The sequence below is a fragment of the Mirounga angustirostris genome, unplaced genomic scaffold, assembly GCF_029215605.1.
Source record: "Mirounga angustirostris isolate CCGP_5_RB_7025 unplaced genomic scaffold, mMirAng1.0.hap1 SCAF_1, whole genome shotgun sequence".
Taxonomy (NCBI): Eukaryota; Metazoa; Chordata; class Mammalia; order Carnivora; family Phocidae; genus Mirounga; species Mirounga angustirostris.
Window position 1 is genome coordinate 134,342,512 of NW_026991709.1, and position 144,179 is coordinate 134,486,690.

Consider the following 144,179-nt stretch of genomic DNA (forward strand, 5'->3'; position numbering starts at 1 on the left):
TCTAAACCATGGCTATTCTATAGGACCACATTTCCTGAGTAGATAAATCCCAAGAAAAGAAAGAGTGAGAGAGAGAGAGAGAGGACCTAGAGAGAGAATCTAAGAGAAAAAAGAGACTTAAAAATATCGAAAAGTTGCATTGTGTGGACATCATTTAAATCCTCGTTCAAACACACGATATGTGTGAACATAAAATAAGTTTTTGACATTTATGGTGCAACTGAAAATTTGAATTGTCTGCATATTTGATGAACTAAAAAACTATTGTTACATTTTTAGATATTATAATAATGCGGCTATGTTAGAAAAAAAGCGTCATAATTTACAAACAACAATTTTTCAGATAAAATTACAAAATGTTTGATATTTGATTTAAAAAATAGGGGATGTGGAACGTGGGTCGGAAGCAGAATAAAACAAGTTTGACCATGAATTGAGAACAGCTCATTGGTGGTACAGGAAAGTCCATTTTATCATTCTGACTGTTTTGTATGTGCTTGAAGTGTTCCATAATTAAGTTAACATAATAATAAGTGTATATGCTGATCTTGGGGACAGCAGAGTGCACAAGTGACATACATGGAAATAGCCTGTCTCCTCTTTCTCCCTTGGCCTTCACTGGGGATATTTTTATTCCTCATTCTCCAGGAAACTACTTTCCTTCTTTTATGCCATATTTGCTCCAGGGTCCTCAGCCTCTTTCCATGAGGCATCAGTGTTAGCATCTCATTTATTGCCTGTTATTTTTACCTGTCATTCATGGAGCTTGTCAGGCTTTCATTGTGTTTATTATAACAGAACAAACTCTGTCCCTGGGACCATCTGGAGTTTTGTTCCTTAATAACATTTCTCTCAATACCTACCAGCCCTGAGGTGGTTGTGAGCATGCTCCTGGGCTAAAACAGACATCTATTTCATGGGCAAGTTCTGTCACATTTATTTATTTGAACATTGTGAGATCAATTTGTTATGGGCTTTTGGTTGGGTCGGTGTATTTTTAATTGGCACTAGCCATGCACTGGGTTTTAAATATACTCTTGACATCCCTAATTGCAATACCACTTATTACCCTGTTCTAGTAAACACCTGCTTTAGAGCAGTCATCCCATCCAAACTTCAGATACGTCTGCCAGTGTTTCTAATAGACAACACTAGTCACTAGGCTATCAATGATGGTCATTTTATGACCTCTGTAATCTGAGAAATTAAAAAGAAAAGTTAACTTATTTGGCAATAAACTGAAATCACAAAGTAGTCTTTATTGAATATGAACTCGGTTCCACTAGGACAAGTAGATGGGTGAGCAAGAAAATAATTAAATTCTAGATAATGGAGAGGCTAGTGCCATAATTTATTAAGTTTATAAACAAAGGTATGTTTTTCCTTAGGTATCAGAAGCACTTTAGTTCTTTAACAGCAAGATTTTTATTCAGTTTTACACTCTTAAAATATTTTTTGCCAAAATGACTCAATTTCAGGATCCAAAAAAACCCCAGAAAATTTGATTTCCACTTATAAAACATGAACTTAATCATTGTCTTCTAACTTGAGAGGCACACTTCCTTGCATTTGATCCCTTTAATAATTTTATCACATGTTCCTCCTTGGCAATTTTGATCATAGCCAATGTCATCAAAATTTTTACATGGACTTGCTAAGTCCAGGAGGCCACATTACATTGTGTTCCCTGGAGTACATAAAATCAAATGAGAATGGTGCTCCTTAGATTGTGCGAAGTGGTGGCACTGATATTTAGAATATATAGAAGCAAATAGCTCCTGCAATAAATTGGATCTTTGTGTCCTTCTCAAATTCATACATTGAAGCCCTAACCCTTTTGTGATAGTAGAGCCTTCATGAATGGGGTCAGTACTCAAGAGTTCTCCCTTTCACTGTGGGAGGACACAGTGAGAATATGGCCATCTGTGAACCAGGAGCAGGTCCTCCTCAGACACCAAATCTGCCAGCAACTTGATCTTGGACTTCCTAAACTGTGCAACATAAATATCTGTTGTTTGTAAGCCACCCAGTCTATGGTATTACATTAGAGAAGCTGAACGGACTAAAGGCAACTCCCCTAAAATGGAGCAAGTTATTGTTCCAAGTTCCACAATATCCGTAGGAAACATTCTAAAACAAACACCTTTTCCAACAGTGAATCATAACTTCACAGCACATTTTCTCTTTGATTGAAAACATGGATTTTTGAAAGAAGCTTAATTAAAGGTAAAATGTTTTCATAACCAAATAAGAGCCTGTGATATTTAAACTATAAAGATTCCTGTTTAAAAGTAATTGTTGATTTGTTTCCAAGGCTACGAGGGGAATAAAGGAGAAATTTAAAAGGCAGGCTTGAGGAGAGAGGTCAGATGTTGCCACAGGCAAATGGAACATGAAGTTTAAAAGCTTCCGTGCTACACTGAACTCCAAAGCTGTTATTTTTAAGAGGGTTCTAAAGTTGGCAATCAAAATTCTCCCATTCTTAAATGAAAAACAGTAAATTTAATGTAATGCTCTTAAAAATAAATATACTCAAGTGGATGTTTTGGCTACTTTAGAGCTGGATAATCTGATCACAAACACCAGGAAGAAAAAGGAAAATGCATCTGGGAAATGTTTTTCAAAGTGAGGACTTGGCTGTCCTCACACATATTTCCTTTAGCTTCATCACAAAAAGCTACAGCTATTCCAGATATCTTGAAAAATTTCCCCTATTGGCCAATGAATTTTCCCATTTCTCATACATGTTCATATGTTTGTATATCTTCTATTGGTTGAATCTCAACTTCATGGTTTTCTGCAGTTGGCTAAACCTCTCTAAAACAAAACTATCTTCAAAACATAATGTCTAATATGATGAATTTGACAGGTGTCCCACATAAGCCTCTGAAAAGAGGGAGAAAACACATTTCGTGTGTGTGTTTTCATTATCTTAATGATACGAGAGCTTCTGCTTCCTGGTCAAGTTCAGGAGACAATTGCTATCTATCTAGTACTCTACTAAGTTGTGCCTGTGTGTTGAAGATAAAAATCACCCTTAACATCCATCATTCTATAAATAGCTGCTCACCCACCTTTTCTATGAACTTGGGTTCTAAGTGTAAAAGCAAATTTAAAGCTCTAGATTGCTGTGAAAGAGCAAAAAAATGCTAATGATTGTTCTCAGGATTAGTGAAACTCACCTTTTCCTCCTGTATAATTCACAATCAATGCCTCTGACCTTAACATTCTTTTAAAAAAAGAAAATGCAACTTTCTTGCCTCTCTTCTTGCTTTCAGGTTCAAATACAATATAATGTTTTTCACATGGAATAAGAAGATCTTTTATTATTTGGTTCTATTATTCTTTTTGTCCAGATTTCTGAAATTATGAGAGAATAGATTTCAGCCTAATAAGCAAATGAACTTCAACAGCATTATCTAAAGATAGAATTGGTTCCTATCACAGATTGTGGTTTCACTCTCCATGGACAACCAGTTGGCTGTACTGTTCCAGATGTGATGGGTATATAAGTGGAAAAATAACATAGTAGTTAATGAATGCTCAGATTTCCAAGGTTCAAATCACAGTTTCACTCACTAGTTTCATGCACTTCGGCATAATTACTTTTTTTTAAGATTTATTTATTTATCGTAGAGAGAGAGAGAGAACACGAGTAGGGGAAGGGCAGAGGGTGAGAATCTCAAGCAGATGCCCACTGAGTGCGGAGCCCCATGCAGGGCTTGATCTCATGATCCATGAGATCATGATCTGAGCTGAAGTCACGAGTCAGACGCTTAACTGACTGAGCCACTCAGGTGCCTCAGGCATATTACTTTTGTGTATTTATCATCATCATACTTACTTCATAAAGTTGTGTAAAGATCAAATAAGATAGTAATCATAAATGGGTAATCTTATAATTTATCTTCCAAGTTGAGTTACTTTTGAGATGAAAGAGGGGATTATTAATAATTATGTCAAGATAACAGGTGTTCTATCTTAGGAATTTTACAGAGAAAACATTTAAGAAATTACCTGGCACAAATGATGAAGAAGTTTTAGCTCTTATTATTGTTGTGATATTACTATTATTGTTTGAGTTGTTGTCATGGAAGAGATGATCCATAAGGTTTCTTCCCAACTCTGAGATTCTAAGATGTGCTAATGAATAGCTGTCATTTGCTTGCTATGGTGAATCCATTACCAAACAGTCCATTTCAGGAAGGAGCTGAGAGAGGGAGAGGTGGATGGTAAGTGTGAAGAAATATGTTTATTTCCAGAATCAATGTGCTTTGTCTTCAGGGCACCAGCTAAGCATAAAATGGAGAATACCTCTGTCATATCTGTGGAGGAGACCACTTTATCACATTGGCAACTTTCTTTCTTCCTATCAACTTTGGATTGTAACAGACAAGTAAATTGAGTTGATGTTCTCTGTTATGACTTGCACTGACATGATTGATATGAAGCAACCTTCATGTTGCGTAGGAGAAAAGAAAATAATAGCAGCTTGCAGCCAGTGGAGGGTGTCAGGCGCAGAGAGTCTCTCTGTGTCTCTGCAGGAGCCCAGAAACATTGTGTTCTCATTTCTCCTCAAGCTAAGAAGAAGAAGGAAAAAAAAGATGCAGTCAGTTTAAAGATGGATACATTTTTACAAGATAGGATGTAGTAGAAGGAGTATGCTAATGCTTTCTACTATACTGTTGTTAAAGGATCACTTTCAAAAAGGTAATATAATGACTCTCAGGTATAATTGAACACGTGTTAAAGATTTTATTTAATTCATTAATAAAATAAGGGGACCAGCATGTGTCAAACCAGTTCAAAGGAGAATCAAAAGAACAGGCATATGTATAAATGAGGCTTATTGAAATGAATGTAACAATGGAAGGAAAACTGACTTCTTCCATAGTGGGTGAAGTCAACTGAACCTCTGAGAAACAAAATTTGCATGTCAGTAGACATGAATTGTTTGGCATTGCTGTCAGTTACCTGTAAGTAACTGTGCTAGTTTTAAGATAGCTCCCACAGTCAGAATCCTGTAACTCAAAAGTAAGCTCTAGACTAAGAGTTGGCAAACTATAGCTGAGGACCAGCCACTTGTTTTTGTAAATAAAGTTTTTTTTTTTTTTTTTAAAGATTTTTTATTTATTTATCTGAGAGAGAGAATGGGAGACAGAGAGCATGAGAGGGGGAGGATCAGAGGGAGAAGCAGACTCCCTGCCGAGCAGGGAGCCTGATGCGGGACTCGATCCCGGGACTCCAGGATCATGACCTGAGCCAAAGGCAGTTGCTTAACCAACTGAGCCACCCAGGCGCCCCTGTAAATAAAGTTTTATTGGAATACAACCATGTCTGTTTGTTTATGGATTGCTTCTCATGCTAAATGGCACAGTTGAATAGATGCAACATAATGGTCCAAAACCTAACTAAAATGTCTACTGTTAGGTCCCTTAAGGAAAAGTATGCCAGCCCTTGCTAGAGATAGTACATAATTTTCCATTGAAAAACAAATTTTCCTCTGTACTGTGTAATGGTATTAAAAGAATTTGGGAACTCGATAAATCTGGATTCAAATCTTAACTCTATTATTTAATGAATGTATTATTTTAAGCAAGTTACATAAATTTCTGGAAATTCAGTTATTGAGTAAGTATGAAAACATTATTCTTTGTTAAATAATTATGATTATACCTCTCTTGTATGGTTGTCATGAAGGTGAACTAAAATAGTAGATATAAAGAGCTGAGTAGAATTTTTCAATAGAAAACAGTAAGGAGTTGAAAAAATGTTAATCTTTATTCATCATTTTCTATTAGAATTCATCCTTAGGGCCAAAACTACCTATATGCCAATAGCCTTAAATTACCGGGCTTCTCATCAAAAGAGAGCTGGCCATTCATGATGCTTGCAGTAGTATCTGGCCTCCATGCTATTCTTTGGGACAATAAAGAGCAGCCTAGTGTATCAATGAGCCCAATGAATTGGGTGGGGATCAGGAGGTTAGAGACCCAGCCTGGTGAGTTTGGAAAACTCTTAAATCTTTCTAGTTGTCAATTACCTTATCTCTAAAGTGAAGATGTGTAGATAAAGGCGGAGACTTGCTGGGGTCCTCCAAGGCTCTGAAATTCTGTGAAATCTCCTTGTATCATTTCACAGCTGAGAGAGTGAAGTTTGGGTTAAAGAGGAAACATGACAGGAAACTATGCCCACAAAGAGAGCAGTTATTTTTTTCAGCATAATACTATTATTTTCTTTTTTTTTTAAATTTTTTTTTTAAAGATTTTATTTATTTATTTGAGAGAGAGAGAATGAGAGACAGAGAGCATGAGAGGGAGGAGGGTCAGAGGGAGAAGCAGACTCCCTGCCGAGCAGGGAGCCCGATGCGGGACTCGATCCTGGGACTCCAGGATCATGACCTGAGCTGAAGGCAGTCGCTTAACCAACTGAGCCACCCAGGCGCCCTTCTTCTTCTATTTTCTAACAGGTATTTCTTTAGGCAGAAAATGATATCTGATATATTTTATGTTTACACACCCACTCTGCTTCTTAAAGAGTTAATAGAGTTCTGCATACAGTGGAACTTAATTAATAGCCAATGAAGATGGAAATAATTCTTTAATGATTATTATCATTAACTGTTCCTCATAACATCCCTGGGAAGCAATGTCAATATAATTGCCTTAGTTTTACAGGTGAGAATTCTGAAACCCAGAGAAGGCAGAGCCACATGGCTAAAGTCACAGTTAGTAATTAGCAGAGCTGGGAATAGAATTCAGAATCCCAAGTCCTGGGATTTTGTTCAAACAAAATTATAACCACAGCCTGCCAATGGATTAGGAGCCTTGGGGAAAGACATTCCCCTGAAAAGACCAGTGGCTTTATATTGCTAGCCAAAAGCACTAAGCAGGGTAGGCTCCTGAGAAGTCATTTATTTCTTACACATTTAATATATTTTCTCAATCCTTATGATGATCTTTATATTAAAAATGTTATTATGATTCTAGACACCTTGTTAACATGGCTTTCTAATTCTTGGGTAAAATGTCTAAGCTTAAAGGCATGCCATAGCAATGAGGTTAGTGAGTTTAAGGCTGCTAATTAAGAAAGTAGGTGGCACATTAAAGCATGATCTATTTCATTCACTTATCCAACAAATGTTTATTGAGTGGCAACTACCTGCCAGGCACTGATCTAGACATTAGGAATATAGCCACAAACCAAAATTCCTCTCTTAATGGACATCACACTCTGGTGAGGTACAGAAAATAAGTAAGTAAATGTATAATATAAAATTACTATTAATAAATGTAATGGAGATCATAAAATCACCTTAGGAAATGAGACTAGGCAATGTTTAGGGAGTTTGCTATTTTTATTTTTATTTTATTTATTTTGGGGGGCCTGTGAGGGGAGTTTGCTATTTTTATATATGAATGTCAGGGAAGACCTTTCTGGGGAGGTAACATTTGAGAAGAAACCTAAATAAAGTTAAGAGATCATGCTGGAAAAAAGTAGCTGGAAGATTTAGAGTGTCCCAAAGTCTTGAGGTACCACATGCTTGGTGGGTTTATGGAATAGCAAGTAGGCTAGTGGGGATGGAGCAGGCTAAATAAAGGGTTATGTCAGAAGATCATGTTGCAGAGGAAGCTGTGTAGGCTCAGAGGCAATGCCCTCTGAGCTCCCTTCCAAAGAAGGGAGAGCAAATTGGGTGGGGAAATGGAGGAGGATTGCTAGCCAGCCCTGAGGGCCTACTTGAGGTTTGTGGTCATAAATTTAAAGTGAGACCAGCCAGCACATTTATGTGTACTACAATATTAGGGTTTTCGGTTGAAATAAAATTTTTTTATTGAATTCCCACTTCATTTTTTCTTGTTTACTGCCACCCAAACATAATATCTTGAGGCAATGAGGAAAGGATTTTATTTACATGAAAATTGGATGATAAAATTAGGCAACCCACATCCACTCTTTCTGGAAGCAAATAGACTGTACTTAAACTAATTTCTTTGCTTCAGTTGAAGAGTTTTTCAGATACATTGCTTCTTCTAGAGATACGCATGTTAACAGACTTTCATGTTATGTTTTGAGAAGAAATAACTTTTTATATTGTATAAGTCACAATATTCATTATGTAAAATGTATGAGTCAGTTAAAAACACAAGGAAATAAAAATCAGTCTTCCTGTCAACCAGTGATAATCACTAGTAATGTTTTAGTATATTTCTTTTTTGGACTGTCTAGATAAATAGATTTATTTCTCTCCCAGTGGGACCACACTTTAAAAAGTTTTATTATCTACTTTTTAAAATGGAATAATATATATTCTAAATGCCTTTCAATGTCATTCTTCTAGCATATCATTTTTAAAGAATTCTTTTATGTGCACAGTTTCTTAATAGAACTGACAAATTGATTCTGAAGTTCAATGGAAGAGGAAAAGTATAAGAATACCTAAGAATATTTTGAAAAGAGAGGAAAACAGCAACAAAAAGTTCATGTCTTATAGCCTGGCAATACTGTTTCTAAGATATATATTTTATAAAAATATGAGCACTTTTGTAAAATGACATTTGTGTAGAGGATCTCACTGAAGCATTGTTTCTAATAATTCACATTTAGAAATCACTCAGATGTTTTTCAATAGGTGAACGGATAAATGATGATACATTTAATTTAAAAATAGGGTTTCCAATACATATTATGCAGTGGGAAAAATCATCAAATAATAGGTACAATACATTTTTTTATGAAAATGAAATAAAAAACAACAAAACTTTCTATATTTAAATGCATATAAGTAAAGGTCCATAGCTATACACCAAACCAATATCTTATCTCTAGGATAAGAAATGAGATTTGGGGAAGGACCAATAGAGCAATTATGTGAAAAATTTTTGCACTTTTTACTCTGTATATTTGTGATTAGTTTACATTTTAATATTGAAAATGTGGCTATGCATTATTTATTTGTTATTATTTATGTATATATTTTTATAAATAATATATAATACATTTTATAAAGCACCAAAGTAAGAGTATTAAAAGCAGAACTTATTAGCAAATTTTTGGAGCCTGTTATAGCTAACTTTATCTGAAATATGTGTGTTTATGGATGGGAGCATTTGAGGTTTCATTAAATAAATGAATTTTAAATTGGGGTGCAATGGATTAACATGTTAGACAAAAATATCAGAGATGCAGAAAACAGCATATATGAAAGCTCACAGGTAAGAAGAAGCATAGCATATTTGAGGAACAGAACAAACGTATGGCTAAAGCATAGAGATCATGAAAAGAATAATATAGGGTAAGGATGGGAGAGATTATCAAGTTAAGATCCTGAAGGGCCTTGTAATCCATGCTGGGATTTGGAGATTATATTAGAAGGCAATAATTAAAGAGTTCTTAAATTCAAGAGTGACATGATCAGATTTACATTTTGAAAATCTCAGATGTGCTTGAAAATGGATACTGGATTGAAGGAGAGTATATTTGGATAAGAAAGATCTATTGATACATAGTGGTCCAAGTGATGCAAGGCAGTAAATTGGGCAAGTATTCTAGCAGTGAGTATGGAGACAATAGGACTGACTTGAGGAATATTTATGAAGGGGAATTTACAGGAATTGCTAGTAGGTTAGGCATTAAGGTAGGAAGAAAAGTCAAGCTTCATGCTTTAAAAAAGGGACATATAAAACAAACACATGGAAAGGTTGAAAGTAAAATAATGAAAAAGTATAGATCATGCAAATGCCAAGCACCTAGATATTTAAGAACCTCTATAAATTAATAAGAAAAAAAACCCATTTTATTCATATATTTATTTTTTCAGCTTTCTTGAGATACTATTGATATGTATGATAGGAGATACTATTGATATGATACATATGATATGTAACTTTAAGGTGTAAAATATGATAATTAGACACATGTACATACTGCAGAACAATTACCACAATAAAGTTAGTTAACACTTCCATCCATTCACATAATTACAATTGCTTTTGTGGTAATAGCATGTAAGATCTTTCTTAACAACATTCCAGTATATAATTACTTATTGTTAATTATAGTCACTATGCTGTACATTAGATCTCCAGGACTTATTCATCTTATACCAGGAAGTTTCTACCCTCTGACCAACATCTCCCTATTTCCCCATCCTCTGTCCTTTGACAACCACTATTCTCTCTTTTTCTATGAGTTCAGCTTTTTTAGATTTCACATATATGTGGGAATTACATGTGTGTGTGTGTGTGTGTGTGTGTGTTTGTCTCTCTCTGAACTATTTCACTTAGCATAATGCCCTTAAGGTCCATTCATATAGTTACAAAAGGCAGGATTTCCTTCTTTTTTTAAATAGCTGAATAATATTCCTCTGTGTGTTTCATGCCATGTTTTCTTTGTCCATTCATCCTTGAATGGACGTGTAAGTGGTTTCCATGTCTTCACTATTGTGAATAATGTGGCAATGAACATGGGAGTTCAGATATCTTTTCAAGATAGTGATTTCATTTACTTTGGATATATTCCATGTACGTAGTGACCATTTAGATGTCTTCAGGAAAATGTCTATTCAAGTCTTCTGACCTTTTTTTAATCAGATTTTTTTTTTTTTTTTGCTGTTGAGTTGTGTGAGTTACTTATATATGTTGGATATCAACTATTTATCAGATATATGTTATGCCAGTATTTCCTATATTCCATGGGTTGCCTTTTCATTTTGCTGATTATTTATTATGCTTTGCTGAAGCTTTTTAATTTGATGTAGTCCTACTTGTTTATTTTTACTTTTGTTGCTTATGCTTTTGGTCATATCCAAATAATAATTGCCAATACTGGGGTGCCTGGGTGGCTCAGTTGGTTAAGTGTCTGCCTTCGGATTGGGTCATGGTCCTGGGGTCCTGGGACCGAGCCCCACATTGTGCTCCCTGCCCCCTGCTTATGCTGGCTCTTTCCATCTCAAATAAATAAATAAACTCTTTTTAAAAAATAATTGCTGGGCGCCTGGGTGGCTCAGTTGGTTAAGCGACTGCCTTCGGCTCAGGTCATGATCCTGGAGTCCCTGGATCGAGTCCCGCATCGGGCTCCCTGCTCAGCAGGGAGTCTGCTTCTTCCTCTGACCCTCCCCCCTCTCATGTGCTCTCTCTCATTCTCTCTGTCTCAAATAAATAAATAAAATCTTTAAAAAAAAAAAAAAATAATTGCTGATACCAATATCAAGGAGCTTTTTTTACCTAGGTTTTCATCTAATACTGTTATAGTTTGGGTTCTTACATTTAAGTTTAATTTTGAGTTGTCTGAATGGTATAAGATAGAGGTTTCATTTCATTTTTTTTTTGCATGTAAATATCCAGTTTTCTCACCACCATTTATTTGAAGAGACTATCCTCTCCCCATTGAATATTCTTGGCACCCTTGTCAAATATTTGCTATTCCTATATCTGTGGGTTTACTTCTGGACTCTGAATTTCATTCCATTGATCTATGGCAGTTTTTATGCCAGTGCCATACTGTTTTGATCACTATAACTTTGCAGTAAGTTTGAAATAAGGAATTGTGATGCCTTTAACTTTGTTCTTCTTTCTTATGATTATTTTGGTTATTCAGGTTTTTTGTGGTTCCATACAAATTTTAGGTTTTTTTTTCTCTTTCTGTGAAAAATGCCATTGGAATTTTAATAGGGATTGCACTGAATCTGTAGATCACTTTGGATGGTATGAACATTTTAATAATATGCAATTATTCTGATCTAGAAACATGAGATATCTTTCCAATTATTTGTGTCTTCTTCAATTTCTTTCATCAATGTCTTGTTCTTTTCAGTATATGTATCTTTTACCTCTTTGGTTAATTTATTCCTAAGTATATTATTATTTGTGATGTTATCATAAGTGAGATGGTCTTTTTTCTTTATTTTTCTTAGATCATTTGTTAGTGTCTAGAACTGATTTTTATATATTGATTTTAAATCCTGTAATTTTGTTGAATTCATTTATTACTACTATCATTTCTTTTTTTTCTGGTGGAGGATTTTCTATATAAAAGAAAATATCATCTGAAAACAGAACATTTTACTTTTTCCTTTCCAATTTGGATGACTTTTATTTCTTTATCTTGCCTATTCCAGCCAGAACTTACAGTACTACGTTGAGTAAGAGTAGCAAAAGTGACATCCTTCTCTTGTTGCTGGTATTACAGGAAAAACTTTCAAACTTTCACCATTGAGTATGATGTTAGCTATAAATTTGTTATGCATGGACTTTATATGTTTAAATGTGTTTCTTCTACATCCAAATTGTTAAGAGTTTTTATAATAAAACTATGTTGAATTTTGTCAAATGCCTTTTTCTGCATCTGTTGAAAGATCATATGATTTTTCTCTTTCAATCTATTAATGTGGTGTTAAATTTAATCACATTTAATGATTTGCATATGTGGAACCATCCTTGCATCGCAGGGATAAATCACACTTGATCATGGTTTGTGATTCTTTTAATGTGCTATTGAATTTGGTTTGCTAGTATTTTGTTGAGAATTTTTTGCATCTATAATCATCACAGATACTGGTCTTCAGTTTTCTGGTAGTGTCCTAGTCTGGTTTTGGCATCAGGATAATGTTGGTCTCATAAAATGAGTTTGGGAGTATTCCTTCTTCAATTTTTTCAATTTCCCTTCTTCAAACTTTAGTTTCAGAAGGATTGCTATTAGTGCTTCTTTAAATATTTGGCAAAATTCACCAGTGAATTCTGGGATTTTTTTTATGGGAAGTTTTTGATTACTGATTCAATCCCCTTATTAGTAACTAGTCTGATCAAATTTTTTGTTTTTTCATAATTCAGTCTTAGTAGGTGGTATGTTTTTAGGAATTTATCCATTTCTTTATGTTATCCAGTTTCTTGGTTCATAATTGTTAATAGCTGTCTCTTATGAACCTGTTTTTGTGTGATGTCAATTGTAGTGTCTCCTCTTTCATTTCTGATTTTGAGCCTTCTCTCTTTTTCTTAGTCTAGCTAAAGATTTATCATTTATCTTTTCATAAAACCAGCTCTTAGTTTCACTGAATTTTTCTATTGCTTTTCTGGTCTCTGTTTCATTTATTTTTGTTCTTTGTTATTTCCTTCCTTCTGCTAACTTTGGTATTAGTTGGTTACTCCAGGTGTAAAGTTCAGTTGTTTATTGGCATTTTCATTTTTTTCTTAATGTGGGAGTTTATCACTATAAAATTCCCTCTTTGACCTGCTTTTGCTGCATCCTGTAAGTTTTGGTATGTTTTGTTTTCATTTTTATTTGTCCCAAGATTTTTTTTTTTAATTTCATTTCTTTTTTAACCCATTGGTTATTCAGTAACATATTGTTTAATCTCCACATATTTGTGAATTTTCTGTTTTTTTCTCCTGTTATTAATTCCACTGTGGTCATACCACTGTGGTCCACAGTTCATACCACTGTGGTCAGAAAAAATAGTTGGTATGATTTCAGTCTCTTTACATTTGCTAAGGTTAATTTTATTACCTAATATATGATCTATCCTGGAAGATGTTTCATGTTCACTTGAGAAAAATTGTTTTCAGATGCTTTGGGGATGAAATGTTCTATATTTGTCTATTGGGTCCACTTCTCATAAAGTATACTTCAAGTTCAGTGTTTGTTTATTAATTTTTTTGGCTGGATAATCTCTGCATTTCTAAGATTGATATATTCAAAGCTCTCCTACTCGTGTTGTTATCTATCTTTCCCTTCAGATCTTTGAGTATTTGTTTATATTTTTTAGGTGTTCCAATAATCAGTGCATGTTTATTTACAAATGTTATATCTTCTTGATGAATTAAACCAATTATCATTATATAATGACCTCATTTTTCTCTTGTTACACTTTTTGTCTTCTGTCTGAGCATAACTACCCCTGCTTTCTTTTAGTTTCCATTTGTGCAGAATATTTTTTGTCATCCCTTCACTTTCAGTTTGTGTGTGTCCTTACAGTTGAAGTGAGTCTTTTGTAGACAGCATATGATTGGGTCTTGTTGTTTAATCCATTCACTCACTCTATGCCTTTTGATAGGAGAATTTATTCCATTTACATCTAAGATAATTATTGATAGCATAATCATGCTAAGTGAAATAAGTCAAGCAGAGAAAGTCAATTATCATATGGTTTCACTTATTTGTGGAACATAAGGAATAGCATGGAGGACATTAGGAGAAGGAAGGGAAAAATGGAGGGGGGGAATTGGAGGGAAAGATGAACCATGAGAGACTATGGACTCTGAGAAACAAACAGGGTTTTAGAGGGGAGGGGGGAGGGGGATTGGTTAGCCCGGTGATGGGTATTAAGGAGGGCACGTACTGCATGGAGCACTGGGTGTTATACAAAAACAATGGATCGTGGATCACCACATCAAAAACCAATGATGTATTGTATAGTGACTAACATAACACAATAAAATTAAAAAAAATAAAAAGTAAAAAATAAAATAAAATAAAAAATAATTATTGATAGGTAAGGACTTACTAATGCCATCTTATTAATTATTTTCTGGTTGTTTTGTAGTGCCATCGCTCCTTTCTTCCTCTTTTGCTGTCTTTCTTTGTGCATTGATCATTTTCTATGGTGGTATTGTTTGATTCCCTTCTCTTTATTTATTTATTTATTTATTTATTTATTTATTTTTAAGATTTATTTATTTATTTATTTGAGAGCGAGAATGAGAGAGGGGAGGGTCAGAGGGAGAAGCAGACTCCCCGCTGAGCAGGGAGCCCGATGCGGGACTCGATCCCGGGACTCCAGGATCATGACCTGAGCCGAAGGCAGCAGCTTAACCAACTGAGCCACCCAGGCGCCCCCCTTCTCTTTATTTTTTCTGTATCTATTTTAGGTTTTTGTTTGTTGTAACCGTGACTCTTACATAAAACATCCTATAGATATAACAGCCTATTTTAAACTGATAACAACCTGCTGGAGTAAGTCAAAAGCCTACATCCATGATAGTGGGCCTGGCTGGGAGCCTGGGTTCACAGGGGCTGATTTTGAGTTTGCTGCCCCAGGAACCACCCAAGGATGGTGCCAAGGTAGGCCGAGGGCCTGAATTCATGGTGACCCACTTAAGAACCTCGTGTCACAGAAGTCATCTGCAGCCATGGAAGCCATCTGGGACCAATGGAGCCAGCAGTTGGCTGGGTAAGTCAGAGGCCTAAGTCCACTGGGAGCTACCTAGAACCACAGGAGTGTGCCTGATGCTGGAGCATTCTTGGGGGATGGGGTCCATAATGAAGTTAGGTACTCACTTCACTCTTTCTCCCATAGGGAGAGTGTCTCTACATGTAGGGCTGCTCAGGCTTTGTGGAAGTGTGATAAGGGTAATGTAAATCCATTTTCCCTACCCTCCTCTGTATGTCTTTTCTCTCATCTGGAATTCTTAGCCTTTGTAATGGTATTTTGATGCACAGATAATTGTTCAAATTGATGAGTTTGAGAGGGAATGGCCACTAAAAGTCTTATACCACCATTTGCAGACATCACTGTCCCCAAAAAGCCCAATTTAAAAATGGGCAGAAGGCTTGAATACACTTTGCAGAATGTGGGCAATGGACAGAATGTTCTGAATAGGATCCAAGAGCTCATCTGGTTTTGTGGCAATCAGCTGCCTAAGAGAGTGTAACCCCCTTCTTCCAGCTGGAAAGACTGGACATACACATCTCCCTGGAGGTTCAATAGCTTCCTAAACCTGAAAGTGGGTTTTTCTCTTTCCAAAATCAGCACCCCCAGAGGTGAGGAGCAACTACCTAATATTCTCATTGATGCAGACTTGGCTCAGGTATGGACAGTAGTGAAAGCAAAAAGTATCTCATTATCACTCTCCTTTATAAAACAGTAATTGTATCAAGAGATAAAACCTTGATTTGACATGAAGCAACCTTTCCAACACCCCAGTGGTTAATTAGTGTTAAATTAATGGTGATGCAGCCAAGATTCTGACATTAGGTTATGTGGTAGTTTTATTTTTCAGTGTACCAAGAGTTTTTATTTCTACTTATGCTTCATCAGAATAAAATTAGAGCTTAGAAGCTTCATGGCCCATTAGCAAGATTTTATTTTTCACTTTCATTCTAACATGAAGTATAGAAAATAAAGATCTCTTAGAGCAGGCAAGATGCATTTCTCTTAATTTCTGGGGATGACAAAAAGAGAGTAACTTGGCTTAAGCACATTAGGGATGATTTTTGACTAACCATTATAAAGACTGTCTTACTGGCCTTACACATAACATTGAAACAGGCTACTGAAAAAGATTGACATAGCCCCATCTTCAAAATCTTTGAGACGTGAAAGGGAGATAACATGATATCATACCACTTTAAAGGCGAAGAAAAAAATTCCATGAAACACCAACCCAAGAAAAAGAGGAGAGAAAACACTTTTCCTTAGGCCTTTGAGTTAAATTGACCTGTTTTAGGTCTTTCTAGAAAAGGGTTATCTCTTAGGTGGAAACAATTCCAAGCCTGTTTTCCCGTTCAAATGACTGGAGGAAATAGTGGATAAAGAGGGTACTCCATATCGGCTCTGAACTATAATTCCTTCCATCATCAGTATGAAAGCTCCAAATGTTAGCAACATAGTTTAATGTAAATTGCTTCTTTGACATGACTAACCCATCAATAATCTTCTTGGGTCTAGAGTGAATAAGGAAGAGAAATAAAGTTTCCATCCTGCTCTACTTCACAAATTTTTAGAAGTGGCTCCTGTTTTGTCCTTCATAAAATGGCTTAAAACAGCATTGTGAGTCTTTTTGTTTTTCTTTTCTTTTTTTTTTTTTTTAACTTAAAGCTCTATAGAATTGACTCAGGAGTCTCATTGAAGAAGGAGAAGACAGGGGTGGGGCTCCATGCTTCTACTCCTGCTTGTTTTTTAAATAGCTTTATTGAGATATAGTTCATATACAAGTAACCCGTTTATTTAAAGCATACCATTCGATGGTTTTTAGCATATTCACAGATATGTGCAACTATTTCTACAGTCAATTTTAGAATATTTTCATCATCTAAAAAGAAACCCTGTGTCCTGTACCTATTACTCTAACATCCCACTTGTCACCCCAGTTTTAGGCAAACACAAATCTACTTTGTGACTCTATAGATTTTTCTTTTATGGAAATTTCATATGAATGGAATCATATAATATTTGGTCTTTTGTGACTGGCTTCTTTCACTTAGCCTAATGTTTTCACATGTTGTAACATGTATCCATACTTCATTCCCGTTTGAATGTCTGAAAATTATTTCATTGTAAGTTTTTTTTCCAATATGTGGTTACAGTCAAATTTTTATTTGAAATAAACACATTTCCATGCTATACTAAATTTAAATAAATATATTTGTTCTGTACTAAAAATAATACTTTCAATACTAATGACATGAAGATCTCTAAGTCTGCTCCATATCAGATATTCTTTGAACCTATAATTTATCTTTTCTATAACCAGTGATCCAACTGAAAATTCTTGTGAACCCAACTCCCTTTATTTATAATAAAACTAAAGAAAAATTGAGTTAGTGTGTGATAACCTTTACTAGTATATTCAGGTTAACAATGACTGCCCAATCAAGTCTCCCTCTTTAACAAAATACAATATTCAGAATCTTCACTGGTGTGCCACATCTCTTGAAAACCTCCAGATGAGATCATGGATTTGAATCCTGATATCATCAGTTTCTACCTTTGGGACCTTTACTTGCCTATTCTAAGCTTTAGGTTTTTAATCTGTGCAATAAGATAATAATTATATTTGCATCTCAGGGATTTTTTTGTAGACAACTTAATGAGAAAATGTATGTGAATTTCAGGCACAGTTCCTGGCATACTGAATGCTATTAAGCATTTAATAAATGTGAGTTGCCATTATTCATATTATTATTATCACTTGAATCCCAAAATGTAGCACAGTGCTTATTAATAAGATGAGAAATATAATTAATACAATTAATTGTCCTCCTCAAATATTTGTCCAATAAGGAATAGATGAATTAAGGAGCCTCTCAAGACTAGAGGACCCTACATTATATTTCTCATTTTATTAACCTTGGACTTCACAATAGAGTTGTCTGTTCTGTGTGAGTCATTTGGGAAAGCCACTGAGGGAAGTTCTTCTCATGACAAAAGTTATTACTAATGGGGAGGTGTGTCAATATCTGTCTTGAACCTCTCATGGTCATCTCAAGGAGAAGAGCAGATATTAGGATGTTTCATTTCTGTCAGTAAACAGTGATGATATTACATCCCCTGCATCTTAAAATGACATCAGAATCCTTGGAAGCATTTCTTCTAGAACCACCTTGCATTGATTTTTTTTTTTTTTTAGCTGCCTTTCCTGAGGACTCAGCAAATTTACAAAGTGAAGGAAGCAATAATTCTCTAGCCAAGAAAACTGCTGAAGTAAAGCCACATGTTCTTTCTATACCCACTGGTATAACACACAGCCAGCCTGACAAAAATGCTGACTCCCCTCCTGCTTGAAACTGTTAATTTCTGAGGAGTAGGGAGCCTGGAGTTCAAGCTCTGTGTTTTTGTTGCTCTGAGGTTCCTGTGGGTATATGTGCTCCATTTGATTTTCAAAGTTGTAGACTGCCTTGATTTCAGATAGGGTAAGTCCAGAATTGTCTTTTAGGAATACATTACAATTTATTTAAGGCTTGCTCTTTCTCTGCACATTTTTTGGATACATAAAACAAAAACAAAACATAAAATGGGACCTTTTCAAAACACGGTAGGGGAAGGTTGACACAGTTCTGCCCTGTCCTCTGAGCTCCTGAATCTAAGCAATTTGGGAGATTAGGTGGATATTTCTTGAGTATGTGTATGAGTGAAACTTTGGAATTTTGTAAGAAGAATAAATGAAGGAGAGAGAATGAAATTGTAGAAGGGAAGTTCTCAGCTACTCATTGCTGTCTCTCATTCTGTCTTTTCAGTGTCTATCTTCCTGTAGGCCACCAGCTTTCCTTCTGGGACTGATCCTGTCTCCACTCTGCTTGATTGGGTTCATTACTTCCTTCTGGGTAGAATGGGGACAAATCCCTACTATGTTTGGCTAAAATAAGCTTGTTGTTTTTTAAAAGGAATGCTGTAGGGAAAAGAAAAAAAATGAGAAATAAAACTAAAGTAAATTAATCCCTCGCCTGAAAGAATAGAGAACATTTAAAAACATGGAGCAAAGGGAGACTATGGTGCTCAATGCCGCCGTACATTGGCTTCATGGGCGTGCCTCAGCAAGAACACAACCCTTACTTTATTTCCATTTACTTTAAACATCTGTACTTATCTCAAACCTGTGTGTTTGCTTTGGGCGGTGTATGAGCTGTTTGCATAGTCCATTTTTTTTTATTTTTTATTTTTAAGATGTGGCTTAAATAGTAAGTGTTACCCTCCTTGGAGCCTCTTTGCTATATGTGGTCCTTCTTAGTTGGCCTTGCTTAAATCCTGGATTCACTATATTCTAATTGTGTGATCTTTCTAGATCACAATTCCATCAAATATAATAGGCTGAAATTCTAAAACCTGAGTTGGAGGGCTGTTTTTAAGTGTTGTTGATATCGTCTTCATGGTTCTTAATAGAGGCTGGCACAATGTAGGAGCTCAGGAAAATGGCAGATACTTTTGTTATTACCACAGCTGATTGGAAACATCTACCTCTTATTATGGCTAAGCTTTGACACCTATGTTTTAAGTTTTTAGCTCCAGTTTTCAAAGCATGGATGACTGACAAATTATTATTAATCACTTCTATATCATTTCTGGTTTCTCTATATAATTTCTAATGAGAGTACTTCCTATTGCTTTAGGCACCCCATGAAAACATCTATAAAGATTCTTCCATAGACGTGAGGTGCACAGTAGGCATTTAAATTCTTTCGTTCTCTGATAGCAGTGCTCAGCGTTTCTCACCTCAGAGATGGTAGACCAGCTGACCAGCTTTTACTTTTATGAGTATTTGGCTGCTTATCAGAACTGGAAAGGAAAACAAACAAACGTGTAAAGAGTCAAAGTATATATAAATTTTGCTCCTCTATTCCCACCTTAATTGTCTGATAGCAAGTTCTCCAATCCACATTCAAATTTCACTTTTCTTTGTTCCACTGGCATTGACTTAATGTGTCACACCATATTACTTTTTTTAAAAAAGATTTTATTTTTTATGAGAGAGAGAGCATGCAGTGGGAGGAGCAGAGGGAAAGGGACAAGCAGACTCTGTGCTGAGTGCCAAGCCCCACGATGCCTCAATCCTAGGACCCCAAGATCATGACCTGAGCTGAAACCAAGAGTCTGGTGCTTAACCAACTGAGCTACTCAGGCGCCCCAACACTGTATTACTCTTAGTTGGGCATCAACTAGGCTAGGCTTGAGCAGTAGTGAACAGGGCCAGAGAACAAAACCCAGAAGATTTCAAGAATGAAGCAGGAGTTTAAGTCAAACAATAAGTCTAGCACCATGTAACTGGTTAAAGCCCCTAATTTGAGCAGAGCAGTGAGTCAGTGGGACTGGGGTCAAGAGAGCATCAGCAGTTACTGGGGAAAGAAGTCATTAATAGAGAAACAGAGTATTTAATATAGAAGGAAGGTTGCTGAAAAGACCGTGAATCTAGTGCTCAGATCAGCATTTCGTCTTTCTACTTCCTGGGTATATAATTATAAGCAAACCCATTCACTCCAGTAAATTGCATTTTCCTCACATGTAACATGGGAATGATATTTATCTTACCTTCCAAGACTCTAGTAATATAGACAATAATAAAGCACTTGATAAACGATTGAGCACTATGTTCATTATAAGGTAAAGGTAGCCTGTGGGTTAGATGCCACATGCAGATTGTTTGGCCAAAATGTGGCATCCAACCCATGGGTTACAGACAATATGGATTTCCTTGAAACACTGAAAGATCTGGAGCCTCTGGGCCAGTGTTACTGTTAACAACAATAGGCTGGGAATTTGGGTTTGTAACCTGTAATGAGAGATTCATGTCTCCCCTCTGCTCAGGATCTAGACCTGACAGCCCAGGATATGATTAATCAGGGCTCAGGGCTCAGGAAGCAGCTCTCCACACCTGGCAGAGCCTGACAAAATCTTTGCAATCAGATTACAAAGCAGTGATATGATGTCCTGTCAGTGGGGGCATGGACATGGAACATCATTATGCAGAACAATTTGTTATCATAGCCGACCTTGTCCTGGGCTTTTGACTGCATATTGATGTGGCCCAGCTCACTGAAGATGCATGGATAAATGTGGGTAAGGCATTGTGAGAGAAATTGGTAACAGCTAGAAAGCTAGCTCTTTCTACCTCATGCTCAGCTTGAAAAGAAATGCAGTTCTGGGGACACCATTCATTTTGCTATTTCTGAGGTCTTTCACCTTCACTTCAGCAAGATACAGGGGCTGCTTTTCTTTATTCCTAAATAAGTTTTTCTGTTTCTCCTTTAGTTCTTTTTCGACTCTGGTGCTTAGGATGTCACTGGGGTGGGATAGTGGTAGAACTTTTTATTTATTTATTTTTAAGATATCAATTCTTTTCTTTTTTTGGAATAGTCCAGGATATACCTGTTTCCTTCAGAATCTTTTTTTCAAAGCCAGTTGTCCTCGCTCAATAGGTGTATGAGGTCACTCACATTGTACCATGAGGGGTCACTTTCTTGCATCTATATCAAGCTATTGCCCCCAAACACAAGGGTCTTCACATGACTGTCTACTGAAATACCCACCAAGAATTATAGACAGAGCTTTAGTCATGTTCCACCTCTGCTAATTTAATAAAAGGGGAGGCCCTTGTATTATTTGATTAATTCTTTTAAGCTTTAGTTTCTTCTTTCTTAAAATGGCCATTATAGGGAGAGGGGACAATAAGCTCTCTTTCATCTGGCTACTTTTACAGCATTAAAGTACAATGGATTTGGGGTTGCACTCTGAGCCTGTGACCAGCCTGGTAATCCCGACTTCAGTGCACTTCACAGACCTGGTGACCTTAGACCTGGGAGGGAGAAGGACACGAGAGGTCCCACTGACACCTTCTGGAGCAAGCCACATTCTGCAAACTACATTTATCAGAGGGTGCTTGCCTACTTACCTATTTGTTCACCATCCTTGAGTGCATAGTTCCTTTATAGAAACCAATTGCAATGGTGGGAGAGTAAAATCTAGTTTCATTCACACAACAAAAATGTACTTTGACCAATGCGATGTTTATAAAACATACTCCTTTGGAAAAAGATGGTGTCACAGGTCAGGTTCCCCAGGCAGTGCACTTTGAATAGAGGTTTGTGTATGGCAAATTTATTAGGATATGCTCTTGAGAACAGTACTGCTGGAACAGAAGGGAAGGAAGAAGGATGGGGCAAAATGAAAATTTAGGCTATGGTGCAATCTCAACTTAATTTTTAACCAATCCCATGGATAAAAATGACTGGGATAGCTATTCACTTTTCCTACACCCTGGGGAGTGAGGGTCAGGCCTTTATATCCTACATTGACCAATCACTGGTTGTGGGAAGGCTCTAAGAAGGGGTTTTAACCTTCACAGAGGCAATACTGTCTAGGCCAGAGCAGCTTGGGGTGGGGTCTGGAGCAGAGAAGCTGGATAAATGATAGGTTTTATGCTTCTTCTTAGTGCAGACATTTCCCCTTTCCAAAACCACTCAGATCTCTGCATGTGACACCTCCTTATTTTTGCATAATGCTGTATATTTTACAGAGATTATCACATATGTCCCTCCTCTGTGACATTTTTTGAAGCTAGTGAAGCAGCTATCATTCCCATTTTAAAGAAAAAGAAATAAATTTTGAGACTCTTTCCAATCATTCCTTCCTTGTGTCGCCCTCAACAAATTATAATTTCTGTGGGACTTCCTTTTCAACAAAAAGGAGGAGAAAATAACTTATGTGCCTAATGTTTCATTGCTGATTTAGGATCTATAGTTGTGTACCTTGCACAGATGTATGTGTTCACTAAGCCCTACACTGCCCCAGTGGGACAGGTTAGTGATGGAACTATGCTCTGAGACAGTAGAGAGGATAGCATGCAAAAGAACTAAAATGCAATCTGAAAAGATGTCCCCAGTGTACAGGTGTCCTTAAAATGTTTGGAATTACATGAGTAACAATGAATAATATTTCCATGTTATGTGTGTCCTGAGATTTTTTTCCCCTTCCAGATAAAATGATTTGTGCTCCTAAAGTGGAATCACAGGAAGCAGACTTGGCAGGATTCTATGCAACACTCATGCCTATTTTTGTCTTTTCTTCAAAGCCATTTGTTGACACAAGCCTTTTTATGCGGTATACGTGCTATTCTCTAAATTTAGCTTGTTCTGTTAGTGAAATACAAAAGCCGTGACATCTAACTTGACTCTTTGTCATTCTCACATTACATTCCTAACCTCTGGATATTCCAGGTACACTCTTTCCAACTGAGAGGGTTTGCAGAACTACTCTACACCCGTGGGTAGCATCTTTTCCCCCATCTATGGGGGTGATGTTTAGCCTACAAATTTTCTTGCAATTTCAACCAGCATTTAGTGCGCAAGCAAATTACCTGAAAATGAGGGGCTGGAACTGACCCAAGTTAGACCTCATCAGCATTTAGTAATACAGGTAGGAGGTGAGTGAAAGAAGAGGCAAGACACATGGAAAAGGGTTCGATCAAAGAAGAGCAGTGAAGCAGAAAATAAGGACATTGCCAGGTTGCTTGGCCCTGATTTCATGTACCTGACAAGCTGTTTATTACAACAATGTGAGGTTCCTGTTCTACCTAAGAGTGCCTTTTCTAACACTATGGTTCTTATATTTGGGGAAACCTGGCTGTGTTGTATGTAAGCTTTGGTTTTAGGGAAAGAAAATGAAATTATGCATCAGTTTGAAGGAGAGAATGCTCTCAGCTCCCTGATGTGAAAGAAATGGAGTAAGGCAAGAAGCAAGAAGTTCTTTTGCTTTGCAGTATGCCTTTGTCCTTGGGTACTGCTTTCAAAAGCTCGGACCATGAACTGCCCTTCTAGATTTGTTTGAACTTTTTCTGATGTACTTTGGCGCATTTTCATTTCTCCTCCCAGGTACTTCTTCTCCTAAAATCTTTACTTTTGACTCTAAATCTCTTTGAGGAAATTTCTTAAAACATTATATTGATTTAAATTGCATTCTTTAACACATTAATTCATTTCATATATTTGCCATCACAAATATTACCAAATGATGTATTCCCCATCATTGGAAGGAGCCAAAATGTTCTAGTCACAATCAGGTTCACAGTGAATATTGAGTTTCACTCTTGTCCCTTCTTAATGTGTTATACAGTAAGATGAGCTGAAGTGAAATCATTAGAGAAAGAGGTGAAGTGCCCCCCCTTAAGTCCTGTCACTTTTTGGTGGGGAGCCACAGGAGCTTATCAGTCAATATATAGCATTTAGATATGGGATGAAAGGTTTGAAGTGATTTCTATGTATAGCCTACTATAGACTGATAGACTACTACTATCACAGTCCTAGCGGACATGAGCTGGTAATATTAACTCCAGCTATAAGGCCAATGTCCATTTTATAGAATAGGAAAGACACACTAGAGCTTCCCTAGAATATCCTGACATGCATTACACCAAATAGCTTAGCCGTTTTGTCTAAAATCATCAATAATGTCAGTTATAAACTAAGAAGTCACATCTCAAAACATTCATCATCCTCTCTCTGTCTTCAGGATTATTCTGATCATTTATACATCAGGTCTATCCCATCTTATTTTTGTTTTTTGTTTGTTTGTTTTTAAGATTTTATTTTTAAATAGTCTCTACAACCATTACAGACAGATAAACAAAACCAGTGAAAGGAACCAGTGATTGATTCAAACAGCAAAACCCTTTAACCTCAGTTTTCCCTTTAGCTATGTAAGCATAGCTACTCATTGTCTCTTTGTTTAAAGTGAAATAGCTGAAAACAGTGTTCTCCAATGTAGAATGTTAACAGTCGGAGAAATTAAGTGTGGAGTATGCGGGAACTCTGTGCTATCTTGTGATTTGGCTGTAATCTAAAACCATTCTAAAATGAAAGGTTTTATTGGTTAAGCATCCAGGTCTTGATCTCAGGGTCATGAGTTCAAGCCCCCAGTTGGGCTCCATGCTGGGTGTGGAACCTACTTTATTTATTTATTTATTTATTTATTTATTTATTTATTTATTTATTTATTTATTTATTTATTTACTTTTTAAAGATTTTATTTATTTGACAGAGAAAGAGACAGCGAGAGAGGGAACACAAACAGGGGGAGTGGAGGAAGGAGAAGCAGGCTTCCTGCCGAACAGGGAGGGAGCCCAATGCGGGGCTCGATCCCAGGACCCTGGGATCACGACCTGAGCCAAAGGCAGACGCTTAACAACTGAGCCACCCAGGCGCCCCTGGAACCTACTTTAAATGAATGAATGAATGAATGAATGAATGATTGATTGAATAAATAAAAAGTTTATTAAAAAAATGTTGTCTCTTCACTGTCTCCATTTTCATCAAATCCCACTCTCTGGGGCGCCTGGGTGGCTCAGTTGGTTGAGCAACTGCCTTCGGCTCAGGTCATGATTCTGGACTCCCCGGATCGAGTCCCGCATCGGGCTCCCTGCTCGGCGAGGAGTCTGCTTCTCCCTCTGACCCTTCCCCTCTCATGCTCTCTGTCTCCCATTCTCTCTCTCAGATAAAAAAAAAAAAAAAAAAAAAAAAATCTTAAAAAAAAAAAAAAAATCCCACTCCCTACTCAAGCTACTGCAGTCTGATTCACTCAGCACTGTACTGAAAGGACTTTGCAAAGTTACCAATAATCGCCATGTTGATAAATCCAGTGATCTATGGTAGTTCTTATTTCCTTTAACTTCTCAGTCATATTGAACACTTCTGATCACTCTCTCCTTTTTGAAACATTATCAAAGGAAGAGACCATTGCTCTTTAACTGAAACAGAGAGCTGAATGTGAATGTGTTGTGTGTTAAGAAAGGGAGAACTGTATTTGAAAAGCACAGTCTTCTTAACCATCAGTAGAGGGGTGCCTGGATGGCTCAGACAGTTAAGCATCTGCCTTTGGTTCAGGTCATGATCCTAGGGTTCTGGGATCAAGCTCCCCATCAGGCTCCCTGTTTAGTGGGGAGTCTGCTTCTGTTTCTGCCTCTGCCCCTCCCCTCCTCTCATCCTTTCTCTCTGGCTATCTCTCTCACTCTCTCTCAAATAAATAAAATCTTAAAAAAAAAAAAAAAAAACAATCAGTAGAGTCTGGAGAGCTATAGAGTGCAAAGACTGACAGACTTTCAGAAGTGGGAGTATCTGGAGATAGGTTAAACTTCAACATTGAAAGATTGGTTATTGGAATGAGGCTGTTGCTGATTAACTGACTTAAATGTATGGTTACCAAAGACAGTTGTTGCCATACAAGTCCTCACTGACCAATTGAGGTGGATTTAAAACCAGCTCTGGAGATTATTTTTCATTTCTTGGACTGTGGCCAAAGAACAATCAGCCCTTTCCTTGAATTATTAGAAGTAAATCAACTTTTTAATTTCTCCCTTGGCTTCTGTTCTTCTTCTAACTTTCCTCTCATGTCGTTAATTCCCCCATACTTGCCACACCATTTTCCCTTTTTAAATGCTAGACACTTAAGTATTAGAATTCCTACTGTCCATATACTTTATGTGCATGCAATTTCATGTGTCCTAAGACCTCTTCTCTCCTCATCAATCTCTTGATGATTTCAGCTATGGCTTTAAACACAATTTCCTTGCCTTTACCTCCCCAGAGTAGATTTCTTGCTGAGCTCTACCTCTCTACCTCATATTTATATATCTAACTGCTTAATTAATATCTTCATGCAGTTGTCCAATGCACATTTCAAGCTCACCATGGCCCAAATGAATCTTTCCCACTAAAAATTCACTTCCATTGATAGTCCTGTTCATCTCAGCTAATGGCAAGTAAATCATTATTTTTTACATTTTATTTTTATTGAGATATAGTTGACATATAAAATTGTGTAAGTTTAAGGTGCACAGCATGTTGATTTGATACATTTATATATTACAGTATGATTACCACCATGGCATTAACTAACACCTCTATCATGTTACCTAATTATCATTTCTTTTATGGTGGGGACACTTAAAGTCTAGTCTTTTAGCAACTTTGAAGCCTATAATATGCTATTGTTGTTTATAATCATTATGCTGTGCATTAGGTTACCAAGACTTATTTATCTACTATTTCCAAGTTTGTACCCTTAAACATCTAATTTCCCCACTCCTCACCCTCTGGTAAATACCATTCTACTCTCAGTTTTTAACAAGTTCAGCTTTTTTAGATTCACATATAACATATACAGCATTTGTCCTACTCTGTCTGACTTATCTCACTTAGAAGAATGCCCTTATGGTCCACCATGTTGTCTCTAATGGCAAGATTTCCTTCTTGTCATGGCTGTGTAATATTCCACTGTGGTGTGTGTGTGTGTGTGTGTGTGTATGTCATTGTTTGATGGACATTTAAGTTATTCCATATCTTGGCTATTGTGAATAATAGTGCAATAAACATTGGGGTGCAGATACCTCTTCAATATCTTGTTTCATTTCCAATTGATAGATACCAAGAAGTGTGATTATTAGAAATATGGTAGTTCTACTTTTAAATTTTTGAGGAACCTCCATACTGTTTTCCTAGTGGCTGAATCAATTTACATTCCCACCAACAATGTACAAGGGTTCCATTATATCCACACCTCAATGACACTTCTCTTATTTTCTTGATGATAATCATTCAAATAGGTGTGAGATGATATCTCATTGCTGTTTTGATTTTCATTTTCCTGAAGATTAAACATACTGAGCATCTTTTCATGCACCTATTGACCATTTGGAAGTCTTCTTTGGAAAAATGTATCTTTAGTTTCTCTGTCCATTTTTAAATCAGATTTTGTTGTTATTTTTATTGAATTGTGTGAGTTCTTCAGATATTCTGAACACTCAATAAGGAAAAGACAGTTTCAACAAATGTTATGGGAAAACTGGATAACCACACACAGAAAAATGAAATTGGATCTTTTTCTTATACCACTCATAAAAATTAACACAAAATGGATTAAAGAATTCAAGACCTGATAACATAAAACTCGTAGGAGAAAACAGGGAAGAAGTTGCTTGACATTGGTCTGGGCAATGACATCAAAACCTCAAGCAACAAAAACAAAAATCAGTAAGTAGAACTACATCAGAATAAAAAGCTTCTGCACAGAAAAAAGACACAATTAAAAAAAAAAGGCAATATGGAATGGGAGAAAATAAAAGCAAACCACATATTAGATAAAAGGTTAATATCTAAAATTTATAAAGAATTCATACAGTGCAATAACCAAAAAAAAAAAAAAAGCCACGAATTAATTTTAAAGTAGATGGAGGACCTAACTAGATATATTTCCAAAGAAGACATCCAAAGGGCCGATAGGTACATAAAAAAATATTCAGTCACAGGACAATGCAGCCCTATGCTATGTTGCCTTGTGAGGGCAGAGTGGCCCTGGGAAAGTTTTTCCTACCACTGTGACTAAACTTGTATTTTGATGGGGTTTTTTTTTGTTTGCTTATTTGTTTGTTTTACTGCCCCAATGGTGTGCTGAAATCTTTTGGGGGGAAAGCTGTTATTTCTGTAAATTTTCTCTTGTCCATGGTAATTTGCTCAGGTGGCACATTCTGGGTTTTTTCCAGGCTACTATTAGAGGGGTTGTGGCATGTCTGCAGGCTCTGCTGATTCTACAGCCTTTAGGGAGGTCTGTCTGCTTATTACTGGATGCACACATGGGTGAGACTCCTTCCAGGTCCCTTGGCATCTGGTGCTAGATCCCACAACATCCACAAAGGTGCTTTTGTTCATGGGTGGATATCTAATTCATTGTTAATAAATAGGGACAAAAAGGAGAAACATCGTACACCACCATACTCATATCTATCTCACTGTTCCTTCTAGCACCAATCTGTTCAGTTGGAGTAATCCTTGACTTTTCTCCTCTCACACCACACTATTCAATCTGTCAACAAATCCAGTTGACTGTAACTTCAGAATAAATCTGTAAAGTGATCACATCTTGCATTCTCCATGGCTGCCATCTTCGTCCTTAGCACTATGATTGCTTGAGAAGATGACTGCAAAAGCCTCTAAACTCATCCTATTCGTATTCTTGATCTTCTCACCTACTATTAAGTTCAGCAACTATCCTAGTTTTCTTGGAACTTACCTGGGTTTAGCACTGACCTTCATATGTCTCAGGACACTCCTCAGTCCCACAAAGCTGGGACAGGTGGTCACCCTATCATTTACTCTCCAGACAATGTCCAGAGTTGTCTTTTAAAAATACAAATCAGATCATATCAATCTGCTATTCCAATCCTTCAGTGACTTCCTACTTCACTCAGAATAAATGCTGATATCCTTACAATGGCCTATAAGACCCTGTATTCCACTGCTTTCTGTGTTCTTCTAACTTTGCTACAACTCCTCTTCTCATTATTTTGCAACAGCCACAGTGACTTTTATGTTCCTTGAACTTTCCTCTCTTAGGATCTTTGCATTGGTTGCTCCCTCTGGAATACTCACCCTTTAGATACATATGTGGCTCATAACCTCATTTATTTTAAGTCTTTGCTCAAATGCTACCTTCTCAATTATCTCCACCCTGACCATTTAGCTTAATGTTGCAGTGTCCACTCTCAGAACTCTGAAGCTTAGCTTCCAGGCATTTTTTTCTCCATTGTATTTACCACCTTCAACATATTATGTAATATACTTACCAATTATGGCAATGTCTGTTAACAATGGAATATAAGCTAATGAGGATAGGAATTTTTATCAGTTTTATTTACTGTTGTATTCTCAGTGCTTAGAATAGTTCCTGGCACATGATAAGTCCTCAATACATATTTGTGAAATGAATAAATTAATGGCTCTATTTACCACCTACATGTGGATTGTTCTCTCTCTTTCTCTCCTCCTACTTAGACCTATCTTACTAGTTCAGACCTCTACATATTTCTCTTTTCTTAACTATATCATCAGAGTGTCCTGCTGGAATTTCAAACTCAATTTATTCAAAGTGTAATTCATTATCTTCCTACTAAAGCCACACCTCTTCCAATATGTTCTTTTCTAGGGAATGACTATATTTTTATATCTGATTAAGCAAACAAAGAACTTGAGAGTTATCTATGACACCCTTTTCTCCATGATCTACCATATCTAAAATTCTATTACTTCCGAATAAGTGGAATCTCTTCATTTTACTCCATCTACACTGTCAACATCCATGCTCACACTCCTCTCATTTCTCAGCTGGCAGATGTCTTTAACTAATTCTTAAAAATTTTCTCTCTTCTCTTTTATCCATTCTTCCCACTGCAGCCAAGCTGAAACACAAAAATATAATTCTGTCACCTTGGGAATACACCCATACCACCATCACTGTGCTCAAACATTTAAATATTTTTTATTGCCTTTAGAAGAGAATAAGTACTAAATCATCAATATGGCCTCCAAGATCAGGTATGGTCTGGTCTTTGCCTACGTCACCAACTTTACCTAGTGCTAACTTCCCCCTCGCTCTCCTAATTCTATCCATAAAAGTCAGCTGCAGTTCCTTAAAAGCTTTATGCCCTTTCTATCTTGAGGCATGCATATATGCCTTCCTTCTGCCTGAAATGCAGTCCCTTTCTACCTTTTCCTAATTTACTGCCTGCATCAGAGCTCTGCTCAAACATTGATCTTTCTAGATAATGTTTTGGGACTCTCCAAATCTGGTCAGTGTCATGATTAGGCTCTCATAAAATCATGCATTTCTTTCTATAGTCCTTTAAAAGAGTAACAAATAATTAGGTGATTGCTTTTTAAATGTCTGTCTCCCTGATAAAGTATCAGTTACATGAGGGAAGAGACTATTTTTTTTCACTGTTGTTTCTCAAGCATTTAAACAGTTTGTCTTGGTCCATTTGGGCTGCTATAACAGAATAGCATGGACTGGGTAACTTATAAACAACAGAAATTTATTTCTCACAGTTTCTAAGGCCAGAAGTCCAAGATCATATTCCAGAATGGTTGTTTTCTGGTGCAGGCCCTTTCCAAGGCCCTTTCCACGTTGCAGACTACCAACTTCTAGCTACATCCTCACATGATAGAGTGGTTAGTGAGTTCTCTGGGTTCTCTTTTAGAAGAACACTAATCCCATTTATGAGGGCTCCATCCTCTCTATGTAAGTACTTCCCAAACATCCCATCTGCAAGCACCATCACATTGGGAATTAGGATTTCAACATACGAATTTTGAAGGAATACAAATATTGAGGCCATAGCATAATTCTTTGCACATTTTAGATGGATGGGTGGATGGATGGATGGGTGAGTGAAGATTAAATTCTAGTTGACAACTCTCTGGTTTTGTCTTTCCTCTCTCTTCTTTCTCCTTATGGCATATTGATGAAAGTCTTCTGAACTATATGATAGTTACATTTTGAGCATCACATCTATGGCAGCCTTTTTTTCAATAGTGATAATTATTTTCTTCCCCTTAGCAAGTATAGCTGCAAGTTAATCAGTAATTAATTTTGTAAAATTCATGTTATGTAAAATAATAACCCTGTACATGCTTTCATCTCTTAGTATAGTATGATATGAAGCCAGGATATCAGGAAACTAAAAGTCTTGGGAGAGCCTTTTACCTGAGAGGCTTTAGGTGAGGGAAAGTGTATAGGGTGAAATTAGGGTGATTATAGAGTGTTTTCATGGAAGACACTAAATGTTTATTGGAGTAGTTATCAGAATTACAAGTATAGATAAAAGCAAATATTAGTAAGGTAAATTATACAATAGAAAATTTCTGCTCAGGGAGGAAACACTAGGCAAATTGATTAAATTCTCCTGGATAGAGCCTTGCAGATGATCCTATAAAAACATCACTCACCTGTGTACTTATTTTGCCAACCATATTAAAATAAGTGACTTATCTCTGAGTATTCCCACCCCCCAATTTGTATTCTTAACAGAAATGCACAAATCTGATTATATGAAATTTTTGGAAATATTGTGGAAATATATATTAGAAAACAAATTGTTACACTTGTTTCTGAAATGTAGGATGGCAGGATTAAGATGAACTCTTCTAACAAAGAATCAATATAATAATGGCTTAATAAAACAATTTTTCAGAAAGGTAACAATATATGTATAAGTAGTTCAGAGCTAGATTAGATCTTCCACAGTGTTGGGACCCAGATCTAGCCTCTGCCCTTCAATCTCCAGGGTCCTGCTCTAATCCAGTACTACTTACCAACCATATTATAGCCTGTGGGAAGGACACAAGAGGTAGGAGAGAACATGCCCTAGAAAGGGTACATATCGGGTCTGCTCAGATCCCATTGGTCAGAACTTACGGCTAACCATAGCTGACTTTAAAGGAGGTTGAAAAATACACTCATTATCATGAAGGCCATGTGTCTGCTAAAATTGGGGCTACTATTACTATGAGAGACAAAGAAAAGCATATTTTATAGGAGAACTAACAATCTCTATTATAGTAAATCTAATCTCATTCATTTCTTACACATTTCTCACTCAACTTGTTTTCTGGAGTTGGTTTCCAGGGAAAATATTTTTTGGAATACCTTCTGCTTTTGGTTAAACAGGCCAATGCTAAATAAAAATAAAGATAACTAAGGTCAACATGAGAATGAGTGGAAATTCTTACATGGAAAAGTATTATAAGCTAGAAACGAGTAACAGAAGTCAACTGAGTTATTAAGTTTTTCTTGATGCAAACAAAATTTTGTGAATATAGACTACCTGTGATGGAGACTCCATATCCTTTTTGTTTTCTCTATGCATCCTGAGTAGCTTGTGTTTTTCCTAGTTAATTTTTGCTCTCATCTGTAGTATCTACTGAATTAGGGAGAGACTATCTTCTTTCCCACTTATGTCATCTCATGTACACATTGCTGAAGTCTGGATGTGGAACAGTCAATATTTGATTTCTCCCAAAGACACCACTCACACAAAGCATTAACGTATATAGCAGAATTTACAGAGGGATTTTTGTAATGTTGGGCATGTGTGTGTTCATGTTTTATGTCCATATTGAAGACAACAAAATATTTATTATTAATTTGGTTGTTTCTTAGAGTGTCTTTAAAGTTTCTGTCAACTTAATCTTGAGCCTCCCCTCTCTCTTCTCTTTTCTGCTCTCTATCCCTCCTCGAAATTCCTGTTTATTTCCTATTTAAAACAATTGGCTTTCTTCTACTTTAAAAAATTTTTCTCTTAGTTCTGTTCATGTGAAAATATTCTTTTAAGCATAGAGGATTCTTAACTAATTTTTGATATCAGATACCAAATATTGGTATGATAATCATCTTGCTATTTATGTTCCAATTATATTCATTTCCTGAATCTGAACTATCCAATAGAAATATGTGAGCCTCTTATTTACTTTAACATTTTCTAATATCACATTAACAAACTAAAAATAAACATGTATAATTAATATTAATAGTGTATTTTATTTAAATAAATCTAAAATATAATTTCAAGATATCAGTATAAAAATTATTGAGAAATTTAATCTTTTTCTTTTTGTGCTGTCTTTAAAATATGTATATTTTAAACCTCTAGCAGCACATCTCAATTCATCTGCTAAATTTTCAAGGGATATGCATAATTTCTATTTAGATTTCATAACATTTGTAGGGGAAAGATCAGATTTACATACTCAAGTCTTTGCCAATATAAATAAAAGTTTTCCAATACTTGAAGAGAAAAATAGTTTTTCTTTTATATTCACATCTACATTGATAAAACTTGTACATCTTATATAGGAGAGTTGAGTTCACTTTGAAGCAAAAACACTTCAGTTTTAAAATTGTATCTGTCTAACTTATATAAATTGACAACTTTTGCATCAATTTGTAGTTATTAATATTGAATTCAAAGAAGTACTCCATAACTTAAAGGGCAATTCTACATCTGACAATATAAACAAGGCTTTTAAAATTTTTTCTTGTAATTTTGCAATTAATTTCCATAGCAAAGTCCATTTTGCATATTGATTCATGTTAGAAATATTTGTAAAATCAATATTATTGGTTTATATTTTAAAAACTCTTCATTTCAAAATTAATTCTAATACCTCTCTCATCAGTTCATCAATAAAGCCTTTCTTTGAAGCTTTAAATTTAGTTTATTCATATGCAGTGAAAAAAAAATCCTAATTCATATTGCCATATATGTCTTTGATTCTTGAATATTTAGCAAGGATTTCTCGTTTCCAGAAAATTCTGAATTTGAGTTTACAATTCAGGAAATCTTTTTTAAAACTCTTCCATGCCTTAACCAATGAGTATTGACAAAGCACTAAAGATTATTAAATATGTTGTTTTGTGTTTCTTTCAAAAGTTTCAAAAATTGGATATGATTCATGTATTTATGACACTTTTTTTTTAAAGATTTTATTTTATTTATTTGACAGAGAGAGAGAGAGACAGCTAGAGAAGGAACACAAGCAGGGGGAGTGGGAGAGGGAGAAGCAGGCCCCTGGCTGAGCAGGGAGCCCGATGTGGGGCTCGATCCCAGGACCCCGGGATCGTGACCCGAGCCGAAGGCAGATGCTTAACGACTGAGCCACCCAGTTGCCCCTATTTATGACACTTCTGATCATCTACTTCAAAAGCCAAAGCATAAATATTTTTAACATTTCTCATACAGCGGGATAAAGCAGTAAGAGAACTATCAATCTCTGTTTTAAAATCTCAATAAATCAGGGTGCCTGGGTGGCTCATTCGCTTAAGCGTCTGCCTTTGGCTCAGGTCATGACCCCAGGGTCCTGAGATTGAGCCCCACATCAGACTCCCTGCTCAGTGGGGAGTTTGCTTTTCCCTCTCCCTCTGCTCCTCCCCCGGCTTGTGCTCTCTCTCTCTCAAATAAGTAAGTAAAATCTTTTTAAAAAAAATCTCAGTAAATCCATATTTTTGACCTAATATAGAGCACTGTTCATTGTGATAAAAAAAGTTTTTATTTTTCATATCTAGGTGAAATCCTTCTTTGAAGGATGCAAAATACTCAAATGTATATATGCCCTGAGGTTGATATTTTAGATTGCAGATTGACAACATTGCCTCATAAATTTGAAAGTCCACTGAGCCCAAATATTTAATTGAATAGTGTGTTTTGTTTTGTATGACTTATCTAAAGAAAAGAAAAAAAGGTTTTGCAATCTTTCAAATTTTGAATCAACTGGTCTTTGATATTCTTGGAAAGGTGTACTATGGGCAGTTGTTTGGTAGCTTCATTGAAGATCTGTCAAGTTTTAAAAGTCAAAATCTTTTCCTCATGACTCACTAAATTTTCATAACTGAAATAATAATTTATTTTATCATCTCTTGATCTAAAAATGGCTTTTTGTGTATGTGTTCAAGAATCCAAGTTATTTTATAGCTGACCAATATTAATCTTAGATCTGTTAAAAATAATTTATAATTTTTTGGCATTTAATTTTAATTTAATTTAATTTTTTATTTTAGAGAGGGAGAGAGGAGGGGGAGTAGGAAGAGAGGGAAAGAGAGAATCTGAAGCAGGCTCCATGCCCAGCGTGAAGCCCAGTGAGGGGTTTGATCTCCCAACCCTGAGATCATGACCTGAGCTGAAATCAAGAGTTGGATGCTCAACCGACTGAGTCACCAGGCACTCTAATTTTTATTTTAAATGACTGATTTCTTCAATTCTTTTTTGGCTATTGAGATAAAATTTCTTATCAAATTTATTATGTCCACTTAACATTGTTCTCTTTATTATCCCAAAGATTGTTTTTGAAAATCAAACAACTTTTTCATTTTGCTCTGATGCAGCTAATTTTAATGGCCATATGTATTTTTTAATTAAAAATAATTTAATTATGTTATAATTGAAATAATAAATATTTCAACTTGATGGTCAATTACAATTTATACAGGTACGATTGCAACTCTTGCTGTTTTCATAAAATATTCAGATTCAAATAAACACATCACAATGTTATGTAAAAAAAAAATACTCAAATTGAGTCAATCCATAGACACCACCTGAATTGATAGATGTGTAATAGAAGAATTAATTAATGTTGCCAACATACACATTATAACAATAATATCTTACATGATCCAACAGTTAAAATGAAATATAGCTCTACCAAAATAATAAACTTGTATAACACAAAAATATTTTATGCCACTTAAGTTTTTAAATGTAAATAAATTAAAAGTAAATTAAAAGTTATATTCCTTAGACTCGCTAGCCACATTCAAATATTCAAAGGCCACATGTGGCTAGTGGCTACTGTATTGAATAGGACAGTTATAGGTGCTACAGTGACATCTCTTAATGTTTAACTCTTAGTGATTTCTTATGTTTTATAATTGCAATAACTTTTAAAAGAGCATGTTTCTCTGGATTGTCTGCTTTGTCACAAATTGTGTCTTTTATGTATTCTTCCTACCTAGCATATTGCCAGTTCTTGGTAAATATTATATGAATAAATAAGCAAAACTATACTGTTTTATATTCCTTCCAATGATAGACTTTTCCAATATATTTAGGGCAACCTATAAATCCGGTCAAATCTAGAGACTAGGTCAACTGTTTGGCCTCTCTGCAGCCATCAGCTTTGGTTTCAGTTCTCTTCAGGCATCTCAATCATCATTACTCATTTGAATGCTTTCCAGCCACCAAAATGTTGCTACTATCATTCTCCAAAATTCTCCCAAGCCCAGTGGGTTAATGCTTTTGTAATGTCATTTCAGGAAGGTATAGAAATAAATGCTTGTATCCAATTAACACATTTACCTTTTCTCTTTTAGCTCAATATAATCTGCATTTTGGCCTCCTCTTTATTATAGATATTCTCTCTAAAGTTATCAATGACCTGCATATTAGCAAATCTCACTGACTATTTTCATTTCTACAATATTTCATGACTTTTATCTCTTCATTTTCTAGAGACAAATTTCTTCAATTTCTTCTCTTATTTCTGTATTCATACTTCTTTATTCTTCTTCATGCTTTCCCCTTCTGTTGGTCTCTTAAAAAACCTCTATATTCTTATCTATTCTTTTTTTTTGCATTTTTTATTATTATGTTAATCACCGTACATTACATCATTAGTTTTTGATGTAGTGTTCCATGATTCATTGTTTGCATATATCACCCAGTGCTCCATGCAGTACGTGCCCTCCTTAATACCAATCACCAGGCTAACCCATCCCCTCACCCCCCTCTCCTCTAGAACCCTCAGTTTGTTTCTCAGAGTCCATAGTCTCTCATGGTTCGTCTCCCCCTCTGATTTCCCCCTCTTCATTCTTCCCTTCCTGCTATCTTCTTCTTCTTCTTCTTTTTTTTTAACATATAATGTATTATTTGTTTCAGAGGTACAGGTCTGTGATTCAACAGTCTTACACAATTCACAGCACTCACCATAGCACATACCCTCCCCAATGTCTATCACCCAACCCCATCCCTCCCACCCCCCACCACTCTAACAACCCTCAGTTTGTTTCCTGTGATTAAGAATTCCTATTCTTTTTGTATTTTTATATAGACCTTAATTTTTCACTGAACTTAAGACCATTCAAATTTAAACTCATTATTTTCTCACAGAAATACATTTCTTCTCTTATGTAAATTCTATACAAGAAAGAAATATGTTTCCCTTCTGCATAATTTCATTTCCAATCCTAGCAGGTGCCAGCATGTAGTAAGCATATAATAAATGTTGTAGAATGACTAAATGAATGAAAACTCATTTTAAATTTTGTTTTCTTACATCTCTAACTAGATATCTTCAATTACCTCCATTGGATTTTCTTTCTCTGCCACCAGTTAAATGTTGTTCCCCTGGTTCATCCTGGGCCTTCTATGCATTTCACTCCAAACTCTCCCTGTTTTCTCTTAGCCATCACTGTAACTATTCTATTTATACTGGTGATTACTTATGTTTGGATTTCTAGTTCCAAATTTTATATAAAGTTCCAGACTCACATTTTCAATTGCCTACTATGCACCATCAGAGTCTCACTCTGGCTCCTAAAATTTAACACTTACCATATCCAACAATTTCTTCTCCACCATCCATCACAATCTTGTCTCCATCTTTTGCTCCCTATCCTGGATTATGGAATTACTACCCACCGAACTGTTCATGATGCACTCTCCCTCCATTTCCCCCTATCAGGGAATTAGTGACCAAATCCTGTTGTCCAATTCATAGAATTTAAAATCCAGTTGCCTTTGTAGGTCAAATGCTTCTATCTGATCAATAATTCCTTTTTTTCCCCATTTCCTCATTGCAAGACTGTCCCACCTGATCTTCCTGTCATCATTCCTTCTCATTTTAGTCCATCTTCCATATTCCCTTATTATCTAGATGATTATCTTCCTAAAATTCAAACTTGGCTATATATCTCTCTTGAACAAAACCGTTTTATTTTTGTCTCCTATTATCTACACACAGAAGGACTTCACAACCTATTTTTCTAGACTTAACTCACAACTCCTCTCCTCCACCTTTAACTTCTATAATGAGCAGTGGCAGGCTGTCTATTAATAAACCCAGTGGAATTATTTTATCTATTTCTGAAACTGCTATCTCCTTTAATGCCTTTTTTGTATATTTTTAGAGAAATATATATATTTCCCTCTGCCCGGAATGGCTTTCTGCCTCATCTTTGCCTGAGGAATCATTCAATACTCCTTGCACATGGATATTTACAGCTTATCTGTAGGTTCTAATATAAAAACACATGTATAAATCTATCATTATTTGAGAAAGTTATTCTCTTGCAAATCTTCTACCTTCCAGAGGGGAAGTGTATGAAAATAAGGGGACATAATCAAATAAATCAATCCTGCTAATTAGTAGCATCGCAGGTTGGAGTCTGGCCAGTCTCACACCTAGCTTAGGAGCAACTCAAATTCTATTTCTGCTCTGATACTTTCTTACCAGGCAGTCAGCGACTTTCTGTATTTCCTTTGAATTTGGTTCAGAGTCCCATTAAAGCACATATTAAATAGTTTTCTAGTCATTGGTTGACATGTCTACTGAAATGTGATTTTCTTATGGACAAATCCAATTCATCTTTATATCCCTGGATATATAGTTTACTCTAAATTCATTTCTTTTGAATGAGTAAATTTAAAAGGACAAAGGAGTGAGGGGTATGTTGAAGACCTGTGAATGAAAAAAAGTGTTCTTGATAGCTCTCTAGTTTCTTGGTTATATATTTCTAGAGGGTAGACTATACCTGCCAAGCTAAAAATTTTTAATAAAGAGTTCCTTTCAAAGGAAGTCTCTAAAATAGCAGCATTTCTTATGTTTACAGGTTGAGATTTCAGTTTGTATGGATCAGAACTTTTGTTCAGGAGCCTTTAAGTAACCTCATGTATGGAGATTAGCTTTTCATGGACCCTTTTGTGGCATGAGCAAAGCCACAACTCCTGTGATCCCTGGTATATAAAATTGCTAAGTGGGAAGGAGAAGGAGGACTTTGCCAAGAATCTCAGGGTCTACTTGGAAGTAAATGAACAAACAATGCTTTCCCCTTTTCTCATTTAATATAAGAGAGTATTTTTATTTAAAATTCTTGCCATGGAAGGTACTGTAAAAATAATATTTTAATCATCAGATCATTTATTAAAAGGTATGATATTGGCCCAAGTGTTAGTCTCTACCCTTTAAAAACATAAAATCCAAGAACTTGAGAGCTATCAAGAATAAGTTTTTGTTTTTGTTTCTTAATTTCAGTGTTAGGGAGATTTACTTTAGTGAAGTACAGCTCTCCAACAAAGACTGATGGCAGGCATGTTTGTTAAGTGTCCTAGAAACACATCATCTTAGGGAGGGAAGAAATCTAAACTGGAGTAACCTGAGTTACTAAGGGCAAATGTAAGTTTAACTGTGGCTACTTCTGGCACTTGCTCTAAATCCAAAAACTTGGCAAGAAATTTGCTTTGGGGAATACTAGTTGTATATGTGAGTACAAACTATAATAGTTATAATTTGGGGCCCACAAGTGGCACCACATTAGGAACTATGTTAGGCATATGGACCTGGTATTATCCTGTAGACAAATTTCCAAAGGACTGTGTAGAATTCTGCTCCAAGAATAATAGCAGTAGTACTTAAGCCAGACTCCAGATCCTTCTACTCTTGCTGTCAGGAGAAAATCAACTTACCTTTGGACTGGGTAAGCTTACTCTGGGATTCCTGGATAATTAAAGGGCAGGGAAAATGAGTCTTGATGGGGCCTGGTGAGCTCTCTGCTAATAAGTCATGAAGAATTTGAATGATTAATTAAAGAACAGAGATGGTATATTTGCTCTCTGCTGTTGTGGTGAGGCTCATACTAGTTAAATAGAGTACTTTGTAGGACTACTTTTGATACTTTGTAGAAGTCCAATGGTGTGACATCTTTTAGTAAAATCATACAGTTATGAGTGCTCAATAAGTGAAAAATACTATACACATGAGAGAAGCTTTATAATAGATTATTAGTATAATTAGAATTTACATAAGAATATTTGTGAACCTTTTGGCTCCCTGAGCAGCGCCATGGCGGTCGGCAAGATCAAGCACCTTACGAAAGGCAGCAAAAAGGGAGCCAAGAAGAAAGTGGTTGATCCATTTTCTAAGAAAGATTGGTATGATGTGAAAGAACCAGCTATGTTCAACATAAGAAATATTGGAAAAACTTAGTCACAGAACTCAAGGAACCAAAATCGCATCTGACGGCCTCAAGGGTTGTGTTTTTGAAGTGAGCCTTGCTGATCTGCAGAATGATGAAGTTGTGTTTAGAAAATTCAAGCTAATTACTGAGGATGTTCAGGGCAAAAACTGCCTGACTAATTTCCATGGCATGGATCTTAGCTGTGACAAAATGTGCTCCACGGTCAAAAAATGGCAGACCACGATTGAAGCTCATGTTGATGTCAAGACTACTGATGGTTATTTGCTTCCTCTATTTTGTGTTGGTTTTACTAAAAAATGCAATAATCAGATTCGGAAGACCTCTTATGCTCAGCACCAACAGGTCTGTCAAAATTGGAAAAAGGTGATGGAAATCATGACCCAAGAGGTGCAAACAAATGACTTGAAAGAAGTGGTCAATAAATTAATTCCAGACAGCATCGGAAAAGATATAGAAAGGGCTTGTCAGTCTATTTATCCACTCCATGATGTCTTCGTTAGAAAAGTAAAATGCTGAAGAAGCCCAAGTTTGAACTGGGAAAGCTCATGGAGCTTCATGGTGAAGGTAGTAGTTCTGGAAAAGCTACTGGGGGTGAGATTGGTGCTAAAGTTGAACGAGCTGATGGATATGAGCCACCAGTCCAAGAATCTGTTTAAAAGTCAGACATTTAATGGTGACAAATAAAAAATCATATTTGTGATGTTTAAAAAAAAAGAATATTTGTGAAAATATTATAATAGCAGTTACTCTCAGTGAAATTATTCTAAACCATGTAAATGAAATAAACTTACCAACATTATTTCTCTGATCTTGTACAAGGGAGCTGTCTTGGGTATAACTCTATAATAAACCATTTATCCAATGCTTTGAGGCAGATGTGCTTAAGTCTGAAATGCAAATAACACATATTTAGAGGTAAAATATATTCTAACTAGGAGAAAAAAGGCAAGACTTTTGTTGTCATTCATGACCCATTTAATCCTATTGCTTTACATTCATTATGAATGTCTCTGAATGGTGCCAAAATAGACAGGTGAAAAGGGGAAGATTAAATCATGTTCAACCAACCACTTGTTTGCCCACACTGTGCCAAAAATAAACATGCCTTTAATTGTTTTTTCTTCAGCGAGTTGGCTGATTTTTTTCTATTCTCATTCTTATTTTTTTCTTCCTTCTTTGCTTTGAATTTAATTTGCTCTCCTTTTTCCAGTTTCTTAAGGAATTAGGTTATTTATTTGAAGTCTTGTTTCTTTTCTAATGTAGGTGTTTAAAGTTATAGATTTCCATTTAAGCACTGCTTTCACTGCATTCCGTAATTTCAATAATATATAAAAACATGCTCCTATAATAGTTTCACTTTCCTCCCTCCTTTATACATTTGTCACAAATTATATCTTTATACACTGTGTGCACACCAACTTTGATAAATATTGTATTATGCAGTTGCCTTTTAAATTAAATAGTAAAAAAAGGAGTTAAAAACAAAAAAAATAGATTTACACTTTCTTTTATATTTACCGATGTAGTTATCTTTACCAGTACTCTACCTCTTCATGTGGTTTCAGGTTACTGCCTGTTGTCATTCATTTATGGCAGAAAGATTTCTTTAGATTTTCTTCTAATGCAAGGCTGCTAACCAAAAAATATGTTAGTTATTTTTTATCTGCAATTTTTAAAATTTTCCTTTATTTTTGAAAAATAGTTTTGCCAGAAATAGGATTCTCAGTTGACAGTTCCTTTCAGAACTTTGTGTCATCCCACTATCTTCTTGCTTTCATGATTTCTTATGTGAGATCAGCTGTTACTGTTATTGAGGATTGCTTATATGTAATGAGTCACTTCTTTTTATTTTTTCATTTTTTTATTATGTTAATAACCATACATTACATCATTAGTTTTTGATGTAGTGTTCCATGATTCATTGTTTGCATATAACACACAGTGCTCCATGCAGAACGTGATCTCCTTAAGACCCATCACCAGGCTAACCCATCCCCCCACCCCCTCCCCTTTAGAACCCTCAGTTTGTTTTTCAGAGTGCATGGTCCCTCATGGTTCGTCTCCCCTTCCGATTTCCCCCACTTCATTCTTCGCCTCCTGCTATCTTCTTTTTTTTTCTTTTTTCTTTTTTTAACATATATGTATTATTTGTTTCAGAGGTACAGGTCTATGATTCAACAGTCTTACACAATTCACAGCGCTGACCATAGCACATACCTGCCCCAATGTCTATCACCCAGCCACATCATCCCTCCCATGCTCCAGCAACCCTCAGTTTGTTTCCTGTGATTAAGAATTCCTCATATCAGTGAGGTCATATGATACATGTCTTTCAATGATTGACTTATTTCGCTCAGCGTAATACCCTCCAGTTCCATCCACGTCATTGCAAATGGCAAGATTTCATTCCTTTTGATGGCTGTATAATATTCCACTGTATATATATATATATACCACTTCTCCTTTATCCACTCATCTGTTGATGGACATCTTGGCTCTTTCCACAGTGTGGCTATTGTGGACATTGCTGCTATAAACATCAGGGTGCACGTACCCCTTCGGATCCCTACATTTGTATCTTTAGGGTAAATACACAGTAGTATAATTGCTAGATTGTATGGTAGCTCTATTTTCAACTTTTTGAGGAACATCCATATTGTTTTCCAGAGTGGCTGCACCAGCTTGCATTCCCACCAACAGTGTAGGAGGGTTCCCCTTTCTCTGCATCCCCACCAACATCTGTTGTTTCCTGACATGTTAATTTTAGCCATTCTGACTGGTGTGAGGTGATATCTCATTGAGGTTTTGATTTGGATTTCCCTGATGCCAAGCGATGCTGAGCACTTTATCATGTGTCTGGGGGATTTTGGATGTCTTCTTTGGAAAAATGTCTGTTCATGTCTTCTGCCCATTTCTTGATTGGATCATTTGTTCTTTGGGTGTTGAGTTTAAGAAGTTCTTTATAGATTTTGGATACTAGCCCTTTCTCTGATATGTCATTTGCAAATATCTTCTCCCATTCTGTCGGTTGTCTTTTGGTTTTGTGGACTGTTTCTTTTGCTGTGCAAAAGCTTTTTATCTTGATGAAGTCCCAATAGTTCATTTTTGCCCATGCTTCCCTTACCTTTGGCGATGTTTCTAGGAAGAAGTTGCTGTGGCTGAGGTCGAAGAGGTTGCTGCCTGTGTTCTCCTTTAGGATTTTGATGGACTCCTGTCTCCCATTTAGGCCTTTCAACCATTTGGAGTCTATCTTTGTGTGTGGTGTAAGGAAATGGTCCAGTTTCATTCTTCTGCATGTGGCTGTCCAATTTTCCAAGCACCATTTGTTGAAGAGACTGAATTTTTGCCATGGATGTTCTTTCCTGCTTTGTCGAAGATAAGTTGACTATAGAGTTGAGGGTCCATTTCTGAACTCTCTATTCTGTTCCATTGATCTATGTGTCTGTTTTTGTGCCAGTACCACACTGTCTTGATGATGACAGCTTTGTAACAGAGCTTGAAGTCCGGAATTGTGATGCCGCCAGCTTTGCTTTTCTTTTTCAACATTCCTCTGGCTATTTGGGGTCTTTTCTGGTTCCATACAAATTTTAGGATTATTTGTTCCATTTCTTTGAAAAAAGCAGTTGGTATTTTGATGGGGATTGCATTGAATGTGTAGATTGCTCTAGGTAGCATTGACATCTTCACAATATTTGTTCTTCCAATCCATGAGCATGGATGTTTTTCCATTTCTTTGTGTCTTCCTCAATTTCTTTTATGAGTATTTTATAGTTTTCTGAGTACAGATACTTTGCCTCTTTGGTTAGATTTATTCCTAGGTATCTTATGGTTTTGGGTGCAATTGTAAATGGGATCAACTCCTTAATTTCTCTTTCTTCTGTCTTGTTGTTGGTGTATAGGAATGCCACTGATTTCTGTGCATTGGTTTTATATCCTGCCACTTTACTGAATTCCTGTATGAGTTCTAGCAGTTTTGGGGTGGAGTCTTTTGGGTTTTCCACATAAAGTGTCATATCATCTGCCAAGAGTGAGGGTTTTACTTCTTCTTTGCCGATTCAGATGCCTTTTATTTCTTTTTGTTGTCTGATTGCTGTGGCTAGGACTTCTAATACTATGTTGATTAGCAGTGGTGATAGTGAACATCCCTGCCACGTTCCTGACCTTAGGGGGAAAGCTCTCAGTTTTAACCCATTGAGAATGATATTCGCTGTGGGTTTTTCATAGATGGCTTTGGTGATCTTGAGGTATGTACCCTCTATCCCTATACTCTGAAGAGTTTTGATCAAGAAAGGAAGCTGTACTTTGTCAAATGCTTTTTCTGCATCTATTGAGAGGATCATATGATTCTTGTTCTTTCTTTTATTAATGTATTGTATCACACTGATTGATTTGCAGATGTTGAACCAACCTTGCAGCCCAGGAATAAATCCCACTTGGTCGTGGTGAATAATCCTTTTAATGTACTGTTGGTTGGATCGTGTTGGCTAGTATTTTGGTGAGAATTTTTGCATCCATGTTCATCAAGGATATCAGTCTGTAATTCTCCTTTCTGATGGGGTCCTTGTCTGGTTTGGGGAATAAGGTAATGCTGGCCTCATAAAATGAGTTCTATTTTTTGGAACAGTTTCAGAAGAATAGGTATTAATTCTTCTTTAGATGTTTGGTAGAATTCCCCTGGGAAGCCATCTGGCCCTGGGCTATTGTTTGTTGGGAGATTTTTGATTGTGCTTCAATTTCCTTAGTGGTTATAGGTCTGTTCACGTTTTCTATTTCTTCCTGGATCAGTTTTGGTAGTAGATACATCTCTAGGAATGTATCCATTTCTTCCAGATTATCTAATTTGCTGGCATAGAGTTGCTCAAAATAAGCTCTTATAATTGTATTTCTTTGGTGTTGGTTGTGATCTCTCCTCTTTCATTCATGATTTTATTTATTTGGGTCATTTCTCTTTTCTTTTTGATAAGTCTGGCCAGGGGGTTATCAATCTTGTTAATTCTTTCCAAGAACCAGCTCCTAGTTTCGTTGATCTGTTCTACCATTCTTTTGGTTTCTATTTCATTGATTTCTGCTCTGATCTTTATTATTTCTCTTCTTCTGCTGGGTTTAGGCTTTATTTGCTGTTCTTTCTCCAGTTCCTTTAGGTGTAGGGTTAGGTTATGTATTTGAGCCCTTTCTTGTTTCTTGAGAAAGGCTTGTATTGCTATATACTTTCCTCTTAGGACTGCCTTTACTGCATCCCAAAGATTTTGAACAGTTGTCTTTTCATTTTCATTGGTTTCCATGAATTTTTTAAATTCTTCTTTAATTTCCTGGTTGACCCATTCATTCTTTAGTAGGATGCTCTTTAGCCTCCATGTCTTTGAGTTCTTTCTGATTTTCCTCTTATGATTGAGTTCTAGTTTCAAAGCATGTGGTCTGAAAATATGCAAATAATCCCATTCTTTTGGCACCAGTTGAGACCTGATTTGTGTCCTAGGATGTGATCTATTTTGGAGAATGTTCCATGGGCACTAGAGAAGAATGTGTACTCTGTTGCTTTGGGATGGAATGTTCTGAATAGATCTGTGAAGTCCATTTGGTCCAGTGTGTCATTTAAAGTCTTTATTTCCTTGTTGAACTTTTGCTTAGATTATCTGTTCATTTCAGTGAGGGGAGTGTTAAAGTCCCCCACTATTATTGTATTGTTGTCAATGTGTTTCTTTGCTTTTGTTATTAATTTGCTTATCTAATTGGCTGCTCCCATGTTAGGGGCATAGATATTTACAATTGTTAGATCTTCTTGTTGGATAGACCCTTTAAGTAGGATATAGTGTCCTTCCTCATCTCTTATTACAGCATTTGGTTTAAAATCTAATTTGTCTGACATAAGGATTGCCACCCCAGCTTTCTTTTGGTGTCCATTAGCATGGTAAATCATTTTCCACCCCCTCACTCTAATCTGGAGGTGTCTTTGGGTCTAAAATGAGTCTCTTGCAGACAGCATATCGATGGGTCTTGTTTTTTAATCCAATCTGATAGCCTGTGTCTTTTGATTGGGGCATTTAGCCCATTTATGTTCAGGGTAACTATTGAAAGATAGGAATTTAGTGCCATTGTATTGCCTGTAAGGTGACTGTTACTGTATATTGTCTGTGTTTCTTTCTGGTCTATGTTGCTTTTAGGCTCTCTCTTTGCTTAGAGCACCCCTTTCAAGATTTCCTATAGGGCTGGTTTCGTGTTTGCAAACTCCTTTAATTTTTTGTTTATCCTGGAAGTTTTTTATCTCTCCTTCTATTTTCAATGACAGCCTAGCTGGATATAGTATTCTTGGTTGCATATTTTTCTCGTTTAGTGCTCTGAATATATCATGCCAGTCCTTTCTGGCCTGCCAGGTGTCTGTGGATAGTTCTGTTGCTAATCTAATTTTTCTACCATTGTAGGTTACAGATCTCTTCTCCCAAGCTGCTTTCAGGATTTTCTCTTTGTCTCTGAGACTCATAGGTTTTACTATTAGATGTCGGGGTGTTGACCTATTTTTATTGATTTTGAGGGGGCTTCTCTGTGCCTCCTGGATTTTGATGCCTGTTTCCCCAAATTAGGGATGTTCTCTGCTATAATTTGTTCCAATTCACCTTCTGCCCCTCTCTCTCTTTCTTCTTCTTCTGGGATCCCAATTATTCTAATGTTGTTTCATCTAATGGTATCACTTGTCTCTCGAATTCTGCCCTCATGATCCAGTAGTTGTTAATCTCTCTTCTTCTCAGCTTCTTTATTTTCCATCATTTGATCTTCTATATCACTAATTCTCTCTTCTGCCTCTTTTATCCTAGCAGTTAGAGCCTCCATTTTTGATTGCACCTCATTAATAGCCTTTTTGATTTCGACTTGGTTAGATTTTAGGTCTTTTATTTCTCCAGAAAGGGTTTCTCTAATAATTTCCATGCTTTTTTCAAGCCCAGCTTGTATCTTTAAAGTCATCATTCTGAACTCTAGTTCTGACATCTTACTAATGTCCATATTGATTAAGTCCCTGGCAGTCAGTACTGCCTCTTGTTGTTTTTGTTGAGGTGATTCTTTCCGTCTTGTCATTTTGTCCAGAGGAGAATAGATGAATGAGAGAACAAAATGCTAACAGGGTAACAATGTCCCCAGAAAATATACACTAAACAAATCAGAAAAGACCTGAAACCAGGGGGAAAGAAAGGGAAAGAAAGAAAAAAGATAAAGAAAAAGAAAAAGAAAAACAAACAAAAACAAAACAAAACAAAACAGAATATGATCAAATATGATCAGGCTGGTGCATAGATCAGTGCCACACACTAGATTTTGGGCATATTTTGGTCTGTTAGAAGAAAGTGCCTCCCAAAATTTTAAAGAAGGAAAAACTTATATATGTACAAAATAAGGGTTAATGTGATGATGGAATATGACTTTAAAGGTGAAAATTATAAAGGATTTTATAATAGGAATTGATAAGAAGGTTGAAAAAAGAAAGAAGAGGATTAAAAAAAAAAGGGAGAGAATGTGATCAGGCAGGAGAGTAGAACAAAGCCATACACTAGAGATTTAGGGTATATTTTGATCTTTAGAAGAAACTGTATCCCAAAATTTTGAAGAGAGAACAACTTATATATATATATACCAAAAATAAGGGTAACTACTATGAAGGGATAGGATATGACTCTAAAAATGAAAAATAAAAAAGATTTTTTTAAAAAAGAGTAGATAAGATGTTGGCTGAAAAAGGGAGAAAGAAAAATTCAAAAAAAAAAAAAGTTAAAAAAAATTAACTTTGAAAGACTAAAGAATCATGGGGAAAAAGCCATGAATTCTATGTGCATTATTTCCCTAGTGCTGGAGTTCTGCCATTCTCATTGATCAGTAAACTTGGTCTTGGCTGGCAGTTGTTGCTGATCTTCTGGGGGAGGGGCCTGTTGCCGTGGTTCCCAAATGTCTTTGCTGGAGGTGGAATTGCCCTGCCCTTGCCAGGTCAGGGCTAAGTAATCTGCTTGGGTTTGCTCTTGGGAGCTTTTGTTCCCTGCAAGCTTTCGGTACAGCTTTGGAGGATGAGAGTGAAAATGGCAGCCTCCCAATCTCTGTCCTGGAGGAGCTGAGAACCTGGGTCCCCACTCCTCAGTGAGCCCCCAGAGGAAAGCAGTCAATCACTCCCGTCTCCCCGGTCTCCGGCCGCATTCCATGCTCACCTGGCCAGTGACCGAGCATTTCTATCCCTGGCCCATGACCCTGTGTGGAGTCTCCAAACCTAGCAGATCCCTACGGTGCACTCCCATGCCACTCCTCCCGGGGGAGGATGGGGTGTCTCCCCGGATCTGCTGCTTTTGGGTCCCTGCTGGAGGAGCAGTGGCCTGACTGTGCTGCAGATCATGGTTTATGTCAACCCCAAGCTGAGAGCCCACGCCTCCTCTCCATCTCTGTAGCCAGCTTCCCTGCTCCGATACATGGGCACTCTGCCGCACTCAGGCATCCCTGGTCTTTCTTGTGACCCCAAGGGTCCTGAGACCACACTGTCCCAGTGAGGGTTCCACCACCCGCTTAGCCACTGGAGCAATGTCCCTCAGCAGAGCCGACTTCTACAAGTTCCGATTTTGTGCTCCGGGGCTCTATTTTTTTGCCAGAAGCGGCTGACGGAGGCCTCCTCCCCTACTGTTTATCTTCCCAAATATTGCCTTGGATTCACTTCTCCGCACGTCCTATCTTCCAGAAAGTGGTCGCTTTTCTGTTCAGAGAGTTGTTGCTATTCTTTTCTTTGATCTCCTCTTGAGTTCATAGGTGTTCAGAAAGGTTTGATCCCTATCCAGCTGAATTCCTGGGACCAGATGAAATCCAGGTCTCCTAATCCTCTGCCATCTTGCTCCTCCCTCGAGTCACTTCTTTCCTGTTGTTTTCAAGATTCCCTTTTTGACTTTAATAATTCGATTATAATGTGTTTCAGAGTGGATTTTGAGTTTATCCTACTTGGAGTTACTGTACTCCTTAGATGTATAGATTCATATCTTTCATCAAATTGGGGAAATTTTAAACCATATTTCTTCCAATTTTTGACCATATGCGTACGTTTCTATGCTTTATGGTGTTGAACAAGTTTTTAAGGTTAGGTTGACTTTTCTTCTTCTTCCTTCTCCTCCTCCTTCAGTTCCTTTTCTTCTTCTTCTTTCTTCTCCCTCCTCTTCCTCTTTTTCTTCTTCTTTTGATCTTTAATTGACCTGTCTCAAGTTCACCAGTTGTCTGCTCACATCTAATGTTGAAATGCTCTAATGAATTTTCACTTCAGCTTCATATTTCTGAATAATACTCCTTAATCTCTATAATTTCTAATTGGTTCTTTTTATAATTTATATCTCTTTATTTATATTCTCATATTGTCTTTAGTTCTTTAGATGCAATTTCCTTTAGCTCTTTGAACATATTTAAAATAGCTAATATAAAGACTTTGTCTAAGTCCAATGTCTGTGTTTTCTGAGGGATAGCTTCCATTGATTTTCTCCCCTGGGAATAGGCCATACATTTTTATTTCTCTGTATATATCATAATTTTTTGTTGAAAATTGGACATCTCAAATAATGTGGCAACTCTGGGAAACAGATCCTCCCCCTTTCTCAGGGTTGCTCTGGTGGTTTTTTGTTGTAGTTGTTCTTGTTTGTTTAGTGACTTTTCTAAACAAATTCTATAAAGTCTGTATCTTTGTCATATGTGACTACTGAAGTTTTCACTCAGTCTGCTTAGTGGTTCCCACCAGGGAGACATGTTTAGCACTAGATGAGTTTGGATGAAGTCAAATAAAGACAAACCTTTTGAGTGGGGTCTTTCAGATCTGTCAGACAAAAGAAAATGGGGGCAATTCATTGGAAATGAGATCCATTCTTTTTCCTATAGTGCTGGTAACACAAGTTGTTATTTTTAAATCTACCATTTATCTGGGGAATGGGAGATGGGCTAGAGTAAGTTAAAATACTGCAAAGCCTGCTGTTCTTACTGAGCTATTTTTCTTAATTAAATGTTCCCATGTTGCTGCAAGCCTTTGGTTAATTTCCAGATTTTTAAAAAGTTGATTCTGATAATTCCCCCCCCAGGTTTATTTTTGTTTATTTATGAAGGGACAGACTTTCAAACATTCTTAATCCATCATTTTCACTGAAGTCACCATGAATGATTAAAAAAAAAAATTAGTGATGTAGAGCTTAATTTCCAATTTAGTTATATTTTTAGTGAACACTTATATGATTGGCAATGTGCTTGGGGATTCAATATTTTATCAGATTTAATCTTTTTAATACCTGAACATGGTTGGTACTATTACTCTTATTTGGCAGATGATGAGAGAGTGAGTTAGAGAGTGAGAGAGAAAATATTAATTTGCCTAGGAGCCAAATCTAGCAGGCTAACTCAAGATCCATTACTTATGTTAAGCACAATATTAGGTTATCTTTCAAAAATTCAAGTTTGTGATGACTGAGGTCCTCAACAAGATTAATAACTCCCTATTATGGTTGTTGAGAAAATTTTTGTTTCATATGAACAGTAGGTTCAGATGATGTTGAGCAATTACTATGCAAAACACTTTATCTATAGTGTCATATCAGATCTTAGAACTTTATGAGATACTTCTTTTTTTTTTTAATGGGAAAAGTCATATTTAGAAAGTTTAAATAACTTGTCTAAAATCAGTGCCATAGATAAAATTTAATCCAGAACTATTAACTAAAAAATATCATTCTCTTCTTCTAAACTCATTGGACTTAGTGATCTATTTGGAAGCAAAAAAAAAAAAAAAAAAAAGATTATTCTGTCACATCCATTATTTTTCTGCAAACAATTAAGGAAAATGAATGTTTGAAAATATTAACCTTATATTAATATTCACTAACATTCATTTAGCAATAGCATGCTACATTCTTGCCATGCATTTTCTCTAATGCTTATATCAATCCAGCAATGTGAGTACCTTGATTCCCTTTTTTATATAAAAATGAAAGGCCAGAAAACATAAGTATTGCCTAGTCACACAGTAAGTAAATGACTGAGCTGGAAATCAATTATAGACTATCTAATCGCAGAGCTCAAGCTTATCCCATTGTGTACAGCTGCTTAGTACTTTGTAGACAAAGTACTTGAGAGATATCAAAGGTGATAAATGAGAATCAATGGCACACAATGGCAAGGTACTGTACTAATGTTAAGACTTAATTGAATAGTCATCTAATTTTTTGAGAATAATTGCTCTCTATTTTGGAAGCTTAACATGGAGAATTTCAAACTTAACACAAATAGAAATTTATATCCCACTAAGAATACCTCTTAGACACCAGAAAGTACTTGGATATTATCCAAAATGTACCAATCAATTAATCTCTTTCAGAATCTAAAGAAATGCAGAATGAAACAAAACAAAACAAAAACATTTCCTTCACAGGTTCACCAATGCAATGTCAGTCCTCAAAAATTCACATGGGTTTCAATAATGTGTTCTACTATAGTATCTTCCCCCTAATATTCTGCTAGGTTCTTGGAATACAAAGGACAAACCCAATCTCCAATCTCAAGAAGTTCTCATACTTATCTATATGCATGTTTATCTGTTTATCTATAAAATATCACATCATTTCGGTAAAATAGAGTCATATATACTGGACATAGAGAAAAGGACAAGATGGGAGGCTTCCCTTGCATTTCTGCAATGATTTCCAGCCTATGACTTTATTATTTTTTTTCTCTTTTTAAATTTTCTTTTAAATTCTAGTTAGTTAACATACAGTGCACTATTGGTTTCCGGAGTAGAATTCAGTGATTCATCACTTACATACAACCCTCAGTGCTCATCATAACAAGTGCCCTCCTTAATACCCATTGCCCGTCTAGCCTACCCCCCACCCACTTCCCTCCATCAACCCTCAGTTTGTTCTCTATCATTAAGAGTCTTTTATGTTTTTTTTTCCTTCTCTCTCTCTCTTTTTTTTTCTCCCATTCCCATATGTTCATCTGTTTTGTTTCTTTAATTCCACATATGAGTGAAATCATATGGTATCTGTCTTTCTCTGACTGACTTATTTCATTTAGCATAATACTCTCTAGCTCCATCCATGTTGTTGCAAATGGCAAGATTTCATTCTTTTTGAAGCCAGCCCATGACTTTAAATCTCAATTATATCTGTGCAACAGAGTGGAGAGATGAAAAACTGATTCATGGGTTCATAAGAATTCAATGTGTTATCCTAATCATAGCTATCATTCAATGAATAGTCACTGTATATAAGACATTATCCTAGTTTTGCCTGTATTACCACCTACTATGGAGGTACCAGCATTACCCTTGCTTTTAAAATTAGAAAATTGAAACTAGAATGAGTTAAACAATATATATAAGCTTATACAGCAGATTAGGGATGGGATTTAAACTCAAGAATTTTAGTAGCAGAGTCCTCTTTGTACCGCTGCATTATATAGACTGACATATAACAAAGCCAAAGGGGAGAAATATGTATTATTCAATTAGATGATAGAGTGTTAAGCATTGGCCAAATATAACTCCAATATAATTAAGGACATAATTAAAATAAGTTACAAAATGGGACATATTTGGAAAAGTATATTAAACATATATGATGGAAAAGAATTGACATCTTTGACATAAGAGTTATTTAAAATCAATAATGAAATGATAGACACCTTACCTATTAAATCGACTAAAATGAGAAACAAAAGAAAAGTTTTAAGTGGCCAATTAGTTCAAGACCATAAATTTAGTTCCTCTGATGGCTTAAAAAACAACTCAAAGTCTCATGAATTGCCAATTTAATTTACATAATTAGCAAAGGTTATTTTTTTAAAATGATCTGCAATTTTGAAGATCACATGGTGAAAATGACACATTCATACATATACAATAGTTTTATTTAATTTTTGCAAAGAATGACACTGGAAACAAAAATATAAGATAAGCAGAAATGTAATTGTTTACATTAAATGAATATATATAATGCCAATGCGACTAAGGGCCAAATTAAAACAGGTTATAAAAGTTGACATATGTTTAAAATCAAGTGAAGTAAGCCTTGAAGATACACAGATTAAAAAAAAAACACACCCATAAAGCCCACTGTTCTTCCCAAAAAACGGTTGTGGAATATATTCTCTTAAGACCTTGATATGTTTTTAATGACTTCATGTTTTCCATTCAAAATTTCACATATATAAAAATTTTTCATGGAATATGGCACTGTGTTTTATAAATTTTAAAATACCAGGCTTACCTCAGATGTAAGTGACTTGGTTCCCAAGACTGACTCTATATTACACTGTTTAGTTAGAGTGAGTGTGAAGGCGTAGAACAAATTTGAGGCCAAAAAAAGTGTATGTTGTCACATTTTTAAAAAATGTTTTATGCTAGAAGTAGTAATTGCATTATTATTGTAAGATGAGAGTCTAATTGAATCCTTGGTATGATTTAGAATGAAAAGAAACTTCTTAAATGTCCATTAAATCATTTATATGTAATACCTGTAGATTCTAATGTTATTTAGAAAGAACCATAATATTTTCTCTGTTCAGTTACTAAATCCCCTAATTTGCAAGTATTTTCTTTCTTAGAGTTGTAGAGCACTTATATACTCTACTAAAGTGTTTTAATGCATGTTTTCACATTTGATTGCCGTGATTATATAAGGAAAGCAAATATAATTGCTTCTATTTTATTTATTTTATTTATTTTTTTAAGATTTATTTATTTATTTGTGGGGGGCAGAGGGAGAGAATCTTCAAGCAGACTCTACACTAAGCCTGGAGCCTGATGTGGGTTTGATCTCATGGCCTGTGAGATCATGACCTGAGCTGAACCAAGAGCCTAACGCTTAATTGACTGAGCCACCCAGGTGCCCGAATTGCTTCTATTTTACATAATAGGAGACTGAGGGATAGTGACTTCAAATGCTGTATGTAAGGGTCACAGAGTGTTGGTGACAGAATATCAAACTGTTATGTGTATGTGTGTGTATTTTTTAAGTTTGATTGTTTTGTTTGTTTTTCTTCAAGGGTCACTGAAGCATGGGTTGGGGAAGGTACTCTTTATTTATTTGTAAATTCACTTGTAAATAACATGCTTAAAAATCTATTGAACCAACTCAATCCCTTATTTTCTTTTGTAATTTCTTGACAAAGTTGCTTCTTTGGGTAAGTGTTTGTTATTACTATCTTTCCCCAACCCTAAATTTGCCAGAACAAATGCAACACACCTTATATCCCTTGGCACAGTATTGTTCAATAGGAATGTAATGTGAGCCTTCTGTATAATTTAAATTTTGTAGTAGCCACATTTTTAAAAAAATGAAAAAAGGTAAAATTATTTTTTTCATTTTATTTAACCAAATATGTCCAAAATATAATTTGAACTTATAATCAATATAGAAATTATTATTGAGATATTTTACATTCTTTTTATACTAAATCTTCAATATTTCATGTGTATTTTAGACTTATAGCACATCTCAATTTGAACTAGTCACGTTTCAAGTACTCAATAGCTGAGTGATTAGACAGCACAGCCTGAGAACAATTGGGACCTCTGATTGTCTATTTTGACTTTTAGTTAAATAAAATTTGAAGTATTTCCAGACTTTAAATGGGCTCTGGGGAATATATCTGCTTGCAGAGTTATCATTGAAGTTCTGCTAGTTAACCTTTGTTCTCATAATCTGTGCATAATTAATTAATTGAAATGTGAGTTTCTTTTAACGGACTCTGCTTTCTTAGCTCCTCTCTTTATTATCACCTTTTTCTTCCTCTTTTCAGTAAGAAATTTTGCATCGCCTCATGGACCAGCCTTAGGATAGGAGCAGTAAATCACATATCTTGAGACCAAAGAAAGTTCCTTCTTCCCAAAGAATCCCATTTCCCTTATTAATGCCTGATTTCCACAGAAGTCAGTTAGCTCCTTTAATTTATTATTTTATTAGTCTACAAGCCTCTATAATAGACAAACTCCAAAATATCAGTTGCTAAACCCAGAATTTATTTCTCTCTCAGATAATAGACTAAATACAGGCTCCTTTTTCAGCAATGGTCCTGGGGGAGAGGAGGGGATATTTCTTTTCCACAAAGTCGAAGATCCCAAGCAGTCTGAGGCTCTACCTCTTTGAACACATAGTTTCTAAGAGACTTCTTTCAAGCATTGACATTCAACTGACAAAGAGCAAGGATAGGGAGGGTAAATGCATTCTGTAACTACCTCAGTCTGTAAGCAACATACATCATTGTTATTTAGGTTCTTCTGGCAAGAGTTAGTCACACACTCACACTTAACACAAAAGAGGATGGAAAATGTATTACCTGGCTGCTCTGTGTTTCCTAGCACCACCTCTCATAGATGAAAATAGGACATAAATCTCTGGTGGACACCAAGCCTTCTATACCACAAAGGTTCATCTCTTTTAACTATAAATCATTTTGCGGAGTATCCAAAACTGAGATAGCAGCAGTAATATACTAGAGATGTAGGGACCTGGATTCAAATTCTGGTTCTAACACTTGAGGCAATTAATCAACTTCTTCGAATCAAGTTTTTCGCACTTCTGTCAACATGGTTGGAAATTGCGGCAGAGATGAAAATTTTATTTCCAATATCATTATCTCCTTATTATTTATAAAGTGAGCTTTAGTTTTATTGGGGTGGGAAATTCATCCAGCAAAAAACTACATTTCCCACTTAGAGTTGAACATACGATTCATTCTTGGCCACTGTCAAAATTGGTCATTCATTATTTTTGGTTTGGAGATCAATTGTTTACTGATGCTTCCACATGAAAGTATAAAAATTTCAGAGATTCAGGTGCTTCCTTAGGAACAGTATGTCATAGGAAGCAGTTAAATGTATGCAGAATTTCTGAGGGATTAAATAAGTTGTGTACAAGATAGAGTAGGCTATACAATAGTATAGTGTCAAACAATCCCAAATTTTAATGGTTCAACTCAATAAAAAATTCTGTATGACTCACACAAATCTAGTTGATTCTCTATGACAACAATTCTCCATTCAGTGAATCAGAAGAAGGAGCTGAAGAAATATTTTCTTCCCTAAAATTTAGAGATTCCCAAGTGAGCAGCACAGAGACCTGTAGTAAGGTGGCCTTGTGTCTAAAGTATGCAAATCTTAAAATCTTACTGACAAGACAGTGAAAAAATGTTTACATGTGTGAATGTATCTCTAGTATCCTCCAGATTAGTGTACCTTTTTCCAATTTCTTAGTATGTGATGGGGTCTAAAAAATTTCCTTTGAGAAACTTCAAATGATTATTTATAACTAATTTTCATTTCAAAATACATAGAGTGAAATTATTCATCCACTTTACCACCAACTCTCCTTTAGTTAGCTAAATATGAATCTCTTGCCAAGGCCTCTCTTCAAAAGCTGTCTCCAAATCACTATTTTCTGAAAGCCACCAGTTAAAGGGTGATATTTTGCCAAGGTAGACTAATGGAAGTCAAATCCCATTGTAAAAGCAGAACTGAAATTATGCTTCATGCACATCTGGCACCATGTCCATTTGTACATAAGAAAGGCATGAATAAGATTATGTCTCAAATAAATTATCCACTGATTATGACAATTAACTAGCTGTCATAGGTATTCAATTATCTAATTATATGCCAAAATTGTGTGCCAGGTGTTCCCTACATCCAAATTTCCAGTATGTTACATTTTATTAACAAATCTGCTTCATTTTGAGGAACATTCTAACTTAAAATACTTGGACTTGATCAAACTATTTTCTTTCTTTTTTTTTCTTATTTAAAGACCCTAATTTACAAATTAAACTTTCTGAATAATACATGGAGAATGTGTATGGATTCAAACTCATTTGTCCACATCACAGCAACTGTTTGTACTGGCCCAACTGCTTGCTATGCATACAGATGTTAAATTGTGCATCCTTGATCATCTGTTTATAATGCAAAATGACAGGTTGACTTGATTTTATCTAGTAGAAATAATTCAGGCATCCACATTGGCAAATTTGACCCAGAAGGTTTTATGAAATGTTTTGCAGTGAAACCTGTGGATGAATTAAAATGCATCTCCCCATTTCTTTGTATGTGTGTGTATGTGTGTGTGAGTGTGTGTGTTCATTGCACAGCGTTTTTTCTTTTTTTTAAACCAAAGATTTTCCTCCTTAAGCTTCAAAGAGAAATAATTTTCTCCATGAATCAGAAGAGTTTAAATAACACTGTTTTTCCCTTTTGGTTTTACCTCTCACCGTAAAATAGCTGTGAGCGATATGCTTAGGACTGCAGGTACCTGCTTTAGCAAATGTAAGGAAGTAAATTCTTTGAAACTGCATTTTTATTTATATAGAAATTCATGTAGGGTTTCACAAGGACTTGTTGCTCTCTGCCCTTTTTATAGTAGTGAATGTAACTCCCACTGAAACCAGGAATAAATCTTGTTCTACAAAACAAGTGATTTTAAAAGGCCTTTGATTGCACTGTCCAATGTTGTGTTAAGAGCATCTGTACGTTAACACTCATTAATGAAACAAAAAATATCTAAATATAAATACAAAGAACATAGGGAAAGAAAGCATTAAAAGAAACTGTTTTATAAACACATGGTTTTGATGTTTGCAGAGCCAGAGTTAACTGCAATTCTTTTCCCATTGTCCCTTGCTACTGCAAATTCTAACTAAATTACCTAGACATTTCCAAAACCTCACTGGTCTTTCTGCCGCCTGTGCTATGTTCTCAGCCCTCAACACGTTAGTCTTTTTTATAAAAGCCAAATACAGCTTCAAGAGAGCATCTTTAAGATATTGATCTTATCCTCTTATTATGCTATTTCCCTGTAGGGCTTGTGTGGGTTTGGGGTTAGAAGTAATCTTTCTAAGGCTCAGACAGAAAACCAAGTCTAAATCATTTAGTTAGCAGTTGTGAATTCTCTACTATGGAGCCACTAACTGTTTTTATAGCCTTACTCCTTGCCATATTCCATTCTTCCTTTTACCTATCCATCTTCAACGTCACAATAATACTCATTTGAACCCTATTGTCCCAAATAATAACATATATTGCTCCACTTGAGAGTCCTTGTTGAACAGAAAGAAGATAAATATCATTCTAGAATGTCCTTTTCTGAAATACCCACTTATCAAAACACTGAGATGTTTTTATAGATCTACCAATTCCACGAGCAGCCCACCTTGCCCACCTAAGCTGGAATATTTTTTTTTTCCAGAACCACATTCAGAGCGCTTATTTAATTTTTATTGCATAATTTATATATCTGTGTTTCATCTGACTGTCAGAGGTATTTATATGTACTACATTATTAAATTATAAGCCATTACATTATATAATGGGAACTGTATATTTTCCTGTGTACTGCCTTCACAACTATCAGGATGCAGAACACAAGAGAGGTAGATGTTTATTAAAATTGAATTTAGATCACTTATTCAACAAGCATATGTTAGCCACTTATTATATGCTTGGTGTGGGGCTAAGGGTTTAGAATGCAAATGTGAATGAAACACAGAAATACAAAATAAGTAATTCAGGGAGTGACATCTACAAGATGGTAGAATAGGAAGTCCCAGCCCTCATCCTTCTATAGAAACACTGATTTAATAATCATATACAGATCATAATACTTTTATGAGAACCCCAAAGCTCTACTTAAGAAGTTTCAGCACCCCAGAAAGCCACAGGACCAAGAACAATTGTATTGAAATGGATAAGAAGAACAGTTTTACTTTATCCACATATCCCCTTCCCCCAAATAAACACAGTGAAAGATCCCTTTGGTGACTTCTTCCATGAGGGGAAAACAGAGTAAAAGCATACATCCAGTGTCCCTAGCCTTTCAGGGTACTGTCTGAGAGAACTATTCTGTCTCACCTCACCCAGAGTGCTGAGGGATCCAGCATAGTTGAAATGTCTTAGAGCAGCTAAAGCAATAGGAGTGGGTGGTGACTCTCAGCATATGGCAAGGATCTCAACAATCATCTTGGTTCTGCAGGATTGAGTGATGGCACATAATCCTGAGACTTCTCCTTCAGGAGGAAGGGAGAAAAGTGTAATTTATACCTAGTATCCCAAAATTTCAGTGTACTACCCAAGGGAAAATAGCAGAATAGTTCTCAGGACCTAACACAGTTCAGTAGGATGGGAGAGAGTGTACAATCCTGAGTTTTCTTCTTCAGGAGGGAGGGAGGGAAATGGATCTTGCACCCAATGTCCCAGCGTTTTATTGGACTTCTTTAGGGAAAAGGGCAGATGCCTCAGCACCTGCCACGGCTCTGTGAGATTGGGAAAATGTGCACAATCCTGTGACTTCTACCCCAGGAGGAGTAGAATGTGCATATCCATAAAAAAAAAAGGTTTGAGATACTCTCAGAATCTTCAGCTGGTCTAATTGGTGAAGGCCGTTCCCTGCCAATGACAGTCCATAAAGACTGGAAAAGGTGGCTGCTTCTTCAAAGGGATAGGCACTAATGCAAAGCTGCAAGAGACACAACAAATTAGGGAAATATGACACTATTAAAGGAACAAAAAAATAACCAACCCTAAAGAAATCTATGAATTGCCTGACATAGAATTCAAAATATTTGTCTTAAAGCTCAGTAAGCTACAGCAGAACATAAATAGAAACTTAAATGAAATCATGAAAATGATACATATACAAAATAAGAATATTAGCAAAGAGCTAGAAACCATTAAAAAGACACCAAGAGAAATTCTGGAGCTGAAGAATGTAATAACTGAACTGATAATTCAGTAGAGAGTTCCAAGAGCAGTCAATCAAACAGAAGAAAGAAGCATAAAACCCAAAGAAAAGTCATTTGAAATTACCAGTCAGAAGAACAAAAAAAAAAGTGAATAAAAAAGAGTGTATAAAGTTTAAGGGATTTATGAAATATCATCAAGATAGTCAATACATAATTACAGGAATCCCAAAAGAAGAAGAAAAAGGTTCAGAAAGCTTATTTAGAGAAATAATGGCTCAAAACTTCATGACTCTGTGGAGGGAAAAATACATTCACGGTCATGAAGCACAGAGGACTCCAAACAGGATGGTTCAAAAATTTACAGAAAAAACATTATAACAACAACAACAACAACAAATTAAGTCAAAGACAAAGAGACTTTTAAAAGCAGCAAGTGAAGTGACTCAGCATGTACAAGGGAGCCCACATAATACCATCAGTGGATTCCTCAGTAGAAATCTTGCAGGCCATGGGTGCCTGGGTGGCTCAGTCTGCCTTCAGTTCAGGTCATGATCTCTGGGGTTCTGGGATTGAGCCCCATGTCAGGCTCCCTGCTCAGCAGGGAGTCTGCTTCTCCCTCTCCTCTGCCCCTCTCCCCAGCTTGTTTGCTCCATTTCTTCCTCTCTCTCTCTCCCCCTCTCAAATAAATAAAATCTTAAAAAAAAAATATATATTGTAGGCCAGAGGGAGTGAGATGACTTATTCAGCAAGGTGACAAAGTAGCTAACCAAAAATTTGATACCTGGGAAAACTGTCTTTTGAAAATGAAGAAGAAATAAAGATGTTTCAGAAAAGTAACAGAATGAGATTTGTATTTTACAAATATCACTTTTAGTGTAGTGAAAAAGACAGGTAGCAAAGGAGAAGAATGGAAACAAGGTTAGGTAGAAGGTTGCTTTTATATTAGTTTTATATTAAGATGGGTAAATTATGATGGGAAAATAAACAGCAGAAGATGTGTTAGAGCATCATTTCCTTAAGGGTATTCCATGAAATGTTAGCTTTGAAGGATTTCATTAGGTAGTAAAGAGAAAAGTTTGGGTAATCAAATAATAACTTGGAAAAACACTAAGTTAAGTCAAACTGTGATTTGCTAAAATGCAGTGAAAACTCTTAACTGGGGACTGAATAACAGATTTTTCTCTACGTAAAAGAATTTTCACTGAAGCATTTCATGGAACTAGTGTTTCACAGAACACATTGTAGGAAATTCTAGATTTGGGTTATATTTATTTGATAGGATCCCCCAAACCTGGGAGTTAAACATGAGATAAAATGTCTCAGTTTCTATCTTGAGTGGTATGATAGATAGTAGTACCATTAATTGTGACAGAAACTTTTAGGGGAATATAATTCATTTTGGACATTCTGAATTTTGAGTTACCTGTGGGACATCCAAATAGGAAAATTTTGATAAATATTTGAATACACATCTGAAGTTCAACAATATTTTTCCTAGATACATAGGTAGTGATTAAAAGAAACTGTCTATATTAAATTCTTTAGTATGGACTTTGAGCTGCTTTTCTGTGTAATTGAGGACATTAGGGGCTTGGAGAATATCCTTTGTAACTAAAGTGGACAGTAGTTTCCAGTGAAATGTCGAAGATGGGGGGATGCAGGGTTGGTGCAGTCTGCACATTTGTAGCATAGCTGTTCATCTTATATCCTCATTCTCCATTGAAAAGGCATCTTTGAAAAGTGTAGATTCACTCCTTAGTGGTAGATAATGAGTGTTCACTTCCAGCAATATCTGTGTTGTGTGAACCTTGGGCAATGCCATAGGATCTCCTAGGTATCCCTCAGTCCTGAGTGCAAGGGTTTCCGTTATTAACTGCAGCTGAACTTGAAGCAGGAATCTGGAGATAGAACAACTTGAGTGGCCTTTGTGAGCTCTCTAAGCTACAAAATCCTATACCCCAATGAAGCTTATATTTTTAAAGAGGCCAAAAAGTTAAACTGTTGATATTTTTAGATGGAGCAGCATGAGCACAGTTTTGTGGACTCTGGACTCTGGAACAGAATGATTCACAAAGACCACTCATCAAACACTCTCTCCTTCCTGAAGGCTGTTAGAGTGTTTATCCCTCTAGCATTCCATGTCAAAATGCATATCTGAACTCTCATCTTTTTTTAAACCAGCCACCATGCTCTAAAATGTGACATGATATGGAGAAACTGCAGGGCAAAATTGCCAAGTCTGCCATTATCTCAGTCTGACTTGTTGAGCCCAGCTATGTATTCATAGAATAACCACTGAAGATGTATAAACCCCAGAGACAGAAGGAGAACAAGTAGATGGTGATGAAACGGGGAAAACAGTGAAGCATATATAGACGCATACACAGAAGATTGCATAGAGCATACTTGCTGAGAGGAAACATTATATAATTCTCCCTCCCAAGATTGACTGAAGTTTGATTTCATTTGGGGAAGTCATAGTTGATGTCTGACATTATGTTACACCCGGCAAAAAAGAAGAAATCTCAGTACAAAGAGACTTGTACAGTACATCTCAGAATTTTGAAGTCAAATGAAACTAAGGGAATTTAACATTGCATCATGTTACTCAAAATAACTGGTGACTGGGCAGGCAGTACATTAAAGATGACGATCTGTTCTTTGTTACAGTCCCACACAGCATGTGAAATTGCCTTTCCTTTGGGTTTATTTGTTTGTTTCTTTGTTTATGCTGTGTGACCGCTTGAACAACAAAATGTGGTAGAAATCACACTGTGCCAGTTGCAAGGTTAGACTTTAAATCATCTAGCAGCTTCTATTTGCTCCCTTTGGAGCAATCACTGTTGGAATGCTCCCTCTCAAAATCCATCTGCTGCTCAGAAGCCGAAGTCCCATGGGGAGGCCATGAGTGTGAGTTCTGTTCAACAGTTTCAGTTGAGCTCCCAGCCAAAAGACAGCATTTTAAGAAGCTATGAAACCATTTTGGCTGTTCCAGCCCAAATAAGTCCTCTGATGATGTAGCCCGCTCATATCACACAGGGGACAGCTTCCTGGCTGACCTTGGTCAACATATAGAATCATGAGAAATAATAAAATTGTTTCTAGCTATTAAGTTTTGATGTGGTTTGCTATGGAACAGTTGATGGTTAAAACAGATAACATGGCTTATTGTTGGGGACAAGTACATTCTTAACTTTTAGATGCCATTTAGTAACGGAAAATTCCTGTCTGTTGGCATGTGAGAAAATAAATGGTTCAGTATTCTTAGAAATGGATGACATTCATGATTAGCTGCATTAGTCTGCTATTTGTAAAAGAAAAACAGGAAGCAACTATGCTCAGCCACAACAGTATGGAGAAGCTACCCTTTGGGATATAATATAACCATTTAGAATTATGTAATAAAACTTTATATTATTGTGGCTAACTGAAGAAATATTGAGATATACCACTGTATATGAAGTATAATTATAACCACATAAAATAAATAAGGCAAAATATGTCTAAGGAGAAAAGACTGAGAACAATGCTTCAAAGTATGCATTAACTTCCTTGGATGTACCATTTTCATACTTAACTCTTGGAGTAAAAACAAAAGAAAGCAAAATACTATTCAGGAACAAAGGAGGGTCATTTCCCCTGGTCAGGGATGGCATCACTGAAGAGTATTCACTTGAGATGAGTTTTACAGAATGAGTAGGAATTTGTCAGGTGTTCGGTGACAGGAAAAGTCTAAGCAGAAGAATTAACCTACGCAGAGTCACAGAAAGAGACAAAATAGCAAAGAGTAATAACTTTGGGAAACTGTAATTGTTCTGGTGTAGAATTTGTGGAAGGGCTTAAAGAGGGAAAGGCAGGTTATAATGTTATGGGCCAATTTACTAAACTTTACATTTGGATTGATTTCTCCTTTTTCTTTGAATGCCCATGATGCTTTGTTTAGTTAGGCTTTATATTGTGGATATTTGACCACATATTTTACATTGTATCCTAGATCATAAATCCTTATACCTGAGGCTTTTGTTCAATAAATGTCAATGTGCTAACCTAGCTTTCCCAGGCCCCTTTTGGCTGTGTAAATTTTTTTTTAAAGATTTTATTTATTTGTTTGTTTGTTTATTTGTTTATTTATTTGGGGGGGAGAGAGAGACTATGTGAGAGGGGGAGGGAGAGAGGATCTCAAGCAGACTCCACGCTGAGTGCAGAGCCTGACACAGGGCTTGATCTCATGACTCTGAGATTATGACTTGAGCTGAAATTGAGTCAGTTGCTTAACTGACTGAGCCACCCAGATGCCCCTGTGTAAGATTTTTTTAAAAAGACCTTGGAATTCTAATCTGAGAGCAGAAAGTGAGCTAAGCATTGTATAATTTCAAGATGGTCATACTCCACAAAACCCATAGATTATGGCTGAGAAAGTAAATGGATGAAGAGGAAGAGCCAAGGGAAAATTAATAAATAAGAACTTCTCAGAGAGAAGAATCAGGGTCAGTCAAAGAAGTACCTCCCCAACCCCCAGAGGAGGGGTTCCTTTTAACATTTTCCCAGTGAGACTTGTTATGTTCCAGCAGCTACTGTTTTTACCATTCTTCCCCTTCCAAAAAAGAAGACTGTGTATTTCAGTTATCCTGTGTCAACACTGATGTGGAGGGTAATATAACTGGCCTCATTACCCAGCAATTTCAAGAAGGTGATGTGCCACACCCATTCTGATGGAGACCCTCCTGCTCACACTCAGAGACTAGACGCTCAGGGTGCAATGTCTGTGTGAGGTTTTGTGCTGACTCCTTATGGGAGAGTTACTTGAAGAAAGGAGCAAAAGGATATACTTACTAGTTCTAGAAATATGACTTGTGCTCACCAAATATTTGTATGCTCTCAACTCATTTCCCTGACATATTTGCAATTAGGTTGTGGCTGTGTGGTTAGACATGGCCAGTAGACTGTGAGCAAAACTAATGTGTGTTACTTCTATGATCATACAGTTAAGACTGAGGATAACGCTTCTATCCCTCTCTTCCACTGCAATGACAGTTCCCAGTGCGTCTAGTTTATATGATGTAGACAAAAAGAAGAGGAACATATGCTAACCTGCACTGGACTGTATTAAATCACTGAAAACTGAAAGTTTGTTTATTACAACAATGAGTATTAATGACCTTAACAGATGGATTCCTGGGAGGAAGCACTTAGCAAAAGCTTTCATATTTCTTCTCCAATATTGCACACACCCTGTGAGAGATACATTTTTATATCTTTCAATCCTTTATTCAATCTCTGCTCCATTTCTACAATATGTCTAACAAAACGTTTGCTAATTTAGCCTTACCCTCTGTGTGCTTTCTGAAGTGAAGTAACATACCTCTGGGCATGGCTTAATTTCCAAACATGAGTGGATTTATGTCTCTACCATCTAGCCAGAAATTAGTTTTCCTTCCCTGTTTGGCAGTCCCAGTCTACTAGGTTGTCAGTTGAGTCTCATAACTTGAAATGTTCTCTCCAACTTGTTGGAGCTACATCTCTAACTTAAATTTCCAGGGCTAGTGTTTCCCATTGTTTATCTGGTCTTGCTAATTTAATATCAGAATATTTCCTTTCTTACTGTACATTTTTTTTTTACTAAGTCTATCTTTTTTTTTATTATGTTATTTATATTTTTTATTAATCACCATACATTACATCATTAGTTTTTGATGTAGTGTTCCATGATTCATTGTTTGCGTATAACACCCAGTGCTCCATGCAGAACGTGCCCTCTTTAATACCCATCACCAGGCTAACCCATCCTCCCACTCCCCTGCCCTCTAGAACCCTCAGTTTGTTTTCAGAGTCCATCGTCTCTCATGGTTCATCTCCACCTCTGATTTTCCCCCCTTCATTCTTCCCTTCCTGCTATCTTCTTCTTTTTTTTTTTTTAAAAAAAAAGAAGGCAGCATCCCATTTGTAATACAGAACTTAAGAGTTTAAGGGCTCATTCACATATGGTAATGTATTTGATTCTCAAAATAACTCTGTGGAAACAGGCATGAATGGCATTATTTATACCTTATCCCCATATTCCAGATGAGGAAAATGAGACTCAGGGGGCTTCTGTAAATCCCCTGGCTATGACTGCCCACCCATAAATTCTTATTCCAAGTCTTATTTTTCCACTATATTTTATTCCCTTTTACCAACTTTCTCATTTGTTCCTGGTCCTATATTTTGTGTATATATCAGACATTTATATGCAATCTGACACGTTTTGAGATCTATATTATTGTACCTAAAATCATATTAATACAGCGTGATATAATGCTGTTTTAAGGAAGAAAAAAATTGGAAATCCAAATAGGAAATAGCAAAGCTAAAAATTGAGAGAGAAAAACAGACATTTGAGTTGCTTCCAGTGTTTTGTTTTGTTTTGTTTGCTCATTTGTTTTTGGTTGAGTTTGTATGCACGTATATGTGTTATGTTTTGTTTTGTTTTTTGCTATTAAAGACAACTCTTCCATGAACATTCTTATTCAACTCTTGATGATCACGAACAAGATTTTCTCCCAATCTAGAATAGAATAGAGCTAGAATTGAAAATGCTGGGAAAATTTGAATGAAAAAGTCAATTCAAACAAAGCATGTATTGTATACATATGTATACCCTTGGTTGAAGAGGCCTTGGCCCAGCAATTCCAGGTGAACCCAAATGTGGAGATAGTTAAACTGGCAAAATGTGGGTACCCCTGGAAGGAGCACCTCTACCACCTGGAATCTGGGCTATCCCCCTGACTCTGTGACCATCACCTTCGTTATCTACATTGACCAGCCTGGACAGTGGTGGGTATACAGTGTGTGCCCAAGGAGCCCCAATCATTCCAGAGGAGGCTGTCCCTGTTAGAGCCATGGCAGAGTCCTTGGGATGAGGCCCTGGATCATGCCAGTGGGATTCCTGACTGCATCTTTGTCCATACCAGCTGCTTCCTTGGTGGGCACTGAACCTGAGAGGGTACCTTAAGCATGGCTTGTGCCACCTTGGATCAGGGCCTGTGTTTCCCCCAAATCCCCTAGGCCAATAAAATTTCTTTCATTGCATTAAAAAACTTTATATATAATCTCATACATATATATGTGTGTGTGTGTTTGTAATATAAATATATACTATACCTATACACACATATCCATATATAGCACATATGTATCTTATATATGGTATATAGAGTATGATATAATTTTTGTAAGGCTCAGAAACAATTTCCAATTTATTATTAAATAATAACCACTATACTTTCTTATTAAAAAAATAGGACTATGTGATCTATTTCAGTATGTAGCCACAACTTTGGTTTTAGAAATCATTGTAACATTATTTCTGATATCACACTTACATGATTTTTATAAAATTATCAGACCTACAGAAGACATTTTCTTTTTAGCTACAGTTATTGACAGTTCACTTTTTGAGATATTAAAACTGATAATCATTATTTCTACTTTAAATGGCATAAGGCTAGCTGCCTTTTCAAATAGATATTTTATTTTATTGTTTTTTAAGATTTTATTTGTTTGAGAGAGAGACAGAGCACACATGAGGGGGTCAGGGGCAGAGGGCAAGGGAGAGGGAGAAGCAGGCTCCCCACTGAGCAGGGGGCCCTACATTGGGCTCGATCCCAGGATCCCGAGATCACGACCTGAGCTGAAAGCAGATGCTTAACCAACTGAGCCACCCAGGCACCCCTCAAATAGATCTTTAATTATTATTTTATTATCATGTAGAATTAAATACTAAATTTAAATATGGTTCTGGCATAGTATTTTTTAGTTTGTAATTTCAAGTCTTTTTCATTTGTGTTTTGGTTTTGTATTAAGAGAACATTAAAAAATTGAATTTTTTAGTCTATTGCTATAAAACTAAAGGTAATTTAAGAAAAAATTAGAGGAGATGTAACTACTCAACTTTATAGTATGATACTATCAAATAGATAAAGTCATAATAATTTTTTTTGAAAGATTTTATTTGTTTATTTGACAGAGAGAGAGATAGTGAGAGCAGGAACACAAGCAGGGGGAGTGGGAGAGGGAGAAGCAGGCTTCCCGCGGAGCAGGGAGCCCGATGTGGGACTCGATCCCAGGACCCTGGGACCACGACCTGAGCCGAAGGCAGACGCTTAATGACTGAGCCACCCAGGTGCCCCAAGAAAGTCATAATAATTCTTACAGTAAGGTGATATAACTTGCTGGATGCTATTTTAAAAACTGTCCTGTGACATAGTATAGAGGCAATGTTATAATTTGGGGGATGTCTGTTCCACATCCAACAAACCCTCCCTCTCATCTCAGGCATTAGGGTTTGAATCGTGTCCGGCCAAATGAAGTGACTGGCAAAATGTCAAACCTACGTGGAGAATGAAAGCTCTAAGAGAAGGATGGGGGAAAAGTAAGCCATGTCACCATGTCCTGGTGATATTGTTCAAGCATCTGATTCCCTTTTAGGGCCTAAGTTACACGACCAGAATTTAGCTCTATATTTTGCATGTAAGATTTTCAATTCTCAAATGTATTCCTGGGATAAAATGGCAGCATCAGGTGTTTAATGATGGATTTCTCTGTGGTGCACATTGTGATAAAAGATGGTTGGTCCTAAAAAACAATGGTGCCAATTCATTAGGGTAACATTTGAAGAATTGCATTAAATAAATATATTGCATTAAGTGAAATTGTGTGGACATACAGGTCTATTAGAAAACTGCCAAATATCTGAAGGAAAAAGGTTAACAATCATTACCAGTCCATGACTGCAGCTCTGAAAGTGAGCCACTCACATCTTTTGAAAGAGAATCTGCTGCAAGGAGGGCAGTTAGCTGAGGCCCAGCACTTTCTCGGCTTTCAGTTCATGGCCACACACTTCCTGGGCAGTCTCTAGCCAATGACTAAGCATCCTGGGGATCCAAGGGCTTACCATTTGTGGTCACTTTGGCTCTTTCCTTTTTATGGGCAATCTTTCCATGAAACTTCCTGGTGGCTAGCTGAGACTTGCACAGAGCTGCACTGCAGTCTGAGAGTCTTCCTGTCCAGTCCTGCTTCCTTCCCTTCCTTTCACAAGTGTGAGACCAACATCACAGTGAAGAGTCTTCCCCTGACTATTCTTGCCTTTTCTCTCTTTTTCCCTCACAGGAATTACTTCCAGTAACTCTTGCATTTTTATTTTCCTTTTGACACCTGTTTCCCAGAGACCCAGAGTTGTCACTTGGGTGTCATTATTGACCTTTATGAAATAGAGGACTTGTAGTTTCTGCACTTTTGTTGGAGAGAGTTGAAAGAGAGCATGCACATATGTGAGCTTCTTCATAAACGAGTGTAAGGAAGAACATCAAAAAGCTCAATCACCTTGAAATCAGTACAAAACACAATTAGTAAAACATAGTTTTCTTGCTTACAAAAAGCTACTTGCAAAACGTTAGCTGGTGATCAAAAACTGTTTCATTTGATTGGGCAGAAGGGTAGGATTCTGTGGCTATATAGCCAAAGAAAAGGAGAGGGGGATTTGTAAAATTCCAGTACACTGTGTGATATCACGAAACCTAAGCCTGCCTCGTCATTATTGTGGTTATTAATTTAGATTGTACTCCACTGGCTCAGGTCAGAAAATTCTCCACTTCATGCTTTGGAAGATAACCAAATTCTTATGGGTTGTTTACTTATTTAACAGTACCTCAGAAATTAACAAAGACTAGTTATCAATGAAAATATGTCTTGCCATAGGTTTCTTCAAACGCTAAGGTCTGTGATACTATGAATCTGTGATAAAACAGTGTATGCAGTATTGAAGAAAAAGATTACAACCTGCCCCTAGACTATGAGATATTTGAGGGCATATCTTTCTGTCCAACTTTTGAGAGCACTTAGGACCAGTAGGCATTTGTGAAATGTTTCCTAAATTGAACTGAGATCCAATTTTCAGTTATTTTGTGCCAATGAATCCAGACACAAAATAACTTTATTGCACTAAGTTTCGCTGACACTGACTGCCAGTATTTGCCATGAGAATTGGAAGGAAGTATTTAGAGTTGAATTTCAGTGTATATAATTTGAAGGATCTTCCATTCTTCTCACTTTGTCAGGACCTTAAATGAGACTTTTGAGCTGTGTGTGACTCAAATAGGAGAAAGCATTTATTGGTCTGGCTTGGCCTGCTGATGTTTGGGATTACACCTAATTGCTTTGCTGCTGCTTGTCTCATCAGGCTGCTGAGAGGATTTTTGTAAATGCTGGAAGAAAGCCTAACTGAAAGGGGTTAAGCTTCTAAACTGCTGTGATCTACAGTCAGTTAGAAGTGACAAATTGTAAGCAAAAGATAATCTCTTCCACTTACAGAAATGCCAGCCCAAATATCATCTGTAGAGAGACTTCAGCAACTTTAATATATTCATGTTAGAGAGCAGAATTTAAAAATAGGCATTTGTGGATCTTTTAGGTCCCTGCTGCTTTATAGATTTAACTATGCTGGTTAGCAAGTCTTTTCTGCTGTGGTCTGATGGTTTGCATGGAGACTGTCTTTTACGGAGATTTATGGAAAGCCTGTACCGCAGAGGCAAGGTAATACCCAGCCTCCCAACTTCATGTATCTTCTACACAATGGAAACCACAGCTTGTGAGGCAGGGGAACTTGAATCTATAACAGTTTTAAGCTGCAGGTAACAGAACACTCTACAAAAAGTGGCTTTAAAAAAAAGAAAAAATTAAATTACATACAAATTATTGAAATATATCTTTTTTCCTCTTTTTTTTTTTTTTTGAACAACATCTCAACTATATCAGGGATAAGAGTATTTTTGTTCGTCTATAGTCCTTTCTTGTGGGCACAAAATGGCGGTTGCAGGTCCAAGCAAATCATATTCCGAACAGGAAGAGAGGAAGGCAGGTAGAAAGGGGCTTTCCTTTCGTTGAGAAGCAAAATCCTTTTTTAGATTACCCCACTAGTCTCTCTTTATGTCCTGTTAGCTACAATCAGATAATCTCTGGGTCCGAGTGTAATTGGGAAAGGTAAGGAGATGGCAAAGAAGAATGAGAGTCATAACTGGCTTGGATACAACTGTTCAGTTCCATGGGATTGGATGCCGTTTTCCTCTTGAAGAAATTTGAGAATTTGTTAGCAAGGAAAATAGGAAGCTATAGGATAGCCTTGCAATAATGTTTGCAAACTCCTAGTCAGTCCTAGGCCTAATCTTAACTTGAAAGACAGACAAATGCATTTCTCTGCTTGTCTCCACCTATCCCCATGTTGCTGCTTGTTCAATATAAAAGGACCAGCAGAAGCAAAATTAAAACTAGTAAAATTTACAAAAAGTTACTTAAAATGCATCCATAATATTAGCACTAAGAAAAGAATCGGTTCCAATTTGCATGTTACTATTACCTTGTTCATATTATTTTTACACACTTAACTCTTGGAAAGTTTGTATTCTTTTGCATTCTGCTGTTTTCATTTGTCATAAATATTTCCTTTTTCTATATTACTTTAATAATTTTCACTTATAGCATCATAGTTTTTCATCTGTTATTGGCTCCAAACATATGTAACAATTTTCCTATGACTGGAATACAGTGTAGCATAGAGGGAAGCTACCTAGCAGATCATGAGTAGAGCATAGTCCTACCTGGCCTGAAATTTCAGGTGCACCACTTACAAAGTAGGTGCCCTTGGCAAGTTATTTAACTGCCCTGCACTACAGTTTTTAATATCTGTAGAATAAAATTAATAGTAAGACTGTAAAGCTAATTATTATTAATTATTAAGTACATTTTATTAATTTAATTAAATAAAGTTAATAAGATACTTCTGGTAAATTGCTTAATATGGATCTTACTGTGCAATCCAATATGGTAGTCACTAGACACATGCGACTATTTAAATTTAAGTTTAAATTAATTAAAATAACATTTCAGTTCCTCAACTGTCACTACATTTCAAGTGCTCAATAGTCACATGTGATCAGTGGTTACCATATTCAACAGTGCAGGAAAAGGATATTTACATCATTACAGAATATTTTATTGGACAGCACTAGCTAGAACATAGTAAAAGCTCAATAAATAGTTGTGCATTTACCTTTTCTTTCTTCTGAACTGTCCTTATGGCCAAGCTCATAACAATTAAAATCATGCCATGTCATTTATATTTAAGTAGAAGTGAACACCTGTCAAAATGTTTTCACAAGTATTTAGACCCTCAGCAAGCCAAGTGTTTTTATACCTTTAATTCCTGAACCACTAGAATAATGTTGTCACATTATAGCACTCAGTAAATATAGTTAATGAGTGAATGAAAGATTGACTGAATAATACTACAGTCCAGTAAAGTACCTGAGCAAAAATCTGTTCCCTGTTATAGATGGAAATGTTGAGTTATTCAGTGAGTTGCCAATAAATTACAAATTTTTGTGGTGGGGTGTATTGTGTAGTTGTTCAAGCCTAGTTTTTATCCTGTAGTTCACTAGCAAATATTTCAAATCTGAATTATAGAGAAATCAGTATTATTTCTAAAGATCAATGTAGAAATTTCCATCTCTAGTCTATGACAAATGTGCCTGAAGTTAGTGCCTGAAGCAGTGTGTGTATATACACACCCACACACATATATATAAAATACATATTTACATATATATCTCATAAATAATATATACATAGACATATATATAAATATTACATTTATATTTAATCCTGAGTCTAATGTAATACTCAATATATTCACGATATTAATACCCTGTTATGATCAGGAGACTCAGGATGCCAAATAGTGCCCCAAACATATCCATGCCTGCCCTTGAAAATCCCAAGGGAAATTTGTAAACAAAAAAATAATCACAAATAGGAATTGCAGGCAGATTTTATTTTGACGGGGCTTGTGCTCATAACTGCCGTGCACGGCATTCTGCAAAAGTGAGCTGGAAATAGTGATCTAGCCCAAAGCCTGCAAGGGTATCTCCCTCCTCTTGTCTAAATTTTGCCATAAGCCAGCTTTCAGAGGCTGATTGATTACCAAGCCACAGTACACTAAGACACAGAAATATTTCAAGATATACAACCCAGGCTGTCTTAACTGATCTTGCAGCATAAACAGAAGAGTCAAAATGTGAGCTTAAGAGTGATCCCTAACTTTTCAGAGCAGGCCCTTGAATAGCGTTCTGCTTTGGCATCTAGGGGACCAGAGGAAAGAGAGAGAATACAGAGGGAAGGATAACCTCCATGTCTATGTGCATGACATTTCAATGCACAGTTGTCTTTCCTGGTGAAATGATCTTGTAAGAGTTCCAAGATGTAACTCAATAAAATGAGCTGCTTCTTTATTTGGGAGAAACTGAAAGTGGGGGCAGCATGGAAGAGTAGATCTTCTCTGCTGCATTTGGGACCATCAGGGAACCACCAGTTCCTTGATCTCTTAGGTAGATTTTATTATTTTGTTACAGGGTGTGTCTAACTTTGCTTACCAATGTTGATCTAGGAGCATCTTTTTGAAGTGTTTTTCACTGTCCAGAGGAAAAAAGTTTTTTTTTAAATGTCAATCTGATATGAACTCTGTTATAAATGGAATGTTTGTGTCTTCCCAAAAGTCATACGTTGAAATGGAATCTCCAATGTGATGGTATTTGGGGCTGGAACACTTTGGAGGTGATTAGTTCATGAGGTCACAGAGCCCCCATGAATGATTAGTGCTCTTATAAAAAAAACCAAACAGTTCCCTCACCCCTTCTACCATGTGAGGACAAAGTGTGAAGAGGGCAGTTTACAACCTGGAAGGGGGTTCCCACCAGAGCTTGACCATGCTGGCACCCTGATCTCAGACTTAAACCTCAAGAACTGTGAGAAATCAATTTCTGTTGTTTATAAGCCTTCCAGTCTATGGTACTCTGTTATAGCAGCCTGAGTTGACTAAGACAGACTAAGTAGAAATTGACAGGAACTATTGAGGCAGATGCTTAGGTCCCATAAGTACTGGATTGGCTGAAGCTTTGTGACATATAGGAAACTCAAAGAAAGGAGAATCATGACACATCATTCAATAAAATTGTGTGGGTTTGGGGTGATCTATGTATTTGTGTCAGATGGCATCCCAAGGGAAATCACTGATTTTCTTTTTTTGGTTCCTAAATTGTTTCTGAATGCAGCAAAATAAAGCAAACTTTTTCCTGAAGGAGTCTTTCAGACTAAATATAATCATTTTATTCTACAATTGGAAGATTGTTTTTAATCTTATTTTCAGCCCACTGCTCATTGCTGTATGGGCCAATTTAAACATACACCGTAAGCTAAATTTTCTGTACTGTTGTATGTTAACATCCATGTCATTATATGTATAAAACGCAAATCAGGCAACATAGTGAGGATCAATTTGTGGTTTTGGTCCCTTTCCTTTCAAAACTGAAAAAATGGTGAGACCAAATGTTGATAAAAAATGATGAAAATTTACCAGAATTTTCTAAAACAAAGAACCTGTTGGGAACCATGGTCACAAATAACTAGTAAAATAAATCCCAATTCTCTATGGATATAATTATGTACACCAGCCTGGATTAGGAAATATATTCAGGCTCTTGATAAAAAACTATAGAGTTGAACAATCATTTTCTATTCTGTGTTATCATGGTGTAACTTTACACTTTTTATAATAATGATACTGATAGATCATTATTTTAGTTTGTTAATTGTTGAAATCTCTCAAATGATGAGACATATCACTTCTCTTTGTAAGTTACTGTATAAAACATAAAACAGTTCTGTGAAGTTATAGGCAAGGGTTATGAAAGCCTCAAAAGGTAAGGAGATGTGTGTGTATACATTTGTATTTGTGTAACAGTATGATAAACAGTGGGGGGTGGGTAGAAGGACATTACTGTTGATTGGATATCTACTGTGTTCTCGGCACTGTTCTGGATACTTTACATTCATTCTTTTATTCTCTGGATACTTTTCATTAATTATACTTGAAGAGTTAATCCATCCAAATACATCAATATTATGTCACAAAAAAACATTCTGATTTGGTCCACTTAGTAGAATTAAAAGCAATTCACATTTCATCTTTTGGCAATGCCTTCGTTTTTTGAAGTTAGTATAAATGAGTATAAATGCTGCTTAACTATAAACAAATCTTTTAAGTCCCAAAGGGAGACTGAAATTAGCATATCTAGTAAACATCCTTTGTTTAAAAAAAACTTTTTGTTTGTGGTTTCTAAATAAAAATGTGTCTGTGTGTATACTCTTGCAAATGTATTATCACAGAACGTTAAAATTGGTACCTACTGCGATTTTATTTATTTATTTTTATTTTATTTTATTTTTTTTAAAGATTTATTTTATTTATTTATTTGACAGAGAGAGAGAGAGATAGCGAGAGCAGGAACACAAGCAGGGGGAGAGGGAGAGGGAGAAGCAGGCTTCCCGCCGAGCAGGGAGCCCGATGTGAGGCTTGATCCCAGGACCCTGGGATCATGACCTGAGCCGAAGGCAGACGCTTAACGACTGAGCCACCCAGGCGCCCACCTACTGTGATTTTAAATATCGTGTGTACAGAGGTGTACTGGCCTGCAAGAGCTGCCACTGCAAAACATTATGGCCGGGGTGACTTAAACAACAGAAATTTATTTTCTCACAGTTCTGAAGACTGGGAGTCTTAGATCAAAGTACCAACTGACTCTCCTTCTTGTTTGCAAAGGCTGCTTTTTGGCTGTGTCCTCATATGGTTTTGTCCCCTTGTGCATGTGGAGAGAAAGAGATCTCAGGAGTCTCTTCCTCTTCTTATAAGGACACCAACACTATCAGATTAGGGCCCCACCCCTATGACCTCATTTTATTTACCACCTGAAAACCCTATCTTGGAAGACAGTCACATGTTAATGTTTTGAGAGCTCTAGAACTCTCAGTAGGTAACACCTCTGCACTAAGAGCCTTGATCACACTCTACCATGGCTGCTAGCAGCATAAGCCATGTCCCCAGGATAACCCCAGAGCCCCCTCATTAAAAAGCCTCTCTGAGAAAACTCAGTGCTGCCTGGAGAATCCACTGTTTGTTCTAGCCAACACTAACCGCCTTAGAGCATTTACTAAAAAGGGCTTACAATTGTGAATAGGCATCTCTTACCACACGTGTCTTTCTCAAGGACCTGAGAGCCACTCCTTTGAAATTAGTCATCAGGAAGGATAGGACTAATGTCTTCCCGTGTTTGTGGGAGGATAGAATCCTGACTTTCATCACTATCAGCTCAAAAATAGCTGACCTAATCACATTCACATTCCCACTGGCCAACTGTTTGTAATTTTTCACTTCTCAGACCCTAGTGAGCCGCTGCTCTCCCTCCTCTCTCTCTTTTTTTTTTTTTAAAGATTTTATTTATTTATTTGAGACAGAGAGAGCACATGAGAGGGAGGAGGGTCAGAGGGAGAAGCAGGCTCCCCGCTGAGCAGGGAGCCCGATGCGGGACTCGATCCCGGGACTCCAGGATCATGACCTGAGCCGAAGGCAGTCGCTCAACCAACTGAGCCACCCAGGCGCCCCCCTCTCTCTTTCTTTTGAAGCACCGATCACATCTGCACAAAGCGGAATGGAGCTCAGTTCTTTCTTTTACTGTCAGTACTTACTGAGTAAGATGTGTTTTCACTGCTTTAACTAATGTCCATCATGTTTATCTTTGACAGCTCCAACATTATGACTTTGAGGGGTGGGGGAAACAGTTCAGTCCATAACAAGGGGGTAACATTAAAGCTACAAATATGTGAGGGGTACCTGGGCAGCTCAGTTGGTTAAGCATCAAGTTGTGATCTCTGGGTCCTGGGATCAAGCCCTGGGGTGGGCTCCCTGCTCAATGGGGATCCTGCTTCTCCCTCTCCCTCTGCCCGTCCCCATGCCCTCCCCCATGCTCTATTTCTCTCTCTCAAATAAATAAATAAAATCTTAAAAAAAAGCTACAAATAAGTGATACCAGGTCTACTAAAAGTAATACAAGACCCTTTCTCCTATAAGGAAGGAAAATTGTCAATTGTTTTCTGCCCCCATATCTTTGCTTAGAGTGAATTTCTGCCAGTGTTTGCAATCATTCAGCTCAACATTCTACTTACCTTTTTGAGAGATGACTTCCCTTCATTTAGTGTAGGCCAAATAATCTAGGTAAGTAGGTGTTACAGAAGCATCTAATTGCTTAGCAACCAAAAGAACAAAGCCTTTTTCTCACTACCCCAGGTTACCTGATCATAGCTAGCCAGCTTAGACACTGAAGGAAGCTAACTCCAAGAGTGTGGTGGACCTGCAGGAAGTTGCATAAAGAATAATCTTGGAAGGAAAGGGAAGCAAGCAGGTTTGGACAGAGGGAGAAGTTGAGCCACAACACAGTCTCAGTGGAGACCTCAGCTAATGTCACAGCAAGTTCTGAACAACAATGACCCTTCGGTGTTGTGCTGAGTTAGGATGAGGGGAAAGCCCCATGCCAATCGTTATTTACAGACCACTCCAATTAGGGAGAGTGTAGCTTCCTTAAGCTAAGAGTCCCCATCAGGGCTGTTGGCTATGGCTTTCCATTGACAGCATTCTGAGCAGCCGGGACAGGAAGTCCTTCATTCCTGAAGGGAAATGTCCATGATGCATTACACATCCACTACACTGCTGGGTAACAGGTCTCTTTCTGGGAAATTAGATCTTGAGCTAATAACACAAGAGAAGACAGAATGGTTAGAATTCATTCATCCTAGTGACAAAATGGCCAGATCGATCTCATAATGTTTGGCAAAAGAAGTCAGACACAAAAGAATACACATTTTAAAATTCAATTTTCCTGAGATTTAAAAGCCAACTGACAAAATTAACGTATGGGGGTTAGAAGGCAAGACAGTATTTATAGTGAATGTTTTACTTTTTTTTTAATTTGGTAGAATTTTCTTCATTAAGTTGTTAATTTTTGTTGTTTATAATTATAAATCACCTTAAGCACAAAGACTCTATACCTAATATTGTGTGTGTGTGTATTTAAAGAACATAATAAATATAAAATTATATTTAGTATATAAATATTTATGTATTTATAATATTCATTTATAAAGTTAGTCGAAATTAGGGCTCCATAAGAATTTTTATTTAAGAAGAGTCCATCAGTTTTTCAAGCTTTTAAAATCCTCTTTTGTAGAAATTCAGTTAGGCAGGAACCAGTGTTTAGCAGATGGGTATAAGCAGGTAGGAAAACAGAAGCTAGATTACTTTGATTAAAAGACAAAATGTGGAATCAGCACTCAGGGACCTATGACAAACACTGGCAAAGACAATACTAAATATTAGAAACTGGCAACTAAAAGCACAGAGCTGTCACATGAAGTTTGGAGATGATTTTTCACAGAACAAGAAGAACCACTGTATTGAGCACTTTCATGGTCAGACATTCTGACCCACACATTTGAAAACGCATGTTAAAAATATTATCTAAAATTTTGAGAACAAAGAAGCTGGTATTTGCATCTGAAGTTTTACTGAAGCAGGCATTGGGGCTCAAAATGGCTAAGTAAGATGCCCAAAGTCACAGAACCAAGTGTTTCAGCCAAGATTCAATCCAAGTCTGTTCCCAAGAAAGTTTCTACTCTTTATATTATCTAATAATAAACTGAAACTAATTTAAGATTCACGTGCGCACGCATGCATTCTATGTATATGTGACAATCACAAACGTTTTTAGCCACAACAGCTGTGACACAAACCACAAGGGATAGACAACCTCAAATCAGAGATGGTCTAAGAGAAGACGTTCGATTCTGAGGCATTCTGCTCAGGCATCACACATACTTTGGTTTCGTTTCTCCTCATTTCAATCAGCAGAGGAATTTACTTGGAAGCAAAAACCCTGGTTTCTTAACTATTATTACCCACCTGAAGTCTGTTTATTACATCATAATCATCTCTACTTGCCACCGATTGTACATTCCCAAAGAGGAAATTATCATTTCAAGTGGAGACAATGGAGCAGGAACAGATGTGCTACTAAAAGGGAGACATCCTATTATCCTGAAAATGTACTCCATAATGAAAAACAAGGGAAAAGAGATCAGAAGGTATTGTCATATTTCAAAATAGAGTCTGTTCTAGCAGCAGGATTATACTTAAATAGAAAGATCTGTGGAAATTTCAATGTACTATTCATAGTGCTTTATGCTTGACACTTCATATACGAGAGAAACTACAAAAAAAATGTGAAAAAACACATTTTCACTGCAGCATTGTTGGTAAATCTTTTACTGTAGCCTTTACAACATTTTTCTCTATTCTGAATTTCTTTAGTCACAGCAAGTTGACCTTACTTCCAAGTGTGACATTTTCATGTGGCTCCAGCTCCATTATTCCCAAAACTTGTGTTAAATTGCCCCATCTGCTTTAGAGGTCTTCATAAAATTGCCCCATATGACTTCTTAATCCTAGAGAAGGACACACTGACAGAATGGGAAACCATATAGTGAGTCACAGTTTTTTAAAAAATGTATGTTTGGTCACACCAATTCATTCATAAAAGCAGATCTTGTTCACTTAATATGTGTCGGACATTGGATAGGCTAAAGGTAGAGTAAAGACTTGTTACATAAACTCAAAGCAGCCATAGCAGAGGGAAAGACAAGGTAGTGGTAACCTCGAAACTGTGATCGATGCTATGACAGAGGTATTCACTATATCCAATGAATGTTCCTTGTAAATACAGAGACGCAGATCAGACCAATGGGGGAGACTAAAAATGAGTGAAAACTGCAGAGGTACCATGGTAAAATCAAGCACGGTATGTTAGGGACAGGGACAGGTAGTAACATATGTATGTTGAGAGGAGTGTTGGTTATGGAGGAGTCAGGTGAGGAGGGCAAGGTGGGCCAGGCAGGACCAAATGAGCTTTTTAATCAGCATTAAAATGTGCAGAATTTTGTCTTCTCTCTGGAGTCACTCAGAAAATTCCTAGGTTTAGTTAGGAATGTTGATTCTAACTAACATCTGCTCATGTTTCCGAAGCCCGGCGGGAACGTGGTGAAACCAATCTATTTTCTTCTCCAGGAGCTGCCCTTTTATCTCCTTTTGAAATTTCCTAGGTTTGGAACACCTGGTGCTATTTCTGACAATAGAAACACTTTTTTTTTTTTTTTCCTGTCCTTTCCTTTCCATTTCTTTCTGTTCCTCTACTGCTTTCCCATAGGTCTAGTGGGTTAATTTTGATGAACTTTGATTAACTCAAAGTCAACTGATTAATAACATCATCATACCTATGGAAATCCCTGAACTGATATACCCTCCTATCTACATATTCTGCCCACGTTCAGGAAGAAGAATTACATGAGGCATGTATGTCAAAAGGCGGGAATCTCGAGGGCCGTCTTAGAATTCTGCCCACCGCATAGACCAGCCCACAGCACCTATCACAGTCTTTTACACTGTAGATACTCAGTATATATTTGTCCATTGATTGAAGGTATGTTATTACCTACCTATAACAGAATTATAGAAATAATATCTAAAAATATAACAACGATGTCTCTCCTCCCTGGGCAAAAGCTTATTTGGTCCTTTAGCTCTGTGGGTCTCCCTCCCTTTAACCTTTATAAATGATAATGGCTAGTACTATTTAGGCTCTTTCGGCATTGTCTCCAGCTTCTGTCAAATGTAGAATTTTCAATGGTCTGAACAATCTTGGGTCCTGGAGGTGATGCAGAACAAGCTTGCTTAGGTGTGTGATTTCTTTCATCCTGATTTCTTTCAGAACACACAGCTGACCTGTTAGGAACTTAGAACATGACTGCTCTAAGAAAATCATTCTAAAAAATTTCAATTTCTTTAAATAATTCTCCTGCAGAAGAAATTAAGGACTATAATGATTTCTAGTTGAAAACATTTCTTACTTGAGTCTGGGCACTGATGGACAAGTGGTTTCCTCTTTTTTTTTTTTTTTAAGATTTTATTTATTTATTTGATGGAGATAGAGAGAGAGCACGCACGAGCAGGCAGAGAGGCAGGCAGAGGGAGAGGGAGAAGCCACGAGCAGGCAGAGAGGCAGGCAGAGGGAGAGGGAGAAGCAGGCTCCCTGCCGAGCAAGAAGCCTGATGCGGGGCTTGATCCCAGGACCCCGGGATCATAACCTGAGCCAAAGGCAGATGCTTAACCCACTGAGCCACTCAGGCGTCCCTCCTTTTTTTAATAGAAACAAACGCATGGAAAAAGCAAGCATATGTGAATTCTAAACAAAGTGTGTGCTGATTTTCATGTTCAGCTTCTTTATTGGAAATGTGCAACATACAAACCTGCAAAGCTTGTCTTTCTTACTTACAACCATGAAATAAAAAGCATAAACTGTTTATTATCAGTACTGCTTTATATAAGAAAAATATATTGATACTTCATAGTATCAGAGAGTTTCAGATACTAGTAGGGATTTTTTTTCCTAATGGTCTCTCATAATAAGCACATATAATTAAAACGTAAGCAGATTTACAAAGCTTATATTTTATTAAAATTCATGCAAAGGGAGATAGGAAAAGACTACAAAATTTACTGTAATCTGTTATGTATATCTGTAGAAATGTGACTATAAATGAAAAACCAAGTTACTTTAACACCGGTTTCCTTAAATTTGGAATCCAGAGCAGTTTCATCCATCCACCTGGTTCAGAGAGGGATGCTCTGAACATAAAGGGACAGAGACAAGGTGTAAAAGCATAGTTCTAGTTACCTATTTGAATATTTCAAAATGAAATAAATGATGTTGACTGTTAATCTCCATTAATATATATTTCTTAAAATTGATAATGTCTACATTGTTTGAAATAAAAAATTCAATGTTTGCTAACTTATTTTTCATTATGAATTAAATATTAGAAAAAAAGTCTAACACTGAAAATACTGAAAAAATCCTCCAAATTCCACCTCATAAAGAGGCATGAATGAAGAGGTGCTTGGAATTATAAACAATGAGTAAACCAAAATTATTTAATTGCTTCTGTTGATGGAATTAGAACATAATGAGGGGAAGGACTATGTTATATATTTTGAATTTGGATCTTATGAAATTTCTTAATACAGGGTTCAAGACATTTTCACTTAAAAAGAATTGATGCAAAATGGGCTAAAAACTTCACGGTTTCACTGGGGCAAACAAATCAACACCAAAATTCTTTCATGAGACAAATGGGGTTGTATTTAACATGGGTGGCGTTCTATTGGCAAAGACCTGGAAGGGAGAATAAAGGAGATATGCACAGAATGATAATACATTGAAAAATGCTATCTAGTAGAGATAAAAACAAACCAGGAGCATGACCAAGGACAGGCAAATTGACATTCAAGTCAGAGAGGGTATGTTGTTAAGACAGTGGGGAATTAGTTGGAATCAAGTATTCAAGTCTCTGAGAAGGAGTGCTCTAAAGATTATCACAAATACCACTCTTTCTCCTTTTGGTTGTCTAGTTTGATCTTCTCCCCCATGATTCCTTTTCTGCCTACAAGACTCCCACTTTGTTTTTCATTGATTTCTGCGAAGGAATAGTAAACACTAAGTATACCCCAAGTTAGGTAATTCTTTGTAAATACAAGTACTAATACTTAAACACAGTGTGTATAATAATTGCTTCTTGCTAATATTGTTTTCTTCAGGTTAATTAGAGTTATTATGATTCATCTACGTTCACACACATGCACACATACACACAAAGACAGAAACATGCACATAATCCCAAACATGCTTTTAGCCTAAAAACTGAAAAAGTCATATAGTTTGTTTGTTTTGGGGTTGTTTGTTTTCATTTTTTAAAATTCCTGTTAAAATCATGGTTATTTTTCTATCATGTGGATAGACATCAAACACTGTTTCTTGTGCCAAAAGCCAACAAGTGAGAGGAAACAGAGAAGGAAATATTTGGTGATGTGCTTGGGCTTTTCCTGGCAACATAATACATCATGGGAAGGTGTCAGGGAAGGCTGATATATTAAGAAATACTTAGATTGCTGGATTTGCCTAGTATAATATGATTCAACTCTGAAGCTATAATATGATGAACTATGAAGCTGCATGTGGAAAGCATACAAAAAGATAAACAAAGCTTGAAAGGAAGAAATCTCCTTCTTAGCAATGAAACAAGGAATTATAGGCTGGTGTTAAGAGAAAAAAATTTACTCTGAAAATGCGAGAAATTGATCTGACCACAGTGATAGCTTGTCAAGGGAAGAAACTGCAAATTACTTCAATAGTTTCATCCCTAGTGGATTTTTAAACCAGAGTAGATAAGATACAGCAGCGTATATTAATATGGACAACAATAAGCTGGCAGAAAGAGTAAGAAAGCTCTTAGGTCATTTTCATTATTATTCATCAGTTTTTAAAAATGCATTTGATATCTTGAAAGGTCTTGGAGTTTATGAACACATTTTTCCAGAGTGTTGTAAGCCAAAAAATATCTAAAAAAAAGGACCCTATATCTTGAAAGCAAGTACAACCATTTTCTCAGCAAGTTGAACATTGAGAACTGTCTAATGGTGCAAATTAATAGAGTATCCTAAGATTTATGTGGTAGTGAGAAATTACCAATTCCAAAAACATAGGTCTTAGACTTAACGCTTAAGGCTCTTGAAGACCTAATTTCCAAATTACATTCTGAGAGCATTTTAACCTCTCACCCCTTCATGTAGTCTGCACATTCGCCAAACAACAGCATCACTCCTATTCTCTCCTTCCTTGCTTATATACACATGTTTTTTGGGCTGCCTGCCTTTCTTGGCTCATGTAATTTTCAGCATGCTTGTACACATCCAGCCACACCCCACTCACATACCAAACATTCCCCAACACCCTACTGATTACCTTCCTAGGTAAATTCCCAAAGACCTGTGTTCAAATCTCTTTTCTAGTGTGTTCACTTCTGTGTTTTAATTATTTGCACACTTGATTTACTTCCACCATAACAGTGGTTCCCCAGGCCTAAACCTTCAGCCCCTGGGGAGGAATGGAATTATTGAAGGGGGCTCATAAATTTATCCATGCATGTATGTTTTTTCAATCAATAGGTTAGTGAAACTATAGCCAATATTATGTGAAAAAATGTGAAAGATTGAGTCTAATAGGAGATAGCAAAGTACAGTTTGTGGACCAAATTCAGCCTCCTGCCTGTATTTGTAAATACAAATTTATTAGAATACAGCTACACTCATTCATTGATGTATTGTTTACATTTGCTTTCATGCAATAACATCAGAATTGAATGGTTGCAATAGAAAACATATGGCTTTCAAAGGTGAACATATTTATTATCTGATCGTTTACAGAATAATGTTACCCACCCCTGGTCCATAATATAATCATCTCGAGGACAATGGTAGTATCATAGATATATTTGCATCACCCTCTGAAGACATTTAGAGAACGTCACCAAACTCTGGAGATCAAAATCAGAAATTATTACATTTTCCCAAAAACATGCTCTTCTTCCATTTTTATTATGACTCTTGCTTACAGTTTTCAACAAATATTTACTTGAGTTTACAAATATTGATCTTACTTTTCTCTCCTCAATGTTCATATCTATTAATCATGTCTTATTAATTTTTCTGTTTATTTGATCAAATCATCTGGGTATCCTCTCCCCAACTCAGTCCCCTTCTTTCTTCCAGATGTGACATTTAATTGAACGTGCATCCTTTCCATACATGATTTCATATTACAGGCGTACATTTTTGCATAGATATGTCTCCTTAATATAGAGTGCTATTTTTAATGTTTTAAGAATTTACATATTTGATATCATATTGCACCTACATTTCATAGTGCGAATCTTTTTTCTCTCCACTCAACTCAAATCTCCTTCTGACTCTGACCCTCTACTTCTGTCTCCTTAAAAGGACTCTTGTGATTATGTTGGGCCCACCCAGATAATCCAGGATTACCTCCCACTTTAAGATCTTTAACTTAATCACCTTGCAAAGTTTCTTTTATCATGTAACATGTTCCAGAGGTGAGGATGTGTATATCTTTGCGGGGACATTATTCAGCCTACCACAAGTATAAAAATCATCAATTATTAGATACTATCAATTCCCTCTTCAAGGCAGATGTAACAATATAAATACTACCTCCACTGGCTCACCGTGCTTCCATAGCTTTATCAATGCCTGGCACTGACTGTCAGCCTCTCTGCAAGTTATCAAATCTAAACTAATTGGTATTGATAAGGAAAATCTATGTCCTAAGATGGCCGACCGAGCCAACAAGAGAGTCCCAGTCCTTGCCCCTGGGCTCTTCCAGATTCTTCTCCCTGCTCTGCTTCCCTCGCGCACCAATCTGGGTTCTTCTCCCTGCCCCACTTCGCCCACGCGCCAAAAGTGCCAAGTATGCAGAAGTAGAAGTGTATAAATTGCCCCCTTTGTGCTCGAGGCTCAGACTTTTGGAGACCACTCTCCTCTGAGCCCGCCGGTGTTAAATAAACCTTCTATCCTCCAAGATCTCTGAGTGCCGCTTGGTTCTTCCGTCGGGCGATCCAGCCTGGGTTCTGTAATAATATTGTTTATAATTTTAAATTCTGTTGTAATTTCAAATATACAGAAAAGTCACACGAATACTGAAGGAATGTGTATATCACTTATTTACATTCACCTATTCTATATATTTACCCCATTTGATACTATGCTGGACATGTATATCTCTTTTATCTCTAAACATTTCAATGTGAATTTCCTAAGAATAAGGATATTCTCTTATTTAGCCACAGTACCATTATGTAAATCAGGAAATTTGAAATTGGTTCATACTTTCACATAATTCCCAGTCACTATTTAATTTCCATCAGTTGCCCCAATAATGTCCTTTATGACTATTTTCCCTTGGTTCAGGATCCACTTTAAGATCCAAGGGAATTATATTTATTTGTCATCTTTTATTAGATCATTTTTTCCTGGAAAATTACCCCCAGTCTGATACTTTGACATAGCACAGGCCAACTGTTGTATGGAAGGTGTTTGCATTTGCCTGATATTTCTTCACAGTTTTATTCAGGTTATGTACATTTTTGGTAGGAATACCCCAGAAATGTATCTTTCCCAGCACATCTTAGGAGCAGCATGGTGTTGATTTACCCCAAACTAGTGATATCTGTGGCTACTTGTTTCAATGACTCCTTCTAGATTTCTCCACTGTGATGCTATTATTTTTTCCCTTTGTAGTTAAGAATAATCTGTGGGGTAATACTTTGATATTATACATATCTTTTTCCTCCTCAAACTTGTATTCACTAATGTTAGCATCTATGGATGACTGTTTTTATTGTCTATTCTACACATACTAGTTGATGTTTGTTTTTAAGGAGATTTCCTTTCTCCTTCCATTTATTTACGTGTATCTTTTTTAATTCATGTATTTTTTGTTTTATTCAATGAACTATAGTCCATTAACATAACTTATTTTTATGTTCCAGCTGTCCCAGATTTGACCACTTGGAGTCCCTTTAAACTGGCTCAAGAGAATTTTTAACATATTTCCGTAATTCATTGACTGATCTCTTATTTTAAGGCACAAAGAGCTGTTCCAGACTTATCTTGTGCCTATCTTTGTTTATTTTCTGTCTACCTTATCTTACCATTATGGTGAAATAAGATTAGTGAGTTGCTTGGTGTTTAATTTAGGGAAAAGGAATATGAATACCGAAATGTGATTATGTAATGAAATCTCTTTAAGATGGAGAGAGATGAGGGGTACCTGGATGTCTTAGTCAGTTAAGCGTCTGATTCTCGATTTTGGCACAGTCATGATCTCAGGGTCATAAGATCGAACCCCATGTCCAGATCCGTGCACAGCACAGAGTCTGCTCAGGATTCTCTCTCTGCCTCTCACTCTGCCCCTTCCCCTGCTTGCTCTATCTCTCTCTCAGATAAATAAATAAATAAAATCTTTAAAAAAATTGGAGAGAGATGAGAATGACCATGATGGTGAGAAGGAAACACTACCCAGAAAATACCAGTATCAAGTCAGTGTTACTGTACCTCTTTTACTTCTATTCTCAGTGATGTCGTCTCAGCTCTCATGTAATACTAAAAACAAGAAAGGCTTGGCAAAGCAGTAATTGATAAAAACATGTGACAGTAGTTTATCAGAAGGTCTTTCAGTGCCTTTTCCTTAAAAAATGTTACTAAAATTTTGTGTTCTTAAACCAAAGCACTAAGATACTTTCTGTGGAATAATATGTATCTTTCTATATCTGTGTAAAATATTGGTTATAATTTTAATTAAATAATTTGACATTAAATCTCTTGATACATATTTGGCCTTTATATGTTCATATCTGTGTGTGTTTTACTTATAGTTTTCTGTGCCCTCTTAAATTGTAGTGTCATACTCCACTTGATTTTGTATCACTTCATTACTTTATAAAATACACATGCATACGCATACACATTTATTCGTTGCTATGTTACAATCACTATTCTAGGCACTAAGTGACAGAATAGTAGGGAGAAAAGTCCTGAATAGCAATATTAGTTTCTTATTGCTGGTGCAACAAATTGTCCCAAACTTAGTGCTTATAGCAATACAAAATTATTATACATCCCCGGAACTCACTGGGTCTCACTGGGCTAAAATCAAGTGTCAGCAGGTCTGTGTTACTGCTGGAGGTTCTAGGGGAGAGTCTACTCTCTTACCATTTACAGCTTCTAGAAGTCACCCACATTCCTTGGTTTGTGGACTCATATTTTGATTTACAAAGCCAGCAATGCTGAGCTGAGTCTTTACACTGCTACCACTCTGGTCTTTTATCTGAACACCTGGATAATCCCAGTAATCTCCCTCTCTTAATATCAGCTGATTAGCAAGGTTAATTCAATCTGCCACCTTAATTCTCTGTCACCATGTCATATAACATATTCAGTTTCTAGAGATTAGAACATGGACATCTTCGAGGGAACATTATTCTCTCTACCACAGTAGCCAAGACTGGTGAGATCTCTGCCCTGATGGAAATTACATTTTAATGAGGGGAGAAGTAAACAAATATAGAAACATGTCATAAATTTTAAAGAATAGATAAATACTTGGGGGCGCCTGGGTGGCTCAGTCGTTAAGCGTCTGCCTTCGGCTCAGGTCATGGTCCCGGGGTCCTGGGATGAGCCCCGCATTGGGCTCCCTGCTCCGCAGGAGGCCTGCTTCTCCCTCTCCCACTCCCCTGCTTGTGTGCCCTCTCTCACACCCTCACTCTCTCTGTCAAATAAATAAATAAAAATCTTAAAAAAAAAAAAAAAAAGTCTGAGAATCTGTTCCTGCTCTCGCTCTGTCAAATAAATAAAAGCTTAGGGCGCCTGGGTGGCTCAGTTGGTTAAGTGACTGCCTTCGGCTCAGGTCATGATCCTGGAGTCCCTGGATGGAGTCCCGCATCGGGGTCCCTGCTCCGCGGGAGGCCTGCTTCTCCCTCTCCCACTCCCCCTGCTTGTGTTCCCTCTTTCGCTATGTATCTCTCTGTCAAATAAATAAATAAAATCTTAAAAAAAAAAAAAAGAATAGATAAATACTTGAATAGAGCAGAGTTAGTGGAAAGAGATTGATGGGGACTGAGAGTTATAAAAAATAGACTATCTTATCTCCATTTTATAAACAATAAATTAAGACCAAGAAGTAAGGCGCTTTTCTTAGAGTTAATGTGGCATTCACATCTCTGTCTCCAAATCTCATGCTCTTTTCGTGATTCAGCTCTGCTTCCCCATTTACCCAAATGTCAGATTAAGATGGGAATGAATCTACCCATGTTATTCACAATTCCACCTGCAGTGCCTGGCATAGTGCCTGGCACATAACAAAACCTCAATAATTATATGTTACTGGTGTTGATATTCTTCTTAGGCATTCTCATCTTCCATTTTTCATTATTTCACTGAGCCAATAAGAGAATTATTCTGCAGGGACATACTCAGAATTTCCTTTGAGAAAATTCTTCAAGAGACAAAGCAATACAAAGATGCATAGCCTAAATTATTCCACACATTTATCTACAGATTTTTCAATGCTTTCTGCAGGTGGGTTAGAGTCATGGGTGAAATATCAGCAAGCAAAGGACGTGCCCTCCAAGAAGACAAACAAGGCAAAGTTACTCAAAAGTTGTGACCAAATGACCCATATAATTATGAGGTCATTTTTAATAACATGGCATTTCTTTGAAGGAGAGAATAGTGCTCAAGAACCAGATTGCCTAATTGTTTGAGGGAGAAATAATTTTCTTCAATTTCTTGATATTGTTTTTAAGTCATCCCACTGCTTTAAAGTAAAAGCCAGTGATTCCTTGTTACCTAAGACAATCCAAAATCCCTGTCATCAAATTAAAGGCTCTTGACAATCTAGACCCAATCTGTCATTCCAGTTTCATTTTATACCATCCTGTATTCTATTGTAGACTACATCATTTTGCATCACAAGTGTTTCCAATTTTCAGGAAGTTCCTTGCATTTCATACTTTCCTAACAGTGTGTTCTGTAAAAACAGGGACAGCGACATGTATTTTTGTAGTGTTGGTACTTACCATAGAGTTAGGCACATAATAGGAATCAGCAGATGAACTATATAACTAATAAGCTGAGTAAATAAATGAACTAATTAATATCATTTGACTATCCAATAATTCTGTTCTTATTTCTTAGATCTATAATTGCATTTATGTCTATTAAAAGTATGGAACACTTCCTTTGTTTTTAGTGCTGAATTAGCTCAGGCATTTCCTATTTTTTAGATTCAAGGCATTAGCTTGACTGTGTATCATGGTGGATTACTCTAAGGAAACTTTGGGGCCGTATGTGCCCATCTCCTGATCAGCCATTTGCTTTGGTACATTAAGACTGTAATAGAAACTGCTAATGAGCAGGTAAAGCCAGCAAGAAATGAAATATAGGTCATTACTCAGTGGTATCCATTAAGCAGAGCAGCAAAATGTAAATCACTGAGAAATGGGGATGGTTCATGCCATTTTGCACTTGGGAGTAAGTCTGAGGACTTCCTGTGGCTGAGAGGTCCCGGGGCCCACTTTAGAAAGCTAAGGAGTAAATCTCTTCCTTGTAAGGGTCAACTTAATACCAGCAACTCTGTGCTTTAGAATAGGGAAGTGAAGATTGTATTTTTCTCCTATGCTCTGCAATTGTCTAGCCCTATCCTTCATGTACATACATTATAGTATGTGACCTTAAGGTTGTCACTTGGGTTCTCCAAACCTCAGCTACTTGATTTATAAAATGAAAATGATATCTATTCTCCCTATTTGTCATGATTCTTTTTGAGCATTAAATAAAGTATTCAAAAGGGCTTGAGTAGTAGACCTTATCATTGCCCCACCCATAACTCTATCATAATCTTTCGGTATCTCTAGCCAATCCCCAAATTCCAGTACTTGGAACTCTGCAGATACTGGCTTCCCCAACCTCCCCTCCCCGAAACCATGGAAAACCACACTGTCTATGTGCTCATGTGTATGCACACACACAAAGATAGAATACTGAGGAAGGAACACCTCCAGGAGCAGCTCTCAACCATCGGTTCTCCAGAATTAGTATATAAATATTCTGGTTGCCTCACACTTCAGGTTGCCTAATTATGATGTGTGTGTTTTGTATCAATTTCCAGAGTCCAAGCAGAATTTAGCTCCACTTGTATACCGTGTCAGCTGGCTGAAGAGCACACGTTCCACTAGCTGCTTTCCATTCTGTTTCTCATGTCTCTGTGTTATCGGAACTTCTCAAATATACTACTTACAAATGAATCCTGGTCTCAGGATCTCTACTGGGGAGAACCCAAATAACAGCCTACACATCTTGAAGCGCCACCTGAGGAGGGACTGATGATGTTGTTATTTTGAAAAATTAGAAACATGAAGCTAAAAGGACTTTTGGTGTTTGGGCTTCCCAGGGCATATAAGGAAGGGATCTGTGAAGGGCTCTGGGTGTTAGCCTGAGGCAGGATTAGAAGTAGAGCACGGCAGTATCTAGCTGAGCCCAAGGATTAGCCTAAGGGCAGATCATCAGACTTCAGCTCAGAAAAACTATTTTTTTAAACCCAGTAATGGTCTCTAGGTTCATAAATATAATTCAAGCAAAGGAAGGGGTGGTAGCAAATTGCACTTCAGACACATTCCAATGTGTGGGAACATCCATAGCATATTTTAGCCCTAAAAGGAATCTTACCAGCTCACATTGATTTACCTTTATAACCTGTTTTTCTGACACTTGTAACAGATTGATTTTCAAAATGTCCCAGAAAAAAAGAAAGAAAATAAATAATGATAGTACTAGATATTTTACCCATAGAGTAAAATAAGAAGCCATGAGTTCAGGGCGCCTGGGTGGCTCAGTTGGTTAAGCAACTGCCTTCGGCTCAGGTCATGATCCTGGAGTCCCTGGATTGAGTCCCGCATGGGGCTCTCTGCTCGGCAGGGAGTCTGCTTCTCCCTCTGACCCTCCCCCCTCTCATGTGCTTGCTCTCTCTCATTCTCTCTCTCAAATAAATAAATAAAATCTTTAAAAAAAAAAAAAAAAGAAGCCACGAGTTCATACTGATTGAAAAATTGAAAGAATGAATAAATGGTGGGGAGGGTATGGTTCTGCTTTAAAGCAGAATTCCAACCAATACATTTAGAATAAAAGATATATAATAATTGTTTCAGTCAAGAATCATCTATGGATGCTACACCAAAGTATGATGAGAAATAAGATATTTACATAATTTCAAAGCATCTCCCCACATGATACTTACTAAATACAAAAAGAAAAAAATAGTAATTTACAGTGGAGAAATCTGACAGATAGGACCTTAACTTTACCAATAATAAAATATACGGACATCATGAGCATGAGAAAAGCATGACACCATGAGAAGGCACAGCATAATTTCTGTGGTAGGTATTCTTACCAAAAACGCATAGTCATGAGAAAATATCACAATAAGTCAAGAAACATTTTACAAATTAACTCTCCAGTACTCTTGAGAAATATCAAGGTTATGACAGACAAAGGTCAATGAAAGAACCTTTCCAGATTAAAGGAAAATAAGAATCCATGGCAACAAAATGAACCCTCATCCTATATTAGATCCTGTGTCAGTACAAGAACATTGGTGGGTCAATTGGCAAAATTGGTCTATAGATTTAAATATTAATATTGTATCAAGGTTAATTTCCTGATTTTGGTCAGTGAATTCTAGTTATATTTTGAAGAATCTGGGTAAAGGGCATAGGGATTCTTTGTACTATTTGTATAATTCTTTTAAGTCTAAAATTATTTCAAAATTACAACTGAAAAAAACCTTTAAAATATTACACATATTCACTCAAGGTGATCCATATATTAATTGGAAACATGTCAACCCTAAATCTCAAAACTAGGGACCAAAGTTTAGAAATCATGTATTATTTAAATTAAACTTTGATTTTAAATCAAAAACTGTTTCATGAAAATATTGTTACTATGTGTCATTTGCTTTTTAAAAAATGCTTGTTTTATAGGAACTCATGTTTGATAAGGACTCACAAAACCAATGTTTCTATCTCTGCCACTTGGTTATATATCATTGAATGTCTCTGTGTCCATTTCTTTCTCTGAAAAAAATGGAGATAACCATCATCTGCCCTCTGAGATCTTGCAAGTAATTGTAACAAAGAAAATCAAAGCAATTATAATGAAAACACTCTAAAGCAGTCCTTGCTATCCTCTGTATACTCAGGTTCAATATCCCATTCTGAATTGAATGTGTAAAAAATATATTTTTTCTCTAAAAGTGAATTTTGAAATATGATTACATTTTTTTCAACAGTTTTCTTTTTATTGAAACTTAATTTTTTTAACCCCAAACGTTTTCAGTTTTCAAAAGGCTGCCTCTTAATTATATCATCCCTTGATCTGGAGTCTTTCTTATTATTTGTTTAAATGTTATTGTTTGGACTTGAATTGATCTCTTCTGTTCAATTTCAGGGTTAGTATTTGCTGCAACACAGAATGAATTTTTACTCCTGTTGCCTTGAGGACATTCATTGGAAACATCATGTTGCACTTGATGGAGATTCTCCTGATGAAAAGGTTCACAAAAAAGAACAAATTAATTTTTGGTAACAATCAATGGTACCATCCAATGCATTTTCCCATTTCCTTTACTTTTCATTCTCTTTCTCATTGTGCCCCAGCTTCCTGATTCTCTTCATGGAGAAAATACACTGTAACTCTTTTAAAAGAACTCCTATGGCTGCCTACTGGTCTTAATTAAAACAGGGACCATAGTTTATCTGGAATCCTAATCTGGCTATGAATGCTCAACAAGAGCCTCAGAACCATAGTTCAAACCACAGAAAAAAAATCAATCAAGAGGACTTTATCTGTACTGTTGCTAAAGAGAAATGGGACCTCCTGGCTATGAGGAGACAAATTGCTATCCCAGTCAACCTCCTTTTCTGGTCTCTTAAACTATGTGTTTATGTATATGTAAATATATAATTTAAAGTATATATATATATGTATATTTTATATATACTTTATATATATGCGCACACACTAATTTGAGGTTTGTTTTCTTTGTTTGTTGTGTTATTTCCACACAAAAGGGTGTATTATAAATCGCCTTGGAATGGCTAAATTATTTGTGAGTTTATTGTACAACTTTCTCACTGCTATTAATCTTCTTTAGCACCTAGGGGACCTCCTCTATAGTGCATGGGGATTGTAGATATAAAATGCAGTGTTATTATGACATTGTTCTGTATTGAATACATCAAGAGCAGCCAGGCTGACCTGAAATGGCCAATTTGCCCAGCTCAATTTGTCAGAGAGGTTTTGTGTTGAAAATTATCTGTTCAACTGAGAAAAGAGTGTTTTCTCTCCCAAATACATGTTTGGTATCCCTTTGCATTATTAACTATGTGCCAAGTATTATTCTTCTTAAATTTTAGCTGTAAGAAAATCCAATGACCCATGTTTCTGAAGAGTTTTGGTTACAAGGCAGCAACTGTGAATTAAGAATATAAACTCTAATCTCTTACTATAACAAAGGGAGCAAGTTACCGTCTCCAGTGTACTCAAGCAGTGCTTAAATTATAATACTCAAAAGAAATACTCACTATTCCACATATACTAACCAGTGCCTACATAACAGAATGTATATGACCAAATGACACAGTAGGGGTAGCACTTGTTGCCTGGAAACTCTGCTTATAATTAAGGAGTTGCCCTTATTTTTTTTTTTTTCCTTAAAGAGCTAATGCCATCTCCAAAATACAGTAAAGACCACTCTAAAAGGCATGTTGCCAGAGAACACTCATGTATCTGGATGGACACTGTCATGGAAATGTTCCAGATGAGGTAGGAGAAGAACACAGAGATTCCAAAATATGTCCAAGTAAGCTATCAGTGGCTTCTCAAGTTTACCTCAGGCCAAAGTTGTCTGACTTTCTTTCATTTCTTAAATGGGGAAATAGAATATTTTTTCTTTTACTTATAAATATTCTGAGAGTGTAGGTTGTCTGTGTAATGGCTTCCATTAAGATTCTTTCAATATTTCTTTTTGCTTGATTTTCATGTAAGTGTGCTAACATTACCACAGAAAGCTTCACTAAATTAAAATATTGTTATAGCTAAATGTTACAGGTATTACATTATAATTCATGATAAAAGGTTATTCATTAGTTCAAGGTTCTGTTAGCATAATCTTTCTGCCTTCATGAATAAAAAGTAACGATGTTTTTTGGTTTTATAATAGTCAGCTAATTGTTCATTTGCCTAATAGTAGCCTTTAAAAAATATAGAGTATGGTGACAATATTGCTCCTTCCCTAGTAAAATAGAAGAAGGACAGAAGAGTATACTTGAAAGAGCTACATATAGTTACAGAGTTAGAGAAGCTGGGTTCAAGATTCATCTCCTGTGCCCATATATGTCATTAAGAAAGTAATTTCTTTGGGTGCCTGGGTGGCTCAGTTGAGCATCCGACTCTTGGTTTCAGCTTAGGTCATGATCACATGGGTCATGAGATTGATCCCCACAGTGGGCTCTGTGCTCAGCAGGGAGTCTGCTTGAGAGTCTCTCTCTCCCTCTGGCCCTCCTTCTACTCTTGGACTCTTCATCTCTCTCTTTCTCTCTCTAAAATAAAATAAATAAATCCTTAAAAAAAAAAAGAAAGCAATTTCTTTCTGAACTTGTTTCTTAGCTGTAAGGTGGGGATAGTAATAATTAAGCCCATCCTCTAATGATGTTGTGAAACTCAAATGTGATAGTACATGTGATCATACATGTATACATTTTTTAAGTGTAAGGTTTTATCACCATAATCCTCTTCAAATTTTTAAGCCTTTGCCTGTGAGTATATATATGACCAGTTCCTACCCACCCAACCAAAATATACCAAAGGCTCTGAAGTTTTAAATTATTCTTTAGATATTTGCATGCAATCCATGATACAAGCATAGATCTTTAAATAATCATATATTAGATTAATTTTGAAAGCCATTTGAAAGAAGGAAAATACCATAACAGAGAGAGATCATTGGATATTAAAACTTTAGGGGGGCGCCTGGGTGGCTCGGTCGGTTAAGCAACTGCCTTCGGCTCAGGTCATGATCCTGGAGTCCCGGGATCGAGTCCCACATCGGGCTCCCTGCTCGGCAGGGAGTCTGCTTCTCCCTCTGGCCCTCCCCCCTCTCATGCTCTATCTCATTCTCTCTCTCAAATAAATAAATAAAATCTTTAAAAAAAAAAAAAAAAAAAAACAGAGAGAGGTGGAACTCAGGACTAAACTACTTGAGACCTTCTAAAGAAACCACCTAAGGAATCCTGACTGCAACGTAGCATTGATATACATAGGATTCATTCTTTAAGCTATCGGGATAAACTATTTTAGAATCTGGCTTTCCAAACAAGAAAGGAAAGGATGGGGCGCCTGGGTGGCTCCGTTGGTTAAGCGACTGCCTTCGGCTCAGGTCATGATCCTGGAGTCCCTGGATCGAGTCCCGCATCGGGCTCCCTGCACAGCAGGGAGTCTGCTTCTCCCTCTGACCCTCCCCCCTCTCATGCTCTCTCTCTCTCATTCTCTCTCTCTCAAATAAATAAATAAAATCTTAAAAAAAAAAAAAAACATTTTCCTGGGGCGCCTGGGTGGCTCAGTTGGTTAAGCGACTGCCTTTGGCTCAGGTCATGATCCTGGAGTCTCGGGATCGAGTCCCGCATCGGGCTCCCTGCTCTGCAGGGAGTCTGCTTCTCCCTCTGACCCTCCTCCCTCTCATGTGCTTGCTCTCTCTCATTCTCTCTCTCTCAAATAAATAAATAAAATCTTAAAAAAAAAAAAACATTTTCCTGGGGCGCCTGGGTGGCTCGGTCGGTTAAGCGACTGCCTTCGGCTCAGGTCATGATCCTGGAGTCCCGGGATCGAGTCCCGCATCGGGCTCCCTGCTCGGCGGGGAGTCTGCTTCTGCCTCTGACCCTCCCCCCTCTCATGGTCTCTCTCTCTCATTCTCTCTCTCAAATAAATAAATAAAATCTTTAAAAAAAAAAAAAAAACTTTAGGGAATCACAGGTAATACTTTGATGGAACCTGATGACCTCTGCCTCTTCCTCAGGTATCTTTGTGGTAGGATCATCTGGAATATAATTAAATCCCATGGCTCACAATTTTGTAAGGGATTCTAAGGAGGATGAAGCTCCTTATCCCTGGAAGAGCAGTGCGTTTTGTTAGGGAATGTCTAACGGTGTGGTTCTGGGGAATTTAAAAGTGCCGTGGGGAGGAAATGGGAATGAATGGACCCTGGGGTCTGGAGAGAGCTAACGTCCATCCAGTGGACGTTCTCTTGCATCCCATCGAAGGCCTAACTAGTCTGAGGAGGACAGAGGTCCAGGGTGGCCTGGAGAAGAGGCAGACCTTATCTATCTCTAATCTTCTCCAGAGAAGCAGTGACCAGAGACTTTTCACCCACACTTCTTGTGAGTTTCACCAGCCAGAGGCACCACCAACCACATGAGCTGGCTCCACTCATCTTTTAAATTTCATCTTGACCCATTCTCCTCTTGACTTACTATACTCTAGACATACCAACATCCTGCTCATTCTTTTTTTTTTTTTTTTAAAGATTTTATTTATTCATTTGACAGAGACACAGCCAGAGAGGGAACACAGCAGGGGGAGTGGGGGAGGGAGAAGCAGGCTTCCCGCCGAGCAGGGAGCCCGATGCGGGGCTCGATCCCAGGACTCCGGGATCATGACCTGAGCCGAAGGCAGACGCTTAACGACTGAACCACCCAGGCGCCCCATCCTGCTCATTCTTTAAAAATGAGATAATGAGGGCGCCTGGGTGGCTCAGTTGGTTAAGCGACTGCCTTCGGCTCAGGTCATGATCCTGGAGTCCGGGATCGAGTCCCGCATCAGGCTCCCTGCTCGGCAGGGAGTCGGCTTCTCCCTCTGACCCTCCCCCTCCCCGTGCACTCTTAGGCACGTGCACGCACTCTCTCAAATAAAATCTTTAAAAAAAAGAAACTAGGGGCGCCTGGGTGGCTCAGTTGGTTGGACGACTGCCTTCGGCTCAGGTCATGAGCCTGGAGTCCCGGGATCGAGTCCCACATCGGGCTCCCTGCTCGGCGGGGAGTCTGCTTCTCCCTCTGCCCCTCCCCCCTCTCATGTGCTCTCTCTCTCATTCTCTCTCTCTCAAATAAATAAATAAATAAAATCTTTGAAAAAAAAATGAGATAATGAGATCTTTCCCTTCTCAGGACTTTTACATTTTCTGTTTTCTCAGCCCAGAACACTCTCTTTTACTGTTCTTTACATGGTTGGCTTCTCCTCGTGCCTGAATCCTAATCAGATACGATGGTAGACTAGAGTGAAACCAGTAGTAGCCCTGTGACTAACACACCGTGGTAAAAAATAAAGCTGGCATTAACACTTTGAAAAGAAAGGATGGACTTTTAAACAAGTAGGATTAGGATATTTTGCCATAAAATTTGGAGAAAAATGTTAGTTTCAAAAAAACAAGTTCAGATGAATTAATACCAATATACAAAAAGAAAAAATTAGAAAACAGAAAAAATATATTCCTTAACTTAGAAGGAATCTTCTTAAACCAACATAAGTCATAAAATCCTTAATTACTATAAAAATTAAAATTCTTCTGCAGAAAAAAACATATAAGTGAAGTTAAAATGTAAATGACAGACCTGGACAAAATATTTGTAATATATATTTCAAGGGAATGATATCCTGTGACAAAAACAACCTTCCTTAATGTTCCCCTCAGTTTCTTCCTGATTCTAGTCCCTGACCTACTTTTTCTTAGAACATTTTCTTTTTTTTTTTTTTAAACATTTTATTTATTTATTTGACACGAGAGAGAGTTAGCGAGAGCAGGAACACAAGCAGAGGAGTGGGAGAGGGAGAAGCAGGCTTCCCGCTGAGCAGGGAGACCGATGCGGGGCTCGATCCCAGGACCCTGGGATCATGACCTGAGCCGAAGGCAGACGCTTAACGACTGAGCCACCCAGGCGCCCCAGAACATTTTCTTTAGAAAGCTTGTAAATTCTTTTCCTGCCCCTTTGGGATATATGTAAATCTTTTTTTCCCATTTTTTATTGTGGTAAAATACACATAACATAAAATTTACCATGTTTACTAAGTGTACATGGTAATATTCATAATGTTTACAACCATCATCATCATCTCCATAACTCTTTTCATCTTGTGAAAATGAAACTCTGTACCCATTAAACAGTATCCCCCATTTGCATGTTCTAGTCCTTAATGTCTGACTCCCAAAGGGGGGCAAAGGGAAAAATGATAAGGGAGGAAGGGCACTGGCCCTTTAAATCCCCTGGAAGTTGCTTCAGTTGGTGTGTGTTGGGGACATCTCACAATAATGGGGGAAGATGCAACAACAATGGCCACAGCTTTTTTGTCTGCACCTCTGTGACCAGAAGCAGCAGTCAGCAATTAAAGCCCAGATCCAAATATTTGGAGGACAGGGTGCTTTTGTCCATTCTGGTTCCCACAAGGTGTGTGTGTACAGCAGGTGCGTAATTGTCTGCCGTGAGTAGGGATGGGGATAGGTAGCTGCTACTGTGAAAAGAGATGAAATTAAGCAAAACAAACCGCAATTTGCCACCACATCTTCCCTGGGAAGTTGCAAGCATTCAGGAGACTCTAGATTTCCAAAGCAGTTACAACAGATAGCTTCTGCCAGTACAATTGTTGTCTAGGAGGGGAGATAGATTCCTGGTGCTTCCTACACTGCCATCTTCCCAGAATCTTCTCTATAAAAATTTTTAAAATCTCCTGCCAGTTTTATGACTCAGGCATGTCTTTCTCAAGGACGTGGGAGCTACCTCTTCAAAATGTAATCTTCAAGGGAGATAGAACTTCACGTATCTCTAGTTTCTTTGGGAAAGTATGAGTGTCCCTCCTGTCAGGACTATATGAGAAAGTTTACTTTTTTTTTTTTTTCCAATGTGTCAGACAGTGTATTAAGTTTTTCCACAGGGACGCCTGGGTGGTTCAGTTGGCTAAGAGTTTCCCTTAGGCTCAGGTCATGGTCCCAGGGTCCCGGGATTGAGTCCCACATCAGGCTCCCTGCTGGGCAGGGAGCCCGCTTCACCCTCTGCCTGTCACTCCCCCTTCTTGTGCTCACGTGCTCTCTCTCTCTCTCTCTCTCTCTCTCTGTATAACTTATGCTGTTCCATGACCTTCTCTTCAAGTTCCTTGGTCCAATTTGGGGCCTGGGTAAAGCTACTTAGTAAACACAGATGACCTGTGTTCTCCCTCTCACCCCAGTACTTAAAACTTCCCTGCCCTTCAATTAGGCAGAGTCGAGTTCTGTCTGAGTTCTGTCCTCTACGCTATTGAGTTAGCCTTATGTGTTTAATTTTGTGTGGTGCAATGTTTGCTTTGACACCAGAAAATGTAAAGAGCTAGCACAGATCAGTAAAAAAAAAAAAAAGATAGCCAGATTTTAAGTGGTGAAATAAACAATATATTCACATAATAAAAATCTAAAATGGCTGATGAACATACGAAATAATTCTTTAGCCAATTTTTATCAAAGAATTGCAAATCATAGCAACAAAAAATGTCAAACTTTAGCCAGTATCCAGGCTTGGCGAGGGCGTAAACAAATGGAAATTCTCATATATTACTTGTGGGAGTAGATTTTTATTGTATATGTGTGTGTTTTAAAGACTGGTTGGTGTCCATCAAAATTAAAAATGGGCATGACTTTTTGTTCCAGGAAATAGAATTTTTAGTTATTTATCATAAAGAATTTCTTGTTGATTAGCTATTAAAAAGAATAATAGAAACAACTTTATATTTAATGAGAAAGTTCTTACATTTTAATGATGAAAAGAAAATTAAAAGTTTCAGAAGGAAAGTCTTTCCCAAATGGATATATGATGGAATGGAAATGCAGTAAACAAAATGTTAAACATGGTGGATTTAAGGATTTAAGGAATCATTTTCCTTAATTATTTTATACTTTCCATAATTTCCCCTACTGTCTAAAACATTAATAAATTGTTAGAAAAAAGCACGCAATTAAAAATTGTGGATAGTGGGGGCACCTGGGTGGCTCAGACGGTTAAGTGTCTGCCTTGGGCTCAGGTCATGATCCCGGGGTCCTGGGATTGAGCCCCGCATCGGGCTCCCTGCTGAGCAGGGAGTCTGCTTCTCCCTCTCCCACTTTATCTTTAAAAAATAAAAAATAAAAAAATAAAAATTGCGGATAGTGTTATAAACCCTTGCTTCAGTACGGGCTGTTTGCCATTACTCTACAGCAACCTCCCAGAAATGAATGCATTCTCCAAGTGATTTAACATCTTAAGTGTGGCACTTGAAAAATAAGATGTCCCATCCACTTTTTTCACCTCACGTCTGAGGGAAAAAAAAGAGAGAGGGAGAGCATACTTTCCAAATAGTGTTCAACCTTATCTTTGTATCAGGATCATTGCTCAAAAAGATCCCCAAGTCTCACCTTTGCTACTTCTCCTTTTGAAGGCCTGCTATTGCTGGCTGGGAAGTTTCCCACCGGCATGTACAATCTCGGCACTCAGAAATAAGTAGCATCTTTCTAAATAGTGCCTGTACATTTGATGGAGTGTGGGTGTTTGTTTCATCTTTGGCATGTGCTCACTTTCATCTGTTTCTCTCTCCTGAGGCGTAAGGATGCCTGCAGCCTGTAAGGCAGAGGCACATTGTGGACACCCAGATAAATATTAAATGATGATGATGGTAATGACAGAGCAGAGCCCTGTCTTTGCAGCTGTATAATTCCTCCCTTATATTGGGTGCCTGCTCAGACAGCTGTCACATCCTTGCTTTCAGAGGCAGAGATTCCTTGCCAAATTAAAGCTTGAGAGGAGCACATTACATCCTCATGTCATTGTGGGAGTGTGAGATGTGAATGCCTATAGCCATGCACGTCACTCAGAGTCACATCTATTTGATAAATACCGTCTCACGAGCCAGTTCAGATCGACTGCCTGGCCAATTCAGTGAATCGTACAGATATCTGATCCAGAGAATTTATATGATGCCCAAAATACTGGTCAGTTCCAGGGGGACATAAAAGCTTGGCCCATCTGAGACGTTTTAGCACATTTTAGTTAGTTGTGTTAATTTAATAATCAGGCATTTAGCTAAAAATGTTTAGCCAAAAACATTTTTAGATGTGCTGTTTAATGAATTTATTTACTGAGGAACTGATTAGATATTACCATCAATATCAACATTGATTTTTAAGGAATTAAGGAATGTTACTGAGATACAATTAGCTTGGTACTGTACTTTTCATGCATTTTCTTGTTTAATATTCAAGCAAAGACCCTCAAAGGTAGATACCAATACTGTACTTTGGTACACTTGGAAGAACTGGGGCCAAGAAAATGTAAGCAGTTTGCCTTGGGTCACAAATAAGTAAGAGGAGTTCAATTCAGTTCCCCATGACTCCATAGCTTTCATAAGCTTTTTGGGAATACTTTTAGAATGGACAGAACACCTTAACAGTAATATCCATTCACTTATATATTTTTTAAATGTGTACTAAGTATCCTTTGTTCAAAGTCTAACAAGAAATAAGCATAGCCAAGAGGAAAAAATTTCAAGTTCATGGGCTTTAAGCTAGCAATTCTACATCTTAGGACCACTTTTAAAGTGGCAATTCTATTCAAATTACAATAAAACCTACAGATAAGAAAATGCCCATGTCCAATAATAAGGGGATGGTTTAAAACTACAAAATGGGATATTCTTCAACCATTAAAATTGAGTATTATAAAGACTAGTAGACTCAAAATGCTGACTATACAACAGAAAATAAGAAAAAGAACATTTCTGTATAAACTGGCTGGCTGCATAAAAAAATGAATAGGAAATTAGACTAAAAACATACAACAAAATGTGTGTTAAGCTGTTAAGATTATAAGATTATGGGTGTTTCTCCCTTTTTTTAAAGTAATTTCTAAAAATGTGTTATGTTGATTTTATAATAGAAAACATTTTTTTTTTAAGATTTTATTTATTTATTTGACAGAGAGAGACACAGTGAGAAAGGGAACACAAGCAGGGGGAGTGGGAGAAGGAGAAGCAGGCTTCCCGCTGAGCAGGGAGCCTGATGTGGGACTCGATCCCAGGACCCTGGGATCATGACCTGAGCCGAAGGCAGACGCTTAATGACTGAGCCACCCAGGCGCCCCGATAGAAAACATTTTTAAAAAGAGATCTGCTATCAAATCAGATCAGATTCTTTGTTCTAACTGATGATCATATTAAATCATGATAACTAAAGTTTAAACTAATCACATATATATTTTCTTTGTAAAATAGCTGATTAAGTCAGCAAAAAGAACAGTCATGATTTATCAAGTGTTTTTAAAAAACATACTTTGCCATTTGCAGAGTATGTTTTTTAAATCATTGGCTGCGTTTGTTTTCATAACACATTTTCTTTGATCACACATTTCCAACTGTATGCTTACTACAAAATTATTTTTTTAAAGGGAGAGAATTTTAGGAATTTTGATTATGATTTATGCAATTTCTGATTTACATAATTTACCGGTGCTTTACATTTTAATTAACTCACTGTCACTAGCACATTAAAATTATATTTTAGACCACTAATTGAAAAAAGTTGTCAATTTCTGCACTTAGTCATGCAGCTATAAATTTCATTGTCTCCTTCATGAGATTAAGGAGTGTCCAATTAAGACAATGATTTTAATCCATGAATTCATGAAGCATTTCTTAAGCTTTCCTTAGTTTCTACTAAATTGCATAATAAACTAGATTGTAAAGGCAAGCCACATCATGAAGAAAAATAATTATCGCCTTGTCTTGAGAATGGAAACATATTCCTATAAAAGGTCCCCATAATGGGAAGTGGGGAGGGTCTGTTGTGAATCCTTGGCCTTCAGAGTTAGGCCTCCAGATAAGTGCTCTGAAAGTTAATAGGGCAGACAACAGGGAATAGAAGGGTCTTTGTGAGGAAAGGGGGCTGTCAAAATTCTGTCTTGGTCATAAATAATTTTTTAAAGAATATTTTATTCTATCTTTTAAATGCTTGCAATTTGATATCAATTCCCGTCTAAAACAATATCTACACTAAAGCTTTTAAACTAGAAATACTCACTTAAATTAAGCACTTAGACTGTGCAAGAAAGAATTTTGTTACTTAAACTGGAAAAATAAATTCTATTCTTGACTTCCGAGGATTAGATGAGCTCCTTCTATTTATCCACCCATCTGTCAGTCTGTCTATCTGTCTGTCTAGTTGCTATTTTCCTCTGAGTGTTCTGTTACTCTCCTCATTTATATACTGAAAACAAACATATTCCTTCTTTTAGTACCAAAAAGTCATAATAGTTTGTGTAATAGGAATTATTTATCTTCAACCTTCAAGCTACTAATTTCTTAAAAAGGTCTTTAAAGAATGTTTACATTGATTCATTTGCTCAACTGCAAATACCAAAACAAGGATTCAAATTTATTTCAATTGCTTCCTCTCATAATCCTTACAATACTCACAGAAAGAGGTACTGCTTTTTGAGAATAGTTTTGTGGGAAAAATAATCCTGCTTTGCCATTCTGAGTTTTGACTATTAGCATAAATATTGCCATGAAAAAAATTAATAGAGGCTGAATGCTTTATAAACATAGTGGATGGATTTATCATTCTATTCAGAGATGATCGTTTATACTACACCACTGCTGATCTAAAATGCGATGGTTGAGATGTAGGCAAAGACGAAATTGAGTTATATCAAGGTGCTGTGTGTCACTGTGCTAGCCAGGGTATCTAATGTAATTTGTCTGTTACAGTGTTTATGAAACATTCCATCTGGCACAATATGCCTCTAAGACAGAAGGTGTTGGCATATTAAAGATGCAAGCATCCCACGTACGACTTTTTACCCACTTATTATTTCAGCAGAAAGGAAGACAACCATTAGAAAACAGTGAAGAGATTAGCAAACACAGACACTTGATTCAGATATAAATTTGAGGACTACTGCATTCACAATACATCAAGATATTTTAATAGGAAATGGGATTTTGTTTGGAAGCTAAAAGCAAATAAATCCCAGATACTTTTTTTTTTCTTTTTGTTCATGGAAATGGTACTTTTTACTTTGGTTGGTTGGTTTTCATTTTAACAGAAAGGGATTTTAAAACAAAAATTGCAATGTCACAACAAGATATGTTAACAGAGCAAATTTTCAGGCAGAGTCTGAATGAAAAACAGTCCATTGTAGATCTAGCTCTCCCATTAAAAACAAAAGAATCACTTGATGTCCGTTGATTACATTTCATGGATCTTTTAACAAATTGCAGTGAATGCTCTCTTACCATACATCCCTGCAGTCAATTAACTTGGCACTTTTTTTTAAATAATAACTTCCAGAGTGATAATATATGGAACTGAAAGGAGGGAATTCCGGCATTCGATTGAAAGAGAGGAGGTAAGTGTCCTATTTTACATACTGGGAATAATGGACATGTTGAAACTAAAAGGATCATTCACATTCTCAACGATAATTGATTTTGTAATTATCATTATTTGAGAAAACGCTTTTTAGGAGATACCTCGCCTGGCACCTCACACACACATCATCTCATTTAATCCTCAAAACTAATCTTATGAGGATGCTGTTATTATCCCATTTTGTCTCTGAGGAAATTGAAGTTAAAAGAAGGTAAGCAATTACTCAAGTTTGCCTTTACTCCTAGGAATGCCTGGACTCCTATGTCCTTTCCACTGAAATTCCCTGACATGGAATATTCCAGGAAGAAGTCACACTGTGGGAGAATTTTGATAATGCACAATTAAAACTATTTTAAATCCCATTAGAAGCTCGGGGGTTTCCCTGAGTAGATTATTCCATCTTACTTCCCTGAGGTGAGATTTGAAGAACTCAAACACAAATCTAGCTGAAAGGCAGCCCAGCAGATCTGTACTTCCTGCAGCTCTCTTCTGTCTGAACCTCAAGGCCTCCTGCACCGGGATGTTGTACTTCCGAGTCTTTTTATAACATAAAACAAAACATATTCCATGTTGCCTTCCTTTTCCTCTCTGCCAAAGTACTATTCCTTTTAAACATTTCCATTGTTGAAAAACCACTTTCTGATAAGAAACTTGGCCTTCTCCTTCCTTTTTGGTTTTTCATGTCTTTTTTACTATCAACTCCTGCCATTTCTAACCCACTACATTTCACAGAAAGAGAGCTGCTTTTTCAGACCTACACTAAAAAGGAAATACTCTTAATTTCAAATAGTTTTCTAAGTGCTTTCTTTTCCCCATAGGTCCTTCCTTTACACCAATCATCCTGCTATCTATATATAGCACACAAGGTCTCACTAGTAAGAACAATAATAAAAATACCTTACATGATCAGAACCATACTCCTTATACACTATTGCCTTAATCTACTTCTCTGAAATAAGAGTTTCAACTGCTTCTCAAATCAAATGAAAATTCCATGTCATGGCCTTTCAGTTTCTTCACAAGTTAACAAATTAACCTCACCCCTCTATATTGGCCGCCTTAGTATCTCCGTATATGAGTTGTTTGGTCTTCTGCAAGATAAACTCTACCTGCCTTTTCTCTTCATGAACAATATGTATATATTTATCTATATGCACACATATACTCATGTACCATGTATGTGTGTATATATATGTATATATATATACATACACGTATATATGCATGTATATGTTTTACATTATGACATAATACTCTAATATAGGTATTCATGGTGTTGAAATCCTTATTACTATCAACCTCAATGGTAGCATTAGCTAATACTTAAGTTCATATTGTATTAGGTGCTTTACGAACATTATAATGCTATGTAATTATTAAAGTAACTCCAGGAGAAAGAAATGACAATGAAAGAACCAAGGGTGGGACTTGTAAATAATTAGTAAGGACAGGAGTAGGTCCCTGACATGTTGTTTGCCATGTTTGCCATTATTTAAAAAATTAAGTTCAAGAAAATCTGCCAATAAATTCAAATGCAAAATCTTAAGTAAATTTAGAAATGCATATACTCAACGACCACCCTGTTCACAATAAAAGACATTTCCATCACCTCAGAAAATTCCCCTGTGCTCCTTCCAGCCAGTCTCCATTCACATAAGTGATTGGTGTTCTAATTTCTAATATCATCGATTAATTTAACCTTCCTTTGAATTTTATATAGGTTGAGTCATACAATGCGCACTGCTTTATATCTGACTTCTTTCTCTTAATGTTTTTGAGATTCACCCATGTTTTACATACATCATTGGTTCATTCTCTTTATTGTTGAGGAGAGGTCCATTGTGTGAATATACCACAATTTCTTTATTCATTCACCTGTTGATGGATATTTGGATTTTTTAAGTTATTTTATATTATTAAAAGCTTTGTGGACATAGGTTTTCCTCATTGAATTAAAAAACAACCTGGTAAAGTTACTTTACTCATTGACTTTCTTCCCACTAGGAATTCAGGTTTAATTTCTCTTTTTTAAGCTATCTTCTTTTGCTAGATTGCAATTACCATGAGAAAAAGGATTGTATCCTTTTATTGACCTTCCTCTGCTGTCCAACACATGACACGTATAAGATCTGCCGGTAAGTAATAGATGAATTAAACCTTTTCAAATAGCTGTTTAAGGCAGCTTCTCCAAGGATCTTCTTTTGATACACAAAACCAGCCTCTTAGCACTCATGAACATCCTTCTATATTCTGTCCTTTCTGTGACTTCTGTTTGAGGTTCTCTGGGTTTGTATGTTTCTCTTGACCTCCTTAGACATCCTAGTTTGTATCTCCTTTGTGGCTATCCACAGGGACCATCATGTGGTTGTTGTCTCCTAAATATGGGTGCCTGCTTCATCAGCCTAATCCCAAAATATAATGCACAAACACACACACACACACCCCAGAAACTCTAGGGTGAAGACTCACCTCAGGGAAGAAGTCTGGAATTACTCTTCATTCAGATTCATCTTTTTGTGGATTTATTTCCATGAAGGAAGAGGATAAAATATGAAGGAGAAGGAAAAAATTTGGAACCCTCACTCTTTAACACTGAGCAAAAGCAGTATAGATCAGAAGACACCGCAGTATCCCAAACTAACCACTAATATATACATCTTTGATTCTCAAAGCCATATTTTAAAAGAATCACAAGATAAACCTGGAAAAGTCTTCCAACAAATTGAAATATAAAACTTACCAAGTTATGAGAACAAAAGTTAATGTTTCTATTCTCTCACAATGGCACAGTACGACAGAAATGATTAAACCGTAGACCACACAAACAGTTCTTAAATTTTAGTGTGCAGAAGAACTGGAGATGTGTGGGAAATTCAGATTCTCAAGACTTACGTTCAAATTCTAATTAAGTAACTGTGGCACAGTAATTGCATTTTAAATAAACATACCTGATTATGCTGAGCGAAATAAGTCAATCAGAGAAAGACATGTATCATATGATCTCACTGATATGAGGAATTCTTAATCTCAGGAAACAAACGGAGGGTTGCTGGAGTGGGGGGTGGGGTGGGAGGGATGGGGTGACTGGGTGATAGACACTGGGGAGGGTATGTGCTCTGGTAAGCGCTGTGAATTGTGCAAGACTGTTGAATCTCAGATCTGTACCTCTGAAACAAATAATGCAATATATGTTAAGAAAAAAAAAAAAGGTAGCAGGAGGGGAAGAATGAAGGGGGGGAATCGGAGGGGGAGACGAATCATGAGAGACTATGGACTCTGAGAAACAAACTGAGGGATTCAGAGGGGAGGGGGGTGGGGAGATGGGTTGGCCTGGTGATGGGTATTAAGGAGGGCATGTACTGCATGGAGCACTGGGTGTTATATGCAAACATGAATCATGGAACACTACATCAAAAACTAATGATGTAATGTATGGGGATTAACATAACATAATAAAATGAAAAGAATAAAAATAAAAATAAATAATCATACCTGGTGACTCATAGGCAGATGTTTAAGCTTTTGCTACTGAAACTGTGGTCCTTGGACCAGCAGCATCAGCCTCATCTGTGAGCCTTGTTAGAAATACAGTATCTTGGGGCCCTCCCTAGACCTCAAAAATCAGAATCTACATTTTAAGGAAATTCCCAGATGATTTGGATGCCTTATGTGAAAAGCTTCAAGTGCACTGTGAGAAACATTGGCTATACAAACCAACTAGTGACGATGATCCTGCTGACCCTTTGTTGGTTATTTTTCCCTAGAAGATTCTAATTGGATGGTAGCACAATATAAAAACAACAACAAACAACATTTAGCATTTGTTAAGCACGCACCGTGTGCGAAGTGCGCACTGTATGGTTCCTGTGATACTTTTTTTTTTTCTGTTTGTTTTTTTTTTTTTTAAGATTTTATTTATTTACTTGAGAGAGAGAGAATGAGATAGAGAGAGCATGAGAGTGGGGAGGGTCAGAGGGAGAAGCAGACCCCCCGCTGAGCAGGGAGCCTGATGCGGGACTCGATCCCGGGACTCCAGGATCATGACCTGAGCCGAAGGCAGTCGCTTAACCAACTGAGCCACCCAGGCGCCGGGTTCCTGTGATACTTTTGTTTCACCATTGTAATAACTGGGAAGCATTGCAAGCTACAAGAGAGAGCGCACACTTGGGGACTCGATAGGCCTGGGTTTGAATCTTCGTTTTTGTTTTTTACCAGCTAAGAACATAACCTTGGCATGCTTTGTAATGTCTCTAATCACTAATATGGCTCCTTTGGAAAGAATGTCTCCATTGCAGAATTTGGTGACAAGTAAAAGAGAGAACACCCACGAGTGACTTAGTGCATCGTTAGTGGCTAATTCTCTCATTTTGGGACCTAAATGGAATATACATACACACTCCATTTCCCTGCCTTCCATGCAATGCTGATTTGTTATAATTCTATTTGCTCTTTTAATAATTTACTTCAAGTATAAATATATTTATTTTCATCATAATGCATTTCTTGCACATGTTCTGGGTGCATTTTTTTTTCTCATTTCAATCAAAGAACGTTCTACCATTCTGTCATAACTTTAGAGTGTTAAAGAGAATGAAAGATAACTTGAGAATAATTCTGAGAACACAACAATATTATTATGATATAATAATATTATACAGCACTAACTCAGCCGGTGTTCCCATTTCCAGAAATGCACCTCAGGGTCAGTCTCTCTTCTTTAGTGAACTTGCTGCTGCAAGAAGTCATAAGTGGAAAAGGTAGTGACAGAAGTGTACTCATATCTTTAGGGTATGAATGCTATTAAGAACTTGAATGTGAATCAGTGCATAAAGAACCATGTAAATAATTAATTATTTCCTAGTATGGCTATGATATTTGTATGACCACCTGCCCTTGTTCTTGCAGGAAACCAAGTTATATTTCTTACAATCTGGGGCTCTGTTCATACATCTGTTGTTGAAACTATTTGTTTCAGTTAAGACAGAGACTATAACTTACACATTTTTCTGCAGTAAGTAACACCCTGCCTGGTACAGAAGAGTCCTCAAGAGGTATTTGTTGAACTGAACTAAACAGGAGGACAGGCTGTAGGAACTGAGATTTCCTGACCCCAAAAAGAAAAATGTGATATTAAAATATATGATTCCTCTCTATCACAGCTTTATGCCATATAGATGTATTTTAACTATTAATATTGAAGGATTATTCTTCAGTTCTACTAAGTCAGGATAAAATGGTTTACCATTACACATGGAAGGATTTTCATAAATTAAATAAGCACCGGGGCACCTGGGTGGCTCGGTCGTTATGCGTCTGCCTTCGGCTGGGGTCATGATCCCAGGGTCCTGGGATCGAGCCCCGCATCGGGCTCCTTGCTCCACAGGAAGCCTGCTTCTCCCTTTCCCACTCCCCTTGCTTGTGTTCCCTCTCTCATGGTGTCTCTCTCTGTCAAAAAATGAATAAAATCTTTAAAAAAAAATTAAATAAGCACCTCCTGACCAAAACATATGAGACAATAGGACACATCCACTAAAGGGATCAGAGAACCTTGGTTTAGAGTTAAAACAAAAATAGAAACACATATATACATATACAAGTACACATATGTAAAGATGGTTTAGGCACAGTGTAATATTTTCTGGAGAAAAATGAAACGAATGATTTCTTTTTAAATAATAGTACTATACATGCTGAAATAATTTGGAAAATTAAATTAAAATGATATGTGCCTGGGGCACCTGGGTGGCTCAGTCGTTAAGCGTCTGCCTATGGCTCAGGTCATGATCCCAGGGTCCTGGGATCGAGCCCCGCATCGGGCTCCCTGCTCGCCGGGAAGCCTGCTTCTCCCTCTCCCACTCCCTTGCTTGTATTCGCTCTCTTGCTATCTCTCTCTGTCAAAATAAATAAATAAAATCTTTTAAAAAAATAAATAAAAAATAAAATGATATGTGCCCACCCCCATAGTTATGGCCACTGGCTAAGTTCTATCTTCATCATGTCTAGTTACACACTGTGAAATTCCAAATTCTATTTATGGCCCAATTCCTTTTTGTCTTCATTACTGTCTTGTCTTACTTATGATGTGATCCCTGCCATTGTTTATGACATATGGTATTAGTTTATTGTAAGTTTGAAAACTAGTGATCCGTGGGCCATGCTCAAAGTATATATGTATTGTTCCTAGTGCAAAATATTTTAAACATCAGTACTCTTTTTTGTCTCAGTAAATTTTGGTAAATTTTACCTATAAATTTAGTATATCTTCTATCTTATTTTCAGTGACTTATACTATATTTGATAACATATTAAAGTGCACAGATCTTCAAAGGCAAAAATGATTTAACTTTAATTCAGCATTTCCTACACAATAATTTAATTCATTCATCCATTTAAAAATATTTATTCATTGCTTACCATCTGAGGCAGTAGAAATACATAAAAATGCATTAAGAAAGCAAACATAGACTCTACCCTTCTGGTGCTTACATTATGAAAAGGTACATAGTCATTAATTATTTAAGTACTCAGTTCCTTATAATATTTTTAATAATGGTTGTAAAGAAGAAAGAGAATAAGGAAGTCATGTAACAGTGACCTGGCTTGTTTTTGGTTTGGGATGAGAAATCAAGGAAGAGCTCCTTGAAGCAATGTTCAGTTGAGCTTGGAAGGGTAAATAGAGGATCTTTAGATTAATAAGGGATAGAAGAATCACAGCAAGGAACATCTTGTGTATGTGCAAAGGCCCTGATGTGGGAAAAAGCAAGTTCCAATCAAGGAATTGAATGAAGGCCAGGATAACGGGAAAAGGGAAAGTATGTAGAAATCATGGTTGAAGGAGAGAGGGTCTGAGGCAGATTGTGAGGCAGGGAGGACATAAACAACACAAAGCAACTGAAGGATTTTATGCAGGAGACTTACATGTTATATCAGATTTTCATCTTCCTTTGCTTACTCTAGTTGTTTTGAGAGGGGGAATTTCATGTCTGCTTCCATGACAAACTATCAATACAAAGTCCCTCCAGGGAGCTCCAGGGTCCTGGGATCGAGCCCCACATCGAGCTCCCTGTTCAGTGGGAAGCCTGCTTCTCCCTCTCCCATGCCCCCTGCTTGTATTCCCTCTCTCGCTGTCTCTCTCTCTCTGTCAAATAAATAGAAATGAAATCTTTAAAAAAAAAAATAAAAAATGATATGTGCCCACCGCCATAGTTATGCCACCAGAGACAGCCACTGGCCAAGTTCTATCTTCATCGTGTCTAGTTACACACTGTGAAATTCCAAATTCTATTTATGGCCCAATTCCTTTTTGTCTTCATTACTGTCAGGGGAGCTTCAGGGGAGTAAATTGCCTGATAACTTATTTAATTTTAAGGTGTGTCTGAACTTATGAGAAAGCAAGAAGCTTTCTCCAATGCTGAAAATAATAAATGCAAAAATACAAATAAATACGAATCTGTAAGAGAAAATCAAACCCAAAACCCCATTTGGCCTTAAAGACATAGGCCAATCCCTAGGGGTCCTGAAGTTGACTTTTGGAGGTTTATGGTCAGTTTATCCAAGCAGGGTAGGAAATTATCGGAATCCCCTTTATAAAGCTAGGACACTTTAAGGGTGAAGTAGAAAAAAAAAATGCTACTCAGGGATACATTTGAGGCATACTCATCTCTCTTGGCTTTGGATCTGGAGGTTCAGAAAGAAAATTCTCCCCCTGAGAGTCACTAAGATACCCAAGTATGTGACTGACATTCATACTGGCAGGTTTTTCGAGGGGCTCTGTCCAGGGCTTATCCAGGATGTGGGCTGTGGACTGTGGTCAGTCTAGAGAAGAATATGTTGTGTAGTTGGGATCTACTTTCCAAGAATGTAGGACACTGTGATCTAGAAAAACAAAAAGTTAGGGCCAAATGCAGACACCTGTGAGTTTTGTCTGTAAGTGTGGCTTAGGAGCTGGGGGGTGTTTCAATAGATTCCTTTCACTACCTAAAAAACTCAAATTGAAATTTAGGTTGTAATTCTCCCAGGGCTTACTAGAAGCATTCACTCCTCCTCTCTGGAAAATCACACTCAAACCCGAGGCAGAAAAATGTTACTTCAGGTAACATTACATGGAACTTAAAATAATAATGAAAAAAATTGTTATAAAACCTGGAGAAATGAGGCACCTGAGAGAGAGTCAACAAAAACCATAAGCTGAAGAATCAGAAAAATAAGTACTGCAGATTTTGGAAATATCAGATGCAAAGTATAAAATATCTATGCTTCATATGTTTAAAAAAGTGAAACATAAAAGAAATGAAGAAGCAAGGCCTCCAATGCAAGCAAATAAATAAAACTTGCTTAATCTACTAAAAAAGTCTCCACAAAAAGGATTAGTAAAACTAATATATGCAATGTTGAAAACTTAAAATCAATTTTTAAAAATAATTAAAAAAAAGATGCCCATGTCTACTTAACTATATTCAACATTTTACTGGAGGTATTAGCCTGCACAATAAGAAAAGAAAAAGACATACAAATCTACAGTGCTTGGAAAGGAAGAAGCAAAACTGTTATTTGCAAATAATGTGCTTGTCATTATAGTAAACCCAAATGAATCTACAGATAAAATATTTGAATTATAACAAGTTTAGAAAGTTTGTTAAATACAAAATCAATACAAAAATGAATTGCCATTTCTATTACCAAAAACCAGAAAATGAAACTCAAAATGCCATTTACAATAGCATAACAAAAATGAAAGATTGTAAAAATAAACATAATAAAAGATATGTGAGACCTTTAGTTAAAAAAAATTATTATGTATTATTTGTTTCAGAGGTACAGGTCTGTGATTCAACGGTCTTACACAATTCACAGCTCTCACCATAGCAAATAATACATTATATGTTAAAAAAAAAAAAGAGAAGAAGATAGCAGGAGGGGAAGAATGAAGGGGGGGATTCGGAGGGGGAGATGAACCATGAGAGACGATGGACTCTGAAAAACAAACTGAGGGTTCTAGAGGGGAGGGGGTGGGAGGATGGGTTAGCCTGGTGATGGGTATTGAGGAGGGCACGTTCTGCATGGAGCACTGGGGTGTTATGCACAAACAATGAATCATGGAACACTACATCTAAAACTAATGATGTAATGTATGGTGATTAACATAACATAATTAAAAAAATAAAAAAATTTATATAACTTTACTGATACATTTATTTGTTTTTTTTTTTTTTTTTTAAAAGATTTTACTTATTTATTTGACAGAGAGAGACACAGTGAGAGAGGAACACAAGCAGGCGGAGTGGGAGAGGGAGAAGCAGACTTCCCGCCGAGCGGGGAGCCCGATGCGGGGCTCGATCCCAGGACCCTGGGATCATGACCTGAGCCGAAGGCAGACGCTTAACGACTGAGCCACCCAGGCGCCCCTTTACTGATACATTTAAAAAATACTGTTTTGCAGTAGGCAAACCCAATATAGTAAAATTGTCAATTTTTCTCAAATTGATCTATAGATTTGATAAAATTGCAACGCAAGCTTCCACTAGTATATTTCAAAGAACTTGACAAGGTTATTCTAGATTTATGGAGTAGAGAAGAGCTAAGGAAATTCAAGACAGTGATGAAGAATGATCGGGTAAGATTTTTAATATTAATTAAAATAGTACTGGCACAGAATCGATCAAAGGGACAGAGAAACAGAAACAGATTCCAACATGGAAACCTGAGGTGGCCAGTAATGAAAATCAGTGAGAAAATTTTAAAAGATTCAAAAAATAATGTTGGAACAATTTTTTTTTTTTAATTGAAGTGTAGTTGACATACTGTATTAGTTTCAGGTGTACAATATAGCAATTCAACATTTATACACATAACAAAGCAATCACCACAATAAATCTAGCTACCATCTATCACCATACAAAATTGTTTGAATATTATTAACCATATTCTCTATGCTGTACATTGCATCCCTGTGTCTTATTTATTTTATAACTGGAATTTTGTACCTTTTAATCTCCTTACCATATTTCACCTCTTTTCCTACCTCCCACCCTCTGGCAACCACCAGATTGTTCCCTATTATCGATGAGTCTGTTTCTGTTTTGTTTCATTTTTAAAATTCCATATATAAGTGAAATCATATGGTATTAATAACAAATTTGTTATAAAATTTTATAAATTAATAACTTATTTATATGGAAGAAAAAATAAAACATATTCCTAATATTATTTGCAAAACAATCTCAGCTTAATCAGACAAACATAAAAAAGTATTTTTTTAAACTTTTAGAATACAATATAGAATAATTTTGTTCAAGTTTGACTATTATAAGATTTACTAAACAACACACAAAAAGGCATGAAGAACACAAAGGGAAATATTGAAAAAATCGACTATAATAAAATTATGAATCTCTGCTTGTTAAAGTACAGTATTTAAAGAATATAAAGAAAATCCATTTAATGGGAGAAGGCATTTGCAACATATTAACTGACATATTATTTCCTCTCAGCAACAAATCCACCCTTTGTTGCCCTGCTATTCTGATACTGGAGTTGGACCCTAGAAACATTTCTTCTTTGCAGCCGGAACAAGATTAAGCTTTGTTGTCTATGGCACTGGAGGGACACTACGGGAGGGAGTGGCTTCTTTTCTTGGTTCTAGTGTGTTTTTCTCTTCCTGCTCTTGCAGTACTTGACTGATACGCAGGACACTCATTTACACTCACCTGCAAATGAATTTCAGTGGTTCCCCAGAGGGTAGTTTCTCAGAGAGTTTTAGTGGTGCCCTTAAAAGCAGCTTTTCTGTGGTTCACACCAACACTGTACATGGATGTTTCCTCCCTCCCAGCCCTATCTGGCAGCATCTCAAAAAATTTCTCGGCAATTTGGTGCATTAAAGCTACCGTTCCAACAAAGTCTGAATCTCAGCCTTGGTAGGTGGTGGGGAACATCTTCTAAATGTGTTTCTTCTTTAGGTACTTCTTTTTTTTTTTAAGATTTTATTCATTTATTTGACAGAGAGAGAGCACAAGCAGGGGGAACGGCAGGCAGAGGGAGAAGCAGGCTCCCTGCTCAGCAGGGTTCCTGATGCAGGACTGGATCCCAAGACTTTGGGATCATGACCTGAGTCGAAAGCAGATGCTTAACCAAGCCCTCCCTTCTTTAGGTACTTCTTTAGGTACTCCATCTTATCCCTAGAAGTAGTGGCTGCTTCTAAAATCCCCCATTCTGGAATTCTTTAGCATTCTCTTTATTTCTTAGTAATTTCCTACTGTTATTTAATAATTCTCTGTATTAAATTAACTCTATTCAATTTACTGTGTTATCTCTATCTCCTGACTGAATCCTGACTGAGACAAAGATCAAACCTCCTTTTGTGATGAGTATCCGATAACATTTTTTCAAGAACTACCTGACCTATCTCCACTTGTTCATTTTATATTCTAATTCCCTCTAATCAAAAGCTAACCTAGAATTTTGAGTAGTATTAATTTTCTTTTACTTTTAAGTAATCAAGTTTTGCACCTTTCACACAAAGACTATGACGATTTGTCCTGACCTTCGGTGGCAGGTAAATTACCTTTGAAGAGTCATTCAGGAAAGCAGAATCCACAGTTTTCATTGAATATGCTTTTAGATCAGAAAGCTTCATGTTCTCTTTGAAGAGTGAAAATAAATAGTAAAAGATAAATTTTAAAAAGCCAATACGTTTCGACAAATGATATATTCGTGTGCCATGAAGAATAAATGACTTCAATAATCATAAATGAATGCTGCTGGAATCACAGTATTTTTTCTAAATCAGACTTTATTCTATAAGTAAAATACTCGTCATCCATTGATTTTTGCCTTCATTTGCCCAGTGTTTCTACTCATTGAAAAATGAAAGGCTCCCCCTTTCTTTTACCTACATGATTAATGGCAAATGCTAATCAAGTGTCTCTTTCTACATAGTTCATTGCAAATATGAGAAATATTGTCAGCAACTAAATGAACCTTTTGGAGTTGACTGATTTCTCCCACTTTTCACGATTTTATCCAGCATCTGAGAGGCAATTTTTTTTTTTTTTTTAAAGTAAAAGAGAAAACTGTCTCCAAGATTCTGGTTTCTGATCCCTCCTAAAGTAGAAAATACACAATTGAAATAAAGCTGTTTCTGGAATATACCTGATGAAAACTTTTGCCTTTGTAAGGCCTTATCAAAATACATTTAAAAAGCAATTTAATTGTTTCTTTTATTGTTGTTACTCCACTTTCTGGTTGAGCCAAATGTGAACAAGCTGTATTTTATCCAACCAACTCTTCTTCTAAACTTATACCAAATAACAGAAGAACTGGTTCCATGGCAGCCCAGTATTTAGAAAAACCTGGATCTTCAAGACTAGAGAATCTGAATCTTGTGCTTGCCCTACAACTTTGGACCAGTTAGGTTAGCCTCTTGGGCCTCAGCAGCTCCAGCTGTAAAATGGTGATAATAATATCCAAATTAGAATTATTGGATGGACTGAACTAGGTGATGTAAGTAAACTACAGAGTTCAGTTCTAGTCACAAAATAGGTAACTTCCCTTCTCTACTGTAGCCCCAGCACTCACAGAACCACAATCTTAAAATTGCTCCAAAACAGCATAGAAAGGCCCAGGCCTAGGCAAGATCCATCTAAGGAAGTTTCACCAGCATGAGATTTTAACCATGCCCTACCCTGCTGTCCATCAATATTTGGTGGCAAATTATTGATCTCCTTGTATCTGTGAGCTCTGACATAAGGGATTGATGAAATGCATGAAAATATAGATCACTTCTAAATCACACATATTTCCCTAGTATTACTGGAGTACAATAAACTTTGGGAGAAACATAGGTTGATGAATTTTCTAACACTGAGCACACTTATGTAACCATCACAAAGACCAGGAACAAACATTGTGAGAACCCCAGAAGGACTCATTTGCTCTCTTCCAGTCACTATTTCTTACCCTCATTCCAAGGAAACCATTATCCTGGATTTTTGATGTCAGACATTAGTTTTGAGAATATGTTGAGTTTTTAAGTCACTTTTCTATTGTTTAATCATTGATAATCTTTATTCAACAAATATCTGTTCAGTAGCTCTTAATAGCCCAAGAATTATACTGTCTTTATGATAGTGAATGAAATAAAACTTAGTCCTGCCCTCACTGGAGCTTATGATTTAGTAAGAGCTAGACAATAACAAAAAATAATAAATAATAAATAAATGAATAATTTAAAAATAACTAATAATATGCAGTTGGTGAGCCAAAATCCAAATTTATTTCCTAGGAGAAAGATACCTGCAAATTACTAGTGATTTACAGTTTTTCAGCAGTTAATCATGTTTCCCACAAAAGACTTTGCATTAAGGAATCATCTCTCTGAATTCTATTCAGGATTCTATACTGAACTTAAAGGTGTCATGAACAATCAAGAAGGGATTTTGATAAAATCATAAAGAGAAGGGATGGAAATGTAGGACTAGCTCATGTTTCTCTAGGCCATGATATCCGTTAGGGTCTGTAGGTACTAGCTCCATCAGAAATTGATAAGCTTAGAAAATGGCAGGTTAAACAAAGGTGTTCTATTTTAAATAAATATGAGGTTTCTTACAGCCTTTAATATGTTAATGTTATTCCTGATTATCCAAGGGTTTATAATATGTATCCTTTCCTAAACATATTGAATCACAGAACAACTTTTCTTCATGAACCATCTTACTGAACAAGTTGCTAGGAGGAAGATAATGTCACATACTGGTTAGGAAAGGGTTTTGGCATCTGACAGTTCCACATTCAAATATCTCACATGGGGCAAGGGACTTGACATCTCTGAGCTATCATGATCTTGTCTGTAAAATAGAATTAATTATATATACTACATAGAACGGTTATCAAAATCAAATGAGATAACATATTTGTATATTCCTTGTTGCAAATGAAACACATTTGTGTGTGTATGTGTGTGTATCTGTGTGTGTGTAAAAATAAACAGATAACCAACACATAGAATGAAGATAGAACCTCCATTATATGCAAAGAAACCTGGTTTAACCCAGTTATCAACAAAACTGTTTGCATGACATAATTTGAGAAGCACAGGACCAAGCTGTAGGTTTCCCTCCCCTATTTTATTTATTTTATTTCAAACCTCTCCTCTCCCTTGGTTCTCTTGTCTTCACCCCAAGATGTGTCCTCTGTGACCCTATTCCTCTCCCTAGACAGCTTCCAACAATGCCCTGGTCTTTCATTCTTAACTGGAAATTTAAGTGCTCATTATCAATAAAATATTTACTGAGACTCTTAAAGAATGGCTCTAACTCAAATATATATTTAATTTAAAAGACAATGCTTGAAGATACAAAGAATATTAAAGATCCAACATAATGAAGCTCTAGTGAAGAAAAGATAGGAAGTCATTTTGGGGATTGAGAGTTCTTTTTATCTTTCCCATAGACCTACTGGCTAGGATTATAAAATAGGCTTCTGCAAATGTGCAATTCTTACTTACCCTAGCACAGTTCAAGAATGCAGGTGAGAGCAGAAACCCACTTTGTCCCCAACACTTACTTTTTACTAGTAGATATGTTAGTTTTTACCATCCTTGCTCTTACACCCTCACCCATTGTTCAAATCCCAGAACTCTCGAGAGTGAGTACATCCAGTTTCAGCACAGCATCTCTGACAGGTAAGCACCACCTAATCTAAACATTAACTTTCTTTTCTCTTTTGAGCAGGGTATTTACTTAAAATGTCATACCCTCATAAAAAAATCTAATTTTTATGAGAAACAATGTTTATTCCAAAATGACAGCATATCCTTAAATAGGCTCAAATTATATCAGTCTTGTAGACTTTATGAATTTTAAATTACATGATAAGATAAAATACAATGTATAGACATTTCTATGTGTTTGATTTTCTTTTTTTCTAGTTTAATATTCTTCCATTATGATTGCAAGATAGCATCAATGTTGAAATGTTACTTATTGGAAATGGCAGATAATCACAAGGAAAGCTGTAGGAGTTGGCAAAATTCCTGAATAAGAATAATAATGCTTGCTATTTATAAGGCACCTTTCTTCTCAAAAACTCAAATAGTTTTAATGGTGTTATTCTACTCTATATATGTCTCTATTTGTAGTAAGTAGGGGGCAATACTACCTATTCATTTGTTGAATTAGACTATAGAAGGGAGACCAGTTCAGTTGCCCTTAAATCCAAGGGTGAATAATACACGATATTAGAATTCAGGTATCTGAATTGACTCTCACCCTCTTGCTAGGTTGAATGTACCTCATTTCATTCACTGACACTTAAACTTTAACTCTATTACTGCATCTAGAGATGGTATATTGACCAAAAAGGGTGTTATCATTTTAATGCCACATATAATATTGTAATTATAGAACACAATTTTGCTTTTCAAAGTAACTTTTTTTCTTAAGTCTTCAGGCTAGAGAGACAATAAAACACTGGTGTAAAAATACCATGTGTTTCTTTTCTGAAAAAGAAACTTGTATGACATACTTGTGTGACAAATAAAGGAAGGGAGCCTCTTTTGATGGTAAAAATAAGTGAGTGACATTCATTATTTCAGAGGAAACCATGTGGAATTATTCTAAAAAAGTGGAATCTCAGGACGATTGAAACTGGAAGAATATTTAGAGGTTTTTATTCTGCTACATTGTGACATATTTAGTATAGATATCAGTGGGGCACTGGTATCTGTTTAACAACAGTCTCTTGAGGGGAGAAAAAGCAGTGATTAGTAACATTTGTCAATTTCTATGTTGCAAAGATTCCCGTCATGGTGAATTTCATGTTGTCAAGGAGTCACTGGACAAGAATTGAAAGATACATAGGCCAGCATCATTGGACATCTGTACATCATTGGATGTTGTATGCCATACCATATTTCTGTTACTATTTGTAATGGCCACCACAGTGCACTTAGAAGACCTTCAGCTACAGAGATGGCAGTTGTCAAACAGCTATGCTCCAGAACCATCACATTTGTGCAGAGGACATACCTCTTACAATGGCTCCCATCCAATGGCAGGATGGCAGGATGGCAGGAATGCTAAGGCAGGTCCATTCCTAGATTTGAAATGCCTGTGACCACAAACTTTGGCCCAAATACTTCACAATGGCTTTGCCAAACCTTTCCAAGACTCCTTGGCAGTCGCGGGACACTTCTGCCTTATCCCTGTTTCCTCTATCCCTCATTCAAGGACAGACCTGCATTGAGTTCTACCACTCTCCCAGCCTTTCCCATTTTCTCTCACAGGTATTTCCCCTAATAAAATCCTTGCATGCTTAAGTCTATCTTATTGTCTGTATCTTAAAGGACTGGGACTAACATTGCATTTCAGGAGTATCACTATGTAGCAGGAACTATTGTTACCTCATCCATATCACTTGAGCCAATTAGAGGCTAACTGCAGCTGCAATGGAAACTTCTCATGAGTACCTACAACTTCCTTTTTTAAAATTTAATTTAATTTTATTATGTCATGTTAATCACCATACAATACATAATTAGATTTTGATGTAGTAATCCACAATTCATTGTTTTCGTATAACACCCAGTGCTCCATGCAGTACGTGCCCTCCTTAATAACCATCACTGAGCTAACCCACCCCCCTAACCCCCCTTCCTTCTAAAACCCTCAGTTTGTTTCTGGGAGTCTAGTCTCTCATGGTCTGTCCCTCTGATTTACCCCCTTCATTTTTCCCTTCCTTCTCCTAATGTCCTCCATGCTATTCCTTATGTTTCACAAATAAGTGAAACCATATGAAAATTGACTTTCTCTGCTTGACTTATTTCACTTAGCATAATCTCCTCCAGTCCCATCCATGTTGATGCAGAAGTTGGATATTCATCCTTTCTGATGGCTGAGTAATGTTCCATTGTATATATGGACCACATATTCTTTATCCATTCATCTGTTGAAGGGCATCTCAGCTCTTTCCACAATTTGACTATTGCAGACATTGCTGTGATGAACATTGGGGTGCATATGGCCCTTCTTTTCACTATATGTGTGTCTTTGGGGTAAATACCCAGTAGTGCAATTGCTGGGTCATAGGGTAGCTCTATTTTTAATTTTTTGAGGCATCCCCACACTGTTTTCCAAAGTGGCTGTACCAACTTGCATTCCCACCAACAGTGTAAGAGGGTTCCCTTTTCTCCACAACCTCTCCAACATTTGTTGTTTCTTGCCTTGTCCATTTTTGCCATTCTAACTGGTGTAAGGTGGTATCTCAATGTGGTTTTGATTTGGATTTCCCTGATGGCTAATGATGAGGAACATTTTTTCATGTGTCTATTAGCCATTTGTATGTCTTCTTTGGAGAAGTGTCTGTTCATGTCTTCTGCCCATTTTTTGACTTGATTATTGTTTTTTGGGTGTTGAGTTTGAGAAGTTCTTTATAGATCTTGGAAATCAGCACTTTGTCTGTAGTGTCATTTGCAAATATCTTCTCCCATTCTGTGGGTTGCCTCTTTGTTTTGTTGACTGTTTCCTTTGCTGTGCAGAAGTTTTTTATCTTGATGAAGTCCCAAAAGTTCATTTTCACTTTTGTTTTCCTTGCCTTTGGAGACGTGTCTTGAAAGAAGTTGCTGTGGCCAATGTCAAAGAGGTTACTGCCTATGTTCTCCTCTAAAATTTTGATGGATTCCTGTCTCACATTGAGGTCTTTCATCCATTTTGAGTTTATCTTTGTGTATGGTCTTAGAGAATGGTTGAGTTTCATTCTTCTGTATATAGCTGTCCAATTTTTCCCAGCACCATTTACTGAATTGACTGTCTTTTTTCCATTGCATATTTTTTCCTGCTTTGTGGAAGATTATTTAACCACAGAGTTGAGGGTCCATATCTGGGCTCACTATTCTGTTCCATTGGTCTATATGTCTGTTTTTGTGCCAGTACCATGCTTGTGGTGATCACTGCTTTGTAATATAGCTTGAAATCAGGCAACATGATACCCCTAGCTTTGTTTTTCTTGTTCAACATTTCCTTGGAAATTCAGGGTCTTTCTGATTCCATACACATTTTAGGGTTGTTTGTTCCAGCACTTTGAAAAATCTCATTGGAATTTTGATCAGGATGGCGTTGAAGGTATAGATTGCTCTGGGCAGCATAGACATTTTAACAATGTTTATTCTTCTGATCCATAAGCATGGAATGTTTTTACATCTTTTTGTGTCTTCTTCAATTTCTTTCATGAATGTTCTGTAGTTCCTAGAGTATAGATCCTTTACCTCTTTGGTTAGGTTTATTCTGAGGTATCTTATGGTTTTGGGGGCTATTGCAAATGGAATCATTTGTCTAATTTCTCTTTCTACGGTTGCATTATTAGTGTATAAGAAAGCAACTGATTTCTGTGCATTGATTTTTGTATCCTGCCACATTACTGAATTGCTGTATGAATTCTAGTAATTTGGGGGTGGAGTCTTTTGGGTTTTCCACATGAAGTATCATGTCGTCTGTGAAAAGAGAGAGTTTGACTTCTTCTTTGCCAATTTGAATAACTTTTATTTTTTTTGTTGTTGTCTGATTGCTGTTGCTAGGACTTCTAGTACTCTGTTGAACAACAGTGGTGAGAGTGGGCATCCTTGTCATGTTCCTGATCTTAAGGGAAAGGCTCTCAGCTTTTCCCTTATCCCTGAGAATGATATTCGCTGTGGGTTTTTCATAGATGGATTTTATGAACTTAAGGAATGTTCCCTCTATCCCTATACTCTGAAGAGTTTTAATCAGGAAAGAATGTTGTATTTTGTCAAATGCTTTTTCTGTATCAATTGAGAGGACCATATGGTTCTTCTCCCTCCTCTTATTAATGTGTTCTATCACATTGATTGATTTGCAAATGTTGAACCACCCTTGCACCCTGGGGATAAATCCCACTTGGTTGTGATGGATGATCCTTTTAAAGTATTGTTGGATCCTATTAGCTAGGATTTTGTTGAGGATTTTGGCATCCATGTTCATCAAGGATATTGGTCTGAAATTCTTCTTTTTGATGGGGTCTTTGCCTGGTTTGGGGATTAAGGTAATTTTGGCCTCATAGAATGAGTCTGGAAGCTTTCCTTCTATTTCTATTTTGAAACAGCTTCAGTAGAATAGGTATTATTTCTTCTTTGAATGTTTGGTAGAATTCCCCAGGGAATCCATCAGGCCCTGGACTCCTGTTTTTTGGGAGGTTTTTGATCACTGCTTCAATCTCGTTACTGGTTATTGGCCTATTCAGGTTGTCAATTTCTTCCTGTTTTAGTCTTGGCAGTTTATAGTTTTCCTGGAAGGCATCCATTTCTTCCAGGTTGCTTAATTTATTGGCATATAGTTGTTGATAATAATTTCTAATAATTGTTTCTATTTCCTTGGTGTTAGTGGTAATCCTTCCCCTTTCATTCATAATTTTATTAATTTGGGTCCTTTCTCTTTTCTTTTGGGTAAGTCTGGCCAGTGGTTTATTGATCTTATTAATTCTTTCAAAGAACCAGCTTCTAATTTCATTGATCTGATCTACTATGTTTCTGGTTTCTAATTCATTGATCTCTGCTCTAATCTTAATTATTTCTCTTCTAATGCATGGCTTAAGCATCATATGTTGCTTTCTCTCTAGTTCTTTAAGGTGTAGAGTTAGTTGGTGAATTCAGGATTTTTCTTTTTTTGAGTGAGGCTTGGATGGCTATGTATTTCCCCCTTAGGACTGCCTTTGCAGTATCCCATAGGTTTTGGACCAATGTGTTTTTGTTCTCATTGATTTCCATGAATTGTTTAAGTTCTTCTTTGATTTCCTGATTGACCCAAATATTCTTGAGCAGAGCGGTCTTTAGCTTCTGGGTGTTTGAATTTCTGCCAATTTTTTTCTTGTGATTGAGTTCCAGTTTTAAAGCATTATGGTCTGAGAATATGTAGGGAATAATCTCAATCTTTTGGTATCAGTTGAGACCTGATTTGTGACCCAGTATGTGGTCTATTCTGGAGAAAGTTCTGTGTGCACTCGAGAAGAATGAGTATTTTGTTGTTTTAGGGTGGAATGTTCTGTATATATCTATGAGGTCCATCTGGTCCAGTGTGTCATTCAAAGCTCTTGTTCCTTTGTTGATTTTCTGCTTAGATGATCTGTCTGTTGCTGGGAGTGAAGTATTGAGTTCTCCTACAATTAACTTATTATTATCAATATGATTCTTTATTTTGGTTAACAGTTGGCTTTTGTAGATCGCTGCTCCCATGTTGGGGGCGCAGATATTTACAATTGTTAGATCTTCTTGTTGGATAGACCCTTTAAGAATGATATAGTGTCCTTCTGTGTCTCTAATTACAGACTTTAGTTTAAAATCTAATTTGTCTGATATAAGAATTGATACCCCAGCTTTCTTTTGAGGTCCATTGGCATGGGAGATGGATCTCTATCCCTTCACTTTCAGTCTGAATGTATCTTTAGGTTCAAGATGAGTCTCTTGTAGACAGCATATGGATGGGTCCTGTCTTTTTATCCAGTGTGCACCCCTGTGCCATTTTATGGGAGCATTTAGGCCTTTCATGTTGAGAATAATTACCAAAAGATACAATTTTATTATCATCATATTGCCTGTGAAGTCCTTGTTTCTATAGATTGTCTCTGTAAATTTCTGTTCTATATCAATCTTGGGGTTTTTCTCCTTTTATAGTAGCCCCTTCATATTTCTTGCAAGGCCAGCTTAGTGGTCACATATTCTTTCAGTTTCTGCCTGTCTTGGAAGAAGACCTGCATCTCTCCATCCATTCTAAATGACAGCCTTGCTGGATAAAGTATTCTTGGCTGCATGTTCTTCTCATTTAGTACCCTGAATATGTCTTGCCAGCCCTTTCTGGCTTGCCAGGTCTCTGTGGATAGGCCTGACATTATTCTGATGTTCCTCCCTCTGTGCGTAAGGAATCTCTTCCCCCTAACTGCCCTTAAGATGGTTTCCTTAGTTCTAAGATTTGTGAGTTTTACTATTACATGGCGGGGTGTTGGCCTGTTTTGCTTGATCTTGGGAGGGGTCCTCTCTGCCTCTAGGACACAAATGTTTGTTTCATTCCCCAGGTTAAGGAAGTTCTCAGCTATGATTTGCTCAAATATATCTTCTAGTCCTCTCTCTCTCTCCACCCCCTCAGGGATCCCAATAATTCTGACATTGGAATGTTTTGTGGTGTCACTTAGTTCTCTATTTTTATGGATTTTGAGTTGTTTTTCCCTGGGCTCCTCTTTTTACTTCTTTTCTATCAATTGGTTCTAGATCACTAATTCGTTCTTCCGCCTCACTTAACTTAGCTGTTAGATTACCTAGATTAGACTGGATCTCACTGATAGCATTTTTAAGTTCTGCCAGTTCAGCTTTCATTTCTGCACTTAGAGACTCTATGTTGCCATTAATCGATTTCTCCATTCTAGCTATTGTCTTCACAATTGTTACCCTGAATTCGATTTCTGACATCTTGGTTATATCTGTATCCATTTGTAAATATGTGGCAGAAGTTACAGTCTCTGAATCTTTCTGATTTGGGGGGTCCCTCCTCCTAGTCATTCTGTTGAGGGGTGGTAGAGGGAATGTACAGAGTCCAAATTATTGACCATAACCCAAGCAAGATGCACGTGTTTTATAGGAACCTTAGGGTTGCCGACCTCTTGTTCTCCCAGCCTGTCTTCTGGGGGATTGGCCTGCCATGCTCTTACTCAGGCAACCCTGTTTGGGCAGAGTTGCCCTGCTTCTGTGGGTAGGGCTTGGACTCAGTGAAAACCAGTTTTGGGGGCTTTTGTTCTCTGGCAGCTTTCCCTGGTGGCTTTTCTCGTCTCTTCCAAGAGTCAGAGCAGAAGAGATTGTTTCCAACCCTCTGCCTCAGAGCAGAGAGAGCGGTCTGTTTTTCGGTGAGGTCTCCAGGCCACACTATCTCCGTTTCTGTCTGTTCTGCTATAAACTGCAGCGTCCTGGGTTGTGCGCCCCTCAGCAGCACTCCCAGTCCTCACCTCCAGGTCAGGGCATGTCTCTGCCCTTTGTCCTTCTAAAACTGCCAGCTGCCCCCAGTTCACACACGCCGCATCACCGCTCCAGGTTTCAGTCCGCGGGCTGCCCTAAAGTCCTTTCCCCACCACTACGGGTCTGCAAGTCTGTGCCCGCTCCCCAGCGTGGGAGGCTTTCACGCACCAGCGGTGTAGGATCCCCGTGGCTCGGCTCCCTCCCCCATCCATTTATCTTCTGATATGTGCCCACGGAATTACGGCTCCTCGCTTCATACCTCGAAACCAACCGCCTGTGATATCCTCTTTGTAGAGATCCAGATATATCTTCTTACATCTCATGCTGATTTTGTGAGTGTTCAGAGTGGTCTGGTAGATATCCAACTCAATTCCAGGGACTGGTTGGAATAGGGTCCCCTACTCTTCTGCCATCTTTTCCTGAACCCTGAGTACCTACAACTTCCTAATGCAAGCACTCCATCTATGCTCAAGCAACTTGGGAGAAGGCTGGACATGTAGAAGTGTTAATGGCTCCCAGGTGTGACTGTCAAACAATGAAGGCATTATTGTGATGGGTAAATGTTCCAGTTTTCTTGCCTCCCCATGGAGCCATTCTAAATTATGTTTCACAAGGTCACACAGAAAGTCACATACGCTCCATGCAGTAAGTTGTCAATTAACCCACTCTTTCTTGGCAATCTTCCCTTCCCTGTTCCCACTCCAATATGATGGCTTCTTGGGTTCACCTTCCAAATAAACTACTTGTCCCTAAAGCCATGACTTTGGTTTTACATTTGTGAAAACTGAAAATAAGACACATCATTAAAATCCAGTGAGATACATTTTATTTTTATTTTTTAAAAATTCTTTAAAGATTTTATTTATTTGAGAGAGAGAGTGAGTGAGAAAGAGAGAGAACACAAACAGGGACAGAGGGAGAGGGAGAAGCAGGCTTCCTGCTGAGCAGGGAACCCGATGTGGGACTCGATCCCAGGACCCTGGGATCATGACCTAAGCTGAAGGCAGACGTTTAACCAACTGAGCCACCCAGGCACCTGAGATACATTTTAAATTGCATTCTTTATATAAGTATTCATAAATTCTAAGTCCACTGCTGTCATAAAGTAGAGCAAATGGGTGACTCTAGCCAGGTATAAGGAAACAGAGAGGAATGGAGACCTGGCAAACCACAGAGCATAGGCTTTATCTACAGGAGATGGTAGTTCCTCACTCTCTGTTCATTGGTTATATAGAAATGTGGACCTAGAAAGCCAGGTCTTCTGATTTTCACAGAGAAGCAAAGAATTCAAATAATATATATGGGTAAAACTTCAAGATTTTTAAAAAGCTATATGGACAGGGGTACCTGCGTGGCTCAGTTGGTTGTGTGTGACTTGATTTTGGCTCAGGTCATGATCTCAGGGTCATGAGATTAAGCCCCACATCAGGCTCTGCTCTAAGAGCAGAGCCTGCTTAAGGTTCTCTCTCTCCCTCTCTCTTTCTCTCCTCCCCCACCCTGTCTCTAAAAAAAAAAAAAAAAGAATGAAAGAAAGAAAGAAAAGCTATGTAGACAAAATAAATACACCTTGTGCATACAGAAGTGGACTTTGAGTTCGTGATCAGTGATTAGAGTTTCTGGACAAAGATCCTAATGGATTTAAACATGTACAAATGCAAGAATAAATGCCACTTCTTGGATGCCATCTAGATTCAACAATAACTCCTTGATCCTGTCCTCTTCTCTTTTTTTTATACTCTTGAGAGAATTCCAGGGCTTGTAACCTATCAAGTCCAGTAAGAGAATAGGTGAGTCAACATGGCATCAGTTGCTTCACATGGTCTATTTATATGAAGGAATCAAGAGACAAAGAGGGTTTCATGCTCCTTTCTCAGACAGGAAGCTTCTAATGTTTTAAGAACAAAGGCAAGTGTGGTAATTCTTGTTCTTAAATAAAATGTTGTAACTTAAAAAAGAAATAGTTGAAGACTTAATTTTCTCGAAATGCCTTCAACTTTACCTTGCTTTCAAATTGTATTTGCTGTGTCTGTTTCTCACCCTTTCTATTTTTTTAATGATTTCCTTGCTGTTGGTAAATTGTAGCCCTTCAGTTGTCACTTCAAATTGTTGCCACTGCAAACTTTCCTCCTCACCTTTCTTGATCCAGTATCCCTTATCACCTTTCTTGATCCAGTGTTCCTTTATCCTTTCCCTTAACTCCTCCTTACCCCTTATAAGACTTAGCTTGAATATGACCGTCTCAGTGAAAATTTCTTTCCTTGAACATGTAGGCAGAGTTAAGAATGCATGTTTAAAGACACTTGCATAAATCATTATCTTTGATAATATTTATGTTATATGATTATTATTTGTTTCATTGTCTATCCCTCTGCACGGGAATCTGGTGAAAGGCTAGGCCACATGTACTTTTAATTTCAATGTCTAGCATAGTGCCTGGTGTATACTAAGGGACTAACACATATTTCATGAGTAGATGCAAGTTCCTGTTTGTTATAACCTCCATTCCTCTTCCTATTACATCTTTCCATCCTCTTCTGCTCCTCATGCCAGCAAGGCTTCCAATGAAAAAATACAACTGACATCATAAGGCCAGTTCACTATATCTCATGGATCCTGGAATTTCCTTCTCCACTTCTTTCTTAAACCCTGAATGGAAGTGTAAAAAAGAAGAATATGAAAAAAGCAAAGGACACAGAGGAGGCATTGGCTAAAGCAAATTTGCCAATCTGAGGGATTTGTACTCATTATTGGAGGAGTAGATACTGTACCTCATTTTAGTCTCAAAAAAACCCTTACAGGTAAGGAGGGTAAACACTATGATCCCAAATTAGAGAATGCTAAAGAATGAGGATACTGAGGTGTAGAATGAGAGTGTTACCTAGTATGTTCTATTCATTCCTTTCCCAACTTTACATATTCCTACTAACAATTTCTTCCTTTTTAAAGGTCAGGAACTATTTTTTTAGCTCAAGTCCTCTTTGAATGACAGACTCCATGCTGCCTCCTTGTTTTTTGTGGGGTTTTTTTGTTTTGTTTTTGTTTTGTTTTTTACCTTTTTGCTGTTGTCTCTATTAGCTGACTTCACTGAAAATCAAATCCAGTGACAACTCAGCCAGAATAAATGAGTAACCTCCTAAGTAATGTTACACAGCTTCTTTTGTAAAAGGAATTCAAGACAGCCTTGACATCCATCTGTCAAGCCTGGTTAGTGCTAATAAAATCAGGCCTCCCACAGTTCAGGTGGATGGGGCTGGCTGACCTTGTATCTCAAATGATTCATGGTAATTTGTAGTTCCTCATGATAATTAGAAGTCCTGCAGGAGAAAAAAGCTACATAACTTCCTCCAACTGATGGATGCTGTCAGGAAACATGCCTCATATACCTGTATTTCTCTGTGCCCCTCTAATCAGGTATCTTGAACAGCTCATTTTGGAAGGTGAAATGTAGTTTCAAAATGGCAAAGTGGGTAAATTAGAGGGAAGCTAGGAAGAAGATGGAGATGCTTTGAATTCCATATCTGCCCTTGAGTCTGCATGTGGAAGCATGCACACTTGTCCATCAGCAGAGCCTAGGGAAAGACATACAACTTTCAAGGTACCACTAGTCTCTTTGCTGGGCTGGGTGGGGAAGAGTACCAAAATCTGAGAAGATGCAATAAATACACTTTTCCTCAGTCATCCCACTAGATATAACTAAAGAAAAATCTTAGATATTATATATATGAAAAACATAAGGCAGAGAGAAGAAATTGGATTCGTTGGGGGTCTTGAGGTACAAAGAGTGATAAAGTGTTGAGTTTTCTGAGTTTTCTTTTTGCTTAATATATTCTAGACTTGGAACTAAAGAAGCTGACAACCCAGAAATGTCAATGAATAGAATATCCCCAACTAACATTGGCATTCACTATTCAAAGAACCAGAAAAGGAACAATCTGGGAAGACAGAAAACTTTGGACAATACCTCTCTCCTTAAGCCAAATAGTACAGAAAAAAATTGCGACCCTCACCCCCAACCAACCCTTATCTTCAAGATAAGACCAAGTGGGTAGTCTAGGTTTCCACCCTTGCCAGCATGATTTCAGAGAGGCCAGAATAGAGGGCCAGGAATTCCACCACCAACCAGGTGATAACTTCCCCTTGTGAAGTCAATAAACACCATGTAGAAAACCTAGATTTCCACATACATCTGGCAGTAATAAAGCACAATTTATAGCCCAGCTTGGGTGGTGTCAGGAGAGGTCTAATGGAAAGTCAGGATATTCACCATCACCCAGTGATAACCAGGTTTGTTTCTCATGATGTCAGTGGAGGCCTCATAGGGAAAAGTAACAAGACACTCCTACTCTTCCTAACCAGAGAAGTGTTAGTGGAGACATAATAGGATACATGAACACCCACTCAGTAATGACTAAACCTCTCACCTACTTGAGTGTCAATGGAAATAGAGTTAGGAACCTGAGCATCTATCCTCACCTGGCAGTGACAAGGTGGCACATTTCCTCCACCCCCTTGTACATAGTGTCAGAGGAAATAGGGCAAAATAGAAGCTTACCATTAAAAATGTCCAGGTTTTAATTTAAAAAAAACCAAAAAACTCATACCAAGAACTAAGAAGATCTCAAACTGATTGAGAAAATGACAATAGATGCCAATTTCAAGATGACAGAAATGTTAGAACTAGCTGCCAAAATTTTAATGTAGTCATCACAGATATTTTTCAATTATAAATTGCAAACAGTTGTAACAAATAAAAAATAGAAAGTTTCAGCAAAGAAATAGAAAATATAAAGAAGAATCAAATGGAAGTTTTGAAATTGAAAAATACAATAACCAAAATAAAAAATCAATGGATGGGCTAAATAGCAGAATGGAGGAAGAGAGAGAAAGAAGATTTAGAACAATAGAAAGAAACCAACCTGAAAGGGAAAATAGGCTAAAAACCATAAATGAACAATCAGGGCACTTTGGGACTATAACAAAAGTCTAACATTCATGTCATTGGAGTTTAGCAAGTAAAGGAGAAAGAGAAAAAAGTACTTGCAGAAGTGATGACTTCCTAAATTTGGCAAAGTATATGAAACTACAGATTCAGGAATCTTAGTAAACTCCAAACAGGATCCAAAGAATTCCCACACAAAGACACATCATAGTCAAAGTTATGAAAATTAAAGAGAAAGAAAAAAGAATCTTGAAAGCAGTAACATAAAAACACCTTACCTAAATGCCAAAAGTTATTTGATTTTTTTCAGAAACCATGAAGGCCAGAAGGAAGTAGAACAACATTTTTCAAGCGCTGGAAGAAACAAACTATTAATCCAGAATCCTATATACAGAGAAATTCCTCTTTAATAATGAAAGGGAAGTCAAAACATTTCAGAGGAAGGAAAACTAAGATAATTTATTGTCGATAAGTCTATCCTAAAAGAATGGCTAGGAGAATTTCTCTAAACAGAGGGGAAAAAATGAACCTTGCTTGGAACATAAAAAATGAATAAAGTATACACTAAGCAAAAATGTTGTTAAATACAATAGGTTTTCTTTCTCCTATTTTCTAGTGATGTTTTCCTTTAAAGTAAAAAATAATAATAGGGCGCCTGAGTGGCTCAGTTGGTTAAGCGACTGCCTTCGGCTCAGGTCATGATCCTGGAGCCCCGGGATCGAGTCCCGCATCGGGCTCCCTGCTTGGCAGGGAGTCTGCTTCTCCCTCTGACCCTCCTCCTTCTCATGCTCTCTGTCTCTCATTCTCTCTGTCTCAAATAAATAAATAAAAAATAAATAAAATATTTTAAAAATAATAATAATAATAGTATCACTGTGTATAGTGATTCTAAATGTATATAGAAAAAATATTTAAGGAGATTATATTATAAATAGGGAGGATAAAAGAACATAAAGGGAGGTAAGGTTTCTATACTTCATATACACTGGTAGAATGACAATACCCATAGACTGTAGTATGTTATATATATACAATGTAATTCCTAGAGCAACCACTAAAAAACTTTACAAAGAGACACTTTCAAAAAATATATAAATAAGTCAAAATGTTATTCTAAAAATGATTACAAATAATCTAGAGAAAACAAGGAAATGGAAAAACAACAGAGAGAAAACAAACAAACTGGCAGACTCAACACCTAACATATCAATAGTTACATTAGGTATAAAAGGTCTAAGCATATCAATTAGAAGACAGAGAGTGGCAGAGTGGGTTAAAAAATGTGGTACCAGAAACTCACATATGATGTAGGCAGGTTAGATGTAAAAAGATAAAAAATATGTAATGTAAAAATTAATAAAAAGAAAGAAAGATTAACTATATTAACATTAGATAAAGTGGATTTCAGAGCAAAGAACATAACCAGAGACAAAGAATGAATTATATATGGCAAAGGGATTAATCTATCAAGATTATACATATGCAAGAGAGCTACAAAGTATGTGAAACAAGAACTGAGAATTAAAAGTAGAAACAGACAAATCCACAATTACAGAGACTTCAATGCCCTATCTAAACAATTGATAGAACAACTAGAGAAAAAAATCAGAAAGAATATATAATTCAAAAATATCATCAATCAATAGAATCGAATGGACACTTACAGAAAACTCTACCCCGAAAGAGCAGAATATGCATTCTTTTTAAGTTCCCATGGAATGTATAGCAAAATAGACCATATCCTTATTCATAAAATAATCCTTAAAAATTTTTAAATTGAAATTAGAATGTTTTTGAAGCAAAATAGAATTAAGATAGAAACAAATTGATAACAGAAATATAACAGAATTTTCCCACACTAAGAAACTAAGAAACACCCTTCTAAATGACATGCGGCCAAAGAGCAAGCCCAAGAAAAAAGAAAACTGTTAAGTTACACTGAACTGAATAAAAATGAAAACAAAACATCAAAATCTGTGGACTGCAGCAAGCAGTGCTAAGAGAAAATTTACAGTACTAAATACATATATTATAAAAGGGGAAAAGTCTCAAATCTATAATCTAGGCTCTCACCTCAAAAACCTAACAAGAGGCGCCTGAGTGGCTAGGCCTTGGCGCCTAACAAGGCTCTTGGTTTTGGCTGGGGCTGTGATCTCAGGGTTGTGGGATCCAGCCCCACGTCCAACCCTGTACTCAGCACAGTCAGCTGGAGATTCTCTCCCTCTCCTTCTGCCCCTCCCCCCCTCAAAAAAAAAATCTTTTAAAACTTAGCCAAAAAAGGAGCAAAATAAACTCAAAACAAGCAGAAAGGAAATGATAAAGTAAATGATTTTGAAAACAGCAGAACAATAAAGTCAATGAAATAAATGGTTTTTGAAAAGTTAAATAAAATTGCAAACTTCCAGCAAGAATGACAAAGAAAAAAAGAAGACATAAACTACCAATACCAAAAATAAAACAAGATATTACTAAAGAACCTTTGGACATCAAATAATAATAATAATAATGAGGAGGAGGAGGAAGACTACAGACAACTCTACACCAGTGTAGTTAACAACTTATACAAAGTGGGCCAATTCTTGAAAAGTACCACTAGAAAACACACCCAATATGAAATAGATAATCTGAATAGGCTGTGACTATTAAAGAAATTGAGTTCATAATTTAAAACCTCCAAAAGAAAAATCTCCAGACCCATATAGTTTCACCAGAGAATTCTACCAAATATTTAAAGAATTAGCATCAATTCTAAAGAAACTCTTTTAGAAAACAGAAATAAAGGGAGCATTTCTCTATGCATATTATTAAATTAATATTACTGTGATACCAAAACCAGACAAAGACAATACAAAATGGAAAACTCTAAGACCTCAAAAACAAAAATTCAAAATCCTTTAAAAATGTTAGGTTATAGAATTCAGAAATATATTGAAATAATTATACACTATGACTAAGTGGGGCTTATTCCAGTGCTGCAAGATTGGTTCAATATTCAAAACTCAATCTAATCCTCCATATTAACAGACTAAAGATAAATCACATGATCATATCTGTGCAGTAAAGAATTTGACAAAATTCATCAGTCTTTATGGTAAAAACTCCCAGAAACATAGGAATAAGAGAGGAGTGTCCTCAACTTGAAAAATAGCATATATAAAAACTCTATAGCTGGGGCGCCTGGGTGGCTCAGATGGTTGAGCATCTGCCTTCGGCTCAGGTCATGATCTCAGGGTCCTGGGATCGAGTCCCGCATCGGGCTCCCTGCTCCTTGGGAGCCTGCTTCTCCCTCTGCCTCTCTCTCTCTCTCATGAATAAATAAATAAAATCTTAAAAAAAAAAAAAAACCTATAGCTAACATTATTCTTTTTTTTTTTTTTAACATTTTATTTATTTATTTGAGACAGAGAGAATGAGAGAGAACACATGAGAGAGAGAAGGGTCAGAGGGAGAAGCAGACTCCCTGCCGAGCAGGGAGCCCGATGAGGGACTCGATCCCGGGACTCCAGGATCATGACCTGAGCCGAAGGCAGTTGCTTAACCAACTGAGCCACCCAGGCGCCCATAGCTAATGTTATTCTTAATAAAGACTGAATGCTTTCTCCCTAAAATCGGGAGCAAGGCAAATGTATCCATGTCACCACTCTTAGTGGTGGAAATTCTAGCCAGTTTATTAAGGCAAAAAGAGGGAAGGAGGGAAGAAGGAAGGGAGGAAGGAAAAACAGCTTAGAAAGGAATAAATAAAACTTTCCCTATTTGCTGTGACATGATGTCCTGTGTAGAACATACTTGAGAATCAAAAACAAAACAAAACAAAAAACAAAAAAACAACAAAAAACAGAACTAAGTGAATTCAGCCAGGTTACAAGATACATCAAAATTTTTAAATACCATTTACAATCATTCAAGAGAATATGAAATAGGAGTATATCTAACAAATCAGGTAAGCAGAAACTGCAAATATCTGGTGAAAGAAATCAAAGAAAATCTCAATAAATGGAGAGACATACTGAATTCATGGGTAGGAAAACTCTACATAGGCAAGTGTGAATTTCTGTAAATTGATATGCAAGTTTACAATAATTCCTATCAAAAATCTCAGCGAGAAAAAAAAATTGTATAGGAAGGTAAAGGAACTGGAACAGCTAAAAGAATTTTGAAAAAAATAAAGTGGAGGAATCCTCTTTCCTGATTTCAAGATTTATACCTATGGCAATCAAGATGGGTGTGAAACAAAATAGGGAATTCCAAAATAGGCTCATGAATATGCCCAAAATATACTTAACAAAGTTGCAAAAGCAGTACAGTGAAGGAATGAAACCCTTGCCAAAACATAAATACCCATAGGCCAAACATAAATAAATAAAGAAGCCTTGATCTAAATCTCACACCTTGTACAAAATAATAATAATAATAATAACCAAAATGAATCATGTACATAAAGTATAGAACAGAAAACTACCTATAGAACAATGGAGGGTATAATAATATTTATAATTGTATCTTTAGTCTTGGATTATAGGGATTTGCTATGCTTATCTTCAAGTAGGAACTACATAAAGAATATTTAATTCAGGTAGTAAATATTATACAACAAATAAAAAACTTAGAATAATTAAGGTAAGTTACACAATGTTATACAACATTGATTTAAGATTTATTTAGAATTTGGAAATTAGTGATTTGGAAAATTGAGAATTCTCTTTTGAATTCTACATGAAAATAAATAAAGTGTGGTCCCTGCCCAGGTACAGAAACTAGGAGTAAATGGTATTTTTGGTTCTTTTTTTTCATTTTTTTCAATATCAGTGATCAATATATTAAACATAAAACAAAATTACTTTCAGGGCACCTGGGTGGCTCAGTCGTTAAGCGTCTGCCTTCGGCTCAGGTCATGATCCTGGGCTCCTGGGATGGAACCCTGCATTGGGCTCCCTGCTCCGTGGGAGTCCTGCTTTTCCCACTCCCACTCCCCCTGCTTGTGTTCCCTCTCTCGCTGTGTCTCTCTCTGCCAAATAAAATCTTAAAAAAAAATTACTTTATTTTTTTCTAAGTCTGGGCAGGAGGCTTTAGTTAGAATTTAAATGCACACACGAACATATTATCTCTGACATGTGGAAATGTTTCATTATCGATAGGAATAATCTGCTTTAAAAAAGGGAGTGAGGGAGGGGTACCTGGGTGGCTCAGTCAGTTAAGAGGCTGCCCTTGGCTCAGGTCATGATCCCAGGGTCCTGGGATCCAGCCCCACATCGGGCTCCCTGCTTGGCGGGAAGCCTGCTTCTCCTTCTCCCACTCCCCCTGCTCTTGCTATCTCTCTCTGTCAAATGAATAAATAAAATCTTAAAAAAAAAAAAAAAAAAAAAGAGGGCGTGGGAAGTGAGGGAGATACATCCTTAAAAATACACCATGCATTTTCCCATTGCATTATATAAACTTTCCTCTCCCTTGGCAGAAACAGGTTCTTTTCCTTCACTTTAAAGTCACGCACGGGGGCCTGAGTGGCTCAGTAGTTAAAGCGTCTGCCTTCGGCTCAGGTCATGATCCCAGGGTCCTGGGATCGAGCCCTGCGTCTCAGGCTCCCTGCTCAGTGGGAAGCCTGCTTCTCCCTCTCCCACTCCCCCTGCTTGTGTTCCCTCTCTCGCTGTTTCTCTCTCTATCAAATAAATAAATAAAATCTTAAAAAAAAATAAAAAAATAAAGTCATGCAAACTTTTTAAAAGGGACATAGGAGATAAGAAAATATTTAAAGTCTTATCCTTCTTATTTTATATCCTAGAGAAGAAATGTCCAGTAGAAATATGTGAGCCATAAATATAACTAAGGTATGTAATTTTAAATTTTCTAGTAGCCATACTAGAAAAAAATTAAAATATATTAAATTAATATTAACAATACTTTTTATTTAGCCTAATCTATTCAGATTTATCGTTTCAACATAAAAATATTAATGAGGTATTTTACATTCTTTTCCTATACTAAGTCTTTGAAATCTGCTGTGTATTGTATACTTGCAATGCAGTCAATTCAGACTAGCCACATTTCAGCTGCTCACTAGCCACTGCCTAGTGGCTCTCATATTGGACAGTGCAGCTTAGAGAAGAAACAGCAAACGTTTTCTTTATTCAAAAAGATTTCACCCACTGATTATGGCCACCCTATTTCCTTGGTATGCCTAAAATCTTCATATATTTATGCTGCTAGATTAATCTATAGATTAAAATGGACTTTTTAATAGTAATATACAATTGGATATTCAAGGTTGGTTTATTTCTTCATTAGGCCTTTATTCTTTTTTGTGAACTAAAGATTGTCTGTAATTGTGTGGAAAATCAAGAACAAACTGCAACATTATGCACTAGTTCTGTAGTAGTGATATAATAATAGATCACATTAATCACAAAGATGTGCTCCTAAACATCTTTTGCACTTGCTTTTTTTCTTTTATTGAAATATAGTTGACACACAATGTTATATTAGTTTCAGGTGTACAATATAATGATTTGACAAGTTTATATGTCATGTTATGCTTAACCACAATGTCTCTACCATCTGTCACCATACAACACTATTACAATATCATTGACTATGCTCCCTATGTTGTACCTTTCATTCCCATGACTTATTCATTACATAACTGGAAGCCTGTACCTCCCACTCCCCTTCACCCACTTTGCCCATCTTTCCAACACCTTCTCTGGTAACCACGTTTGCTCTCTGTATTGATGGGTCTGTTTCTACTCTTTGTTTATTCATGTGTTTTGTTTTTTAGATTCCATATATAAGTGAAATCATATAGTATTTGTCTTTCTCTGTCTGACTTATTTCACATAGCATAGCATAGTACCCTCAGGTCCATCCATGTTGTTGCAAATGGCAAGATCTCATTATTTTTTATGGCTGAGCAATATATATATATATACCAATTCTTTATCCATTCTCTGTTGATGAACACTTGAGTTGCTTCCATATTTTGGCTATTGTGAATAATGCTGCAATAAATGTAAGGGTGCATGTATCTTTTCAAATCAGTGTTTTTGTTCTTTGGGGTATATATTCTGTAGAGGAATTACTGGATCATATGGTATTTCTATTTATAACTTTCTGAGAAACTTCAGTAATGTGTTCCACACTGGCATCACCAATTTACATTTCCATCAACAGTGTACAAGTGTTCTTTTTCCTCCTTATCTTTGCCAACACTTGTTATTTCTTGTCTTTTTGATACTAGTCATTCTGACAGGTGTAAGGTGATATGTCATTGTGGTTTTGATTTGCATTTCCCTGATGGTTAGTGATGTTAAGCATCTTTGCATGTGTCTGTGGCCATCTGTAAGTCTTTGGGAAAATGTACATTCAGTCTGTCTTCCAATTTTTTAATCAGATTTTTTTTTTTTTTTTTGGTGTTAAGTTGCGTAAGTTCTTTGTATATTTTGAATATTAACCCCATATCAGATATATCATTTGCAAATATCTTCTCCCATCCAACTGGTTGCCTTTTCATTTTGTTGATGGTTTCCTGTGCTGTGCAAAAGTTTTTTGTAGTAGTTCCGATAGCCTTTCTTTCTTTTTCTTTCTTTCTTTCTTTCTTTCTTTCTTTCTTTCTTTCTTTCTTTCTTTCTTTCTTTCTTTCTTTCTTTCTTTCTTTCTTTCTTCTTTCTTTCTCTCCTTTCTCCTTTCTCTTTCTTTCTTTCTTTCTTTCTTTCTTTCTTTCTTTCTTTCTTTCTTCTTTCTTTCTTTCTTTCTTTTTCTTCTTTCTTTCTTTCTTCTTTCTTTCTTTCTTTCTTCTTTCTTTCTTTCTTTCTTTCTTTCTTTCTTTCTTTCTTTCTTTCTTTCTTTCTTTCTTTCTTTTTCTTCTTTCTTTCTTTTTCTTCTTTCTTTCTTTCTTCTTTCTTTCTTTCTTTCTTCTTTCTTTCTTTCTTTCTTTCTTTCTTTCTTTCTTTCTTTCTTTCTTTCTTTCTTTCTTTCTTTCTTTCCTTCTTTCTTTCATAGTGCCTTTGTCTGTTTTTTGTATCAGAGTCATGCTAACCTTGTAAAATGTAATTGGAATCTTTTCTTCCTCCTCTCTTTTTTGGAATAGTTTGAGGAGAATAGGTGTCAATTCCTGTTTAAATATCTGGTACAATTCACTTGTGAATCCATCTGGTACTGAACTTTTATTTGTTTAGAGTTTATTTGATTACCAATTCAATTTTGTTACTAGTAATAGGTTTGTTCAGATTTTTTAATTCTTCCTGATTCAATTATGGAAGATTGTAAATTACTAGGGATTTATCCTTTTCTTCTAGGTTGCCCAGTTTGTTGGCACATAATTTTTTGTAGTATTCTATTATAATCCTTTGTATTTCTGTGGTGTCAAATATTACTTCTCTTTCATTTCTAATTTTATTTATTTGGATCCTCTCTCTTTTTTTCTTGGTGAACCTGGCTTAAATGTGAATCACATTTGTTTATATTTTTGAAGAACCAGCTTTTGGTTTCATTAATCCTTTGTTTTTTGAAGTCTTTGTCTCACTTATTTCAACTCTGGTTTATTAATTCTTACCTTCTACGAACTTCTACTAAAATTGGGTGTTTCTCTTGCTGTCTTTCCTTGTTTATGCTTGGCTTTCCTTCTCTTTATTTTTTGTGTATCTATTATAGTTTTTTGTTTTGCGGGTACTATGTGGAACCATGAAGTTCATATATGCCATTCTAAATATATAGCAGTCTATATTAAGTTGATGGTTACTTAAGTTTGAACACATTCTAAAGTAACTTCATTTTTAGTTACCCCTCTCAAGGTTTTATGTATAGTTGTCATATTTTTACATATTTTTCTTTTTGTGAATCCCCTTAACTATATTATTTTAGATATAATTGATTCTACTACTTTTGGCTTTTAACCTTCACACTAGCTTTATAAGTGATTGCTCTACTATCTTTATCTTTTTGCTTTTAGTCATGATTTTGTTTCTTGTTGTAATTTTCTTCTAATTCTGGTTTTTTTCTTTTCTATTTAAAAAAGTCCCTTTAAGATTTCTTGTAAATCAAGTTTAGTGGTGACACACTTCTTTAACATTGGTCTGGGAAACTCTTTAGCTCTCTTTCAATTCTCAGTAATAATCTTGTCAGGTGGAGTATTCTTGATTGTAAATTTTTTTCTTCAGCAGTTTGAATATATCATGCCACTCCCCTCTGGCTGGCAGAGTTTTTGCTGAAAAATTAACTGATGGGCTTTTCCTTTTACATAACTAGTTGCTTCTCTCTTGCTGCTTTTAAAGTTCTCTCTGTATCTTTAATCTTTGACATTTTAATTATTATGTGTTTTGGTGTGGACTTCTTTGGGTCCATCTTATTTGGAACTCTCTATGCTACTTGAATCTAGATGTCTGTTTCCTTCCCTAGGTTAAGGAAGACTTCCACTATTACTTCTTCAAATAAATTTTCTTTCTTTTTTTTTTTTTTTAAAGATTTTATTTATTTATTCAACAGAGAGACAGCGAGAGGGAACACAGCAGGGGGAGTGGGAGAGGAAGAAGCAGGCTTCCCGCTGAGCAGGAAGCCTGAAGTGGGACTCGATCCCAGGACCCTGGGACCATGACCTGAGCCGAAGGCACACGCTTAACGACTGAGCCACCCAGGCAACCCTCTTCAAATAAATTTTCTACTCTTCTTTTTGCTCTTTCACTTCTTGGACCCCTATGATACTAATATTTTATTCACTTGATGTTGTCCAAGAGATCCCTGAACTTGTCCTATTTTTTTTTTCAATTATTTTTTCTTTTGCTATTCATGATGGATACTTTCCATTATCCTGGCTCCCAGATGGCTGATCTGTTCTTCTGCAGCCTTTAATCTACTGTTAATTCCCTCTAGTATATTTTTAGTATACTTTAGTTATTGAATTCTTCAAATCTGATATTTTTAAATATATTCTCTTTCTTGATGTTCTTACTGAATTCATCACTCTTCTCTCCAGTCTGGTGAGCATCTTCATGGCTGTTACTTTGAATTCTTTATCATGTAGATTGTTTATTTTTGTTTCATTTAGTTCTTTTTGTAGGGTTTTGTCTTGTTCTTTCCTTTAGAACATATTCCTCTGTCTCCTCATTTTGCTTGACTTTCTGTATTTGTATTATGAATTGGATAGAATAGCTACTTCTCCTAAACTTGAAGGGATTATATGGTGTATGGCCATCACCTGTGTAGACTGTATGTGCCTGGTTACTTTGGCAGGCTGGAGATGTGGCTGTCATGGGCTGGGGGTCCCAGGGCACTCTGTGCTGGGAACATTCTGGTGGGATGGCTGGAGCTGAAGTGGGTGCAGGCCAGGGCAGTCCTCTATGTCTCTGGCCAGACAGTTAAAGCTGAATGTGGTGCAAGCCAGGGAGTCCTCAGGCTCCCCACACAGATCTCCTGAAAGGAGAACTAAATCTGAGATGGGTACAAGCCAAGGTGTTCTGGGGTACTTCTCAGAGGAAGCACCATGGTGATGTGGCTAAAGCCAAGGCCCACATGGGACAGTAGTTCCTAGGGTGCTCTGTGCAGAGGGCACCCTGGCAGTGTGGCTAGAGCCAAAGCAGTGTAGGCTCCGAGTGTCCTGGTGTGCTTCGTACCTGACACCTTGGTGAGATGGCTGGACCCATGTTGAGTGCTAACCAGAGGTGTCCCAATGTGTGCCACACTGAGGCTCCTTGATGGGATAGCTAGGGTTGGTGTGAGCTAGGGACCCCAGGTTCACTGAGGTCGTAGGCCCAATAGGGTACCTGGACCCTGCTTCTGTCCATGCTGGAGGACATGGTGAAGGGGGAGTGTAAACCATGGTATTTGTCAGCTCCTCTGACCTATAGAGTTTTAGCAGTTCTCCTGACATTTGGTGAAGTTCTAAGTTTGGATCCTTTATATTTTAGTTGCTTTTTAAAATTGGAGCTTTTTTTCTGTGCTCTAGGGCATCTGGAGCCCAGAGCTCACTGAGGTGGCAGGCCAGCTATGGCATCTGGACACTCCTGCCACCTGCACATTCAAGGTAGAGGTGTAACATAAACTGTGGCTCTTGCCAGCCCCTCCAACCTGGAGAGAATGCAGCTCTCCCATCCCCCACTTGGGAGGGTTCTAATGTCGGTTCCTTTATATTCTAGTTGTCCTTTAAAACCACGGCTTTCCTCTGTCTCCCCAGGGCAGATAAATCTGCTCACAGTCCTTCAATACTATCCTTTCCCACTGCAGTTTGACTCAGGGATTGGAGTTGGGGGGGGAGGGGGAGTGCCTTTATTACCATGTCTCTATCCTTCTTGCCGTTCCCTATGTGGTCTCTCTATTTTTTATTGTGCAGAGGCTGTTCAATTAGCCCTCAGTTCTTCTTTAGGAGGAATTGCTTTATAGATAGATACAGATTTGGTGTGTCGGTGGAGAAGGTAAGTTCAGGGTCTTCCTATGTCACCACCTTGGAAAGGAACTCTGCAATTTTTTTTTTTTCATTTCAGTTATCTTAAAAGAGATATGAAAGGAGGCAAAGTCTGTAACTGAAATAAGTTTGAATGAATTGTCATTCAATTAGGAAACAGACTGTTTAACTAACTTTTAGGTGGGAATTCCAGGGCAATAGAATTATGTGTTGGAGTTCGTCAAATGCCCAGAAAATGTAATTAATGAATAGAACAAATGGCTAAATAAAACACCATTTTGAACTTGCCCTTTGGACTTTTTTCCTTCATTTTACCTTCATTTTAGTCATCTCTGGACTTACTGCAATGACAAACACACAACACAACTACTGTCTCCCACCTCCATGGCTATTACCTTCTTCTGAGCCAC

The 144,179-nt window shown here is 36.8% G+C and overlaps 1 pseudogene; it reads left to right on the plus strand.

Moving 5' to 3' along the window:
* Positions 1 to 40,623: 40,623 nt before the first annotated feature.
* Positions 40,624 to 41,479, plus strand: LOC123841803 (small ribosomal subunit protein eS1-like; annotated as a pseudogene).
* Positions 41,480 to 144,179: the final 102,700 nt, after the last annotated feature.